At 49.0% G+C, this 139,739-nt stretch overlaps 8 protein-coding genes across 21 annotated transcripts in view; 4 read left to right on the forward strand and 4 right to left on the reverse strand.

Moving 5' to 3' along the window:
• Positions 1-682: 682 nt before the first annotated feature.
• Positions 683-10,575, reverse strand: CLDN19 (claudin 19). The gene is made up of 4 exons (XM_019810090.2): positions 5,656-10,575; positions 4,187-4,351; positions 3,992-4,076; positions 683-2,190 (listed from the first exon to the last, which is right to left on the reverse strand). Exons 1-4 carry the CDS (start codon positions 5,876-5,878, stop codon positions 2,028-2,030), a joined length of 636 nt encoding a protein of 211 aa, XP_019665649.1. The 5' UTR covers positions 5,879-10,575; the 3' UTR covers positions 683-2,027.
• A 146-nt stretch (positions 10,576-10,721) lies between these two features.
• Positions 10,722-27,974, reverse strand: P3H1 (prolyl 3-hydroxylase 1). 3 transcript variants are annotated; one of them, XM_019810089.2, is made up of 15 exons: positions 27,442-27,974; positions 24,425-24,577; positions 22,833-23,022; positions 22,438-22,569; positions 21,600-21,739; positions 17,243-17,332; positions 16,907-16,959; positions 16,608-16,729; positions 14,962-15,089; positions 14,714-14,809; positions 14,216-14,366; positions 12,387-12,504; positions 11,940-12,015; positions 11,587-11,727; positions 10,722-11,204 (listed from the first exon to the last, which is right to left on the reverse strand). In XM_019810089.2, the coding sequence occupies exons 1-15, from the start codon at positions 27,904-27,906 to the stop codon at positions 11,049-11,051; spliced, it is 2,211 nt and encodes a 736-aa protein (XP_019665648.2). In that variant the 5' UTR covers positions 27,907-27,974; the 3' UTR covers positions 10,722-11,048. The 3 variants fall into 3 exon arrangements, with proteins under 3 accessions (XP_019665648.2, XP_034506358.1, XP_034506365.1); XM_034650467.1 differs by lacking the exon at positions 27,442-27,974 and adding an exon at positions 26,759-27,371; XM_034650474.1 differs by lacking the exon at positions 27,442-27,974 and adding an exon at positions 24,749-24,769.
• A 201-nt stretch (positions 27,975-28,175) lies between these two features.
• On the forward strand, positions 28,176-35,712 carry C2H1orf50 (chromosome 2 C1orf50 homolog). 2 transcript variants are annotated; one of them, XM_002929417.4, is made up of 5 exons: positions 28,176-28,319; positions 28,448-28,563; positions 33,015-33,101; positions 33,615-33,746; positions 35,271-35,712. In XM_002929417.4, exons 1-5 carry the CDS (start codon positions 28,250-28,252, stop codon positions 35,442-35,444), a joined length of 579 nt encoding a protein of 192 aa, XP_002929463.1. In that variant the 5' UTR covers positions 28,176-28,249; the 3' UTR covers positions 35,445-35,712. The 2 variants fall into 2 exon arrangements, with proteins under 2 accessions (XP_002929463.1, XP_011235741.1); XM_011237439.3 differs by lacking the exon at positions 33,615-33,746.
• An 11,454-nt stretch (positions 35,713-47,166) lies between these two features.
• TMEM269 (transmembrane protein 269) lies at positions 47,167-56,221 on the forward strand (the record flags this gene model as incomplete). The annotated part of the gene is made up of 5 exons (XM_034654049.1): positions 47,167-47,312; positions 51,090-51,187; positions 51,845-51,988; positions 52,614-52,814; positions 56,085-56,221. Coding segments are annotated over 5 exons (726 nt in total), but the record flags the coding sequence as incomplete, so codon positions are not given.
• Positions 56,222-61,457: 5,236 nt separating this feature from the next.
• On the reverse strand, positions 61,458-68,183 carry SVBP (small vasohibin binding protein). Of its 3 annotated transcripts, none has more exons than XM_034650512.1 (3): positions 68,141-68,183; positions 67,166-67,301; positions 61,458-61,885 (listed from the first exon to the last, which is right to left on the reverse strand). In XM_034650512.1, exons 2-3 carry the CDS (start codon positions 67,277-67,279, stop codon positions 61,799-61,801), a joined length of 201 nt encoding a protein of 66 aa, XP_034506403.1. In that variant the 5' UTR covers positions 67,280-67,301; positions 68,141-68,183; the 3' UTR covers positions 61,458-61,798. The 3 variants fall into 3 exon arrangements, with proteins under 3 accessions (XP_034506403.1, XP_002929462.2, XP_034506397.1); XM_002929416.4 differs by lacking the exon at positions 68,141-68,183 and adding an exon at positions 67,889-68,117; XM_034650506.1 differs by lacking the exons at positions 61,458-61,885; positions 68,141-68,183 and adding exons at positions 61,892-62,471; positions 67,889-68,134.
• Positions 68,184-70,024: 1,841 nt separating this feature from the next.
• On the forward strand, positions 70,025-95,622 carry ERMAP (erythroblast membrane associated protein (Scianna blood group)). 9 transcript variants are annotated; one of them, XM_034650528.1, is made up of 14 exons: positions 70,917-70,976; positions 71,213-71,268; positions 75,084-75,214; positions 84,353-84,442; positions 84,649-84,987; positions 85,252-85,530; positions 86,995-87,111; positions 87,652-87,684; positions 88,680-88,712; positions 90,454-90,474; positions 91,263-91,283; positions 91,380-91,406; positions 91,500-91,526; positions 93,163-95,622. In XM_034650528.1, the coding sequence occupies exons 4-14, from the start codon at positions 84,364-84,366 to the stop codon at positions 93,885-93,887; spliced, it is 1,701 nt and encodes a 566-aa protein (XP_034506419.1). In that variant the 5' UTR covers positions 70,917-70,976; positions 71,213-71,268; positions 75,084-75,214; positions 84,353-84,363; the 3' UTR covers positions 93,888-95,622. The 9 variants fall into 9 exon arrangements, with proteins under 9 accessions (XP_034506424.1, XP_034506419.1, XP_034506457.1 ...); XM_034650533.1 differs by lacking the exons at positions 70,917-70,976; positions 71,213-71,268 and adding an exon at positions 70,025-70,208; XM_034650522.1 differs by lacking the exons at positions 70,917-70,976; positions 71,213-71,268 and having other exon boundaries at positions 74,976-75,214.
• A 1,224-nt stretch (positions 95,623-96,846) lies between these two features.
• On the forward strand, positions 96,847-102,841 carry ZNF691 (zinc finger protein 691). The gene is made up of 2 exons (XM_011237437.3): positions 96,847-96,910; positions 101,358-102,841. Exon 2 carries the CDS (start codon positions 101,367-101,369, stop codon positions 102,219-102,221), a length of 855 nt encoding a protein of 284 aa, XP_011235739.1. The 5' UTR covers positions 96,847-96,910; positions 101,358-101,366; the 3' UTR covers positions 102,222-102,841.
• A 28,543-nt stretch (positions 102,842-131,384) lies between these two features.
• Positions 131,385-139,739, reverse strand: part of SLC2A1 (solute carrier family 2 member 1) — a 16,215-nt gene continuing 7,860 nt past the window's right edge. Inside the window, exons 2-9 of the mRNA XM_011237436.3 lie at positions 136,643-136,803; positions 136,253-136,493; positions 135,435-135,597; positions 135,160-135,347; positions 134,812-134,916; positions 134,277-134,378; positions 132,860-133,063; positions 131,385-132,471 (exon numbers count right to left, since the gene is read on the reverse strand). Of these exons, the coding sequence (XP_011235738.1) occupies positions 132,271-132,471; positions 132,860-133,063; positions 134,277-134,378; positions 134,812-134,916; positions 135,160-135,347; positions 135,435-135,597; positions 136,253-136,493; positions 136,643-136,803 (1,365 nt within the window). The 3' untranslated portion in view covers positions 131,385-132,270. The remainder of the gene's footprint in view (positions 132,472-132,859; positions 133,064-134,276; positions 134,379-134,811; positions 134,917-135,159; positions 135,348-135,434; positions 135,598-136,252; positions 136,494-136,642; positions 136,804-139,739) is intronic.

A 139,739-nucleotide genomic window follows, 5' to 3' on the forward strand; every position in this document is an offset into this window, starting at 1 on the left:
GTCCCCGACGCCCGCAGAGTGGCACGAAATGTGGCCCCAGCAGCCACGCTGTTGCCTCGCAGAGGTGCCCGCACATCGTGGTCCCTCAGGCGGTGACTGAGCTCGATGCCGGGTCCACCCCAGGCCGATCCGGTCGGCATGTCGGGGGCGGAGCCCGGGCACCGGACCCCCGGGTGACTTGAAAGCTCGGGCAGGAGCAGGAACCCTGCGTTATGGCTTCCGGCACCCAGAGAGACTTCTGCAGTCTCATTCATAACTCGAGGGGCAGCCACCCCTGTAGCCAGAGGCTGGCCAGGCTGCAGGAAACGGCCACTCCCGAGGCGCCCCCGTGGACGTGCGGCAGCTGCCGGCCCGGGCCCCGCGCCCACAGTCCCACAGCTGCCCCACCACCTGCGCCTCTCCCCCCATCCCTGACCTCCAAGGGGGCGTCGTGACGGTCATCCTGTCTGACTCCACTTCCCCGGAGCCCCTCTCGGGGGAGAAGGCCCAGCCGCCTCCTGGGGATTCAGTGAGTCGGTGAGAGCTGTGGTCACCAGACGGGTGTTGGAGGAAGCCAGACAGAGCTGGCCGAGGAGGGCTGAGGAAGGCGGGGGACAGTTATGGCCAGCTCTTTCCAGATGGGAGACAGAGGGTAGTCGGTGGCCAGAGACTCGGGGCCAGGGAGGATGTCTGGGGCGGGCGAGGCCTGAGCATGAGGGCAGGTGCTGATGGGGGTTCACCTTCCTCCCTAGGTCTCTCTGAGGACGGCTCCTCCTTCCATACTAAGGTGTATCTTACTTCGGGACTGAAAGCCCCTCCAGCGGGGACCTCACCCTTCGGCCTGAGGACGGGGCTCTGGCCACAGGCAGCCTGAGGCCGCCCCTCTCTACTTGGATCCAGAGCAGGGATGGAGGGGGATCTCAGCAGACTGGAGAGGAGGAAGAGTGGGTGTGGAGGAAGGGGCAGCATTAGGGACTTGCAACCTTGTTCAGGACAATCGGAGTGGCTAAAAGGCCCTACGGTCCCTCTCCATGTGGTGAGCTTCTCCCGTGTGCCCCCACCCCGGCTCTGAGGTAAGAATCAGGCTAGGGAGGTCACTGGAGCCCCGATCAGCATGGGGTGTGCTGTGTAGCCCACCCTGCAGGTCTGTCTCCCCATCTTTATGCCCGAAGACCCCAGGGACCAGCTCTGACCTCTCCGAGCCAGGACCCACTGTAGCCATGCCAGGGACACATCAAATGACACCACACTTGGGGCTGGGTGTTCACTTCTCTTTCCAAAAAATAACAAACACACAGTCCAGGTGTGGCAGGGGACAGAGTCAAATTGGGGACCTGGACATTACACACCCAGGGGGCCCTTGGTGGAGGCGGACAACTTAACAACTGGTCTGAAAGTCAAAAGAGAGGAGAGCTGGTTAGTGGGGTGAGCAGCATGACGGGGGGCAGGGGATGTGCGGTGCGGGCCCACACGCAGGGACTGACCGGCGCAGTCAGACCCAGGCCCCCACGGCAGCCCTCCCTGGGGCCCATTCCTGGGGGCGGGTGTGACACGTGCTGGCCTAGCCATGCCTGTGGGTGTCCACACGGTGCTGGGCAGACTGGCAGAGCCTGAGACCTGAACTCAGAAACAGAGGGGCCAAGCCTCTTGGTCTCCCTGAACCTGTTTCCTCGCATGTAAGGGGGGACATTCATCATCCTGGCACTGCCCCCTGCATGCGGTTGCTGTGAGGAGCCTGTCAGCCTGCGGAGGGGAAAGGCTCAGGCCACCCCAGGGCATGGGGCACCAAGGGTCGTCTTCGTGGCTGTGATCCCAGGGCCCAGCACAGAGCAGACACTCGTGTCGCCCTGCAGGGAGTAAATAAGCCGCCCTGGAAAAGTGACGGCACCTGGACAGGAAACGTGCTGGTGCACATGTGCTGTGCAGACGGGTCCACTCCTGTACCGGGACACGCGTGTGCACCTACGGGCTGGGAACCGAGCTCGCGGGGCACACTGTGCCCTACTGGCCCTGGCCAGGGTGCTGCAGGGGCCGGAGGAGTGCGGGGCTCAGACGTACTCTCGGGCCGCAGCCGAGGGGCCAGGCCGGTAAGGCTGCGGGCTGCTGTTGGATCTCTCAGGCTCCGGGCAGGTGCAGCAGAGGAAGGCGCCCCCCAGTATGGCCAGGCCGGCGGACGCCCAGCCCACAAACAGGGCCGAGCCAAACTCGTACCTGCAAGGGGTAGGGAGGACGGCATCAGGTGTGGCTGCAAGCCCGCCCTCCCCCAGGGATCCCCACGTGGGCGTGGGGGGTGTGCAGGCTGTGGGGAGCGGGGACTGGGGGCCTCCCAAGGCTCCTCAGTCCCTCCGGTAAGTTCCTCGGCACGCCCATCGCTCCTTCCGCCTTCCACCCAGCACATCACCACCACCCAGGGGTCCCTGCGGTGGGCCAGCTCCCCACAGACTCGGGCCCCTTTCCCCCTCCGGCCAGAGGCGGGAGTCCCGGAGGGCTGCCGAGTCCCGTGGGGAGGGGCAGGGCAGTCGCTGCCACCTTTGTCTCAGTTGGCCTCCGGCCCACGGAACTCCCCGCCTCGCGGCCACTGCCAGCCTGCACACCCCCACTGCCTCTCTGCGGCACCCCGCCCCCCACCCGGGCTCCCCACCTCCGTGCCTTTGCTGGAGGCGCCCCCCCCGGAGCGTCCCCCCTTCTGCGTCNAGTCCCGGAGGGCTGCCGAGTCCCGTGGGGAGGGGCAGGGCAGTCGCTGCCACCTTTGTCTCAGTCGGCCTCCGGCCCACGGAACTCCCCGCCTCGCGGCCACTGCCAGCCTGCACACCCCCACTTCCTCTCTGCGGCACCCCGCCCCCCACCCGGGCTTCCCACCTCCGTGCCTTTGCTGGAGGCGCCCCCTCCCGGAGCGTCCCCCCTTCTGCGTCTCCTCCGCTTCTCCGCTTTCAGGGCCCACTCGAGCGGCCGCGTCCCCGCACCCCGGGGCTTTCCCTGACCCCCCCTGCTGTGCCTCCCGCTGACTCTTCCTGGGGGGCCTTCAGCTCCTGGCTTGCCTGGCTCCCTCGGGAGCGCCTCGAGGTGGACAGCACGGATTGGGCCGTGTCCCCAGGGCCCAGCACGGGCCTGCATACCAGGTGCCTGGAGGAGTGTCAGAGGGACTGGGAGGAGGGCCAGCCCGCGTCTGTCTCTGAGTTGAGCTGCCTGGTGCTTGGAGATCTTTGTGGCGAGAGCCACCAGCCCCGGGGAACGCTCGCCATGCCTGTGGCCTCCTTTTCTTCCCCCGCCACACCTCTGTCTTCTCCGGCTGGCCCTCCTGACTGCGATAGCCCGGGGTATCTTTTCTCATTCTCCCTCCAACCCAGGGCCCAAGGTCTGTTGGGATATCTGGGGTTGAGACTGTCCCATCCTCTGCTCCTGCACAGTTGAGAGGTCGGGGGTGGAGCCAGGTGGGCCCAGGCTCTTCACAGACCCCCTATCCTGCCCTCATGCCCTCAGCCTCATAGTCCCTTCTAGTCTCGGCCATTCTGGCTCCTAAATATCTCTGAACCTCTCCCCACCATGCTGCATGCCACAGCCAGAAGGATGGTTGGCTGCCTCCCACCCCAGGATGGGGACCAAATCCTCCTCTGGCTGTAAGGCCCCCATCTGCCCTTGTCAAGTCTCCATCTCCCAGCCCAATGCACCTGCCGCCTTGGGCAGGAGTCACAGCGAGGGGCTTACTGAGTGCTCTCTGGGGCTCTGGCATCGTGCCGAGTCCTCCCTGCAACATCTCACTGAGCCCTCACAGCCACGTCAGCTGGGTCCTTGGGTCCCAGCTCCATTTGACAGGAACTCGCCCTTCCCACAGCCAGCATGCACTGAGCTGGGATTTCAACCCGGATCCAGGGTGCTGAGCTCCTGCGGTGTCTTCCACAGGACGCTCGCCTCTTCCGCGGGCTCGGCCACGCCCTGCCTGGCTCCCCGCTCCAGCGGGCTTCTCAGTGACGGCACCCCTGGCTCCCGGTACAAGCCAGGCCCTGGCACTCACCTGGCATTGACAGGTGTGCTGGGGTTGAAGAACTCCTGGGTCACTAGCGTGGCGTACCACGAGACGGCTGTCAGAGTGCAGAGGCCTAAGGACGGAGGAGGGAGCGCTCAGCTCTGCTCTGGCCCCCGGCTGGCCACCCGGAGAGGGGCCACCTGCCATGACCAAGATGGCGGACAGGGAGCCAGGAACACTGACCTGCCAGGAGGAAGAGGACACCCCCAGAGATGGCGATGCGGCCCTTGGCGATGGGGTTGCTGTCTCCAACCCGAGTGCACTTCATGCCGACCACACTGAGGACCATGGCCACAAAGCCCAGGAGCACGGCCACCACCATCAGGGCTCGCGCGGACTGGATGTGACCTGGGCAGAGCGGGGGGCACTGAGCAGGCGCTGGGAGAAGCGGGCGGGTGGGAGGAGCCCGGCGGGGCAGGGGCTGGGGCAGGGGCCGGGAGCTCCTCCTGGGCAGCCGCCTGCAGCAGGTGTGAGGGGACCCTGAGGACAGGGTGTGGGGCTGAGCTTCACCTCTACCCCCACTGGTCACTCCCCCTGCAGGTTCCTCCAGGTGGTGTGTACGGTGCCAGGGTAGTGTGACTTCTCCCGTCCACAGCTCTCCGCCGGTGGGACTCCCTTTGGGGCCCGGCCCACCCCCCCAAGCAGCGGGGTCAGTTCCTCCTGGGGCCTGGCCGATTCAGCAGGAGGGAGCGAGGGTGTTTGAGGCCCGGCTCAGCCCCAAGTTGACTCTCAGGCAGGGACCCCTTCCCCATCTGCCATTCTGGCTCCTGGTCACCTTCCCCTCTGCCCGCCGGGTCACCCATGGCAGCCGTACACCTGTGCGCAGGTCAGTCCTGGGCCTCGGGCAGCTCAGGGGAGCTCGGTTCCTGAAGGAGACCAGATGACCGGCCTGGACGGTGTTGTGGGGGAGGGTTGTGTGATAGCGGCCGGCTCAGGCCTGCGCCGCCCTGGGCAGGGGGTGGGTGGGTCGGCCCTGAGCCGGGGACGGAGCTGCAGCGGTTCCTGTTTACAAGCCAACTTGTCAAGTTCAAATGCACACCCCAGGAGAAGGAGAGGGACCTGTGTGCCCAAGCACCTGTGTGCACAGGCATGTGCGTGTGCGTGTGTGCGTGTGTGTGTCTCAGCGCACCCANTGTGTGTGTCTCGGCGCACCCAAATGGAGGCATGCTTGTCTAGGTGGCAGGCCTGGCCTGGAGGTGTGTGTGCACAGCGTGTCTGNCGTGTGTGTGTCTCAGCGCACCCAAATGGAGGCATGCTTGTCTAGGTGGCAGGCCTGGCCTGGAGGTGTGTGTGCACAGCGTGTCTGCATACGGAGTATGGGGAGAGGTGGAGGCGAGCCTGAGTGCCAGGCACTCACCTGCCTCATCTAACCCTCCACAGTTCTGTAAAGTCCTAGTGCCCCCTCTGCAGATGAGGACGTTAGAACACAGACAGGGTTAGCGACTCCGCGAGGGTGATAGTGGCAGAGCCAGGATCTGGACCGTGGCTGCCAGAGCCTAGAGCACCTGCCCTCCACGGAGCGCCAGGCTCGCCGGGATTTTCAAAAGCGCACGGGGGCAGGGGGCTGGAGAATGGAGCCCAGTGCAGGTGGCCGGCTGTGGGCAAGCTTCCCCAACATCCCACCTTCCCAACCCAGCTGGAGGGAGGCCTACCTTCCAGGGCGAGCAGTGAGTCATAGAGTTTGCACTGCACCTGCCCAGTGCTCTGGGAGGCACAGGACATCCAGAGCCCTTCGTAGAGGCCCACGGCCGTGATGATGGCGTCGCCTGCATAGGAGGACTGCTTCCACTGCGGGAGGGCTGTGCTGGCGATGATGCCCACCCAGCCACCCAGGGCCAGGAAGTAGCCCAGGAGCTGGAGGCCTGAGTTGGCCATGGTCCAGGGGAGGCGGCTGGAGGTCCCAGGGCTCAGGGCTGGGCCAGGGTCCCTGGGGGGGCGGGGGTCATGGCCAGGTAAGAGGGACTGCTGGGTGGGGGTTGGAGGAGCCGCGAGGAGCCAGAGGCTGAGAAGGAGGGTGGCAGCCCAGCAGTGGCAGCAGCGGCAACAAAGGCAGTGGCTCTGGGCTCTAGAATGCAAGGGGAGGCCCAGGGGCTGGAAAGGCCAGGGGCCCGCCCACAGCAGCTGCCTAAGCCAGGGCAGGGTCCCCAGCAGAGCTCCTGGGGGCGGGGGGCGGGGCCATGGCTCAGGTGGGTGCCCTTGCCCCACCTCCCGGGGATAGAGAGGGGGAGGGGCTGGGAGGAGTGACCCTGTTTGCCCTCAGGGCCTTCCTGCCAGGGAACCCCCTTTAGGAACCATGCAAGTGTCCTGCAATTCTAATTCCTGCTCAAGGGCCAGCCCTGAGAGTATGGATTTTGCTATTGCGTGGCTGACCTGCCCCTTGGGGTGTCCTGTCCTCTGACTGTAGGACGGAAAGAAAATGGAATTCTACTTTGCAGCAGGTAAGACTAGAGTTAGACATCAGGGAGAACTTTTTGGAGAGGGCTCCGAGGCCAGATGTGGAGAGAGTGGGCTGGATGTTGGGGAGAGGGAGTCCCGGGTTCTGTGGGGCCATATGCATCAAAAGCAGAGGAGGCCAGGCCAGGGAATAAGCACTGTGGGGTCTGTTTGAGATCTGAGGAGGGCAGAAGAGGGACCGCATCAAGGCTGGGCCGGACCTGGCTGCCAGCCAGCAAGGGGCCTGGCCAGGGAGGTGGGAGACAGCCCTGACCTTCTGGCATCGACCTGAAGGAAGGCAGACTGTTCAGCGCCGTTAATCCCCTTGCTGGCCGGCTTAGCAGCTCCTGCTGGGGCTGGAGGCCCCGGGCCCTGGCCCCCAGCTCCAGAGCAGCCTGATGGGGAGCCGTGGCCTCTGCACATTCCTAGGGTTCAAGCTGTCCCTCCTAGCACGCCGCCTTCCCCTTCTCACTCCCATCCCAGCTCAGCCCTCTGGAGCAGGGGAATATTTAACTCTCCTCGAGCTCATTAGCAATCCCCTCACGTTCAGTTTGGCCCCGTGGGCTCCACCGGGCATGGGTGCGGGGGGAATGTCACAGTCCTGCTCCCACTCCGGCCAGCCCCCGGCTGCCCCCTCCATCCCCAGCGGCCCACCTGCCTTTCCTGGACCACAGTAGGGGAAAGCAGGGTCTGGCAGCTGACCCCCCACCCTCACCCGTAGGCTTCCTCCCCCACAGCCGGGTCCCCAGCCTGCTCCCTTGCATTCTTCACGTGGCTATGCAAACGAGAGGGTGCCAGGCACTGCGCAGACAATGGCTGCCCTGTGCACCCGCCCAGGGCGTGGGCCCCTGGTATGGCCTGCAGCTCCAGCAGCCAGGGGCAGGGGTGGGGGCCGTTTGGCCTGCGGTTCCGCACAAGGGGCAAACACCGGGCCCCCTCTGCGCTGGGAAAGCCCGAGCCACGTGGATCCACGGACACACAGACCTGCTTCCTGGGATGGCCCCAGGGTCCCCAAATGCAAAGGGGGCCTAGAACAGTTGTCTGAGAAGTCAGTCCTGAGTTTGGATCCCTCTTCTACCACAGGCCGTTCGGAGACCGTACAACCAGGGGGAAGAGAGGACATGGCCGGAGCCCAGAGCGGAGGCTCCTCGGGACGCGGTGCACACCCTTTCTGCTCAGAACCGTGTGGTCCTCAAGGCAGCTGTTGGCGCGGGGCAGGCCGAGAGGTAACCTACCCGGGCCAAAGACGCAGCAGATCTGTGCCCTAGCGCCGTGTTCATCCACACCCTGCTTTCCGAGGAGGCCTCTGATGAATGAGGGGGCTGAGAGCCAGAGGGGAAGGGAGCCACTTAAGGTCACACAGCTGCCCCCAGGAGCAAAGTCTGGGGGCGCTGAGACCTTAGAGATGTCGGGATGTCTGCACGCCCCTCCGTCCAGGGCATCCCTCCCTCGCACTGGGGCCCCAGAGCCACTTTATGGCCCAGAATGGGGCTCACGTCCCCTCTGAAGCTCTTCTGGGTAACCCTCCTCTTTGTTATTTGAGGTTTCCAGTCCATTCTGTCAGAATATCCTCTCCTACCCTGAGGGGCCTTCCCTCACGAAGATTCCAAAGCCTTTTGGAACTCAGATCTCGCTGCTGGGGGGAGCTCCCTACTACCCTTGCGGTCCCCTGCAGTCCAGTGACTCCCAGGCATGCGGGGAGAGCAGGACGGCTCAGGGACCCAGCCCAGCCTCCGTTTGGAGCTGACCAGAAGCCACGCTGGACCGCCGCACTTCCGGTTTGACAAGTGCCTTCGTGTGTGTTGCAAGCAGTTTCTAGCTTTACCTCTGCCACCGAAAGGCTGTGTGACATTAGGCAAGTCCCTTAGCCTCTCTGAGGTAAAAGAGGGATAATGGCACTGGCCCTGTCTGGTTCATGAGGGAGTTACAGGGATCAAGTAATGGGTTCAAGTGCTTTTGGAAACATACTGTGCCTGAAGCAATGTGGCTGGCAACAAAGGCTCTTCTGCAAAGACTCCCTCCTGGGCGACACCCCTGTGCCCTCTGCTCCCGGGTGTGGGCGCGCTGCCTGTGGCTGGAGACCCGCAGCCCCTTCCTGCCCAGCAGCTCCCGGCAGAGAGCCAGGCTCAGCACACGTGTGCCGAGCATCGACCGGTTTGGGGATGCCATGTTTTTGTCCCCCTCCCAGTGAAGTCCTGGAGCTGTCTCCCTGGCCGCTCCCACTGCCCGCTGGGAGGGTCTGATGCCGTTGGGGACCATCCGGCACACGCTGCGGCCACCGCCCGAAACACCGGGGGCTCAGAGGGTGGTGCTGGTCTTACTGCCCCGCAACTCAGGCTCACGCTCCTGTGGAACCACAGGCGGGGAATGGAGAGGACTTGCCTCAGGCCACAGCCGGGAAGCCGCGCCACCAGCCACCCGCGGTGTCCAGGCAGGGCCAGGCGCCCGGAGCTGCCGCCCCGCAATGCTCTGTGCCTCTTTCCGCTCGTGGCATTCGGCGTGTTTGCATCCTTCGCCGGGACTGTAAGCACCTCCAGGCCCTACGACCAGCCTCACTTTTGGGTCCCCCATGTCACCGGGCGCGGGGGTGGAGCTGCTGGGGATGCCCCCTCCTCCCCAAACACCCCTGAGCCCGGGCTGTCTTTGGCACCCTGCCGAGAGCCCTGCCAGCAGCCCGGGCGACTAGCGGCCCTCATTACGGGCACGTACCCCAGCCCCGGGGACACGGAGAACGTTTGACCTTTCATGAGTTCAGCTGAGACAGTGGGCCGGCTCTGTGTGGTTAGCATACGTTGAAATTGTAAAGGTCATCTGCCTGGATGTGGAAGCTTCTGGAAGACCAGCATCAGGCTGACGTAGTTTTCTGTTCTGTGGTGTAGCTGGTGCGTGCTGAGCACTGCGCCCGTGCTTTCCGAGCATTCCCTGGGTACTACCGTCGGGCGTCCTGGGCTGTAAGGACCAGAATCTCACGTCGCGGGGAGGACACGCACTCCGGCCTCACAGATCCGAGGGTGGGAGTGAGCTTCGCCCAGTTCAGCCTGTGGGCAAGCTCACGCTCTCTCCAGCGCCGAGTCTTCTCTCCCTACGGCGAGTGCGTCACCAAACCCGACACGATGGCCAGTGACTAGCAAAGGAGTGACCGTCCCCGTGGGGTCCTGCCCTTGAGCGTGCTCACAGATGCTGCTGTCTCCAGCTTCAGAGCGGCTGCTCCCTTACCTCTCATCCCCCTCCATCCAGCGTGTCCTCCTGTCCCCACGGAGGGCTGAGCTCCTGGGACGAGCCCCTACCTCCACTGCCATCGCCCCGCTCCACCCACCTTCCTCTCCCCCTGGGGACTGCAGCAGCCTCGCCCTCCGCTGCTCGACTTGCGTTTGCCCCAGAGTCCCTTCTCCACACACACCCTTCACCGAGGCTGTCACTCCGCTGCTGTCTCACTGAGGCGGAGCCCACGTGCCCACAGTGACCGACGAGGCCCCCGACACCCCGACCACACTGGCTGTCCCCTTCTTGCCCACTCTGTGCCACGTCAGCCTCCTTGCTGCTCCGCTGCTCCTCAGGGCCTGACTGGCTTCCTTCTCCACCTCGCAGGCGCACCCACACGCGTGAGCACGCGCACATGCACACACACACACAGACACACGTGTGCGTGTCCCCCTACTAAACAGCAGCTCTGGGACGGCAGGGTCTCGCTCTGTTTGCTAGCGTGTTCCCGCAGCAGGCACCGAGCTGGTGCTGTCAACCACTACTGGCTGGCTGGCCAAGTGAGGACCCAGAGTGCAGGTCCCCGAACTCGGCACCCACAGCATCTCACGCCCAGGAGGGGAGATGGGCCTATGGCCAGAGGGGCAGAATCTTCACTTGTGCTCGCTCTGTCTCCAAGAGGTGTGGCTCTCCTGGGGTCCAGGGCCTCGGAGGCCGGACGGCAGCGCAGGACGCGCGCGGCTGACGCGGGGGCAATAGGCCAGAGCACTGCGGGCCGGCCGGTGGCTGCCGGACTCGGGTTAGTCATAATCCCCACCATTCATCCAGAGCTTTCCAGTTTACAGAGTGCTGTCACATCCGATACTGAATCCACCCAGAAGGGCGTCAGAGTGAGGACTGGGATCCCCGCTCTACAGAGGACAAGGCCGAGGCGCCTGGGGTCCAGTGTCTGGCCCGAGGCTGCAGAGGCCGCGGCCACGCCGGCTCCCGCTCCAGGCCTCCTCACGCCGTGCTGGGGCAGCATTTACCAAGTGAGAGCGGGCAGCCGGGGGCCGTCCTCCTACTCTCCGCACGAACTCCCGGGTAAAAAACCACACATCATTTATTCTTTGGTTGTCTACACGGACACTTAAATACTGTAGTGCTGTCACACGGCTGCCCGTGCAGGCCCCGGGGGCGGCTCTGGGTCGGCGTCCTGAGCCCTCGGCCAGGTGCAGAGGCAAGGGGGCCGTCCCGCCATGTCCACTCCGAGAGCGGCAGCACCGTGCGGATGGCCGTGAGCAGGGTCCCGCTGGCTGGGCGGCAGACACCGGGTCCCCGCTGCTCCACAGCCCCCAGGGCCCGGCCGGGGCAGGGGGACACAGTTCCTCCAGGTGGGTGTGCTCACCCGTCCACCGCGAGCCGGACGCCATCAGAGCTCATCCCTGTGTCCCACCTCACTGCCAGACAGAGACTCCCCTACAGGCTTGGGGGGCCCCTCCTGGGCTTCCTGGGGCTGCTCCTGGGAGAGGTCCACCTCCTCTGGGCTGAAGAGCATCTTCACCAGGTCATCCGCCTGCACCCGGTCCTGCGAGGACAACCCCGCCTACTCAGAGAGGCCTCTGGACCAGGCGCTCACCTCTCAGGGGCTGCTTCCTGGAAACCACAAGTTCTTCCTCCATGGCCTCTGAGCTCATCTGCTTCCCCGCAGGTGCTAACCTCTGGGCAGACAGCTGAGATGCTACCCAACCGGGCGACCACTCCCCATCTTGACACCCCAACCCGGAGCCCCATTTACAAGTATGGAAGAAGGGCCAGGGGCGACAAGGCAAGGTGGCCAGGAGGAGTCTCTGTGGACACTGGGCCTGGCGTTCCTCTCCTGTCTAAGCCGCTGGCAGTGAAACTGGGGAAGGGCAAAGCAGGACCGGGGCCCTTGCAGGGGCAGATCCCAGCGCCCCGAGTGCTCTCACCCGCTCACTGTGCCGCGCATCCAGCGTGAACCACAGGGCGATGGCACAGCGCTGCCCTCTGGTGACAGCCTTCACTCCATGCGGGTTTTCCGTGCCTGAAGAGAAGCCCACGGCCCTCCCGCACTGGGGCTGCACCTCGGCCTGCAGGAGACACAAGGTGACGCAGGTGACTGACTCCTTCAGAGGGGCCCAGGGTCACTCAGGGTCTGGAGAGAACAGGGGGCCTCAAGAGGAGCGAGCGACATATCTCAAAGCACCCCCCCCCCGGGTTTGAGGAGAGGAGCCCTGGCCACTCTGCCCACTGCGCCGAGAGGGTTTCTGGCTCCCAGGGACAGGCCCGAGGGCACACTCACCGTCACGGTCTTGGCGTCTAGCTCAGTGAAATAGAATGCGCCTCCATCGAAGTCCCCATTTAGATAAAGAATGGCACTGCAAACGACAGACACGGTCTCGCCATGGGCCTCCTCCTCCTGGCCCCCCGACAGCCCGCAGCTCCAGTGCACCTCTGAGTGCTCTCAACCAACAGCCGGAGGGGGCCTTCCAGGGGAGGGAGGCTCCCCACCCCACCACCCGCACTCCAGAGAAGCCACTGTCATCCTCACACCACACCCGAATGGCTCCCTTTCCCTCCGACTTCCTAGCCAGAGGGTGTGGGGATAAGGGACTAGATTCTGGGGACAGCTGGGCCCACACCTGTGTGTGTGTGTGTGTGTGTGTGTGTGTGTGTGTGTGTGTGTGTGTGTGTGTTGGGGATGGGGCAAGGCGCAGGGCACTGGGGGCCTCGGAGGGGCGACGGGCACCTGTAGTCCCGGAAGGTGTAGGCAGGGGGCTCCTTGACGCACACGAGGGCCTCGGCGTTCAGGATGCAGTTGTCCACGTGGACCGGGTGGCTACTGTCCTTCCTCTCGGCCTGTGCCTCTGGGACCGAGGTAATGCACGTTAGCACGGGGACACCTCAGGAGTCACTGCAGGTCTCCTGCTGGCACGGGGGTGCTTCCCAACATGCCTCTGGGTCTATGGGAATGGCCAGTGAACTAGGGGTCTCTGGCTAAGCCATCAGCCCGGGGGTCAGGATGAATCTGCAGGCTTCCCGGGAAGGTTCTGGGTCGGGCAAGCAGGTGCAGCAAGCAGGGCCGGGAGGCTCTAACCCAGGGAGGGTTCTTGGCTGACTGGCACGACCTGGCTTTCGGGCTCGAATTTACAAAACAGGAGTCCCCGGGGAGGAGAAAACGAGGAGGCAGGAGGGTGGCAGGATGCAGGGCACAGCGAGACTCGAGACTCGCTATGCAGCGGGAGGCGAGGTGAGGATGGCATGGAGGGGAACAGACAGGAGGAAACAGACGGTTAGCTTCCGCGGGGCTCTGCGGGGGGAGAAGCCACTCAGGAGGAAGGCCGTGAAAGGGCCCAGACAGCGCGAACTGTAAAATGCCAGGCAAGCCCATTCGTGACATGGAACCGTCGCCCCCAGCGCAAACCGCGGGCACACCTGGAGCAGGCTGGTGGCACCCTCAGGTCACGGTAGATCCCTCGTGTTTGTCCCCACCTGTCCGGCCAGTCGCCAGGCCCTGTCTCTCCTCCCCCAGCTCCCTCACCTGCTCTCCTCTCTACTCCCACCGCCGCTGGCCGGGTTCCGGCTTTTGTCCTTGCCCAACCGCTCACTGCTGCCCAGCTTCCCTCCCTCTGGTTTGAGCCACGTTCTCCAAATCTCTCGCTACAAAGCGGCAAAACTAACCTTGTAAAGACAAAGGTCTCACCGAGTCCTTCGTGTTGGAGGACTCTTCCTGGTTCCCACTGCCCGGCCCCCACCTTGAGAGGCCGTGACACATATGGTTGTGTGTCTGACACAGTCGTTTGGGCGTGTCCAGATTTCGAGAGAACTCCAAACCTTCCGGGGGGAGTAAAGCCCTCTCATCTCTATCACCGAGTGGCACATCAGTGTTGGGGCCTCTGAAGGAGGCGGCACGACAGGTCCGGCTGTGGGCCACGCGTGACCCCCAGGGCACTGGCCACACCTCATGCCTTCTCAGTACAGCAAAAGGAAACGCAAGAGAGGGAGAGCGGACAAGGAACGACCTCGAATCTGCTCTGCCTTGTGAAAGTCCATCTCTCACGGATTTGATATTGAACAGTTTGTGACATGGCCCTTGCAACATGGCTTACAACCCATCTACAACCTGGATGCCCAGCAGCATCGCTGAGACCCCACGGCCTACAGGATGAAAACAGACTCCTGAATGGAGCTCTCCAGGGCTGGGCTTCTGAAAGCCTTCCCAAGCCTTATCTGACTGCCCCCCCAGCCCCACGCCCCAGAAACAGCCACTTTCTTCGTCCCCACCGCCAGGCTGCACGTCTCTGCACGGGCTGCTCTTTCTGGCTCGAGCATCCTCTCATCACCTGGGCACTCCACCACTCCTGTTCATCCTGCACAACTGTCTCCCCTCCTCCGGGAAGTCCTCCCGACTCCCTGGTGGGCTGACTAGAACGTCCTCCGCTGCACGGACCGCACGGGGTTGCCACATTTTGTGCTGGTTCCCCAGCTAGGATGAAGAGGGCCGTATCCTGTTCCTGTCCGTGTCCTCAGTACCCGCGCCAGGCCACAGTGTGCTCAGCAGGGGTGGAGACGGCCCACCTGCGATGGCGGTGCGGCACACGAGGTGGGAGTAGGAGAAGTAGAGAGGGGTGTCCAGGCGGAAGTAGGACTCCATGACGCGCCGCACCTTCTCGGTCACGTTGTAGTACAGGTGGGCGCTCTGCAGGGGGACCTTCCCCTCCTGTCCCAGCTGCCAAGGAGACCAGCGGTCAGCTGCCCTGAACGCCCGGCTGTGGGCCGGCAGAACCCACTCTGCCCCCACGCACGACAGCCCTCCCGTGTTACACCGGCCCCCCCTCTTTGCGGACAGAAGGCACTCTCGCAGCTCTGCACACCAGTCTTGTCTCGCCCGCCTCACTGCGACCCCACTTGCTTCACCAGCCAGGACTCAACCTCCCTCAACTTAATTCATCCTCCATGGTGACCGCTGGAATGCGACAGGCAGACACCTTCACTTCCCCCCGCCGCTACCCCCCAAAGCCTGAGCCTCCCCTCTCTCCATTCCCCACACTCTAGAATGCTGAGTATCGATTCTACCTTGAGGGCTTTGAAAACCGTGACACCATAGAACTTCTCACTGGGGGTGTGTGGGGAGGTCTGACCCCGGTAGCCATCTCCCGAGGTCGCCGCTGCCTGCAAGGCCCAAAACACAGGGGGGCTCAGCCGGGGAGGCTGACGGTCCATGAAGAGGTGGTCACCAGTGCGCAGCGAGGGGCAGGAGAGCTCAGCGCTCGGAGGCGCTTGGTGCAGGGGCCTTGGGGAGAAGGTCACGGGGTTTCCCTTACGTTGGTCAGTCTCTGCAGCTCCCGGCACTCGTCAGCGGAGATTACACCATCCATCACCACCCTCTGCGAACCATTCAAGACTTTGGAGTTCATGGTGAGACTGATGTCTTCGTAGAGCAGGGGGCCACCTGCAACGACAAGACTGGGCTGAGTCCAGCGGCAGCGCTGCTCACCCTCCAGGGGATGGGACAGAAATTCCAGTTGTTTCCAGGCCCCCAGAGAAACCTCCTATGTGGTCACTTCCAAAGGTGGCAGGCGTGGCCCAGCGGACAGCACTTGGCGCTGACAAGATGGGAGAGCTGAGCCCTAGGCGTAGCTCCCCTGCTGAACAGCTTCTGGCTCCTGGGCCTTTGCCAATTGTTGAGGAAACATCACCAACAAATTCTTAAAACCCTGAGCTCCAGCATCAGAAAGAAGTGGGTTTGACTCCTGAATCCTCCACCTATTAGCTGTGTGACCCCAGCAAGTTACTTAGCATCCCTGAGCTTTCATTCCCACGTCTGTAAGACAGCACCACTCCTGAGACTGCTGCTTGTTTGACGTAAAGAGCAAGAAGGCGAGTTCAATGCTCGGGACAATGCCGGGCACACAGGAGAGGCTCACGGTCTTAGCTGCCATCGCACCAGTCACCAGCAGCATTTCTTTCAAACGAGAACCTTCAATTGCCCAGCCCACCTCCCCCAGAGAAGAGAAACAACAGAGTGAAAGCTTTCTGAAACCCAAGGAACGCGGGACAGATTCTTTCCACGTGCTCATCTTGTTAGATTAACCACTGTTCATTCAAGCAACTGTAGAGCAAAGGCCAAGCTTCTCTTCTATTTCTCATGGTGCCCTCCATGCTGGGGACCTGCTGGAGTAGACTCAGTTTAGCTCCGTCTACTTACTGAGGCCGCGGTGTGTGCCAGGCCCCGCGGGAGAGAGGCGAGGGTCTCACACCTGAAGACAGCACCTCTCCCAGCAATGATGCGAACGGGCAGGCTTGGTACAAGCCCCAAGAAAGCTGCCGTGGAAGTTCCAAAGAGAGAGGGAGGGGATCTCCAGGACAGGGAGATTAAGCAAGGCCTCATGGGCAGAGGCAATGGGAGGGTACTGGGAGGAGGGACAGGCATGAGCACAGCTGCGGGGGCAGACAGGCCCGAGGAACAGGAGCAGCCCAGGGCAGACGAACAGAAGGCAGAAGCAGGTGGTTAGAGGGGCAGGCACAGTGGGTAGGGGCAGGGTCTGTGTGTTTGGAAGCCTGGTCTAGCCCCTGCAGGGGCAGGGGAAGCACAGATCAAGGAGGGCAGGAGTGCAGACAGCAGGCGCAGGGGGCCTGCAGCAACGGGAAGAGGAGAGGCTTGGGGAGAGAGGCGAGGAAAAGCAGTCTCAGTGCAGCTTGGAGCAGGCGGACAGGGGGAAGAGACCTCAGATTTGGAGGCATGATAGAAGTGGGGAGACCGGGTGAGGTTTGCGCTATAAACACTGACTGCAGTGAGCTAAACGGGCATTGCTGTGACCCAGGAGTCCTGCTGCTTCGCCGAAGGCCAATCCTCAGTGCCTTCTGCGTGGGTCAGGAAGGGCGCCGGGCGAGGCTAAGCCCGGTCCCGGGGACGGCCAGCTAGCGCGGGGACCCCTGGCTTGCAGACACCGGAGCTCTGTCCTCTCACCTTCCCGCATCAGCCTGCTCACATCCAACGACTCCTTGGTCTTCTCCTCCACCAGGGTCTCAATCTCCTTCATAAGGTCTCCGATCTCCTGGGAGATGCGGACGGCCGTTTCCCGTTCGGACCTGTGTGCAGAGCTGCTCTGAGGACTGTGTTCCGGGGCCACCCTGGCTCCCACCCAGCTTCCCCACGTGGACAGCCCCCCGCCCCCCACTTCCAGGAAGGCACATCTGCCTGGGCTCAGGAAGCCTCATGTGCTTCATCGGGCCGCTCCAGCCATGCAGTCTCTCCAGGGTCCTCACTTTTGTTTCTCTTGCAATCTTTTGGGAATCACCTCTTCTGGAGTCCATGAATCCTAAAAGCAGATCGGGACAAAAATCAACGCTGTAGGGTGACGTACTTCACCTTCTGGGTCTCCCCGCACAGACTCAGGCCTCCGGGAGAAGCCACCTTATCAGCTGCCTCCTTGCGGGAGGTGAAGTGAGGTCTCTGAACCGAGTCACCTCGCTGCCCCGAATTCCCCTTTGTCTTCCTGTCTCTGGTCCTTCCCGGGTTTCACAGTTCCCGCGCCTGGCCCCACCGCCTCAACGGAGTCGCACAGCCAGCACCCCCGCCCCCTCTCCCGCATCCCGGCTCACCGGATCCACAAAGGGAATTCCGAAGACATCATAGGCGAAGAAGAGCAGCTCTTTCTCCAGCAGGCTGCGCTGTCGGTACCCCCGGGCACTCTGAGGAAGCAAAGTGGAAGGAATGCCCTGGAATTCAGCCCTGTTGGGGGCGGGGGGCTAACCCCACGTTCCACGCTCTTGCTCCCAGTTGGACCTGAGCTTCCTCTCCCACCACCACTACCATGTCTGTTCTCCAGTTTGGGGCAGCAGGCTCACCCCCGTGCTAAGGGCTGCTCTGGCCTGGCACAAGCAATACCTCCGAGGGTGACATAACAACCACCCCCCCGGGCCCCCCATTAATCTCTGAGACAGGAAATCTGAGGATTCTCAGGAGATGTGGAAATATCCCTCAAAGAAGGAGAGTTCTTTCTTGACTTCCGTAGGGGGTCCAACGCGGAGGCAGGAGACCTAGGTGTTGGGTGACCCATGTGTTATTCATTTAACCTTCACAGCCACCCTTCACGTTGATACTGTGCTCCTCATTTTAGAGATGGAGACACTGAGGTGCAGGGGGGATAGACGGCTTGTTTAAGCTGACACTAGAGGAAAGAGAGCAGGCACCGACATTCAAACCCAGGTCTTCCAATCCTGAAGCCCAGGTGCTTTTTCATTAGGCCCTCCGCCTCCCCTGAGACTCTGAACAGACTGGACAGATCCCGCCTGGAGTCAGGCTGCAGCTGGAGCAGCTGGGTCGGGCTTTCTGGCCCCTCCCACACGTGCTCACAGTAGGGCTTACCCAGGGCAGGGAGACTAAGCACCTTCTGGGGCCACATCTCTCCCTAGGTGCCCTGCTAGTCTCCAAGCAGCAGGAGGAAGAAAGAAGAGAAAAAGAAGACATCATCAGTTGAAATAAAAGATGAAGGCAGTAAGGAAAATGTTAGCAAGACCTCAATGAGTCCTACATCATTTAGGGTATTTACCCAACAGGGAGGTGGAAATTTTCTCCTAAGGTGTTTAAGTGATTCACCAAGCGCTAGACACCACGCTCAGTGTGTTACTCCAGTTAAACCCTCTCCCACAGCCCGGAGGCTGCTCGGAAGCAAATCCCACGCCTCCGTTTATTCACTCGGCACTGATTCACGGAGTAGGAGCTACGAGCTGGGAACTGAGCCAGCACTGGGACAGCGCAGGGAGGGACCCAGGTCGCCACTCGCAGCCATAGGCCACCAGGCCAGCTAGCCCATCTCTTGGAGCCCAAAGGTTCTCATCTCTAAAATGGGAGAATAGCGCCCCCTACCACGGCAGCTGTGGGAATTAGATGATGGGGATTGAAGCACACAGCGCGTGGACCGGGACAGGGCTCAACAAATGCTAGTTACTTCCTTTCCGGAAGGAGAGTTCTAGTTAAAAGTGGTTTATTTTCCCTCCCTGCTTCAAACTCATTAATATGACCATAAAGTGGGGGGTTGGGGGAGAAGGAGGGAAGGGTCTTAACTCAGCAAGGCAAAGAGACCTGAAGTGCCTTCTCAAATGCAGACTGTCACCACCTAGTGGCCAAAGAGGACAACTACAAGGTAACATGCTCACAGACCAGGAGAGGGCAGGATTGTTTCTACAGGAGACTCAGGGTTCCAGAGCTAGGAAGGAAGAACCTGGGTTTACCCTTCAGGGCAAGCTGGCGGCCCCACCTCAGCAGGTTGTTATGAGAATCGAATGAAATAAAAACAAAAGCTACGGAAGAATTTTGCAGACTAAATGCCCCACACATGTGAAGGGTGGCTATCCTCAATGCTGACCCCCAACCTCCCCGGGAAGTTGACTACTGCCTCATCCCCTACCTCCTTCTCTCGGCGAACAGAGGAGAACTCAGGCCCCTGGAGCCAGAGTACAGGCAGGGCAGATCCGTGTGGAAAGCATCCCACTGCACCTGTGCATTCCTGGTGGGATGCACCATGCCCACTAGGTGGGTAGCCCCATGCCTGCGTCTCCCCAGCAGGAAGCTTGTGTCTAAGTAGACATGAAGAGGGAGCAGTGAACCCCCCACCATTCTGCCAACACCACCTCCAACTCCACCTGGCCAGTTCCCTCGTCCAGCCGTGCCTCCCCCAGCCGAGCAGCTCCCCTCTGCACCGCCACAGTAGCCCTGTACTGGTCTCCTGCTTCTAGCTCCTTCCCGTTCTGCGCCTTGCACAGTGGGTTGGGCTACTGCTTAAAACCCTTCGAGCATCCACCATTGTCTGCCCTATGGGACAGAGGCCAAGATCCTGGCAGGGCACTCAAGCCCCTTCCCAGTCTGACCCTCACAGGCCTCATTTCTGGGAACTCCCCGGTATCATCTTGCATGTATGTGGGACAATTGTCCAGGTTGTGTGCAGAAGCTGTCCTCCAATCTCCAAGGCCCTCCCTTGCCGCATTCACCTCCTGAAGGCTTTTAAAACCAAATGTCAACAGCACTTCCCCTTGCAAAGCCTTCCACGGCTTGCCAGTCCATGGCTGACTTCCCTCCTCCAGGCCGGCTCGCATCCAAGGCCACGCTCAGATTTACTACAGTGTTCTCTAAGTTTGGATTATGTCATCTGTATCATCAGTGCCCTGAGGTGCGCTTTAGACGGCATTCCAAAAGACACGAAGGTAATGCACGTAAGCTAAAAGAGACCCACAAAGTATCGACAGACATGAACAGACACAGGTCTCCCTCCCCACTCCTGACCCATAGGCCCATGCCTCACGGTAAACTGATGAACAGTTTCTTATCAATCTGTCCACAAAGTTGACGACTTAAAAAGTACATATGTATTTTAAAAACATAAATAGGATACAACATAATTATAGTTCTCGATCTTTTTCCTTTACCTACTGCAGGATCACGGAGACCGCGTCGCACTGGTACTTAGTAGCCTACTCACACAATAGAACAGCTGTCTCGTACACCACTGGACGGACCCACCGCGATTCGAGGGCATTTAGCTTGGTTCGGTTGGCTGCTTTCAGCAGCAAGGTTCTGACGTGTGTCCGGGCACATTTGCCTTCGCATCCTGGTGCGACACCATTGCGTGGCAGACCTCCGGTGGCAGAATTGCCGGTTAAACGAACGGTCCAATTCACAATCCCACCACAGCGGGGGAGCGTGCCTGCTCTGCACCCCTACGTCTGTCCCATATATTTGTCGCATAAACAAATGAGCTGCCTCTAGAGTAATATCGCTATTTACCATATTTTTCCTCTGACATAATGGAAAGCGGGTCCAAAGTGACATTTTTACGTAGAAGGTAGGTAGGGTTTGGGAAGAGCCGGCGGGACAGGGGTGACCGAGGCTGGCCTTCCTCTCACTCATGTTCTGTTCTGAAGTCAGGGATCACTGCGGCCATGATAGGCCACCCTCTGTTTCAGGAAGTGGCTGAGGTCAGAGGTGAGGAAACCGGCCCCTGGCTACTTGTCTACCATCAGCGAGACCCCCGGGATGCTGTCTGTCCACACAACCCTTGGGACGCACTCGTACCTCGCCTGTTGGCTTACGAAGTGCACTTCTACTCGGTATGTCATTTGACCCTCACGCTCATAACCCCAGTCTGTAGAGGGAGAAACGGGGACTCGGGGGGCGGGGCAGGGTGCCTGAGCTCCCACGCGACACGCGGAAGATCACACATCCTCGTAATCGCAGGAGCCACGGCTGGAGCCACGGCTTGAGCCCAGACCAGTGACTCGGAATCCAACTCACCGTTCTGAGCTCAAGAAGGAGAGGGTTTAGGGTCTGTACCAGGCGTACGTACAAATGTCGAGGTTTGTAGTGTCCTATTTCACTAAGTTAAAAACAGAACTTTTCACGTTTTTACCACAAAAAATTATTTGTAATTCCGCTGAAGGGAATTTAGAAAATATAGAAGGGCAAGATACAAAAAGAATCACCCATATTCCACCACCTAGAAATACCACTGTTAACATGTCAATGTGTTTCACTTTGGTCACTGTGTCTGCTTGGGAGCGAGCTGAGAATGATGCTGAGGAGGGAGAGCTCCGAGCAGGGACAGGGAGGAAACAGAGGCAAGAAAACGGGTGAGTGAAAAAAGAATTTAGCTGGAAGTAAGAAATGATAGATATTGGCCAAATGATATCAAATCTCAAAGCAGAGGTGCCGAGAAAGGGGAAAAGGGATGCCCGTGCTGCAGTTGTGCTTTTCTTTTACGACTCAGATGGCAGACTTCTGGGCCCTGATGGTGCTGAGTAAGGCCGCTCCCTGGTTCTTAAGTGACAGGCGCATCAGTGCACTTGCCTCCCGCCCAGGCCCCCAGCCCCTGCACGAGCGCTGCCAGACCCTCCCGCCCCCCGCTCTCCTGCCCTCTGGTCTGGGTTCAGCTGGCAGCTGCCCTAACAAACGCAAGTCTCTCACCTCACGGGGACCAATGGATCTGGCTGGTTCTTCTCCAAGCATGGCTGTATAGTAGGCCAGATTCTGGTTCATCACCTCATCGTTGGGGAAGAAGAGGAGATAGGTCTTGGCACATTCGATAGCCTGTGTATAATTCCCAACTGCAAGCAAAAAAGAAATGGCTGAGAAGAAAGGGTCTGATCCTGGGCACCAGGAACCACTGGTCTTGAGTCTCAGCATAGCCCTAGGCAGTGATGACATGCCAGGTGGCCCTGCTACCTATCACAGCTGCCTGATCTGAGGGAGAAGTTCTAGAAGAACGAGGAGGATAGAAGTTACACAAACACAGAATGCAGAACTGATGTAAGGGGCTCAGGGTCCTCAGGCCTTCCTACTACCGAACGCCCAACATGCCCTGATGCTTAGCCCACAGTAGGAACTCGGTAAGGGCCTGCTGACTTGTTGCTTGTTTGGATACTGGCGGTCCCCCGCCCAGAGCATCAGTGCTATCCTACGGCGAACGGCTGGAAAATGTCCCGGGAGCTGGTTTAAATGGCAGTACACCCCTGCCTTTGCTCTAACTGAACTCAGATGCAGAGTGAGATTACCAATATTCTAGAAGGGACAAGAGAGAGGTTTTACGTCTCCCTCTCCCAGCTTTTCGGGTTGCTGACATCGGCTTCTGGGGCCAGTGGCTTGTCACAAAGCACCCAGGGGTCACCTGGCACAGTGCCTCCCAGAGTGCCAGATCACAGTGAAAAGCCAAACACGCTGAAGTGTGCAGTGGCCATCATCCCTGCCTCCCTGGCTTCTGGCTTCCTACTGAAAAGTGGCAGAGAAGGAAGAAAGCAGGCCTTACTGTTATAGTAAGCAAACTGCAGATAATTATAATGTGAGGGGAGGAAGTCTTCAAAGGGCTTCTCTCGACTTGGGTGGGAAGCCAGCTCCGTGACGCAGTTCTGCTTACAGCTGAGGACCTGGATGTAATGGTCTGAAAGGAATCAAAGACAGGGAATAACCATCAGGTCGATCTTCAGGATGCGGATTCTGGAGAAGAGGAACAGAGTCAAGGGCAAGGAATTTTCAGTCCGATTCCCAGATGTACTAAATTTAGGTTTGAGGCAGAAGTGGTTGTGCAGGTACCGTCCGCACGTGGCCCCGGGAGCCCAGGCCAGCTGGCAAGGGCAGGTGCAGGGGGGTGGGCGGGCAGGTGCAGGGGCCCGGCGGCAGTGCGCGGGGCAGGTCGGCGTTCACCTGCAATGGCCTGGAAGAGGTCTGCGTTGTACTCCAGGTAGTTGTAGCCGTCATAGTCGTAGGGCCCTTCGCACAGGGCGCGGCACTCGGAGTCCGCCACCAAGTACTCTCGCAGCGCCGCCTCCAGGTGGGCCACGGCTTCCTGCGGCTGTTCCTCGGAGTAGAGCCGCACTCCCAGCCGGAACTCGTGCTACTGGGAGGAAGGGGGACTCAGCTGTCCGCCAGCACAGCCCTGGGCCCTCTCTCCCCGCCGCCACCTGCACCTGCGTCCTCATGGCCTGTCTCAGGCTAGGGATGGAAAAGGGTGGCCACTACCTAGTGAAGGCCTCCTGTAAATGGTCTCCACAGGTTTCTCTGGAAACGCAAAAGCATTAAACTCAATCTAGATAAAAGATACACGGGAGTTCATTGCAACTTTCTTGCACTTTTCTGTAGGGATAATAGTGTTCAAAATAAAAGTTTAATTAAAAAGAACTCCTAGATGCTAGAATGAGGTCTGTGCCGATGGGAGCAATCCTGCCAGCATAAGGGGGGGAGGGAATTAAGGCTGCCGCTGATTACAGAATGGGTTTTGCTATACGTGGACCACAGCCTCCATCCCTGTGAACAGTAGCCATTTCCATTTGTCACAGAATCACTACAAACACCCGTGTGTGTGACTGTGTAATGTACTAGATGTACACAACCTTCTTTTTTTCCCTTTTTTTTAAGTAGTCTCCACCTCCATCACAGCGCCACACAGGGGCCTGAACTCAGGACCCTGAGATTAAGACATGAGCTGAGATCAAGAGTCTGGCATTTAACAGACTGAGCCACCCAGGCGCCCTTACACAATTTCCTTTTAAAAGTCTTTTTGATATTGTTGTTTCGAATATCTCTATTTCTAAACTATTAAAACTTAAGAGAACATAATATGCTCTTTATAAAATGGTGTATCATCACAGACAGTATCTTTCACGGGACACAGACTTCTGCTAAACAAACAGAATAAGAACGTCGAGGAAAACTGTACCACTTACAGTAGTTCAAGCATAAAATGGACTATCACACAGCCATTAAAAACTGTGTTTTCAAAGAAAATCTGAGGACATGAGAGAAAGCTCATGATACAGTGTTAGTTCAAAAAGGATGATGAAAAATACATACACAATATGACGCCAAATTAGGGGAAAAATTAACATCTAGAAGCGTTTTAAAAATAGGCCAAAATAGGGGCGCGTGGGTGGCTCAGTTGTGAAGCATCTGCCTTCAGCTCAGGTCATGATCCCAGGGTCCTGGGATCGAGTCCCGCATCGGGCTTCTTGCTCAGTGGGGAGCCTGCTTCTCCCTCTGCCTGCTGCTCCCCTGCTCATGCTCTCTTTCTCTCTCTCTGACAAATAAATAAATAAAATCTTAAAAAAAAAATAGGCCAAACTATGAACTACTGGTTTTCTTAAGGTGGCAGTGTCATCGATGATCGCTGTGTTTTCTACTTATCTGCATTTCCTACAGTGCTGCACACGGACTGTCTACTAATTCTGCAATCCGAAAACAAGCCCAGTAAATATCACTTTAACACAAAGAGAGAATGGGGGGAACAAAGTTTTTTTCACCATATGTGGTTTGGCCTCAAGATCCTTGAAGTCGGCTTCCTTCACTCCAGACATGGTTTGGTAATAGTCTAGGTTCTGCCGCATCTCCGTGTGCTCAGGATTGCCCACGAAGAAGGTGTGTGCTGCTGCTACGGCCTTTTCCAACTTGTTGATCTAAGAGTAAAGCACAGGAACATGATCCTCGCCTCCAAACCCTGAAGGTTTGTGTCCAAATGCGCAGTCTGCAGTAAACAGGAAATCCCAGCCTTCCTGAGCCTTCCACTCCACGGTTTGCTCCAGACCTTGCCAGCCCCAGAAAACACACCTACTGCAGGGACTACATACCAGAAATCAGGAGCACAGGGTCCTGGGCAGAATTTCAGCCATTTCCCAAAGCAGGCTTAGCCATTCCCCAAATCATAGGAGGTAAACCTTCAAAGTGTAAACATTCTATTTTTAAAGAAAGGTCATATTGTTGGGAGGAATGCTATGGAAGACTGACTGCCCAAATAATATATTGTCAAGATTCAGAAGTGGCAACTGAGCTGAAAAAAGTCTAAGGCTTCAGGAATTTAGTAGCAGGGGAGAAAGAGCAGTTAACGATTACACTGTGCCTAAGGATTTCCCTAGAAGATACTTTTTTTTTTTTTTTGCATAAAATATAATCGAGTGTTTTTGACACATTCAAGGAAAAGATGGGTGATGGAAAAAATCCTAAAGTCTTATACAAAATCTGGATATGGCATCTTCTGACTCAAAGCCCAGGGCTCGTGAGGTTAAAACAAGTGGTTATGAAATCTGGGGAGAAAAAAATGTGCCACACGCCACAATAATGCCCATAGCAATGGACTCCAGCATATCACTGTTACACAGGTTCTTCTGTAGAAGCCAGAATAAATCACTGATGATCTAATGATTAACACAGGCTTAAGTGTCACACAGAACTGTGACAAAGCTAGGTTTAATTAGTCACTCGCTGGGGCTTTAGATACTTAAAGTTTACTCTCTAAATTGAGTTCCCTAATCTGACACCTGGAGATAGCACTCACAGTCTCACAGGCTTGTTGGTAATGTTAAAATGAGGTGGCACACATGCGGCTTCTAACACCTGGTGCTGGGCACACACTAAGTGCTCGATAAATGTTAGCTGGTATTATTAATATGCTAAGAATTTTTTCCTTTTCCTCTTTTCATCAGTACTAGTAAATGCATGCTAAACAAGGGGTTGGCCCTGGCTCTGACCCTAAAACAGCTAGGTGACCCAAAGTCAATAATCCCCATCTCTGTACCTGTTTTGTTAACTGTACAATTAGAAATTCTCACAAGTCTGTCCCTTTCATGGATTTATTCTCCTGCCCTTATCTTTCGGCATTGCTCATGCATTTCCCTGTTCTCTCCCACCTTCTCTCTCCACTCCCAGCCCTTCTTTACTCCATAAGCACCAAGGCACCTAATTTCCTTCTCTCAAGTGGACAACCAACTCATCTCCTAATGGTTAGCCCTGCCAACACTTTCTCCTTCTCCAAAGGCTTATTCCACATTCCAGAATTAGCATTCTAAAACCTGATTCTGACACTGGCTCCTGAAGCCTGCAGAGCTCTCTTCCCAGCCTGGCCTCACTCTATCTGCAATGGCCATCTTTCCTCTCCTCTAGTGATACTTAGGACCGACTTCAATTGTCACCTCTTCTTTCAGTCTCCCTCGTTTCTCTGAGATGAAGCTAGATCCTCCCTCCTTTGTGCTCCCATAGTCCTATGTACACACCCTTTTAATAGCCTTTTCTATAGTGATTCTCACTAGGGAAGTGATATAAAACAAAACATATAAAGTCAAGTATTTTAATGACCTGTATAAGAATTGGAATGTGGCAGGTATTCAGGAAATGTTAATCAAAGAATCTGAGAGTGTGCTGTTAACTGACATGACCAAAGATGTGACCCACTTATTTTGGTTTCAAATACAGTACTTTTCTGAGTAACAAAGAGAAATGTAAGCAAGCTGCGTAAGCAAACTGCTTGCGGAGAGGTGGAAGTCTGTGGTCCTCATGGTTCCGTAAGTCTCCTTTAGATAGAACCGAAGGTCTGTTAAACTACGGATGTAACAATATGCAACACACAGGGCGCCTGGGTGGCGCAGTCGTTAAGCGTCTGCCTTCGGCTGGGATCGAGCCCCACGTCCGGCTCTTCCGCTGGGAGCCTGCTTCTTCCTCTCCCACTCCCCCTGCTTATGTTCCCTCTCTGGCTGGCTGTCTCTCTTCTGTCAAATAAATAAATAAAATCTTAAAAAATATATATGCAACACAGCACCTTCTTCTTCCTTTTCCCCCAATAAAATGGGGCTAATAAGAGCACTTACCTTACCTAGCAGGGACATTGACAGGATCCGGGCAAATAAATCAATAAACACCAAGTACTTAAAATAGTGCCCAGAAACATGTGCCGGCTGTCATCATCATCACCGCGCAAGTCGGGCCCTCCAAAGCCATGTATGCACTTGGACTTAAGCCACTCTGGAATTCCTAAAAATACTCATTTTCTTTGAAAACCTGACAATAGTCAGAGGGTCCCGTCACAGGGAGGGGCTAGACAGCCCCTACTGGCGACGTGGCAACCTCCCGGTCTGAAAGAGAGCTGCAGGACTCGGCAGCAGGAAAAGCCACTGAACAGCGAACCGGAAGGAAGATAGTGTAGAAAGGTCCTAGCTTCTCACTCGGGCACTTACAATGAAATCTGGATGAGAAACCCAAGCTGCCGCTTTAGTTCCCTTTAGGAAGCCTCCCGCGGGACATAAGGCCAAGTTTTGCTTGGTCCGTGCCTTAACCCCAGGCTGGACCTTTGGGGTTACCATCTGCCTAGGCGAACCGGGCGAAGCAGGTCTCCCGGCAGGGTCCCCGTTCTCCTTGGGTCCGAGGAGAGCTCCCCGGCCAGGAGGCTACCTTCCCTCTCCGCGGACACTTCCCCGGCCCCCCAAGTTCGCCCGGGCCATCTGCAACCACGCCCAGAAGTATCCCTGCCGCCCAGTCCCGGGCAGGTCTGCACCTTGAAGTAGGCGACCTGCAGGTAGTTGTAGGGGCTCCGCTTGCGGAACTCCAACTCCAGTTCCTCGCTGAGCGAGTGGGAGGCCGGCGGCCCGAGGCAGCGGCGCAGGCAGGCGGCGCGGCGCAACAGGCCCCCAAAGAAGCGCAGGTCGTGCAGGGCGGCGGCGCCCGAGGCCTGCGCCAGGCTCGGGGACGAGTCGGGGTCCAGCTCCCACGGGAGGTCGGCGGCACAGCGGGTACGGCAGCGCAGGCGGAGGGCGCGCAGGGCGGCCCGCGAGCGCAGCGCCCGCTCCATGCTCAGTACAACCCCCGCCCAGTCCCCGCGCGCGTAGGCCGCGGTCCCCTCCGCGAAGAGCAGGTCAGGCGCTGCCATGTCCCATCCCGCCTCGGACTCGACCTCAGCCCGGGAGGCGGCGGCGGCGACGGCCAGCAGTGTGGTCAGCAGCCTCAAAGCGCGTGCAGCCATTGCCTCCTCTGACCAAACGGAACCCCCAGCCACCCGCCACGGAGGCCGGAGTCCCGAGTCCCACCCCCAGGAGTCCCGCCCCGCCCCTGAGTGGAACCCCGCCCCCAAAGCCAAGCGGCGCATGCCCAGGAAGCTTGCACCGCCTTTTTGGCTTTGACAGGCGTGGACCCCGCCCCTCAGCTGAGCCCTGTGCGACAGCCGGGGCCCCGCCCCCGGGCTCAGGCGGCGCTCCTCCTCGGTGGTGTCCATTGGCCGGAGAACACGGAAGCTCCACCCACGGGCCTTTATGCGCATGCTCTTCCAGCTCCTGACGCGAGCGTAGTAGGGAGGTGCAGGTGTTGTCATGGAGGCCGCTGCGAAGCTGGGGCAGGCGGAGGAGGTCCCCGGAAACCAAAGAGTTCAGCGGGTGACAGGTCCGGGAGGTTCGCAGGGAGGGAGTCCGGCCGGGGAAAGAAGCCCTCACGGAGCATCTAGTCTCCTGGGCTGCGCGGGAGGCCGAGGGCGGGCGCTTACGGGCTGTGTTCCTGGGTATGTGTCGCAGGAGCCTTGGTGGAGCGCACCTCGACCCCCGGCGGCGTGGCCCTGGTGAGCCCCTACCACACCCACCGGGCCGGGGACCCCTTAGACCTCGTGGCGCTCGCAGAGCAGGTGCAGAAGGTAAGGAGGTGCGGCTGGGGCAGTAAATAACTGTCTTCGTTCACGTTTGGCCCTGCGTCCTACGACTGGGACCTCACAACTACTTAGTGTGGGGTAACATTTGTTTTGTCTGCATTTTACAACACGGGAAAACTGATTGTCCTTGACTCGAACTCTGATCTTCTGAGACTGAAGGCTTTTTCAGCCGCAACATGTATAATCTCCTTTGCCGGGAAGTTTTGCACAGCACTTTCAATATTCAGCATTTAATTTGGGCCCTCGGACAGCCCTGTAAGGTAGGCAGTGCCGAAGTTCTTCCTCCCATTTTACAGGTGAAGAAAAGTTTCCGTGGAAGTTTCAGGATTGCTCTAACGCAGATTCTGCAGGGATGCATAGTCCACTTACTTTAAACTGCTTCTCATAAGATCTTTATCTGTGACCTGAATGCTTTTAGAACTTAACAACTTCTAGAAGGACGAGGGCTCTTAAGTTTTGTCTTGTGCTTTCATTCACTGGACACAACATTCCGAACCCCAGTGCTTATTGCCAAAAGTTAAAAAAGGAGGAAATGCGAAATAACAGAAAAAGCACTGGAAGTTTGGACACATGCATGTTAATCCCACTTTTTATTTTATTTTTTTTTTAAGTAGGCTCCACACCCAGCGTGGAGCCCAACGCAGCTTGAACTCACCACAGTGAGATTAAGACCTAAGCTGAGATCAAGAATCTTTCTCTTAGCCAACTGAGCCATCCAGGTGCCCTCCCCCCCAACTTTTGATATTAACTTGCATGTGACTTGAGGCAAATTACTTTTCTCTGGACTTCAGCTTCTTTTGAAAGATTTATTTATTTGAGAGAGAGGGAGAGTGCACACGGAGCGGGGAGGAGCAGAGGAAGAGAGACAGAATCTTCAAGCAGACTCCCTGCTGAGCACGTTGTGAGGCTCAAACCCAGGACCCTGAGATCATGACCTGAGCCAAAATCAAGTGTCTCACGCTTAACCTACTGAGCCACCCAGGCACCCTTTGACTTCAGTTTCTTTATCCGTAAAATGCGGGGTTTCAACTAGGAGAGCTTCTAGAGCTAAAGCTGTGAAAAATTCCATCCAGTTTTACCAAGACTTCCAGTCGCAGAACCCTCTTCAGTGTGTAGTGATACAGGGCCCTGCTGCTTTAATGCTTCTGATATCCCTCATCCTTGTATGTACTGTGTCACATTTGGCCTTGGTTATATTCAGAGGTCTTTATTTTGCTTGAAAATATTTAATTATTAATGTGCTCAAATTCCCTCACATATTTCTGTACTTCAGGGGTTTTTTGTTTTTTAAAATTTATTTATTTGAGAGAGATCGAGAGAGAGAGAGAGAGAGAGAGAGAGCGGGTGTGCGCATGCATGAGCGGGTGGGGCAGAAGAAGGAGAGAGAATCTCAAGCAGACTCCATGCTGAGCGTGGAGCCCGAAGCAGGGCTTGATCTCAGGACCCTGAGATCATGACCTCAGTTGAAACCAAGTTGGACGCTTAACTGACTGTGCCACTGAGGCACAACCTGAGTTTTTTTTTTTTAACTAAGACATATTTGAATGCTTAGGAAAGTGCCTTTGATTCAAACTTTGTGACTTCTCTTATCTATAGAGATGGGGAGCCAAGTATAACTTTTATGGATTAGGAGAATATGATGTGTCTGTTTAATTGGATCACTTACTGGGAGAGAGGCAACCAGGCCCAAAGCTTAGGCATATATTTTCGTGGGTTACTGAATGACCATCCTGTTTATTACAGTAGCCTGAAACAAAGACGGAACATTTTTGCCCTTCAGCGTATAATCTAGGGAAATATAGAGGGTGCATTATTGTGCTCCTTTTTTCCACTATTATTAATATTGAGTAGCTGAAATAAAAACACTAGAGACAAATAGATTGAATCAAGCATATTTACTGTGTCCTGAAATGTACTTTCTAGCAGGACTGACTGCTGATACACCATTTCAGTATTAATGTGTGTTCAGAAAGAGGTCTGGTATTAAGGCATGACATTTGGAATCAGACTGATCTCTGTTCACATCTTCAACTGCCACTTATTAGCTGTGAACGCTTGGACAGGTTGCTTCACCTCTCTGAGTATAGTTCCTAAAATGAGACTGAAGTTACTATCTCTAACTTCATAAGGTGTTATAAAAAACTAAATGAGATAATATATGTGAAGGGTCTCAGAGTGATTGGGGCCAGAGTTTGTGTTTAGTAATTATAACTACTTTTCTCCTCATTTCTGTTTGAATTAGGCTCTTTTGTTTACAAGGGAGAGATTTGCTGCTACCACCTTAAGAAAAAGACTAATAACGAAGCTACTCCACTCCTAACCTAGAACTGTCTTAGCTCTAGAGACCACGGAGTCTCTCCTTGGCTATAAGGTGCTTCATTGTCTTGGGAACAAAATGCAGCACTTTCACCGTGGGCCATACGGCCTTGCGTGATCCGGTCCCTGTCCCCTTCTTTAACATCCCGCTAACTACTGTTCAGACGCTTCTTCAGTTTTGTGCCTGTTTGGCCCTTTCCTTTTGTTCAGACCCAAGTCAAATGTCACATCCTTGGTGAGGCCTTGTCTGCAGAAGGCTATACCCCACCCCAACCAAATGACAGTATTATTAAATTGAATTTGCCTCTAGGCTACACACATATTCCAATCCCTACAGCCCTCATCACTCCCTGTTATTAAACCATTCACTTCACTCACTTGTTACCTTTGATCTCCTTCTACCACATAATTATGGTTATTTCCTTCATAGTAGCGCATCATTATTCTGAGTCCGTGTAATACCAGGGCCAGTTGTCTTTCTTGTTGGTGTCTGCATTACTCACCAGAGCTGTGCTGTGCATTGTGGGAGCCTCTAGCCATAGGCGGTTGTTGAGCCCTTGGAACGTACTTAACGGAATTTTAAATTGTATGTAATTTTAACTAATTTACATTTTAAAACCTGATAATTGAGGCAATTATTGGACACTTTTAAGCATATTTGGAACAAGCTGAGTATGTGAATTGACTCTTTCAACTGTAAATTTTATGGAGTCCAAACACAGGTTGAGTGATCAAAATTCGGCATCCCAGTTGACAGTGTGGGGATATAAAATATACACTTACCATGAAATATAAAATATCTCATTAACATTGTTTTATACTCATTACATGTTGGAATGATAATGTTTTTTGATATATTGGGTTAAATATATTATTAGAATTAATTTCACTTGTTTTTACTTTTAGCACAAATGCTAGAAAATTAAAAATTACATATGTTACTTGATCATGTTCTAAAGGCCAGTGTATTAGGCTGTAATCTTGACAGAGGTAGGGACGGACCTCTTTCTCTGATTTGCCAGTGCACCCAGGGCATGGCATGGTGTCTGACACACAGTGGTTGCTCAGTCTGCATTTGTGGAACAGATAGATGATTGACCCTGTTGACTCAGTTGTTTATGTTTTCTCATGATACTGCCTTATACCTGACTTTTACCTTGAGCGTCCTTAACTAACTCTCTTGATATTTCTAAGTTCAAGTTTAACCTTCTAATTTCTTTTCCTTAACTTAATTGTATACCACTGGACATTAATCAGCTTTTCTTGAAAGTAAACTGGAAGTCTTTGACAAATTTCTGATGCCTGGATGATAATCCTTCCTAGTACCTGGATCAGTCACACCAGTCTCTCTGGCTTTGAAAATTATTTGATTTATTTTAAGCTGTTTCCGTTGCCTTCAATTGCATTTCCTAGCACATGACAGGCGGTCTTCTATGTACATTATAACTTTGTTGCAGGTCTACATCCTAGTGCTGTCTTTAAAAATACATTTGATGTAGCCATTAGGAATGCAAGTATAAGTTAAGATATAACTTAGGTTTGACGTAAATAATTCAGCCAAAGTGATGGTGAGATTAATTGGTAGTTTCTGTATATAGCTAGATTCCTACATAACAGGTGATAAGAGCCATATCACAAGTATCTTTGGAATTTTATTGTAAGTCCTGTCCCTGATTTCTGAAATACTTAAACATGAGAAAACAGATGAGGCCTGAGGAATGAGTGCGTTTACGCAGGCAAAGAGTAAGGGGGCGAACATGTTAAATCAAGGAGAGGGCGTATTCGGTTATTTGGTAGCACGTGAGAACAGGGCATGTAGGACGACTGAAGTTCAGTGTTACTAGAATATAGAGTGAAGAGGGGAGAAAGCTATGGGACACAGAAGAGAAGGAGGGCCTAGTTCTGTGGTGTGGGGCATGTCAGGGGAGGCTTCTCATAAGCGTGCTGTTGGGGCTGAGTGGAAGACGAGGGAGAGGAGTGGGAGCTCACGGGGGAATGGTGAGAAGAATTCTTTAGGCACAAGTGAAGATGTTGAGATAACTCTTCACGCTGGGCTCTAAATAACACTGTAGAAGTCTTATCCTTTTTCCACCCACCCTTTGGTTTTGTCTTACTTTTAGGCTGATGAATTCATCCGAGCAAATGCCACCAATAAACTGACGGTCATAGCTGAGGAAATCCAACATTTACAAGAACAAGCCAGGAAAGTAAGTGACAGCTTGTAGACAAGCATTCATTTGCTTCATTTAATTCACAGAATTGACTGATCTTGATTATAATAATTTAACTTATTTGTCTTCAGTACCTTCTAGAAATACAGGAGTGTTGAGTGAAATAGAGTAGGCCCAAGAGGTTAGGTAGCAGGTAAGCTTTTTCACCAGAGACAGTTTCAGTGAGGTAAAGCATTTTGAGCAGGAAAATAGGTTCTCAGTTATAAAAGAAATGCACTTACTACAGAAAAATAGGAAAGAAATTTAAAAGCCATTCATAGCCAGTCGTGTTAGACATTTTGAAAGATAATCCTTTTAAAGGCATTTTTACAGCTTAGTAGCAGTCCTAAGTTTTGTCTCTTCAGAATCATCTGGATCCTAGTAGTGACTAATTGCTAAGGGGGAGTAATTCCTAAGCATTGAGTAATTTCCAGATTTTGTTGGGGAGAATCCGTGTGTGAGCGCCTGTTACATGTGGTGCTGAGCTTGTCCCATCTCTGTGGGTCTTAGGTGTTGGAAGATGCTCACAGAGACGCTGATTTGCACCGTGTAGCCTGTAATATAGTCAAAAAGCCCGGCAGCATTTACTACCTTTATAAACGGGAGAGCGGTCAGCAGTATTTTTCTATTATTTCTCCAAAGGTAAGAACGTCTATTTTTTACTGGTAGAAGTGGCTACAATTAGCTTTTGTTTATCACGGTCTTAATACACCATCGTGAAGAATTTGTCACTATTGAAACATCAACAAGTCCCCAGTGATATTTTAGATTTCAGAGATGTTCTGCTAGATAGTAAGACAGTATTTAAGACAATTGATAAAATAAGTTGGGTTTGAATACTATTGAATTTTTTACTGAAGAATCCAGCTATTATTTTTTTCAAATGAATATGATACATCAAATTGAGGGCATAGTATGTTTCTTTTCTTCCTGTCTGTGAAAAAAATAAACCCTCTGTTGGTTGGTTATTTATTTATTTTTTTTACAATAAATACTTTGGAACAACTGATAATAAGATTCTTTTACATTTGGACGAAATTAAGTACATTTTTACTTGACTATATATATTCTCAACTTTGGAAAATACCAGGCAGTGTTTCTGTTTGTAAAAAAATAATAGCTTCATCTTGCTAACTGGTGGTGCTTTTGTTTGTTTAAAAAAAAAAAAAAAGGCTTCATCTTGCTAACCAGTGATTAGAATATATAGAAAAATATCCAAAAGGAGGGGCGCCTGGGTGGCTTAGTTGTTAAGCATCTGCCTTCGGCTCAGGTCATGATCCCAGGGTTCTGGGATCAGCCCCGCATCAGGCCCCCTGCTTAGCGGGGAGTCTGCTTCTGCCTCTGCCTGCTGTTCTGCCTGCTTGTGCTCTCTCACTCTTTCTCTGTCAAATAAATAAATAAATCTTCTTTTTTTTTTTTTGAAGATTTTATTTATTTCTTTGACGGAGAGCACAAGCAGGGGGAGCAGCAGGCAGAGGGAGAAGCAGGCTCCCTTCTGAGCAGGGAGCCTGATGCGGGGCTCGATCCCAGGACTCTGGGATTGTGACCTGAGCCGAAGGCAGAGGCCCAACAACTGAGCCACCCAGGCACCCCAATAAGTAAATCTTAAAAAAAAAAAAATCCAAAGGGTCACATGCCATATGAGTCTATGTATTTATAAAGTAATTTCAAAACTTTTCAAATGTGGTAATGAACATTATATAAAAATCTCATGCTTTCCTGCCAAATATATGAAATAATGTTTATAACTGAATGGTATATACTTTTGAAACAGAATATATCCAGGCCAACCAGTAATGACCATTAATTTCCTAATAAGCAGAAATAAAATGAATTATTTAAGAGTTTTAAAAAAAATTTATTTTTGCACAAAAATCTTCTCTGGCCTTTGAGAAAATGTAGGCATAAGAGTTGGTAAATGTTTTCTAGAAAATTGGAGGTGTTGTAAGCCCAGGCATGACTTAAAAAATACACATGAAAAATACACTTAAGTTATTTCACAGTCCTTTCTGCTAAGAGAGGTTTCTGGTGTGTGATGCAATGAGGATGGTTCTGACTGGTCTGAAGCAAACAACCAAAACAGAAATCCGTGGCATAAAATGAGGAAATGGACCCAATTTCTTTGCCCCCTACCCTAATGAGCACTGACTCCTTTGCCTTCTCTAGGAATGGGGGACAGGTTGTCCGCATGATTTCCTTGGTGCCTACAAGCTACAGCATGACTTGTCCTGGACTCCATATGAGGACATTGAGAAGCGCGATGCCAAAATCAACATAGTGAACAAGTTGCTGAGCCAGCCGGCGGCCTTGCCTCCAGCCCCTGAACTCTCCTTCCAGTGACCGACTGAGAGCGGACACTCGTAAATAGCTCTCACGGCAAGGACCTGTCACCACCTTGTTGTCCTCATTTTCTGCCTTGATGGGAGGTGCCCTGAGAATTGAGGTATTGTGGGTGAATCATGAACTTCTTGAATGGAGACCCTGTGTGGGGCACCTGGGTGGCTCAGTTGGTTAAGCAGTTAAGCTTCTGCCTTTGGCTTAGGTCATGTCCCTGGGGTCCTGGGATCGAGCCCCATGGCGGGCTCCCTGCTCAGCGGGGAGCCTGTTCTTCCCTCTGCCCCTCCCCCTACTCGTGCTTGCGTGCTCTCTCTCTCACCCTCTCACCTCTTCTCTCTCTCTCTCTCTCAAATAAATAAAATCTTTAAAAAAAAAAAAAGGAAAGAGACCCTGCGTGAATATAAATGCTGTCGTTACTACTTTTAGTTAGGATAGTAATGAATCCTGTCAGTCTCTTGGGATCCTCTGTGGGTCACAGGTACCCAGCCAGTCACTTTCAGAGTATTGGCCAGTGTACTTTCCTTCTCCTTTTTCTCCGTCTGTTCTCCCCAAGTCAGAATATTAGAAAAAGAAGAGTTTCTTTTTCTCACATAAAAGTTCATGAGGCATATTCCAGAGAGGACTGTTTTTCATCTTTTGTACCTGGAAGTGTTTGAGATTAGGTTGGGGTTGAACATAGGGGGGAAGAAGGAGACAAAGCATTAGAGGGACTCTTAACTGCAGAGAACAAACCGCGGGTTGCTGGAGGGAGGTGGGTGGGGGATGGGCTAGACGGTGATGGGGATTAAGGAGGCACCTGTTGTGATGAGCACTGGGTGTTGTACATAAGTGATAAATCCCTTAATTCTACTCCTGAAACCAATATTGCACTACATGTTAACTAACTAGAATTTAAATAAAAACTTGAAACTTAAAAAAAAAAAAAAAAAAGATTGGGTTGAGGCTAGTTAGCAGTTAGTACAGCTCCAGCACAGGACGGGGCTGGAACCTGACAGGTCACCCAGGTGGTACTTGGTCACTCATTTCACAGGGGCTGCTCTGTGGAGTCAGCTGCAAGTCTCTGGTGGGGACGTCCTTGGAGACACACACACACATTAGTGGTTCAGTAGCTGATTCTGACCACAGAAAGTTTCCCAGGTTTTCACAAGCTTCTGCCCTGCCTGCTAGTGACACAGTTTGGGCAGGTGCTTGTTAGTCGTCTGTTGCTGCACACATGACCAGAAATGTGGTTTAAAACAACACGTGTTTATGACTCCATAGTTTCTCTGGGTCAGGAGTTGAGGCATGCTTCCTGGGCCCTGTGCTTCAGGGTTTTCACAGGCTGCAATCTGATGTTTGGCCAGGGCTGGGTTCTCATCTGAAGGCTGGAAAAGGATCTGTCTCCAAGCTCACTTAAGTTGTTGGCAGAATTTCAGTTCCTCAAGGGTGCTGGACTGAGGTTGTTGACTGTGTTTACTAACAGACTATTAGCCAAAAACTGACTTCAGTTCCTTGCCACATGGGTCTCCCCGACATGGCAACTTGATGAAAGCAAACAAGGACGAGTCTGCCAGCAGGACAGAAGTTACTGTCTTGTGTAGGCTTCGTCACGGTAGTGCCATCTCATCCTTTTGCTGTATTCTGTCAGTTAGAAGCAAGTCAGAGGCAAGCCCACACTCGAAGGAGGGAATTACACAAGGGCATGAATACCAGAAGGCAGAAATCATTGAGCAGATCTTGGAATCCCTGCCACAGTGCTCAGTTGAGAGGGAGAAAAGAAGGTCCTGGGTAAAAAGGCAGTACTACCAACTGGTTAAGCATGGTAGGGTTCAAGTCACAGATTGGACTCGACTCTCAGCTCTGACAAGATAACCTCCCCAGCTGGCATCCCCGCTTCCTCCTGGATCCCTTCTTCAGTCCATTCTGCATACAGTCATCAGCTTGATCTTTCTGTTTTATTTTAATTTTTTTTTAAAGATTTTATTCACTTGACAGAGTGAGAGAGCACAGGCAGGGGGAGTGGTGGGCAGAGGGAGGAGGAGACCGGGCTCCTGCAGAGCAGGGGGAGCCTGATGTGGGACTTGATCCCAGGACCCCGGGATCATGAACTGAGTCGAAGGCAGTCGCCCAACCAACTGAGCCACTCCGGCGCCCCAGCTTGATCTTTTTAAAATACAAATCCCTCCTCACTCGACATTTTCTAACCATTGGAGCAAAAAAAACACAACAGTTTGAAAAAAAGTTCCTGCTGTTCAATAAGGTGCACTTCCCTCACTGACCACCAGGGAGTGCCATTGCTCTTTGCGGCTTCAGCCAATGACCAAGCTTGGGGAAAGTACGTGGCAATGCGGTGATTTTGGAGGTAGCATCTCAGAGTGGGGAACTAGGACCCCATGGTTGTAGACAATAACCGTTTTCCATTCACCCATCCATCTACCCATTCAACCTCTTTACAAGTGTTAAGTGCCGTCTAGGTTCCAGGTTCTGGAGAATAACACAGCTGAGTAAAACAGACACCTGTGTCCAGGGAGCTCTCAGTCTAGTGGGGGGAAACCGAGTCAACAATTACCACGTGGTGTAAAAAAAGGCTGTGATAGTGGTATGCGTGCAATATGGAGCGCCATGGAAGGATACCTAACTCAGCTTGGAGAATTAGGGAAGACTTCTTAGAAGAACAGACACCCACTTAGGTACTGAAAAACAAACAAGAGCTGGAGCTCGATTGGTGACTTCAACTGTCCTCCATAGGACAAGTGTCTTTGGAGTTTGCAGTAGGGTTCATTTCTGGATGGCGTTTATTTGTGAGTGAAGAAAGGAATATCTATTTAGCAAGCCATATTAACCAAACCAGTCCCAGCAGGCGGGAGGGCTGGAGGGAGGTATGTGCTGGCTAGAGAGCTCTGCTTCTAATAGCTAGATTAGTAGACGAAGAGTGGGGAGAGAAGGGATTCCAGACTAGAAGCAATATGACATCTGGGGAACTGCAGCCAATTTAAAGTGAAGAATGTGGGCCAGGGGCTATGGGAGAAGGCTTAATTGAAAGATTTGGGGTAGGGAGTTGGTAATATTGGCCTTGTATAAACCTCTTGGCGGTTGGCATCTTGGATTTGATGAAATATGGCATTTTGAAGCTACAATAGATTGCATCTTGTTAATAAGAATGACGGGGGATGAGTGAGAAGAAAACTCTCAGATAATGCTTGAATTTTTGGCTTGAATGCTGATATGGATGGTGGAGATCCACTCAACAAAATATGGAAGGAGGAGACATCCCTGATGTTTCCCAGAAGGCTGACCAATCTATATTTGCTTTATTAGCCCACCATGCTGGCCCTGTCCAGGTTCAGGTGTGAGTAGCAGTTGACTACACCTCCCTTTCTCCATCCTAGCCGTCTGGAAGGAGGGTTTGCTGTGTCCTTACGTTCTCAGGTTATCTGTCAGTCCACAGGCATTGAGAGTATTGGTATTATAGATACAAAGATGATAAATACTGCTGAGTGAGATTTTATTCTGCCAAGCATATCCCTTATCTGATTTAATTTTCATATAACCAACCATCTAGGAGGTATATAGTATCCCTGTTTTATTTTTTTTTAAGATTTTATTTATTTATTAGAGAATGAGAGAGCAAGAGAGCAAGCACAAGTAGGGGCTAAGGATAGAGGGAGACGGAGAAGTGGACTCCCCACAGAGCAGGGAGCCCGACGTGGGGCTCGATCCCAGGACCTCAGGATCACGACCTGAGCCGAGACAGATGCTTAACTGACTGAGCCACCCAGGCACCAATAATATCTCTGTTTTAGAAAGCAGGAACATCTGCCCAAAGATTAAGCAAGAGGCCCATGGTTATATAGATCAGACAGTCCTGTTTGATTCAAGTCTGACCATAACCAGTCCTAGGGGATCCCAACATAGAGGTGTAAGGGAGTTAAAACACAAAAGTGACAGAGTAAGCTGTGCTTCTGGGATGCTCTTGGAGTCGTTCACTTGGGTGTGTAGTGATGAGCCTGGAGGGGATGTACGTCAAGGCCCAGAGAAGATAAGTAACTTACCTAAGGTCATATAATACCCAAGCAGCGGAGCCCTTGTTTCCGGCGCTAAAGCCTGCAAAACCCCCACGCACAAAATGGGGTTCAGCCCTTAAGGAGCTGGAGCTTGGGGGGAAGGAGCTACTAAGTGCCCAGAGTAATTATTTATAAAGAAGCTTCTGATTTAGCAGACCACCCTCTCCTTGAAAGCTTTTTTCTTCATTTTGATTTGGGATATTAGCATCGCCTGCTTTTTTTTCTTACTTCGCTGACTACACCTTTTCTGCCTCCTGACACCTGGCTTTTGGACTGCTCTGGGGCCTATTCCTTAGCCCTCTTTTCTGTCTCCCTCTTAGGTGATCTAATCCATCCCCACGGATCCCATACCACCCCTGTGCTGCTGGCTCGCTAGCTTGCCGCCAGCCCTGATCTCTCCCCAGCTTCATGCAGGCTTGTTTATCAACAGCCTCACCTGACGTCATTACAGCCCTAACGTGCCCAAGCCAAAAGTCTTGAATTCTGCCCCAGACATGTTTCATCACCAGCCCCTCTACTGCCGTCAACACCTAGCTCCCTCTGCTTTTGAGGCCAGAAGTCTAAGTCATCCTCGATTCTGCTTGTTCTTCCTACAGCAGTCAGCAAGTCTTCTCAGCCGTCTTCAAAATACATCCCAAATCTGACAGCTTCTCACCACCTCCACCCCGACCCCTCAGGCCAGACCACTGGTGTCTCTGGCCTGGACTAGTGCAGCGGCCTCCCAGCTCACCTCCCTGCCTCCGTTCTCACCCTGCTTCAGTCTAGCCCCACAGAGCCTGGGAGCATTGTCCTTTACAAGGAGAATTCGGGTCATAACCCCGCTCTATAAAAATGACCCAAGAATTTCTCATTACACGAATAGAATCCACGCCTCTTGCCAAGGTTCTGTGTGATCCATCGTTCTCCGTACTCGCCCTGTTCCCGCTGACCTTGTCCTTTGAACAAATCAAGCTCATTTCCGCTTTGGAGGCTTTACGTTTGCTGTTCCTGCCTAGAACATCGCCCCCAAGAACTTAGCCTGGTTTGTGGCTTCTCATCATTTAGGTCACTGCTCGTGTTATCACTTCACTGATCACCCTGTCAGAAGTACCAGCTCCTCTCACGTCCAAGTAACTGCTTGCCCTGCTGTGGTTTCCATCGCCCTTTTCATGAGCGGACAGTATCTGTTGCCTTTCCCCCACACTTGAGGGTGAGCTCGGTGAGGACAGAAGCAGTGTCTGTCGTGTCTACTGCTCTGTCCCTGGCACCTGAGCTAGTGCCTGGCACATGATAACTACTCCGGCAGCGTATGAATGGAGGGGCATCTGTGTCTATGTACTGCCGGTGTCATTAACAGAAATAGCGTGTGAGCCACACGTGTGATTTTAAATTTTTAAGTAGCTACATTAGAAAATACAAACAGGTAAACTTAACGATGTATTTTATCTCACCTGTTGTATCCTAAATGTTAACATTTCAACAAATAATACTAATAAATTATTAGTGTGTTGTTTTTTATATACATATATATTTTTTGAGCTAAGTATTCAAACTCTGGTATTTTTACACCGACAGCACCTCTCAATTCAGCCTAGCCACATTTTAGGTGCTTAAGAGCCGTATGTGCCTAGTGGCTACCATGTTAGTACAAGTGTAGACAGTCAACCTTTCCTGCTCTTGTTCTCTACTTCCTTGCAAGATCCAGAACAGAAGGAAGCGAGAAACTTTTTTTATTTTTATTATGTGACGTTAGTCACCGTACAGGACATCATTAGTTTTTGATGCAATGTTCCATGATTCATCGTTTGCATACAACACCCAGTGCACCGTGCAATACGTGCCCTCCTTACTACCCATCACCGGCCTAGCCCAACCCCCACCCCCCTCCCCTCTGAGGCCCTCAGTTTGTTTCCCAGAGGCCGTAGTCTGGAAGCGAGAAACTTCTGACAGATGGGGACACGTCTTTCGTAGCTGCCCCTACTTCCGGTCCCTCCTCAGAAGGAAGTCTTGGGGATGTCCAGGCTAACAGAGGCGTGGTCGTGTCCTCAGAATAATAATGAAGGTGATGATGGTTGAGCTGCTACTCTGTGCTGAGCGCTTTGTTTAGTTCACACAGCAAGCCCATTTTACAGATAAGGAAATGGGTTCAGGAAAGCGAAGTAACCCGTTCAGATTTACACATCTGGTAGTGTTAGAGCTGCCACGTGAACTTGGTTGAGAGTTAAAGCCAGCATTAGAATTAGTATGCTGTAGTTTTCAATCTGCCACTAATGGTCCAGGTGGCATGGACAAATTGAGGTAGATACAAAGGATAGTAGGAAGCTGACCTGGCTCTTGGACTTGTTGCCTCCATCCTCGTTTTCTCTTTTCGTTTCTCAGACACCTTAGGTCTGACTTTACTGTTGGGCTGTGTTCAGGTCTCAGCTCCATCAGTTATGAAAATCAACAAATCCTCCATTTCCTCTTCTGGAGAATAGGAATGCTAATACTAATGTCGAGAGCATTTGAGAACGTCCAGTAAGATGATGATGATGTCTGTAAAGCATTGAGCACAGTGCAGGGGGCTAGTCGCCACTCAGGACACGCTCCTCTTTCCCCTCCAGGTTGCTAGGAGAAGCAAAGTGTCACTTGACCACCCAACTCCACCCCTTCTCTTGCTTATTCTCCTGTGGGGTCTTGGGAGCCATTGCCATTCTAACTCCACTTAGGGCAGGTGGGAGGATGTGGGGCAGGTGTCAGAACTTGTGTCTGGGAACCTACCCAACACTAACAAGCTTCTTTCTGTAGCACGGTATTCTTCCAGTTGCCAAATTAAGACACCTCGGACAGGCTCCTACCTTCTCCTTCTCATTCTTCTCCCACACCCTTGGGATGCTTTTCACAATGGCTCCTAGTCCAGCTCCTTCCTCCCATTCCCTTCTGTTGCTGTCCAGCCGTATGTCCTTGCTCCGGCCTGCCTCATCTCTCCTGCAGCATTACAGAGCCTTCTTCCACACTAGTTGCCAGAATCATCTTTCTAAACCAACCTGACCATGTCACTTGCCTACTTTAAACTATTTTCGGAACAGTGTAAATTACTCGGCTTGTCATTCATCCGATGAATACTGGGGTGGGATCGGAGGACTTACCATATGCCTAAGCAGTTCTTAAAGATGCAAAGATACAGTAGTGAACCAAACAGCAAATGCCCTGTCCTGGGGGCCCTTCACAGTCTGGACCTCGGCCACCCTCGACAGCCCTATCTTCCGCAAAACCCTTCCAGCCGACCTCCCACCAGCTGTGAGCTCCTGTCTCTTCACCTCCCAAGCCTTCCCTCGCTGCCCACGATGGAGAGACCAGTCCCCTCCCCCCAGATCCCTCCATTCCCCAAGGCGCCCACAGGGTGGCCTAGGCTCCTCTGAAGATTGAAGCCCCTCTTTCTGCCAGCGAGAGCCCCCTGCCCCTCCCCTGCCTCTCGGGGATTGTGAGCTAAGAGCCAGGGGTAAGAGGCTTGGGAACTGTGCGGCTCCCCCAGGCCCCGGCTGGCCCGCTCCACCGCCCAGGAAGCGGGTTAAGAGTGCTGCCCTCACCCCACCCAGGAATGTCTGGTCCCCAGGTAGGCATCCGACGAGGCAGCACACGTCCCTCCCCAGAGTGCTGTCGGCGACCAGACCCCCGGGGTAGGAGGGTGGAGCCGTCCGGGAGCCCAGCCAGGCTCCCTCTCTTCCATCTTCTCGCGCGGGCTGGCGTCCGGGCTGCTGCCGTAGCCCCGTGGGGCGGGACGCGGTGGGACCCCGGGAGGGGAGGGGGCGTGGCTGCGTGTGGCGGGAGGGGGCCTGCGGGGCTGCGCGCGGTGGGGGGGTGCGTCTCTAACTGGGGTAGGTGTGCCCCGAGACCCAGCGGCTGCCGGAGCGCCCCGCCGAGCGCAGGGCCCCTGTAGTTTGCGCCGGGCTTCCAGGCACAGGAGCCGCTCGGCCTCGGTGCCACACCCCTCTCCCCTGTCCTGCTGCCTACAGTCCCCGCGACCTGCCGGTCCTGCTCGCTGCTCTGCCCTCGCTGCCCTCAGGGCTGGCTTCCTTTTCTTCCTTTTCTCCCCTCCACTCCCAAACCTATCTGACCCAGACACCTCCTGGCCAAAGGCCACTGCGATGCTACAGGGTCACATGGGCATATCCCCAACTACGGGCTCCCTGACCACCCCACTGCACCTCCAGTCACCACCCCCCCCCGCGTCCCTGGGATCCAGCCGCCTCATTGTGCTTTGGCACCTTTCTCCGCTTTGCCAGGAGCCCGCCCCCCCTCCTCCTTGGAGACCCTCCCTAAATACCGCATCAGTGAAGCCTTCCCCCGCCGACCCCACGGACTTCGTCTGGCGTTCCCTGGTGCGCCCACAGCACCGGGACCTCCCCTGTCCTGCACGACCCTCGCCACAGGGCCTTCATGTCCCTGCAAGGATCTGCCTCCCCTACCAGACTCCTTGCCTCTTGAGGATGCAGCCGAGCTCTTGTTCTCTCTGGCCCCAGAGCGCAGCCCCGGCCCGCGGCAGGCATCAACCCATGTATTTAGAAATGAGTAAATGGAAGATCGCAAGTGTTGGGTAGATGCTGGGAGTGCTGAGGGTCTGGACTGTGGAGCGTTCATCTGAGAAGGCCTCTTGGAGGACAGACTGAGCAGGCTCTGGCAGGGGAGAGGTGTGACTTGGTGCAGTATCTCGGGGAAGCACCAGTGACATATGCTACCAACTTAACAATCCTTGAAAAACTTCTATTGTCAGGCCTCATGCTGGGCACAGGGGACCTCGGCCTGCGCTCAGGTTGCTTCCCCTGTAGTAGAGGAGGAAGACAGGACGGGCTGTGCCAATGCGGAGTGCCAGGTGTCACACGGTGAGCACACGGACACGCAGCAGTGTAGGGGAGCGCCCGGCTCCTGGGGGCGGGGCGGGCTTCCGGAAGAGCAGGGGGAGAGCCAGCGCGAGGGGCGGAGAGGAGGCCTCCACACGAGGGCCTGGACACCAAAGGGAAGAGACAGACTCCATCCTGGGTGCCTGCTTGCACAAAGTGGGGGACTGACGTGATCTAGTCCTGCAGGCCACTGCCCAGCAACGCCTCAGCTCGGACCCCCTCGTCCAGAAGCCTTCTCTAAGCCCCCTGTCAGGCTGGACCCCTCTTCTATGCTCCCCTGGCAGCCTGGCCACCTCCACTTTTCTCTGCAGGGTTGAATACTTCAGCTCTACTGAACTCCTTGAGACATGAGACCAGCTCTTAATCTTCTCCATGTCCCAAGCACAGAGGCACTCAATCTTGCCCATGACCAAATGTTCGCTGAATGAATGGATTGCTCCTTTTTTCTCTGGATTTCTAGAGGTCCACATCCTTTCACACCCAGGACCTGTGCGGTATGCTGAAAATGGCATTTAATTGGGAAAGAGGAGGCCAGATTCAAATCATGGCTCCATCATTCACTGGGACAAGTCACTTGACTATCTTGAAAACTCCGTTTCCTCCCCTGTAAGATGAACAGAGTCTGGGAGTCCCCACATGCATGCACGAGTCTTGTCTCCCTGGGCGGACTGGACGTGCCAGGAAGGTTTTCCCCAGCACCTGGCTCAGTCTGAGCTTACGAGGAATACAGTGCTAAGTGATGTTGGTTGGTAGACAGCAGAGTGCAGAGTAGAGGGGAAAGAACACTTCAGGCGACGTTGTAAGTCCTGTTCTGCCACTTCTGGTGTGATTTTGAGCAAGCTTCTTCCCCTCTCTGAGTCTTCTTTGCCTTAGCCTGCGAGTAGGGATAGTAGCCCTCACCTGGCCGACCTCACGGGGCCAATGGAAACCATAGATGTAAAAATGCCTCCCGAGTGAAAGGGGTAGTACAGTAGATAACTGATCATTAATTAAAAAAATAACCGAGGTGGTGCGGATGTGGTGTGTCTGGTACTTGGTAGAAACGCCCCGGGTATGTGCTGACCACCTCTGAGGGGCAGAGATGCCGGTGTGCCTGCTGTCCAGGCAGGGCTGGGCAGGGCTGGGTGCAGAGCTGTTTGCTCTTGCTGGGGTCAGCCCTGAGGCCTGGGAGAGCCTGGGAGGGGTGCTCCTGGGGAGGGAGTACGCAGCCAGCCCTTGGCTCCCCTCCCCTCCCCGATTTCTCAGCCAGCATTCTTCCTGTCTTGGGTTTGGAGGGGCCCCGCACATGAGAGGGTCTCAGGAGTCCCGATGGCCTTGGCGAATGAGACAGGCCCGGGGGAGCAATGAGCCCCACGGCGCTGCCCTGAAAAACTCCCAGTTCCAAACTCCAAGCCCAGCCCCTCCCGGCCTCTGACATCTTGGTGGCCGGGTTTATGGGAAAGGACCATCATTTGTCTTAACTCTTGCCCAGAGCAGAGGGGCCTGGGGCTAGACCCAGGCTGAGCGGAGCCTCCTCCCCTCTAAAATGAGGGAGGATTCAATGAGGAGAGCACCTTGGAACTTGTTTATTTTTCTCAGGGGCAGGGGTACGGTTTGTGGGTAGCGTGCCTGCAGCAACGAGCGGCGCTTCCCTGTTCCAGAGAGCGCTGGGCTCTGTCTCCGAAAGAGACTTCGTGTCACAAGCAGTCTGTGTGTACGGAGCGCGTGTTTGGTCTTAGAGGAGGAGCAGAGCCAGCCAGGCCGTGCAAAAGGGCAGGGCCACCCGCTTCCACATGGCGCAGAGGGGCTGGGAGGCGCGAGGGGCCCGGGCAGGGCTGCTGCCCTAGGCGAGGCTGATGCTGCCCTGCAGGGCTGGCCGGCCGAGCTCCTCCGTGGTCTGCTAGCCCACAAACCTCCTCCTGCCCAGAGCTGCGCCCCCAGCCGAGGGGCCCCAGACTGAGAACCCGGGAGGTGGCAGTACCCCCTACTCACCTAGCACGTGACTTTGAGCCAATGTCTCAGTTCTCTGAACCCCAGTTGCTTCATTCATAAAATCACGATACCACCGCCTTCTGAGGTCGTCAGGGTCAGGAGAGAGAACATAGTGGAAGGTGCTTGTGCACTATTCTGTGCTGTCCATGTTCATGTCTCATTTCTTGCCTCTTCCCCTGTTGGAGCTGGGCCTGCTGTTCTGGTTGGGGCCTGTCAGAACCAGGACCTCGGGGCACCCCAGCGGCAGCCCGGTCCTGAGGGAGTGAGCATGGCCTGCGGGACGGAGGAGGCTGACTCCACAGCGGTCTCTTCTGTGCTTTCTACCCCTCAGGGAGCCTCTCACCCCTGGGCTGTTCCTGGGAGGTGAGGGGGTTGCCCCTTCCCAGGGTTCTTTCTTATTCCTCTGGGGCTCACCCCACTGGAATAAAAGTATTAAAAGTAACTTTGTCATTTTTTTTTTAAAGGGCTCACCTCTGACAACAGGTTCATCTCTCAGATGGGGGAAGGGCCCATACCTCTTGTCCCCTGGGCCACGGGGTTACCAGGAGAGTCACCACGTGGGCTGAGGGAGGTCTGCACTAAGGCAAGGGGTGCAGTCAGAGGGAGTGGAAACTGGTTGTGTGGGCTCACGCGCTTTGCTGGTGAGCTTCCCCAAGACACTCACCCTCAGCACCTCTGTCTTTAGCTCCTGGTCTCTTCCATCCGCCTCCCGTCTCTCTCATTCCAGTCAGTGAAACAGTGTTGGGAGGGTGCGGTTCTGGGATGAGGTCCAGCGAACAGGAACTGCCTGGTCCCTAGGAGCCTCTTTTGGGACTCCTTGACCTTGGGAAACCCCTTGCCCCTCTCCCCTGAGCCCCAGATCAGTGCACCAGTTTCTTCCTGAACAACGACCAGAGCTGTCTCCAGATGAATGAATTTTCCTGGAAGGATGTTACCAATGCCTTGTCCCTGGCCAACCTGATCCTGGGGCTCTTCTCCATCTTCTGCAGCTTCTGCAAGTAGGTCTGGGGCCCAGCAAGCTCCTAGCCAAGAGCTGGAGCCACTGGCATGAGGGAAGGAGAGGGGAGCCTAGCGAGCCGGGCACTGAGGCACAGGATCAAGGGGGGCAGGAGAAAGTGTAGCAGGTTGGGAGTCAAGGGACCAAGATCCTAGCCTCAGTTCACCCACCAACCTGATATGTGAATTTGGCTAGGTCATATCCCTGAGCCTTGGTTTCCCCATCTCTAAAACAAAGAGCTTGCACTGTGATCTCTATAGTTCCTTCCAGCTGTGGTAGTCTGGAATGGTTTTTATGAGAAAAATCAAGAGATTCTATTCTGGCAGCCCTTACGTAATCCTTGGGTAGGCAGGTTACCAATTGAAATTTTTGATTCTTAAATTAGAACATGTGTGGGGAATATTTACAATTAGCACTATTGTGGAAAATCTGAGACATGTATATGGGCCCCTAAAAAGCAAAGCAAATCGTATTTTGTAAGCAAATTATACATTGAATCATATTTCAATGCCCTCACCAATCAGTTCTTTAAAGAGAAATCCCTTATAACGCAGATATCCTCCTCCTAACTGATTCTCTATAACCATCAGCATGTGACTTCTCTGGATCCATTTCTCATCCATAAAATAAGATGATCTTACCTGATGATCTTTGAGTTCCCTTCCAGTTTGAAAATTTTATGATTCTCTAAGTCTGGACTTGTGGAGTCTTATAAAGTAGATCATACCTGCTGCAGAAAGTCTCTATCTTCTTAGTTCAGTCCAACCTTCTGGGAGTGTAGTTTTTATGGCATGATGGTGAACCCAGTTCCCTGTGGACACATAGGTATGGATCCAAAGGAAGGTAGTGCTGAGGTGGTTTAGAGACAGCTGAAGTCTGGGGTCAGGCTCTCTGCTTCTGCTTGGCCATCCAAGCACTGCAATGAGGGTGTCGACTCAGGAATGCAGCTTAGGGCAGCCTTGCCTGAGACTCCAGTGGCTGCTTTCAGAGGGGTCTGGGAGCATGTGCTGGCTGCAGCATGGAATCCTCGAATGTAGGGTCTGCAAGAGATCTTGGAAATCATTTAGAGCATCAAAATACGTGAGATGAAAATGGATAGAACCGCAAGGAGAACTCGACAAATCCACTATCACAGTAGGATATTTCAACACCCCTCTATCAGAAATTGACAGATCCGGGGGGTGCCTGGGGGGCTCAGTCAGTTAAGCGTCTGCCTTCAGCTCAGGTCATGATCTCAGGGTCCTGGGATCGAGCCCCACATCGGGCTTCCTGCTCAGTGGGGAGTCTGTTTCTCCCTCTCACTCTTCTTCTGTGCTCTCCCTCTCTCTCTCTCTCAAATGAATAAATAAAAAAAATTTTTAAATAAATTAAAAAAAAAAGAAATTGACCAATCCAGTTGGCAGAAAATCAGGAAGGAGATAGTTGAACTGAACTGCACCATCAATCAACTGGATCTCATTGATGTTTATAGAATATTTCATCCAATAACAGCAAAATACACATTCTTCTCTTCACACGTTCAGGCTATAAGATTGCATTTAAATTTAAAAGACTAGAAATCATACAAAGTGTGCCCTTGGACCACATGGAAGTAAAGTAGAAATCAGTAACAGAAAGATAACTAGAAAATACGTGGAGGTTAAACAACACAATTCTAAATAATACATGGATTAAAGAAGAAAAGTATTCTGAACCAAAAGAAAATGAAAGTACAGCTTATCACAATTTGTGAGATGTGGTAAAAGCGGTAGTTAGAGGTTCATGTGTAGCACTGAATGCATATACTGGAAAAGAAAACTGCTCTGTGAAAGACGACGTCAGGAAAATTAGAAGACAAAAGCTGCAAGCGGGGATAAAGTATTTGCAAAAGGTACATCTGGTAAAGGACTATAATCTAAAGTAGACAAAGCTTAAAAACTCATCCATAGGAAAACAAACAATTAAAAAATGGGCCAAGAACCTGAACAGACACCTCACCAAAGAAGACCTACAGATGGCAAATAAGCCTGTGGAGAGACGCTCCATACCATGTGTTATCAGGGAGATGCAATATTATATTTAAATAAAATAATAAATATTAAAATAATTAAAATAATGAGATGCCGCTACACACCCATCAGCCAAAGCAGTTGTCCAGAACACAGAGAACACCAACTGCTGGCGAGGATGTCTGCCACTTTAGAGGACAATTTGGCAGTTTATTACAAACCGAAACATATTCTTTCCGTGTGATCCAGCAATCACACTGGTATTTATCCAAATGAGTTAAAAGCTCTGTCCACACAAAAACCTGCAGTTGGATGTTCATGACGTTTTATTTATAATTGCCAAAACTTGCAAAGCAACCAAGATGTCTTCTAGTAGGTGAACAGATGAATCAACTGTGGTATTTCCAAACAGTGTTACGTAGTGCTAAAAAAAATGAGCTATCAAGCCATGGGAAGACATGGAGGATCTTCAGTGCGTATTACTAAGTGAAGGAAGTCAGTCGGAAAATGCTGCGTACTGTATGATTATAATAGTATGATATGATACTCTGGAAAGGCAAAACTCTGAAGACAATTAAAAGATCATTGGTTGGCAGGGGTGGGTAGGGGGAAATGAACAGAAAGAGCACAGAGGATTCTTAGGACAGTGGAAATGCTCTGCACGATACTATACTGATGGCTACATGTCATCACACTTTCGTCCAAAACTCCAGGATGGGCAACAGCAAGGGTGAGCCCTAAGGTGACCTACGGACTTGAGGTGACTGTGATGTGTCAGTGAGGGTTCATCCTTGGTATGTACCAAGAACCTAAATGTACTGCTCTGGCGAGTGATATTGCTAATGTGGGAGGCTATGCATACGTGGGGGCAGGGGGTATATGCGAAATTTCTGTACCTTCCTTTCAATTTTGTTGTAAACCTAAAACCTCTCCAAAAAGATAGTGTTAGAAAAACTGAAAAGAAGGGAGATATAAAATCAATGATGTAAGGTTTCCACCTTAGCAAACTAGGGGGGGAAATGCAAATTAAGTCCAAAGTAAGCAGAAGAGAAGAAATAATAAAAATGAGAGCAGCCATCAATGAGTTGGAAAATAAAAAATCAGTAGAGAAAATCAATGAAACCAAAAGCTGATTCTTTGGAAGGATCAATAAAATTGACAAGCCTCTAGGCAGGCTAACCAAGAAAAATAAAGAGAAGACACAAAATGCCAATATCAGAAATGAAGGAGGAGCCATCACTACTGATCCCATGGACATTAAAAGTATAATAAAGGAATATTATGAACAACTCTATAAATTTGATAGCCTAAATGAAAATGGACCAATTCCCTAAGTTGTAAGTTAGCAAAACTTGCATTAGGAGAAATAGATCATCTAAATAGGCCTGTGTCTATTAAGTCATTTGGCACAAACCCCTCATTTTACAGATGGAGGAAGAGAGGCCTAGAGATGTAGGGAGTGATTTATCTGAGAATCCCCAGTGAGATGGTTGCAAAGGCTAGAACATAGGACCCCTGTGCCCTCAGATATGCTGGGGTTTAGAGCTGGAAGGGACCTTACTGATTATCTAGGGGGCTCAAGGCACCCCTTTAAGACTGTGGGTTGAGAGTATGGCAGGGGTGTGTGTGTATCTCAGAAAGAACGCGAGCTTGGGGAACATGCAGGGCAGGGGTGTGCGCACGTGTGCAAGTGGAGGAAGCGTGGTGGTGTACTGGGGGGATGTGGGGCGGTTGGCCGGGGGAGGCCACGGGAGAGCCGTCCTACTCGGGCCCGCTGCCGTACACTTCAGGAGATGCCGCTGTGCCTCGTGGATGCTTCTGATCAGCTTCCTGTTAGACATGGCAGTTGGGGCGATAACCAGACACCTCAGCCTCTGCTCCAAGTCGGGTGAGTCCAGGCCCCAGACCCCTGCTCCCGGACCCCAGGAGCCCCATCTCAGGTCACCACTCCCCCGTCTGACATCCAGCAGGCCTCCGTCAGTCACCACCCCTGTTCACAACCCTCCGAGGTTGGCAGAAGCAGCCCTAGGGCCTTCCGGGAGCCCCGCAGTCTAGAGCTGGCCCTCTGCCCACTCATGTGTTAGCCTCAGCCAGCCTTGCCCCGGCCGTTTCCTTATCTGCCCGGCCTCCCTGTTGGGGCCGATCCAGGGATCGGGAGTGGGCTGGTGGCTACGGTGGAGGTGGTCAGGACTGGGGGAATGAACCCTCCCCCAAGCAAAGCGGCTGGTTCAAAATACAAGAAAATATTTTCGCATAAAATCTGGCTTGAAAAAGGGTTCCATAGCCTGTCAGTTTGCACCCAGTCGCGGTCCGGTCCTGGAGGCTAAGGGCGGGAAACTAAGACCCGAGAGGGGCAGGCTTGTCTAAGGCCCACGGTCAGCGCGAGGCAGAGCCAGGAGGAGCCCTGTCTTTGATCCCCGGGGGAGCAGCTGTGGCTCCTGCCGGGACCTCAGACCCTGCGTGGCCCCCCTGCAGCTCCCCCACCAGGGTGGACTAAGGTGTGAGACAAACGAGAGTAAGATCTAACCTTGGCCTTCTGGAGCAGGAGTGGAGCTGAATGACTTCGCGGTCTTCACCACTTTCGGCCTGGCCTCAGCCCTGCTGCTCCGTGTGGACGGGCCTCTGAGTGGGTTCCTGGCCGTCCTCTATGTGCTAGCTGCTACTTTCCGCCTGTGTTTTTATTCAACCGGTGAGCGAACCGCAGCTCCGTAGCTGAGCGCCGGGAGCCAGGGAGGGGGAGCTGTTGGATGCCAGAAGCCTGGGGGGCAGCCACTGACTCCTCCCCCTCCTTTGTGGGGTCCCTCTGCCTTCCTCCTCCTGCGCCCCAGGCCCCCTGAAGGCTGCGGGCTGCGCTGGCAGGGCCCTGGGGAGGGGGGCAGGGGCCTGTGGTCCTCTGACCAGCTGGGCCTTTTCCTATCGTGTGACCTCTAGACGGTTCACAGAGACTCACAGGATCTGCAAGGGGAGGGCGTCCTCCAGTTTCCCACGACACACGCACACACGGAGCTCTGTCACGCGCAGCTGCCCCGCCCAAGGTCACAGGGCAAGGGAGGGCAGCAGCCGACGGACGACCTCAGGAGACCCTCCTACGGAGCCGTGCTCGGGCCGGGGCTCGCGCCTGCTGCTGGCGGCCGGCCTCCCCGTGGGGAGCGGGGCCAGAGCCCAGCGTCACGTCGGTGAATAACTCCAAGCCTCACGGCAGCCGCTGCCGCACGGAGGGGGCGTTTGGAACGCGGGGCCGGGAAGACCCAACGAGAGGGCTGGTTGGGCCGGGACTGCTGCAGGCGCGGCTGACCCGCCCGCTCTCCCCGCAGGCGCTCCGCGCGCGCACAGGGGCCTGCCCTGCCGCTACGCTTCCTGTGTCTTGGCCTCCACCTCCCTTCTGACCAAAGGCAACGCGTTCATCCTCTCTTGCATGGCCTCGCTTATGATTCTGTTCATGTTGGACCAGAGCTACTACCCACACGATGAGATCCTGGAGTCCGAGAACTGGAAAAAATTGGTTTATCTGGGAGGTGAGTGGCCACGGCCGCTGGTGGTTGCTTCTGAGCCCTGCCGCTCGTTGCCACCCTGCACCGCGCCCAGCTCCCCGGAGCCTTGCCCTGCTTGGCCTTTCTCCGTGGGCTTTATCGTCGGCTGGCGTGGATTTACTTGTTCATTGTCTCCACACACTCGACCCGCCCCCGGATCGAGAACTCTCTTCTATTCACACGGTACTCCCTGGCCCCAGGATTGTGCCGACCACAGGCTCGATGCTCAGGGAGTGTTCGTGGAATGTTACCACGTTCAGTCGGGAACCCCTGCCATACGCCAGGGGCTGGGAACCAAATCGGTAAACTAGACCAGCTTCCCACCTCAGGCTTTACCGTCTGACGGGGAGACAGACACCAGCCCAATAATGGCAGAAACGACTAGAAATGCATAGTTGTGATGTGTTGTGGAAGCACAGGGTGCTTAGAGGGGGTGTGAGAGGGGGACCTAGTTAGATGGAAATGGCCTGAAGGGGAAAGGGATGCTTCGGAAGGTGACATTTAAATGGAACCTGGGTGAAGGTGGTCAAAAGGTACAAACTTCCGGTTATAAGTAAGTCCTAGTGACCACAGGTAACAGCACCGTGTTGTATATTTGAAGCAGCTAGGAGAGGAGAGCTTCAAGGTTCTCATCCCAAGAGAAGAAACTGCGGAGCTCTGTGTGGTGGCAGATGCTCACCAGACTTCCTGTACTGACAGCGTCACACACAAGTATCGAATCCTTGTGTTGCACACCTTGCACCTTGCACTAGTACAATGTCATATGTCCGTGATATCTCAACGGAACTGAAAAAAAAAAAAAAGAAAGAAAGAAACCCACAAGATGACTGGCTAGGTGGGTGAGAGGGGTGGTTCAGAAGGGAAAATGGTAGTTGGTGAAGGCTCGAGGCTAGAGGTGCTGGAATCATTCGAGCGGCCGTGTGGCTGGAACAAGCTGAGAGACACTAGGGGTAGAAACCAAGGCCGCGAGAGGGGCAGGTTTTGGGAACTGAGCCCAACAGCAAATGGGAAGCCTGCGAAGGGATTTCTGAGCAGCAGTTTTAAGTGGCTACTTTGACTAGATGGTGGGAGACTGAGAACCGAAGGAGGAGGGTGGCCCGCCAGCCCATATCGATGGCATGAACTTGGGCTAGTTACCTCACTGTTTTGAGCTCGGTTTTCTTCATCTATAAAATGAAGTCGTTACTCCCTACCTCAGGATTCTTGAGATTAAATGAGATAATGTATATCAATCTTCTGGCACCCGTGTGCCCTGTAAATAGCCCCCTTCTTCCCTCTACCTGCCCTCCCATCTCATAGCAGCAGTGTTTCCCACAACGTTCTTTGCTCCTGTAGATACCACTGATCCCCTCACCTGAAAACAATCCATACGCTTGGCCTCAGCCTTCCGTGGATTGTCTCGGCTCTGTGAGTAAAGCAGCAAACTGGCCCTCACAGACTCTGACACTGTTCACGCCGGAGCCCTACTGGATAGATTTCAAAATGGCCACCGCAGGTATTCCTCTTACTTGGAGTGCAGTCACCTTTTTATCGATTGATTTAGTTTATTTATTAATTAAATTTTTTTTTTTGAGAGACAGCCTGGGAGAGGGGCAGAGGGAGAGAGAGAGAGAGCCTGAACCAGGCTCCATGTCCCGTGTGGAGCCCAATGCAGGGCTTGATCTCACAACCCTGAGAGGGTGACCTGAGCCAAAATCAACAGTTGGACTGACTGAGCCACCCAGATGCCCCTATTTTATTTTTTTTTAAGATTTTATTCTTAAGTAATCTCTACATCCACTGTGGGGCTCAAACTCACAACCCCACGATCAAGAGTTGCATGCTCTACCCACTGAGCCAGCTGGGTGCCCCACCAATCACCTTTTTACACCGAGGTTCTAGCTCCTCCACAGAGCTGCTGAGAAGCTGGCCTGTGGCTGCTGAAACCTTACGTCACATATTTTCCGAGACAACCCTGCTTTAAAATATTGTCTCATTGCCTCAACAGATCAATGACCATTCTTAAATATTAAGTAGCCCAAGGTTCCAATCAGTCTCTGTACCTGCTTCTTACCGTCAGAAGTGGTCTTCTGTCAGATCATGGCTCTGATTTCTCTTGAGGACTGCATGGCTGTTATCCCCATGGACATGCTGTTGCCTCATACTCTCCCACCCTCTTTTTGAGCTCTCTGAGGCTAAGTGCCTACTTTTTACAAAAGTACACATGGCTTTGAGTCAAGACCTTGTGCAGGTTACATCCTCTCTGTCTCCTTATCTGAAAAACAGACTTGATTCTGAATCACAGGATTATTGTAAAATGTAAATGGAACAGTCTTTGTGACATACCTAGCAGAATGTCTAGTGCAAAGAAGATATCCCACAAGTGCTGGTGCCCTTTCGCCTTTCAGTGGTGAATCTGAGACTCAAATGTGTTGGGGGTCCCCCAAGACCACCCCCAGGCCCATTGATTTTCTAGGGACTCACAGGATGCATATAGCTGTATTCACAGCTAAGATCTGTCACAGCAAGAAGACACAAAGCAAGAACAGCAAAGGGGCGAAATCTGGAAGGAACGACATGCAGACCCCCAGGGTCCTCCCCGTGGGGCCACCCAGCACAAAACCATGACAACACTCATGAAGCCTTGTCTACCTGGAAGCTCTGTAGAGACTCAGCGCCCAAGGTTTTCATGGGGGCTGGCCACATCGGCACCCTCGGCCTAGCAGTACCAAAATTCTAGATTTGCACACAAGGAAATCAGTCTCAGCACTGTCTAAGCACAGTGAGCCACTCTTGCCCATGAGGGAAAGTTCTATATTGGTCTAGGGAACTGTGTACCAGCCATGTTCCCAGACTCCAGCCGAGGACTAACTGGGTAAGCAGAAGCAGGCCTTTCTAGGGAGAGCTGTCTCAGGTCGGCTGTGCTCTTCTGCACATGGGTAATGTTGTAATGGCCATTGTCATGTGTTAAACTTGACACAATTATATATATGTATTTCTAACAAGGGGTCTGGGCAACTCAAGTGTATTCTCAGCTAAGACTGATTCCTGATCTGAATTTGACAAAAAGCAACGTGAGTTTGCATTCTATTGTAATCGTCTAGTTACAGACAGACAATACCTCTTAATGGCAGGGCTCTTGTCTCATTGGTTTTTGTCTCTTTGGCTCCACTAGTACAAACCGAGGGATGGGAGGATGGGGATGGGAAAGAAGAGGATGGAAAATACACGAAAGAGAGCTTCATAAAAACGGAGTGTTTGCCTTTTTCCTTCTAGGTATCATCATGCTGCTTTTGTCTCCATTCTCCCTAACTGCGTTTTACTGCCTGCTGTGGTCACTGTCCTACATCTTCTTTCCAGACGCTCTGTGGGGCAAGGCAGCATGTCTCAGGCTACAGTGCCGAGAAAACTAAACAGCTTCACCCACTGCCACAGGCCTCTGTGGCGTTTGTGCCAGCACGTTGGGCCAAGCCTTGCCTTATCCTCGCTAAATCTTTCCTCGTCCCCACGTCTCCTGTGTGCTAGATAACGTGTTACCTTGAACCACAGCAACCCACCACAGGGCCAGCGGCCTTCACTTCCTCATTACTCAGGGTTCTGAATCCCTTGGGGAGACGAGTTGTTTCTGTCCTATAGAACAGAGTGTTTTCCAAGCTAAACTTGGGCTGGGCTGAGTTGCAGCCCTGTTACCAGCTGGGGACCCTTGTACACTCAGGTCAATGCCTTGGAAAGGAGTGAAAACCTCTAGAATCAGTCTAGTCCCCACCTTGGCCTGTCTGGTGGTTACTGCTCCAGTGACGGGGGGCGGGGGGTTAGTGAAGCGGTTCCTTACCTTGCAGGCTCCGGCTCTGTAGGGCTCATCACAGGACTATCATGTGGCCCAGTGTAAATGTGCAGCGGGTTGTGTAACTTAACATGCTGTATTTGAACAGTCGAAGCTGCTGCTTTTTGCTTCAGCGAAGAAATTAGACACACTGGCAGCTTGAGGGCATCACCTGGCTTCCATCTGATTTTTTCCTAAACTATAAAATACTGAACTGTAGATGTTCAAATGCCACTTCGTATTCTAAAAGCCAAACTGAATAAAAATAAGGAGTATTGTATGGAACCTCACAAAGAATTCGGGCCGGCTGAAGGCAGTGACCCCCCCGGCCTGCCTCTGGACCTTCTACCCCCAGACAGTATATACCAAAGGTTGTTGGCTAGTTCGGCCCCTTCCTCAACTATGGAGCCGGAGCACTTTTTACCTAATTTCTTCAAGTTTGCAGAACAAAGTTTTGGTAGATATGCATTAAGTCTAAAATTAGATTTTTAAAAATAACAATCCAGTGAATCACACGGCTACAACCTGGCTTTAAAGGAACAGATAGCGCCCTCCTGGTCCCCACTGCTCTCTGTCCATATCGCTGTCATGTAATTTCTATTTTTCTTGGGTGGATGAATACATCTGTGTCCCACCCAATTTTAGGCTCCTTCAGCTTACATTTTTTATTTTTTATTTTTTTTATTTTTATTTTTTTTAAAGATTTTATTTATTTATTGGACAGAGAGAGAGAGAGCCAGCGAGAGAGGGAACTCAAGCAGGGGGAGTGGGAGAGGAAGAAGCAGGCTTCCAGCAGAGGAGCCTGATGTGGCGCTCGATCTCAGGACTCCAGGATCACCCCTGAGCCAAAGGCAGCCGCTTAACGACTGAGCCACCCAGGCGCCCCTCAGTTTACATTTTTTAAAATGTCGGCTGCTTACCACAGTAGCTGGTGCTCAAAAATGTTTGCTTTGTAGATGAATTGATTTCCTGTGCATTCTAGTGGGTTATATACAAGATTACTATACTATAGTAAGAATCTTACGAAAATACATCTACACACACACAGATACGTGATGCCCTTTGGTACTATACCTTCATTTCAGAGATGCTACACTTCACCAAAATATTTAGGAAATATAGCTCGAGAACTGTGTTCACATAAGCTCTTAAGAGGCCAGCACCTAGCAGGTGCTCCAAAAACACTTACTGTTTTCTGAACCAACAAAATCTAGTCCAGAAACTCACTGCTGAAGATTAGCCAACGATGTCCTCTTCTCAGCCACATTAGTTATCAGATAAGGCATCAAATGATTCTGGCTACTTCTAAAACTTGAAACTACATTCAAAGAAGATGCAATTCTGAAAGAGGATTTCCATGTTGCTTTTGAGCCACAGTGGCAGAGTTAGAAGAAATTCAAATCAAAACCACATTGAGACACCACCTTACACTAGTTAGAATGGCAAAAACTGACAAGGCAAGAAACAACAAGTGTTGGTGAGGATGTGGAGAAAGGGGATCCCTCTTACACTGTTGGTGGGAATGCAAGCTGGTACAGCCACTCTGGAAAACAGATGGAGTTTCCTCAAAAAGTTGAAAACAGAGCTACCCTATGACCCAGCAATTACACTACTGGGTATTTACCCCAAAGATACAAATGTAGTGACCCGAAGGGGCACCTGCACCCCCAATGTTTATAGCAGCAATGTCCACAACAGCCAAACTGTGGAAAGAGCTGAGCTGTCCATCAACAGATGAATGGATAAAGATGTGGTATGTATATATGGAATGGAATACTACAAAGGAATACAACTCAGCCATAAAAAAACCCCCAAAAGCTTGCCACTCACAATGATGTGAATGGAACTAGAGGGTATTATGCTAAGTGAAATAAGTCAATCAGAGAAAGACAATTATATGATCTCACTCATGTAGGGAATTTAAGAAACAAAACAGAGGATCATAAAGGAAGGGAGGGAAAAATAAAAGGATGAAATCAGAGAGGGACAAACCATAAGAAACTTTTTTTTTAAAGATTTCATTTATTTATTTGACAGAGAGAGAGACAGCCAGCGAGAGAGGGAACACAGCAGGGGAGTGGGAGAGGAAGAAGCAGGCTCCCAGCGGAGGAGCCAATGTGGGGCTCGATCCCAGAATGCAGGGATCGTGCCCTGACCCGAAGGCAGACGCCCAATGACTGCGCCACCCAGGCGCCCCTACCATAAGAAACTCTTAATCGTAGGAAACAAACTGAGAGTTGCTGGAGGGGATGGGGGGTGGCAGGATTAGATAACTGGGTGATGGGCATTAAGGAGGGCATGTGATGTAATGAGCACTGGGTGTTATATAGGACTGATGAATCCCTGAACTCTACTTCTGAAACTGATAATACACTATATGTCATTAACTGAATTTAAATAAAAAATTTTTTAAAAAGAAAATTTATATTTTTCACAAAAAATTTATTTATGTTTGAAAATACTGATTTATTTAAAATAGTAAAAACCTACTACAGGTTAACATAAGTAACAAAAACAAAAGCTCTTTGGGGCCCTCCACTTTTAGAGTATAAAGACGTCTGAGATGAAAATGTCTGAGCCTTGCTGACTTCGGGAGGTTAAAACTTGCCCGATGTTCGTACATGAGTGCTGAATGGTGTGAGTGGCGCTAAGTGGTGGACCCAAGAGTCAAACCCAGGCAGCCTGACTTCCCAAGTCAGTGTTCTCGTCATGAATTTTGTGATGCAGAGCTCTAAAAACACCCCTTATCCCTGAGAAACTGGGAGTAGATCACGTCAGGGTTAGGGAGTCGCAGGCGGGGGCAAGGGGCGCTTCTAGTCTTCCCTGGCGATGCCGCGGTGCTAGCCCGCTTATGGATGCAAAGGCCTCTGCAGCCATTCCCTGAGGCAGATGAAACACCCTTTTTTTTTTTTTTAAGATTTTATTTATTTATTTATTTTTGAGAGGGAGAGAGAGAGAAAAGAGAAGGACAGCAGGGGTGGGGGGCAGAGGGAGAAGCAAGCTCCCTACTGAGCAGGGAGCCCAATGCGGGGCTCGATCCCAGGATCCTGGAATCATGACGTGAGCAGAAGACAGACGCTTAACCGACTGACCTGCCCAGGCGGATGAAACTTCTTTCCCTTTAAATTGTGAATAAAAAGATGACCCAGTCCTGCTCTTGTTCAGGCATCCCTCACATCTCAACATTTTTTTTTTTGCCACAACCCATAGAAATAAGGAATTTTTACCTCCAATGCAGTAGATGCTTTCATAAGTGTACATAATCCTGAAACAAAACTTCATGAAAGAATATCTTTACCATATATGATAATTTTTAATCTGTTGTTTCATTAAAGAGAAAAGCCAGTCATAATTTATTAAACTTATTTACAACCACCTGCAGTTTGAAAAGCTGCAATTCTAGAGGACTTCTCCAGGATGGAATAGTTCCAGGGCTGAGCCGGGTTAATACAGGCAGTTCTCAGCTAAAGATCAGAATCTTTCCCAAGCGATGCTCACGTTTGCTTGGTTATTTGAAATTTGGAACGTTTCCCATGAAACAAGGTGGTTGGGAAGGGAAGTAACACTTACTGAGGACCTATTACATACATTGTCTCATTTATTACTCCCAACAAATGTTCCTGACAGGAAGAAAATATTCCACTACATAGATGGGGAAAGTGAGGCTCAGAGGCTAATAACTTATCTAATGTGGTAGAATTGCTATGTGACTCCAGGTCATCTGAGTCCAAAAACAGCACTCTTTGAGGTATACTGCGGCATTTTTGTGGATTTGTAATAGCTCACTCCAAACCCCAACTCCTCCAAAAAACAAAACCAAATATTCCCCATTCCATCTGAATTTGGCAGGACCCCAGAGAACCTAATTACCATTTATGGGGATAATCTTTGCAGAGACTATCCTTAGTTATAACTTAGGCTCTTAAGAACACATTTTCCACAGTGGTAGCAAGTTCCTCATACCCCGTTAATGGCCCAGTTCACTCCTAAAAACAAGCCACAGCAATGGGAACAGAATTCTCAGTGACTTCAGAGGCAGCAGGGAGACAAAGAGGAGATGGGGATTGTTTGAGATGTTCCCAGCTCCAGCCGGGAGCATACAGGCATTTCTAGGGCAGAGTAGTGGAGGTGGCGGCATCTGGCTCCTTCGCCCTGAGAGGCCTACCTCATTTCCATACAGATTCAGCTTTCTGACACCCTTCTCCCTACTCAGGACTGTCTAGAAATGAAATATCCCCAAAGAGCAAGCTCTGCTTTTGCTCAGGATTAAAATGACTCTTTCTTGTAGCAAAAGCTGAAGTATGAACCACCAGTCCTGATACGAATGTCTGAGGCAGAAACTTTACACTTTGATACTTAAAGATGGCAGGTGGATGGATGGGTAGGTGAATGGTTCTGGAGGAACCAGTCTGGACATTCCCATCACACACCCACTTCTGGGCCTGATAAAGTAGCTCCTGGAATGACAAGTGAAAAATACCTGCACGCGCCTCCCCACCGGTCCCAGCCTGCTGCTAGCTGTCTGTCACGAGGTGGGAGGAATCCTGGCTGCAGGCCTCTGCCCTGAGTATGGGCTCCTCGGGGATTCGAGGCTCACAGATTTATACCTGTGCAGCCAATATCTTAGGAACTGCTGGATTGGCTAAGCTTTGGCCCAGAAGATTGAGAACTGGAAACACTCACATTCTTTCTTCTGTCTCCTCCCTTCCACTCCCTCCTGAAGGAGACAGGGTTCCCTCTACTCACTTCAACTTGTCTTACCTACTACGTTCTTTCTGACTCCGCTTTCTGTGGCTAGGCACCCCAAGCTAAAGTCTGAGCAAACGAACATTTTATTAGCATTTTATTTATATTTTTGGAGAAGATCTACAGTTTCATGAGAAATACTGATTTTTCTCAAACAATAGAAAAAGGTTAAAAAAAAAAAAAGAATCTATTGTCTTGGAAGAACCGAACAAGTCTCTTCAGCAAGCATTGGGCCAATTCAGACTGAAGGAACCAGCGGAGCAGAAGCAACATACAGGAAGTTCAGATTTATCCAGTTTCAGGAATAATGCAAACATCTTCTTGTCTAGTTCTGTGAGGTTCCGAGCGGACCGTCTCAGGGCAAGGGGTGCCCAGCTGAGAGACGCCGCCTCCGGGGCCCCATCCCGTCTGCGCGGGCGGCTCACTCCCCAGGAGGCTGCATCTGCTTACAGAACTCATCGAACTGCTGCTGCTCCAGCTCTGTCATGACTCTGTTGAGGGCATAGATCTGAAGGGGAGAGAAAGATCCGTCAGCAGGGGAGGCAGCCGCTCCCCGCGTCCTCAGACGCCACAGGCTAGGGCATTTGGCGACGCCAGCACCGCGGCAGTGATGCAGGCGCGGCGCGAAGGGAACCGTCCATCTGGACGGTCAGGAGAGACGCAGCTCGATCTGGGTTTTGAAGGGTCGGGAGGATTCGAACACTTAGAGACGGGGGAAGGGACATGAGAGGTGATGGCCAGGGGGTAGTATGATGAAACAAACAAAATGGAAAAGTACAGGATTAGTTCTGGAAACGTCAACGATGCCAATATGAAGGATATTAGAGAGTTTGGAGAGCCGGAGGAAGTGACAAGTGTGTTGGAGCCTGACATGCCACGACACGGCCTCTGGACTTGGGCCAGACTCTGGAGAGCCAGCGAGATTAGTGTGCGGGGAAGCAACCTGATGCTATCTCTGCTTTGGGAGGGCTGACTGGAGACCATGTGAGGGATAAAGTGGAAGAAGAGATTAGGGCCACTTACGACGCAACATGACGATAGTCCAGGAAGGAGGCGGCAAGAACTATGACGCAGGGTAGGCAGCGGGGATGGAACTGCAAGAGACATTCTCAGGTGAAAGGTGGGGCATCGACCTCATTCCTCACCTTTCTTTATCCTTGTGGTATCAATCTGTCCACTGACAAGCAGAAACATCAGAAACCTTTGCAATTTGTAGAAGGGAAAAACGAAGGAGTGTGTGTGTAGGTGATACAACTGGATTCGTTTGAGAAAAGACAAGAAAGAGGGGGGAAAAGAAACTGAGAAGTGAGACAAATAGAAAACACAAAATAAAGGGCAGAAACAGCAACCAAATGTGCGAGGATCATCAACCCTGTGAGATGGTTCTTTGAAAATACTAAAGAAAATCCTGCAAGCCTGACATGATTCATCAAGATGAAAAGGGGCAGACACAAACATGATTAGAATCAGAAAGAAAACATTACTGATAACAGGGGGATTAAATCAAAATATTATGAACTTTGTGTCAGTAAGTTTGAAAACCTAAATGAAATAAACTGCTAGAAAGTAAAATGATCAAAACTGACTAAACAGAAAGTTTGAATGATGCTATAATCTCTCCCCCCCATTTTTTTTTTTTTACTGTGGTAAGATCCTTAACCTTTAAGGGAAACGTGAATGCCACAGTGATGAAGGCAGTTACAAACAACAACACAAACGAATTCTCAAAAAGCATAATATTGATGGTTAAAATGGTTAATTTTTCTGTTATGTATATTTTATCGCAATGAAAACAAATAAATAAATAGATCTGAATAGTTTAAAAAAAGAAAAGAAGCTGAGTGAATAGAGCCAGTCACGGAACGTAGTAACATATATAAAATTCAGAAACGCGCACAACTAGACAGTATATTGTTAGGCTACAAGGTATTATTGGGGGCACACGGAGAAATACTAAATTAGTGCAGAACAGCAAGGGCGTGATGGGCATAAAGCTAAGGAGTGAGCGCACCGCTAGTGGGAAGGGCTGGGGACAGGACCCGCGTGGGGCCCGGGGAGCTTCCGATCACTGGTGGCACTCTGTCTCCAGTTGGGTGGTAGGCACGGGGTGTTGGTTTTATTCATCTTCTTTAAGCGGCACACACCCCATATATGTGAACATACTTCCAATACACACACATCTGAACATCTGCTTCGTCCGTTCATGCTTTAAGGAGCATTTTAATCTGCGTGCGACTGAGCTGGGGGCTGAGAGGGATATTAAGTAGCTTCTTGGAGACCCCTAGATCCAGAAGGCAGGCTGGTGGAAGGGAAAATAGCATAAGCAGAGAAAGAAGACTCAAAATGGGTCAGCAGGTCCGAGCCAAGGAACGGAAGACTTTCAAGAAGGAAAGAGTGGCCAACTGTGTCAAATGTGGTTTCACGGCCACATGCGCCCTCTGTTCCATTTACTCGTCACGACGCTCCCTCACATCTAACTTTCTGGAACGCAGCATCTCTGGAGAACTGAATGAAAACTGTATCTCTTCCTCCCCGCAAGTGTCTTGTCACATTCCTATCTTAGGAGATTACATTCCAGGCAGCACAGATAAAGCCAACAGCAGGGCCCTTATAGGGCAAAGCAGAAAGCAGGAGCCCAGGGTCAGGTGTGTTTAGCTCACAGTCTGCTCCTCAGACCCTGAGCTACTAGGGGTTCTGTGCTTTCAAGTGAGGATAATACCTTCTACGTCACAAAGGCACCTATTTTATATTCCTATCTCCCTGCCTTATGCCAGGCAGGATTTACAAAGGTCGGGATGGGAGTGACAACAGTAAGCTGTGGTGTGAGGATACCCGTGGTCACGCACGTGCAGACTGGCCCCGGGCCTGGCGGTATTACATGACAATATTCCAATGCTGAGTGCCAATATTCCATTTCCGCGTGGCACCCTCAACGCGATCCGTCCTTCCACCCAGAGTCCACACGATAAAAGCAGGCCAGCTGCTGGGAAGCACGTGGTTCCTGCTGACGACTGCTGCCATTTACTGAGGGCTCTCTGTGCCAGGCACTGTGCTGGGTGCTTTATACACAACATCTCTGTTCCTTGTAACAGTCTCGTGAGGTAGATATCATCACCCTCGTTTTTCAAGGGGGAATTGAGGCACTGAGGTGCAGAGAGGTGAAGCATCCTGTCCAAGTTCCCATGGGAGGAACTGGGGCTCATTGACAAGCTGGAATTTGGAGTCGGACTACTAAATCTAACCTGTGGAACTTCACCAGAAGGCTGTCAATAAGGACACGAAGTCCTCCACACCTATCCCTACAGGGCGCACAAAGGACCATTTCCTCAGGCTGCTTCTTACCACAGCCCTCCAACTGTTCCCCAAAGCGCAATGCAGTACAATTTTCTGGGGGCCTGGATCCTGGTGGCGACGGGCAGGTGAAGGAAAGGGGAGAATGATTTGTTAGAATCCACGTCCACAGCTCTCAGATGGTCTGTCTTAATCCAAAGGCGGATTTTGGTGCATGGATTAACTTTGAACACACTATTCAATTTACTTACTATACTGACTGTCTGCCTCTCGCACCGAATGCTATCTCCACAGAGGCAGGGATTCTTCTCTGCCCTGTCCACTCGTGGATCTCAAGCTCCCGCAACACTGCCGGGCACAGAGCAGCTCAGTATTTAACGAATGGATCAAATCGACACAAATTTAAAGTCTGCCAAGATCAAGGCGGAAAAGACGTGAGGAATGAGAACCCTCTTCCACTGCCGATGGGAGCGCGCACTTGCACAATGTTCGACAGCAATCTGGCAATGTCTAGTAAAACTGAAATACACATGGTAATTCTACTTCTAGTCATATATGCTCTACAGAAATTCTGGCACAGATGCCAAAGGAGACATCTAAGTTTTTCACTATAGCAATGTTTGTAGTAGCAAAAAAACTATACTTAAATGTTTATCACTGGAGGAATGGGTAAATACACTAAATGGATTCATAAAATGGACTACTGTATCTCTCTGTCCTCCCCCCCCATGCTCACTCGTTTTGTTTCTTTTTTTTTTTTTTTTTAAAGATTTTATTTATTTATTTGACAGAGATAGAGACAGCCAGCGAGAGAGGGAACACAAGCAGGGGGAGAGGGAGAGGAAGAAGCAGGCTCATAGCAGAGGAGCCTGATGTGGGGCTCGATCCCATAACATTGGGATCACGCCCTGAGCCGAAGGCAGACGCCCAACCGCTGTGCTACCCAGGCGCCCCTCGTTTTGTTTCTTAAACCAAGAAACAGACTCTTGAATACAGAGAACAAACTGATGGTTACCAGAAGGTGGGTGGGGGATGGGTGTGATGGGTGATGAGCACTGGGTGTTGTATGGAAGTGTTAAATCACTATCTTGTACACCTGAAACTAATACTACACTGTATGTTACCTAACTGGAATTTTTTTTTTTTTTAAGATTTTATTTATTTATGTGACAGAGACAGAGACAGCCAGCGAGAGAGGGAACACAAGCAGGGGGAGTGGGAGAGGAAGAAGCAGGCTCATAGCGGAGGAGCCTGATGTGGGGCTCGATCCCACAACGCCGGGATCACGCCCTGAGCCGAAGGCAGACGCTTAACCGCTGTGCCACCCAGGTGCCCCACCTAACTGGAATTTAAATGAAAACTTACAATAAAAATAAAATTGGGGCGCCTGGGTGGCTCAGTAAGTTAAATGTCTGACTTTGGCTCGAGTCATGATCTTGCCGTCCTGGGATGGAACCCTGCGTGGGGCTCCCCACTCGTGGGGGGAGCCTGCTTTTCCCTCTCCCTCTGCCCCACTCCCTGCTTGTGCTCTCTCTCTCTCAAATAAATAAAATCTTTAAAAATAAATAAATAAAATAGACTACTATAAGCAGTGATGAGGAATAAACTATATTAACATGAATAGTTCTAAAAAACATTATGTAAGCAAAATGTAAAATAAAACAAAATTTTATTAATGTAAAATTTTAAAACACAAAAGACTATTGTATATTACTCAAGGATATCTATTAATATATCTGAGTGTAAAAGCATAAAAAACTATAGTGGATGCCCATAGAGAGGGAAAAAGGGTGTAAGACAGGAAATGGACAAAGAGGACTTCAAATTCATATGTAATTTTTATTTATCTAAAAGGCTCCAAGCAAATGTGACAAAATATTAACCACTACCAATCTGGCATGCTGAGTACCCCGGTGTTTGTTCTAATATTTTGTTTTTCCATACTTTTAAATTTTCAAAAAAGAAACACTAAAATGCCTAGAAAGAGGGAAGAATTTGCAGCAAGCTTTCTTCTGATTTAAATACTAAAATAAAAATACACGTCTGGATGTGGTTCCACATAGGTAGTGCGAACCGTTGATTCTAAGTGTTGACTGAACAAAGAAACACGTTCGGTGGGGTAGAGCTCGGGCTTCTGCTTCTGGCCACGAGCTGCTACTCTCCAGGCCAAAGCCTGAACATCTGTGCTAGGGGGTGTCCAACACTTGTGGTCCCTCGCTGACCCCTCCCTTACAGTCCTTTCTCTTTTTCCTTTCTTTCTTCCACAAAAGCTCTGCACCAGGGGTCATCTGGAAAGGGTCAGGGTTCTGACATTAACCTGGCATGTGACTCTGGGCGGCCACTTCATCATTCTGGACCTCAATGATCTCCTCCTAGGAGAAGAACTGTTCTGCCTGGAGGCAGGCAGCACTCCCCCTCACAGCTCTCCTCTCCACTCCTCTATTCCAGCATCACCTCCAGCAGACTACAGGTACACAGGCCTCCTCCTTAATCTCACCTCTGCTCTTTGTCTTTGCTTCAGCTCCTGCTGGGCTGATTTCTGCTTGGCCTTCTCAACTCTGCTGACAGGTTCTTTAACTTTGGATTTTTCTTTACGCGAAGGTTGATCCATGACTTCACTTCTTAGCTCTGACCTGGATGGTGCAGAAGAGACGGACTGATTAACAAAAGAAAGGAAGGAAACTCCCTTAACGAATCCCCGAGTTCAGCCCCCTCCTTTGACAGGTGAGGCAGAGAGGCCCCGTGGAGAGGGCGCTGGATTTCGTGGACTAAGACTGAACCCACCGCCATGACCTTGCTGGGTGTCCCTGGACAAACTGTTCTGATATCTATTTTCCTGAAATGTTAAAATTTTTTTCTGTATTTTTAAATTTCTAAGAAAAAAAGACAAAGCAAGAGATGAATAAACCTAATGGAAAGAGGGAAGACAGGGCAGCAAACTTTCTCCTGATATTAAATACTAAAATACGTAAGAACTAAAATAAAATCCCCTCCACTCCGAGCCTCAGTTTCGTGTCTGCAAAATGGGACCCCAGCCCATTCCCGGGCGTGAGCACCACGCGAGGGGGCCTGGGACACGTTCCTACACCGCGGCCCGGCCGGGCGAGCCAATCCCACCCTCGGAGCGGGGCGGCCGGAGGCCCGGGCCTCGCGCCTTCTCGGGCCTCAAGGCCACGGCCNCCTCGCGCCTTCTCGGGCCTCAAGGCCACGGCCTTCCCACCTCCGCCGGGCCGGGCAGTTACGGCCCCGCTCGGCCGCAGGGCCCCCGCCCGGGCCCGCCCTCCGCCGCATTCAGCCCTGGGCCCAAGCCCGGCCGCAGGGGACGCTCCCCCGCCCGCCGCGGCCCCCTCCGGGTGCAAGATGGCGGCGGGCGACGGTCAGGAGTCGGCGCCGGCCCTCGAGGTCTCGGGCCTCCGGGACTCCGCCGCGTCGCCGACAGGGCCCCACGTGAGACGCCCCGGCCTTTCCCTACCTCCCGGCCTGCAGTCGCGAGCCCGCCGCGCCTCGGATTGGGCGGGGCCTTTCCTGGGAGTATTTTCTGGGGCAGCTGTTAGGCTTTGAAGGGTGAGAGCTGAAGCTTGGGACGAGAATTGTAACTTTTTGGGCCTCAGTTTCTTAATTCGAAAAGTGGGGATGGTGATTTGCGCTTTCTTGTTTACGAGCTTGTTAGGAAGACCAAGTGAGGTCCTGCTGGACACAGTGTTTTGAAGAAGGAAGTCAGGACAGATGTAAATAACCAATATAACTATAGAGAAACGTTCAAGCTCACTGATAATGCATCATTTCACAATTGTTTTACAATTACAATTTTACAGTTATTTAAAATAATTTTACAGGGACGCCTGGGTGGCTCAGTCGGTTAAGCGGCTGCCTTTGGCTCAGGTCATGATCCCAGGCTTTTGGGATGGAGTCCCGCATGGGGCTCCCTGCTCAGCAGAGAGCCTGTTCTCCTTCTGCCTGCTCTGCCTGCCGCTCCCCCTGCTTGTGCTATCTTTGACAAGTAAATACAGAAAATCTTTTTAAAAAGATAATTTTACAAATTAAAATAGCTGGCTATCATTTTTCATTTATTGGAACAGGATTGAAGAAAATGGTAGGTAAATGCTTTGACAACAGAAATCTATTATTATAATAATAATCTGCCTCTCTTCAGGGCTTACGATATTCCATGCACTGTTCTTAGAGTTTCACATTTATTAACTTATTTATTCCTGTTGATGAATGTGTACAATAATGTACATGTATAATAACGTTATTATCCCCATCTGACAGATAAGGCAACAGAGGCTCGTAGAAGTTAAGTGACTTGTCCATGGTTACACAACTAGTAAGTACTGCAGCAAGTACTTCAGCCAGGATTCAGGAGAGGACAATGGCCTATCCAGAGGAAGACACGTCATCTGGATCCCCTGCTGCTGTTCCTCTAAGAATTAGGCAAGAATTGAAAACCCAATTGATGGATTCTAAGCAGGAAGTTGTTCAATGGATATAGAGTTTCCGTTTTGTAAGATGAAAAAGTCCTAAAGATCTTTTGCACAAGAATGTGCATATATTTAATACCACTGTACTGTACACTTAAATAAGGTGGGAAATTTTATACTATGGTGTTTCTTTTTTTTTTACCACAATAGTTAAAAAAGCACAGCCTTTGACTCAGCAATTCCACTTCTAAGTTATCCTAACTAAATAATCACAGATAGCATTATTCTTAAGAGTGAAAAACTGGAAACAATCAAAATAATTGTAACAGGGGTTGAATAAATAAATAGGATAGCTGGCATGGGATTCTATGCAGCCATTAAAATGAGATAGGAGAATATTTATTGACATAATAAAACGTTTTTATTAAATGAAAAGTTACAAAGAGGAACATACAACATAATCACAGTATTTGTTTCGAAAAAAGATTATTCTATGCATACGGAAAAGAGGCTGTATGAAAACACACCAAAATGTAAATCCAGATTATTTTGAGAGTAGAGGGGATTTTTTTTTTTTTTTTTCAGAGAGATTGAGAGCTTGGGATCAGGGGCAGGCACAAAGGAAGAGGGAGAGAGAGATCTTAAGCAGGTTTCACACCAAGGGCTTGATCTCACAACCCTGAGATCATGACCTGAGCCAAAATCAAGAGTCAAATGCTTTAACTGACTGAGCCACTCAAGCACCCCAAGAGTAGAGGGGGTTTTTATCTTCTTTGTGCTCTTCTGTATTTTGCAAAATTTCTACAATGAACACTTAAACTTTAGCAAGATTTATACTTTCTTTTAATCAGAAGAAAGTCTAACAAATGTTATTTTAAACTTCTATATTAATGTTTATTGGATTATTGTTAATAATAAAAGTGGTCAGATTAGATTGGATTATATCACAGCTGGAAACAGGGCAGGGACCTTTGGAAAGCTTTAGAAAGCCAGCTAAAACAGACTGGATATAGGGTATGAAGGAGTGGAAAAGCCAAAGGAGAATACTGGCAAAACAGTGGAGGCACTGCTAAAAGTGAAGATATGCTGCGTTGGCTTGGGAAAGGATGGAGGAAGAGGGTAAGTGAGAGGGGTGTGTGTCGTGTGTGTGTAAGAAAGTGTACACTTAGAGGTGGCGAGAACAGTTGTCTAGCTGCAGAAGGTACAGATGTGGAGACACTGGTTTGGGATTCTTCATCAGGAAAGTGAGGCTGGAGTCTGGAGGGAATGAAAGTCCCCTCCTTGTTCTTCCTCTATGAGTTTATGATCTCTATCTATCTTCTATCTATCTATCTATCTATCTATCTATCTATCATCTATCTATCTATCTATCTATCTTTCTTTTTGGGACCATCAACAGATTGGCCAGTGTGCACAATTCCCTAGTTGATTGAGCCAGAGTTTACATTGATATAACTATGGAATATTTTTACAGTTGAGCTGTATTACTTTCACTTTTTGGACAACCTTTCTCTCCTAGAGTCAAAAATTGCCTTTTTTTTAAAAATTCACTTAATTATGCATCTGTTGTTAATTCTTCCCCCAAATTCTCTATCTGGACTATAAAATACCTCTTGATCTGGTCACCTGAATCTGGTGATCTTTCAGCGTCTTTTTTTTTTTTTTTTTCCCTTGGAGACATCCTTCCTTGGGCCCATCCTCCTCTCTCCAAATTGTGATCTTGGCCTCACTGTCCAACTATTGTCCTAGGATTTCCCCTAACCACATTCTGGGGATTCCCATCTCTACTCTCCAGTGCCAAATCCCCTGATCTTCCATTTGTGGTTTATTCTCTCATTTTAGAAGAGCACATTCTCCAGTAACCTCCCTAGAAGGGGTTTATGGGAGGTAAATTTTTGAATTTGCTTATGTAAAAATGGCTTTATTTTACTCTCACACTTGACAGTTTGGCAGGGTACAGATTTCCAGATTGGAAATCATATTCTCTCAGAATTTTAAAGGCATCGATCCATTGTCCTTTAGCTTCTCATGTGGCTAGATCCTGGAGAAGTCTGATTTATCTGTTTTCCATCATATCCTATGAAATTTTTTGTTTGTGAGTTTGTTTTCTGGAATTTTTTTAGGATATATATTTTTCCTTCGTCCTTGGTGCTCCGAAACTTCATAATGATGTGCTGTGGTAAGTCTTTTTCATTCATTATGCTAGGCACTCAGGAAATGTGTAGGCTTTGGGGAGACTTTGGGATAGATTTCCTTGTTTTTAAAATCTTTTCTTTCTCATTTTCCATCTCTCAGTTTTGCTTATTCTGCTTTACAAGAGATTTTCCTGAACTTTATCCTCTAGTTCTTCTGTTGAATGTTTTAAGATTTTATTTATTTATTTGAGAGAGAGAGAATGAGAGAAAGAGAGCAGGAGAGGGGGGAGGGTCAGAGGGAGAAGCAGACACCCTGTTCAGCAGGGAACCCGATGCGGGACTAGATCCTGGGACTCCAGGATTGTGACCTGAGCCTGAGCCGAAGGCAGTTGCTTAACCAACTGAGCCACCCAGGTGCCCCTCTGTTGAATGCTTTAGTCTCTGCTATAAAATTTTAATTTCCAGGAGTTTTTCCTGGTTCCCTGGCTTTCCTTTTGGTAACCTCTTGCTTTGTGTTGTGGATTCAGGATCTTCTCTTATTTCATATTTCTGAGGGCATCATTTGTGATTTTCTGCCATTTTCTTTTACTTCCTAGATTGTCTTTGTTGTTTATTTTGGTCTCTGGCTTTGGCTTTGAAGTCGGAGGCTTTCCTCAAGTAATGATAATAGCTGCCATATATTGGGTGTCAAGCACTGTTCTGAATATTTTACATGTTTTAACTAATTTAATCCCTACGCCATCCCAATGAGGTAGTTACCATTCTTACCGGTAAGGAAACTGTGATACAGAAAGGTTAGGCTCTCACCCAGGTCACAGAGCTTAGAAGTGAACCAGAATCTAATCAGACCTCTAGCTCTCCAATTCACAGGAAATAGGAGGGATAGAGAAATAAATTAAATGATACCACTTGAAAGCAATCAGCCAAATCCAGAATGTAGGGCATCGTACAAGACAAATTTCTAAGTTTTACCAACAATCAAGAGTATAAAGAAAAATTTTAAAAGGAGAGCAGAGGGATCATTATAGCATAAAGACCCTTCAGAAACTTAACCACAAAATGTAATATGTGTATCTTACTTAGATCCAGATTTGAACAAACCACATGTAAAAAGACATCTTTGACACCATTGAAAATGTGTAAATGTAGACTGCATATCAAATAATATCAAGGGATTATTGCCAGTTTTGATAGGTGTAGCGATAGCATGATGTATGTAGTTGTGGGTGTGTTTTTGTGTACCTTAAAAATTACTGAGGACCCTAAGAGGTTCAGCTTATATGGGTTATATTTTTTTGAAATCTGCCACAGTAGAAATTAAAGTAAGAAGTTTTAAACATAATTATTACTTCATTAAAGACAATAATGGGGGGTGGGGGATGGGGTTACTGGGTGATGGACATTTAGGAGGGCACGTGATGTAATGAGCACTGGGTGTTATATAAGACTGATGAAATCACTGACCTCTACCTCTGAAACTAATAATACACTCTATGTTAATTAATTGAATTTAAATAAAAACATTTTTAAAAGACAATAATAATACACATGTTAACATAAACACTTATATTACTGTAAACATATGTTAACATAAACATGACCTAAACATAACAAATACACATGTTAACATAACACGTTTTATGAAAAACAACTATTTTCTGAAACAAAAAAAATTAGTGGGAAAAGTGGCACTGTTTTACACATCTCTACATCTCTTAAGTGTCTGGCTGGATAGGGGACAGCTGCAATCTCATATCGGCTCTTGCTTTGATCTGTGGCAGGAGGCTGTGAGGTTGAAATGGATGTAACTGGAAAAGGGGCATTTCAGTCGCCTTCTCAGATAATTGTGGACATTCTTCTTTGATACTATAGCAGACTCGGCAAGTGGTAGTTTCTGAAAGGTTACTGCAGGATAGGATCTAAAATCATACCAGTCAACTCTCCTTGTCTTTTCCCCCCTCGGCCTTATTGAGATATAATTGACAGGTGTACAACTTGTAGACTTGATACACTTACATACTGGGAAATGATGACCACCATAAAGTTAGCTGACACCTCTCCATTCTGTCACATAGTTACCATTTCTTTGTTGTGGTGGGAACATTTAAGATGGACCTTCTTCGCAGCTTTCAGATGTATAATACACCAACGAGTTTCTCATACTCTGTTATAGTTAAACGCACTGGTGTATCTTGCATATTGAATAGATCTCTTACCTTTGCCTGATTTTGTCAAGACATGCATTAGCCATATGGAAGTTATTGGTTCACGGAGTTATGCAGATCTTTCAAATGTTAACACATTTCATTACACAACATCAAAAAATCACTAATCATTAATGTTACTGCCAATCTCATGAGAATGATCTTTTTTTATTGGGAAGCTCTCAAGCCCACAGGAGCAGATGAAATGTCAACACAGTGAAAAAATAAATAACAGCCTATTATTATGAACATAAGAATACTGTGTGACCTCATGAAAGGGTCTCAGGGGCTCCCGGAGTTCATAGACCCCACAGACCCCACACATGGCTGTCCTAAAGAAACTCTTGCATGTGTGAACCACGAAAGACTGTTCCTGGCAGCACTGTTTGTAAAACCAAAAGCCCAGACACAAGCCACCTGTTTATCAGTGAAGGAATGGACGAAATATTGGTATATTCATACAGTGTCTACCACACACTGGGAAATGAATGGACCAGAGCTCTGTGAATCCATCTGGATGAATTTCGGTATCTTAATCTGTACGCCACCAAAAAGGAGTGTGAACTGAGTCCTTTGGTGCAAGAGTTTACTTAGGAGGTGATCCCAGGAATCAGAAATGGTGAGTGAGAAGAAAAGGAAGAAAAAGCACTAAAATGTGCGTTATTGAACTAGTGATGAACTAGCCCAACAGATTGGGCTACTGTGCTCATTCCCTCTGGGAACTCTCTGAGGTATCGTGTAGAATACAGCTCAGAATTGTCCCTCAAAGGTGTGAAGCTGGAGCATTTTCCACCGACGCCTGTCACTGCTCAGTTGATCCCCTGGGGTATTAAGTAAGGTTCCTGAACTCCTGGGCTGCATACAGGTTGAACAGCCTTCCCAGCCTTTGCAGAGGCCAGATTCAGATAAGCAAAGAGACACTGTGGCCTTTAAGGTGGCTTGCTGGCAGCTTGCCTGCAAGTTTCACTACCCCAGAATCGGGCAAGGGTTGGCGGGGGGCTGAGGGCATATGGTGTGAGCCACCACAGGTGTCTGCTAGACTCAGAAACTAAGGTTGAGCGAAAAAAGGAAATCACAGAGAATTATGTACAATGTGCTCCATTTGTATAAAATTCAGAAATACATAATGCATTGTTAAGGATACAATCATGGATATTATGAATGTAGAGTTATGGACATTATGAAAGCAAGACAGGCAGGAAAGGGTTTATCACATGTTGGGAGACACTAAGCAAGTCCGTTTGTCGGAAAGCATATGTCGGGGTGCAGCTGGAGATAAAGGTAGTGGGTTAAAGAAGGGAGCTAATTGGAGGGTGTCTTTGAAACCAATCTTCAATTTTACTCTAATATGGAAAGTAAAGGGGAGCAAGCTTGTCAGAAAGAGTGTGATAGGATCGGAACATATTGAAGGGAATCACTACTCAGCTTGGAGGGAAAGGGGGCCGAGGGGCAAAGGTCCCTTACAGGGGGTAGCCCTGGGAGGTTCCCTCACTTTTAGGGAGCTTCCTCTTTGCTCTGTTCCTTTATCAGGAGCAGACAGGCAGGGTGTGGCTTGTTGGTGTATAGGAGACAGCTAGAGGGAAGTGTGTGGGACAGGGGGAGCCCCTGGCTTCGGGCTTCTTTGGGCTTTCAATAAAAAGGTGAACTCTTCCCAGGCTCGCCTCCGTAGCCCTGCCTGATGTCCCTGCCTGAGGCCTCATCTCCCTGAATGGCCGGAGGGAGCGTTCCCAGCTTGGAGACTCCAGCTCTGCTGGTGAGGGACAGAGGGTCCTTGATTCCAAAGGTGGTGAGTCCTTCTCCCTCTCTCTTCTCTTCAATCTTTTTAGTCCTTTGACTTTCTCAGGATCCTCACATTTGTTGGAGAAACTATCCCCTTTCTCGTCACTCACATTTTAGAGGATGAAATGGGGGGAGGGGAAATGAGCACAAAAGGATGAGTGACAACGGGGCTGGATAGGTTTTGACGAAGGACTCTCATTGAAGTATTATTGTTATCATTATTCATTATAACAGCCATCATTTATTTAGCCCTTATTAGCCAGGTCCTGTGCTGGGTGCATTTAGACTGAGCATTTGTAGATTTCCAGGTTCGTCTTAGCCTCCTTGAAGTTGTCAAGGGAACTTCCATTGTGTGTTTTTTTCTGACTTAAAAGTTTTGAAATTAAGCTCTTTAAAATCTAAATGTAAATGAATATCTGGGGACAACACGTTCCCAACATGAGTAGTAGAAAAAAATTGTTACTGTATGAAGAACTCTGTAAACCATTAAAGAGACAAATGCCCACCTAAAAAAATGGACAAAGTTTTTAGACAGGTAATTGACAAAGCCCAAATGACAAATAAGTAATCAAAAAATATAAAGTAAAATAAAACACCATTAATTCATTTAAAAGAGATACACTTTTTTTTTACTCATTAAAATGACAAAGATTTTTTAAAAACATAAAACCCTGTGATGGGAAGACTGTGGGAATTTCCTAACTTTGGTAAATGGATCTGACCTTTCTAGAAGGCAATTTGGTAGTGCACATTAAAAGTCTGTTTTAAAGATGGGAAACTCAAAGCCTGAGAGTTTAAGTGACTTGCTTAAAGTTACAGAGTCAACAGTTAGGGACTAAGCCAAGATTGGGGCTAAGACTTGTAACTCTGGCCCTCAGTGCATTATCACTTGTGGCGATGCTTATACTAGCAGAGTGTCAGAAAGCCTAACTATCCTACAATACAGAACTATTTATAAAATTCTCTGATATCCGTGATGGAAGACTTAAGTCATTAAAAGAGTATTTGATGGTATGGGAAAATGTCCATAATGTAGTGCTTAGGGAAAATGTCAGATATCAACAGTATATATGCTCTGGTCCCAGTTTTAAAAAAAGTTACACATATGCACAGAAAAAATATTTGAAGAAACATAGCACCGGGTGGAGGGATTACAAATGATTAAAAAAAATTTAGCCATTTTTTGGGGGTAATTTCCAGATTTTCTACAATAAGTAGGATAGAAAAAGCAATGCATTTTATTTAATAAAAACCTTTTTTAAAAAGATGTATTTATTTATTTATTTGAGAGAGAGCGCGCACAAGCAGGGGGAGGGGCAGAGGGAGAGAGAGAAGTAGACTCCCCACTGAGCAGGGAGCCCCACACGGGGCTTGATCCCGGACCCTGGGATCATGACCTGAGCCGAAGTCAGACGCTTAACCGACTGAGCCACCCAGGCATCCCTAAAAACCTTTTTTAAATGGCTGAAATGCTATGGGGCTATCCTGGAGGTGGGTTGGAGCTGGCTGACTGGTGGGTGCCTGTCAGGGCAGGAAACATCTATCCCAGAGGGCGATGTGAGGGGCTCACAGAGTCTGAGGGAATTTGAGGCCACAACCAGGGGACAGAGTGAGGAAGAGGGCTTTTAGTTCCTTGAAGTTGGATGAGTACAAAGAAAGAATAAGAATTCTGATAAAGCAATGAAAAAATACGTATTTACATATAGCAGTGTACTCAGGGGATGTGCTGGCTATGGGGACTTACACCAGAGGTGGCATCCAGACAGCCAGTGATGGACCACTCCCACACACTATCTGTTCACCCTTTTCTATTTTCAGTCTTTTTCTTCTATCCTGTCTCCTCTCTACCATCTTTTAGTTTCCTTCCCTGTTCTTAGGTTTCTTCTTCCCATCAGATGTGAAAATGCATGTTGAACACCATGGTTCTTCTTCCCCACCGCTCTGTCCTCCGAAAGCTCTCAAAATTAGAATCTGACTAATCTTCCTCCTAACTCAACAATTTTGTAAACTGAAGCATCAAGTTTCCAAATTATTTCTAGCAAAGAACTGAAAGACAAGCACTCTAGATATATAATTTTTCCTTTTTATGAAGCAGAATTACAGTATATTACAGCTGGAAAGGAATTTGGTGCTCCATCAAAATTCCTTCACTAAATGAATTTACGTTTTGCTAAATTTAGTTTTGTGTTACATATTTTATTGTTATATTATACTTTATTAATAAGTTAGGAAATAGAGATGAGAAAAAATTGTCCATATTTCCAACACCTTAATTATTAGCTGTTCCTATTTTATGGGACTTCCTCTCAACTTCATCCTTAAACACTCTTTAGTATAATCATTGTAAATAGGTCATTTTGTATTTTGATTTTAACACATCATTATCAGTTTTCACTTGAAACATAGGCTTGATGAACCGTAATTTACTTAGTCATTTTCCTCACTGATGTGTTTGTCGATAGTCCAGTTTTTCTCTATTATAATAATACTGCTGAGATCATGTAACCTTTTATCTTTCGGATTCTTTTCTTAGAGTAGAATTCCAGAATATTTCTTACTGGATCAAAAGGCAAATACATTTCTTTACTTCTTGGTTCTTCCCAATTTACAATGAACTCAACAAATGTAAGTGAATCTCCCATTTTAAAGATGGGAAACCCAGGGCTTAAGAGCTTAAGTGATTTGCTGAAAGTTACAAAGTCACATAGTAAGTTAGGGACCAAGACAAGACTAAAACCAAGCCATTTGACTCTAGCCTTCCATTCACTAGGGATACCAGCTTTTCCTTTACCATTTGGTTTTGTTTAGCCTTAGATTCTTGAGAATTTTCCCACTGGCTTACTCTTTGCTCTTTTCAGATGAGATTATGAATGAAATTCACATCTTTAATAAAAAAGCTAAGATCTTACATCACACTAGTCACACTCTACCCAACAACAGAATACACATTTTTAAAAAAGGCACATGAAACATTTACCAAAATAGACTATATGCTAGCACGTGAAACAAGTCAGTAAGTTTAAAAGGATTCAGATCATACAGTGTATGTTTTTTGCCCACAATGGAATTAAGTTAGAAATTAATAACAGAGGGACACCTGGGTGGCTCAGTTGGTTGAGTGCCCGACTCTTGGTTTCAACTCAGGTCATGATCTCATGGGTTGTGGGATTGAGCCCCAGGTCTGGCTCCATGCTCAGTGGGGAGTCTGCTTGAAGATTCTCTCCCTCTGGTCCCCCCCACCCAGCTCGTGCTTGTGTGAGCACACGTGCTCTCTCTCTCTAAAATAAATAATCCTTAAGAAAAAGAAATTAATAATAGAAAGGCATCTTTAAAGTTCCCAAATATTTAGAAACTAGATAATACACTTCTGAATAACCCATAGGTCAAAGAAGAAATCAAAAGGGAAATTAGAAAGTATTTCGAACATAATGAGAATAAAAACCACCACATATCAAAATTTGTGGATGTCACTAAAGCAATAGCGGGAAGAAATGTATAGTACTACATGACTATGTTAGAAAAGATCTCAAATCAGTGACCTGAGCCACAAGAAAAAGACAAACCCAAAGGAAGCAGAAGAAAGGAAGTGCTCACAAGCGGAGCAGAAACTGATACAGTAGGAACCAGAAAAACATCAGACTCCTCCTGAAACAGAGACACAAATTACCAATGTCAGGAATGAAAGAGGTGACATCACTACATTAATGAATGAATGAAGCAAATTCTTAAAAGACCCGAAGTACCAAACTCACTCGGGAAGAAGTGGATAGATGGGGCGCCTGGGTGCGCAGTCGTTAAGTGTCTTGCCTTCCGCTCAGGGCGTGATCCCGGTGTTGTGGGATCGAGCCCCACATCAGGCTCCTCTGCTGGGAGCCTGCTTCTTCCTCTCCCACTCCCCCTGCCTGTGTTCCCTCTCTCGCTGGCTGTCTCTATCTCTGTCAAATAAATAAATAAAATCTTAAAAAAAAAAGAAGAAGAAGTGGATAGGGCGCCTGGGTGGCTCAGTTGGCTAAGTATCTGCCTTCCGCTCAGGTCATGATCCCAGGGTGCTTCTCCTACCCTTCCTCCCTCCCCCGCCCCCCGCTTATGATCTATCTACTCATCTCTCTCTCTCTCTCTCTCTCTCTCTCACACACACACACACCCTCTCTCTCAAATAAATAAATCTCAAAAAAAAAAAGAAGTGAATAATCTGAGTTACCCCATGTTTATTAAAGAAATTGAATGTGTAGTTATAAACCTTCTCGTAAAGAAAACTCCAGGCCCAGATGGCTTCACTGGGTGATTTCCATCAAACATTTGAGGAAGAAATAATAACAGTGCTGCATAAACTCTTTTAGAAAATTGAAGAGGAGAGAATACTTCTCGTCTCATTCTATGTCGACAGCATTACTCTTAATTACCAAAATCAGAAAAAGGTATTACAAGGGAAATACTGACCCTGTCTTTCAGTGGACATAGAGGCAAAAATTCTTAGCATTTTAAAAAATTTTATCCAAATGTATAGAAAAAGGGTACTACATGATTGACTGGGGTTTATCCCCAGGATGTAAGATGGGTTAATACTTTAAAAATCAACCAATGTAATTTACTATATTAACAAACTAAACATTAAAAGTTATCTGAGGGTTACTGAAGGGAGGGGGTGGGTGATGGGTATTAAGGAGGGTGCGTGTTATGACGGGCACTGGCTGTTATACACAGTTAATGAATCGTCGGACACTACATCAAAAACTAATGATGTACTATATTTTGGCTAATTGAGCATAATAAAAAAATAAAAGTTATCTGATCATCTCAATAGATACAAAAATATCGCTGGACAAAGCTTAACATCCATTCCTGCTAAAAACTCTCAGTAAACTAGGAATGGAAGGGAATTTGCTTGACTTGATAAAGGGCATCTATGAAAAGCTTATGGCTAGTGTTGCACCCAATGGTGAAGAAGGAATGTGTTCTGCTAGGAACAAGGCAAGGAACCAGTGCAATAAGGCAAGATAAGGAAATAAAAGCCCTCCAGATTACAGAGGAAGAAGTAAGACTTTCTTTATTCACAGATGATGTCATCACCTACGTAGAAAATCCTATGCAAGCTACAGAAAAACTCATAGAACTAACACGTGAACTTAGTGAGAGCCTGGATATAAGACCAATATACAAAAGTCAACTGTTTTTTACATGCTAGTAATGAAAAATCAGAAATTAATACCATTTACAATAGCATCAAATATTAAATATTTAGGAACAAAGCTGACAAAAGATTTTATACACTGAGAGCTATAAAATATTGCTGAGAGAAATGAAAGATGTGAATAAGTGGGGGAGATAAGCTATATTCATTGGCCAAAACATTCAATGTTGTTAAGATGTCAATGGTCCTCAAATTGTGTGTGTATATTGAACTTTAGGAAGTGAGATCATATTTTATATTTATTAGGAGGACATTCTTCATAAAGGAATTCCATGACAATCACTCTGAAAAGTGAGGAAGTCATTTCCCTATTTTGTGTCTCATGCTACAGGTGTATGCCTGCCTTCATTCTTTCATCTACTGATCCATGTTTTCTATTCTACTTACTTCCAGAAAGAATCCTGTCAGTTTGCTTGCATAATACCCTGGTGTGTGCATGATTGCCTTTCCTATTCCAAGTGTAAAATGAGGGAAATAATACCTACTTTTCAGGGTTATCGTCAATACCAAAGACAATATACGTAGAGTACCCATAGGTATAGTAAATGGGAGCCATGTTAATATAGAACAATATTAGCAATTCAAAAATATATCTGTGATTTAGTGTTAATCCAATCCTACATTAATATAATGTTGATTATTATACTATGGATATATGTTAACTGAAGAAGGGGCCATCCTGGCCAACCAGATCAGAAGGATGAATCCTGGAGATCAGTATGGTGACCTGATGGTTATTACATCCAGATAAGAAAATCTGAAATTAAAGACCCAGCAGCACTTGTTAGTTTCCATTCCAAGCTCTGAGAAGAGGGCCCGCTGAGCAGCTATGGCTGCAGCTTCTGGCTGTGGACCCCGGGAGCGGAGAGTGGGGGTGGGGGTCACTTTCAACTGTGCTTCTTTGCCTCCTGGGCTGTGTGTGCCTTTGCTCAAAGTTTACTCTGTTTTTCCTCCTTCTCCTTCCTTCCTGGGCATCTTCCTCCTCCTTCTTTTAATATGCACTGTATTTGTTTTCTGATCATCAACGTTATATGTATTCAAGTAGAAAATTTTGAAAATATAGAGGAATATAAGGTCACCTTTAATCCCCACTGCCTTTTTCTTCTAAGCACCTTCTCCCTAAATGGTATCATACTGTGCGTATTGTACTCAAAGTTATTGGTTTGGATTATAGTAAAAATTTCCCAGTGCTATTAAAGATTGTCCTATGACACGATTATGAAATGCTACATAGTATTTCACTGCAAGAATGTATCATAAATAGTTCACTCTTTTCATTTTAATGAACTTCTGGGTTTCTTTCAGTTTTTCCTTTTCAGAAATAACTTTGTGATGAGCGTTCTCACCAGAAAATCCTTACACACTTCCTTACTGATTCCTATAGGATTCTTTTCTGGAAGTGAAATTACTGGGTTAAAACTTCTGCGTATTTATAAATCGCTTAATACTTATGGCTAAATTATCCTTGTGACAGTTGTTTAGCAATGAACATGGGAGTTGGTTTGCCCGCATGTGTGATAATTCTGGAGATTAAAAAAATATATCAGATAATTTGAAAGGAAGACAAAACATATCTAACCGGGGTCTTAACTTGCATTTCTCTTTTTGACTAGAGAGTGAATGTCCTACTTCTGATGTCATCCTCCCCGGGGTTAGTCTGCTCCCACAGCTGCTTTCTGTTCATCAGGAACTTGGTAATGCGCTTCAGGGAGACTGCCCTCCTCAAGCCACCTCAGCTGCCTTCTGACAGAGTGACAGTGTGATGGAAGGGCTTCATTTGCTTTTTTAATTTTTAGAATCTGGTGCTAATGAGTTCACATGTATTTTCTGTGAATCGTCACTATAGCCCTAGCTATGAGATAGGTACTATTATTAGTTTCATTTCATGTGTGAATTGAGAGGAGACTTGGAGAAACTAACTAACTAACTAACTAACTAACTAACCTGTCTAAGGTCACACAGCCAGGTAATGGCAGAGCCAGGGCTGGAACCCAAGCTGACTCTAGAGCCCAGCCTCTTAGTCACTTAACAATCTGTCTGAATCTCGGAAGATGGGGCTGTGGGGTCTCCTCTTACTTGACGTCAAGCAGCCGTGGTTCAGCTCTGTGTCACTAGGGGCATGTCCACCCAAGGGGTGTTACAAAAGCACCTTCTAGTTGAGGGTTTTGGGGATTGGGGTAACTCCCAGGGATCCTGGGCCCTGCCTACTTCCACCTTGGATGATAATTTTTTAAAAGATTTTATTTATTTATTTATTTGAGAGAGAGAGAGTGATAGAAAGCATGAGTAGGGGAGAGGGAGAAGCAGGCTCCCCACCAAGCAGGGAGCCTTATGCCGGGCTCGATCCCAGAACCCTGGGATCATAACCTGAGCTGAAAGCAGACCCTTAACTGACTGAGCCACCTGGATGCCTCACCTTGGGTGATAATTGATAAGGCAGAGAGCTTTTCTCCTTGACCTAACTTCTGTTGTTCGATTTCTGAGTAGCTGGTAACTGCGGGAAAATGGGTGGGAGAGAGGGGAAAAAAAGTCCTAACTGTAATCCTGACCATGCTGTGTCCTGGTGCTGGGCTGCCAGCTGTAGCCCCAGGGGATTAGAGATGGATGTTACATACATCATGACTGAAAAACATAAGCGACACCACCTTAAAGCAGTGTGCTGTTTGCCATGAGAGAAACCGAACTGGAAATTCATTCAAAGCTTAAGTCCCTCTTCAGGTTCCCACCCTCCCTTTGACGGCCCCACCTCCTCCGAGTCCCATTCTGCCCTGTCCCAAGACCTTCAGGAGCCTGGCCTGATGACTTCTACAAAAACCTTCCTCTTTGAAAAGGATTTGAAATCTTGGGGAGAATTTAAGAGACATTATCTCTTCTGGAAGTTTTTTGTTTATTTGTTTGTTCTTTTAGAGAGAGAGAGAGAGAGAGTGCAACTGGGGCTGGGGGGCCAGATAGAGGGTCAGTGGGAGAGAGAGAATCTCAAGCAGGCTCCATGCCCAGCATAGGGCTGGGGGAGCGGCTTGATCTCACAACCCTGAGATCATGACCTGAAGGGTCCGATGCTTAACCGGCTGAGCCATCCAGCTGCCCCACTTCCTCGAGTATCTTTACATTTAAACTTCATCCCGAGTTGTGGCATGAAAGATTTGTTTCCTACTAAAGGAATTTCTGGCAGTAGCAAGTAGGTGGGGAGAGAGTTTTCTAGTAGGGAACCCTCTGGGGTGTGCTTGTGGTTCCTGTGCTCGGTGATTTAGTAATAATGACTACAGCACATTCACTGAGCACTTCTGCCAGGCATTTGTGGCAAGAGCTTTCCATGCACTGTCTCCTTGAACCTGGGAAGAAGGTTCCATCTTTATAGATTAAGCCGTGGAGGCCCACAGACATTAAACAATGTTCCCAGGAACACGGAGCTGGTACCTGAGTGGAGCCAAGACTTGAATCCCCTGTGGGTGGAAGAGTGGCCAGCAACAGGCGCTTTCCAAGTCTGGCTTCGGACACTGAATGCTAGAAGAAGCCTGTATTCTGGTGTGCACCTATTTAGTCCTAGGTGTAAGTCCCCGTTCTTCCAGACTCCTCCCTAAGCCTTCCAAATCTCACTCAGTGTCTCACTCTCCGTGTCTCCATGGCCCTCACTCACAGCATTTATAGACACCCGTGACACCAGCCTCCACGTTGTGCACTTCCCTCCTTCAATCCTCACAATAATCCTGCCAGGAGGCACAGTTATTATACCCATTTTAAAGACAGAGAAACAGAGTTTCAGTTGCAAGGTTACCCAGAGAAGCTAAGTTATAAGTTGACATGGAGGTAAGTAGCAGGGCTGGGATTCCACCTGTAGGCTGTGTGATTCCAGAGTCTTGGCTGTGCAGCCTGCCTCTGCACCCCACCTGCTTACCTTGCACCCAGGCCCACGTCAAGCCAGCCCTTTCTTGTGTCTCCCTGCGTCTGTCTTAGTTCGGTCGGAGATGGCAAGTTCCTCTGGCTTCTGGCTCTCCGGCTGCCTCACGGCACTCGTGTTCCTCCGGCTGCCCGTGCCCTTGTCAGGTAGGAGTTGGTGAAGCTCTTTCCCTGCCTGGGACGTCTGCCTAACGAGTCCCAGGAACAAGGGAGCCTTATTTCTTCCCGCGTTGTCCTTTCCAGTGCCCCTCCCTGGCCCTGCTCTTCGCCAAGACATCCCTTTCATCCTACGCCCAGCTCCCTTCTCTGGTCCCTCCCAGACGCCTTGTCCCCTTTCTGTCCGCACCGCACAGGGGACGCCGACGACTACCACCTGGCCCCGCTAGGGGGCACAGCCCAGCTGCTCTGCCCGCTCGCCCTGTGGCCGGTCACTGTGCCCACCGTGGTGACCTGGCTGCGGTCCCCACGCCCGGACGGCTCCCAGGTGGTGCACGTGTTCCGGGACGGGAGAGACCGGGAGGAAGGCGTGATGCCGGAATACAAGGGGCGGACGGCGCTGCTGAGGGACCCCCGAGAGGGGAGCGTGTCCCTGGAGATCCGCCACGTCCGGCTGGAGGACCGAGGGCCGTACCGATGCGAGGTCCAGATCGGAAACGTGACTCGAGAGGGCACCGTGACCCTGCAGGTGGCAGGTTAGTCATTTTCAAAGGGGGGACGGAGATGCCCCCAAGACCTGAATCGAGGGATGCCGTTACCCTAGGGGCGGATTTGCGAAGGTGTGAGGATGAAGCCAGAGACTGTCTCGCAGGTTGGGAGGAGCATGGGGGTGGGGAGAGGGCAGGCGCGCAAGTGCCCTGAACAGCCCCGCCTCCCCGGGAAGCTGCGGGAAGGGGGGCAGGGCTCCGGCGGGACCGCGGCCCCACTGCCAGGCGTGTGTGCTCCGCGTCCCCCTCCAGTTCTAGGCTCCGACCCTTACATCCACGTGAAGGGCTACGACGCTGGATGGATCCAGCTGGTGTGCAGGTCCGCGGGATGGTTTCCACAGCCTTTGGCCGAGTGGAGAGACCCTCAAGGCAGGGTGCTTCGTCCCCTGTCGGATGGCCATGTCCTGGAAGCTGGGCTCTTCCGGATAGCGGTGTCCGGCAGAGTCAGGGACAGCACGCTGGGAAATGTGTCCTGCACCGTCCGCAATTTGGCCCTCGGCCAAGAGAAGACCACGGCCATGCTCATAGCAGGTAAAAGCCGGGGCAGTAAAGGGGCTTGAGGCCCCTGGCGAGAACTCCTACCTTAGTGGAAACTTTATAAAGAATTTTCAAATTTTTTAAATTCTAAGAGTAACACATGTTTGTGGTAGAAAACGTGAAAAAATGATGAACATTATAAAGAAACCAAAAATGGCCTATTATGTCATAAATTAGAACCGCTGCTAACCTTTTGGGGCATTTCTTTCAAGACGTTCTCATACGTCTGCATCTCTTGAGTGTACGTGTGCTTGCAGGTGTGTATTCTGGGTATTTTCCCTTCAGTTACAACCTCACGAGCATTTCCTGCCCGTGTCCGTAAGTAGTTCTCTGCAACATGATTTTTAAGGGCTACGTAGTACTTCGTTGTGTGGTTATAGCGTAATAAAACTGATCAAAGCCCTGTTTCTGGACATCTGGACGGTTTCCAATTTTTCCTCCTATTATAATGAATGGTGCAGTGAACATCTTTGCACAAAGTTTGGGAAGTGATTCTGATTATTTTCTTAGAATGTATTTCTGGAAGTAGGATTAAGGGGTCCAAGGGGTATGAGTCTTTTAAAGACCCTTGAAACACAGAGCCATGGGGCAGAGCAGAGTGGTTTTGAAGCCAAGAAAGACAGACTGTGGCCTGGGGTCCCAGATGAGAAGGCGTCATGACTTCTGTGAATCCCTTCTTTTTTCCCTCTCTGTCCCCCTCGCTTCCCTGACTACTCTCATTGAGTGCTAAGTGCTGTACTTGCCTGACCTCTTTAAATCTCCCAGCAACCCAACGGGACAGGGATTATATTGTCTCTATTTTACAGACGGTCAACCAGGCTTGGAGAGGCCCAGTCTCTCGCCCAGGGTCACACAGTGTTGAGTGATGCCTCACATCCAGCTGAGACTCTTCCCACTGGTCACAGAGCTGCTTCTGCTCTTTTTTTCTTCTTTCCTTTCTCCTTTCTTCCTGCCTGGGCTTTAGGTCTGCTCCTGTAGCACCGCAGAAATTGTTCTGCCCCTGCTGGTAGGGCTCAGGGCCAAGACGTCACTCACTGACTGTTGTTTCACAGCAGAGTGACGACTTGATGGGGAGACAGGTGGGTGCTCATGAGAAGACTAGAGAGGATCCTGGAGGAAGCCCCTCCTATCCTCCAAAGTCCCTGGAAAATGGCTCCATATTGGGCAGGCCAAGGTTGCAGTTGAAAAGTGGAGCTGAACCCGTTGTCTTCAGGCAGGACCATCAAAGCTACCCCGAAGAAATGAGCACCTCACTTTAAATTTATCCCTGGGTCATCCAGGGTGGGGGTTACTGACAGAAGCGGAGACCCTCACCAGTCTTGGCTGGAGGTCTCTCCCTAGACCCAGGGGAGACGGTTGGGTGTGCTTGAGGCATCTGCCATCTGAAGTGGGGTGCTTGGCATGGGAGAAGCTGTCAGATGTCTCTTTGAGGGTGGCCATTGGTGGTTTCTGTTTTAGCCCCGTCTCCAGGGAGGATCTCCTCCTCCGCAGTGGCTCTGGCTGTGGTCCTGCCTGTCCTGGGGGTTCTCATCATCGTGGGCGTTTTCCTCATCTGGAAGCAAAGAAGATCAAAAGGTAACCAAGTGGTGAGGGAGTCCTGGCTGGCCAGAAGTGGGGCGGGCTTCTCGAGGACATGGCCGGGAAGAAGTAGACGTGGCCATGAATCATCCATGGGTTGGAGACCCTGTAAAATGGCTGAGAGAGAACTGGGAGAGCCCTGCTTGGGGACTCCCAGTGCAGAGAGGGTCAGAGAAACTGCAGAAAACTCCTGGGCAGAGCTGTGAATCCTTATCTTTTGATAAATTAGAAAATAACGGATCATGCCAGCCTTCTGTTAGTTAAGAAGTGCAACTCTATCCATTAGATAGAACCCCATAAATATGGTTGAATTTCACAGGATCACAGGGTGGCAAATGACCCTGAAAGTCACAGAATCCAGTACTCCTTCCCCGATCTGATGGTTTGAAGACTCTCTAATCCTTTCAAATAGTCTCACACGCACAGTGACAAGGAGCAAAGTTCTACTCAGGCAGCTTGGGCCATCTTTGGGCAACCCTGCCCACTAGAAAAAGCCCTTCCTTACACTGAGCTGACACCTCTCTCTCTGTCTTCTAGAGAAGCTTCTCTATGAACAGGTGGTGGAGGTAGGTAAGTGTCCTGAGCTGGGTGGGGATGTTACTGTGTTTTGTTCATTTTGTACTCCCAGTGCCCATGAATCTAAATTGTATACCTGAAAATGCCAGTCCCTGCTGTGCTTGCTGGCGGGGGTGGTGGGGCGGCTTTACTTGTCCAGTTTTCGCACACTCTTGTCAGAGCTTGCCTTCCAGTATGTTTGGTGATTTTCGTATGTGAACTCACTGCTTGGTCTTATTCTGTGGGAGTCGTGTAGATCTAACGTGAGGGTAGCTTTTATTCACTCGACAAACAATTAGTAACGTCTACTAAGCACCGCGGACTATACTAGATGCTGGGGTCCCTATGCCGTGTAAAAGCTGACACAGTCTGTGCCTTCCTGGAGTTTTCAGTCTAGTCAGGGAAGCATACATGAGCGAAGTAATTACACAAATAAATATGCATAAACACCACAAAAGGATGTTCTAAGGGCTGTAAAGACTAGAACCAGGAGGAGCCAACCAACCAAACTTGAGGGACAGGAGCGGAGTCCCCAGAGGAAGCGATGTTTGATCTGGAAGACAGGCAGGGTTGGAGAAAGAGGGAACAGAAAACCTTCCACAGCAGAAAGACCGACATGCGAAAGACACACAGTGCAGAAGTGAGGGGAAAGGTGACAGGGGATGAGGCCGTGGACTTAGCAGGGGTCAGGCCAGGGGAGGCCTTGTAGAGCATGTGAAGGGTTTTGGTTTTCCTTCTCGGAGCGGTGGTAAAGCAGTGAACAGGGCAATCCTGACCAGAATTGTGCTTTGAGAAGCTCTCTCTGGCTGCGGCGTTGAGAAAGGGCCAGAGGGGGCAAGACAGGATGTGGGGGGTGCTTGGGGGGCACCGTTTCTGTCATCCAGATGAGAGATGGTGAGAGCCTGGGTCAGGGAGGTGGAGATAGGGAGGTTCAAGAGCGGGTGAACTCAGTAGGAGTCGGGGACCCTCAAAGTAATGGCACGGAATCTCATTTACTTTTCTTCCTCTAGAAAATCTTCTCTCAGACCACGCAAAAGAAAAAGGTAATTATATGTATAGAATAAAGAGTAGGGAACAAATAACAAAGAACATATCCTTTCTGCTTCTACATGAATGCTGACAGTCTATCGTACGTACATTATACACACACCCCTTCCACTAATATTACTGGAATCTACTTTCCCATATCAAGGGGCTATAGGGCAGCCATGGTGAGGGGATGCCCTTGGTCAACAGTCATAGGTCTGGACTGTCCTGAGCTCCTTCATCAGCCTTTCCACCAAGTACTTAAAAAGAAGGTCTAGTTACTATTTAAAAAGGTATTATTATGGTCACATGGGGTGTATGAACATCTCAAAAATCCGTACGACTTGGGCATTGAGAAAGGCACTGTGATATGATGGGAGGGTCACGGGCTCTACAGAAAGTGACTGGCTCAAGTGACATCTGGCTCAGATCACCGGTCTGCCACTTACTACCCTTGGACAAGGCACTTTACTGCTCTGAGCTTTGGTTTCCCCATCTGTAAAATGGGAACACGAAGTCCCCTCACCCGATTGTTTTCAGGATTAAAACAGACAACTTAGAAAGTTCTTATTACGAAGTCTGGTACCCTTTTCTCTTCCCATCTTTCATCTTCATTAATTGAGCGTTTGCCCTGGGCCACTGTGAGTAAAAGACACACCCAGGGTACAAAAAAACGGGGGCTCTGCCCTTGGAAGGTCTTGCTGGGAAGACAAGTCCCTGGCTCAGAAATGGCTCCATCTGGAGGGATTTCCGCATCTCCTCTCCTCCCAGGTGGTGAAAGTGTGGGCACGCACACCCCAGGGGCGCAATGGCCATTCTGTCCAAGGGCGGAAGGCACAGTGTGGGGTAGTGAGGCTGGCCTCTGACTGGGAGGCAGACAGACGTGGGTTGGAATCCCGCCTCCTTGGCCACTTATTAGCTGGATGACCCGGGCAAATCTCCACGTCCCTCTGAGCCTCAGCCCGCCACTCTATAAAATGGGGCTACTAATTATAGGCACCTCACATTGTGGAGGGGATTCAGTGCCCACCTCATTATAAGAACAGGACACAACAGATGGAGGCTATTAATAACGGGAAGAGTAAAAAGAAACCCTAAGTTCCTTAGGGGTCGTATCATATTCAATCTCACTGCCCAAGCATGCAAGGCCTAACCCATGCCCAGCCCTTAGCACTGGGCCTTGCAGTGGACCCCGATGTGTAACTTTAATTCTCGGGCAGAGCCAGTGCTGGGAGACAATATGGGCTGATGGCCTTCCCGGAAAAGCCACAAGTTCAGTACTCCCTGGAAGCCTACAGCTTATGTCCCCAAACCTGGGATCTCCAAATGTATCAGTCTCTCCTCAGTACTTCGAGAGAGGCACTGTCGAGAATCATAGAGCCACAGTGACACGCCAAGGCTAGGCCTACAGCTAGTCTTACAGCACAGCTATCCCCGACAGCAGGTTGTTAAAGGGCAGCAAGGCACTCATGCATGAGCACGCAGTTACAAACACACATAAACACTCATGGGGACCACAGAAAGGGAGCCGGACAGAAAGGGAGGGCAGAGAAAGGAGAACCCAAAGTTCCAGGCAGCCCGGGTCATCGGGAAAGAACCACCGGGCTCTGCAGTCCGAGCTTTGAGGGATACGACTGATTCTGGGGGCCACAGGCTGGTCATGGCCCCTTCCACCAGGGGGGATGGAGTGATGAGCCTTCCTGCGTCCCGGGGATAAAGCAGCCCATCTATTCACTCGTGCCTTTTTCTGTTTTTTAGGAAGACTCCATAAAGCCCTCAGTAAGTTCCACTCCTCATCCGTGCCGCAAACCTCCTTATGCTGACGTCTTTGCTTTAGGATGAGTTTCACTTCTTGGGGCAGAAGAGGGGGGCAGGGGTACTTGAGGCCATGGGGGTTGCAGATGTACTGGTTCTCAAAGTCCTCTCTGCTCAAATATTCCCTGTTCCTCTTTCCCATAGAACTGTTTTCTGCTCTCTCCCTGGGAAAGGTTTTACCAGGAAGCCCTCACCTCCCATAGGTGAAGCCACCTGGGAGACCGTTTTCATTCCCTAGGCGTGACATTCCCTTCGGAGGGATCCAAAGCACATGAATCCTCATTAAAGTGAATGTGTGGAGCAGTGTTTTTCCACCGCTTCACATATGAGAACCTCCTTATAACCAAAAAATCTTCAGACATTGACAACATGTCTGTTTTATTTTACACCGAGAAAATATACCTAAGGAAATCAAATGGAAACGGGGTGATCGTTTTAAAGGAACTTACACTTTATTCTTCTCCCACAACATCCTACAAATGTTGACGTTGTCATGGCTTATATGCAGAAGATGTGTTATTGACTCGGTCTGTTGGGAAGTTCTGGTGGACCCAGGAATTGGTTAACCCCCGCCGTGTGGCTGGGGAGCCGTGGCCCGTGGCTGGGAGCCACTGCTGTTGCAAGCCCCGTCACGGGGAAGCGCAGCACACCGCACTGAGATCCCACGTGGGAATGTGGTTGGGATGGGACTGCAGCGCTCTGGGCACGCAGGAGCCCTTGTTCTGATTGGTCCAACTGTTTTTATTCTTCAGAGAAGCTCCGGAGTGAACTGAGTAAGTGTCCTATGCTCTTCTAACTCCGTACCACCTGATCTCCCGTTGAGTCTGTATTTCCAGCGATAGCTCACCCCCTTCTTTCTTCTTTTATAGAGTTGAAAAGAGCGGCAGCGAACTCAGGTGAGGCACACCTTCCCTGCCCTTGGTCCCCACGCCCCAAGAGTTCTCCGTTTTTCTATCTTTTAATTCAAGCATCCCCTTTATGTCTTTCAGGCTGGAGGAGGGCGAGGCTGCACTTCGGTAAGTTACACCAGTCAGGGCATCCACATGTCGGAGCCCCTGGCTCTGGTCCTGTGGAATGCAGACTGTCATTTAAAGCTTTTTAAAATCAAATCTGTTTATCTGCGTATCAAATCTTTAAAAATCTTTGTGATTTTTGGGGTCACATTTAAATTTAAATTTAGACTGGAAAGTCTCCCTCTTTTAGAACACTGATAAATATGGATGTTGATCTTCTTATGGGTTCTCGATGATTTTTGAGATTTATTTTAAGTGTATTGGTTATTTGTATGTTATCTTCATGACTTGTCTGCTCCTGTCCTGTCCTGGCTACTTTTTGATTTGTGAGGATTCTTTCTGTATAAAGTATACTAGTCCTTTGTCTTATTTTTCACAACTTATTTTTCCACTTTTTCATTTTCATTTAACTTTCCTTATGGTATTTTTTTGATGTGTGAGTGTTTTGTTTTTATGTAGTCAAATTTATTCTACTTTTCCTGTGTAGTCCCTTCCATGCTTTCAAGTCTGGGAAGTCCTTCCCATCCAGAGCTGGACCAACAGCCAGTATTCCTGTTTCTTTCCACACACCTGCTACGTCCTTCTTCAAAGATCAGTTTTCTTGGGGGGCAGTGACTGAGATTCTCAGAGAAGAGAATGCGTGAGGCTCGTGCTCTCACAGTGCAGACCAAAAAAGCTTTTGTAGTTTTATTCTAAAAGATTTGCACATCTCTTTTCATTTTATTCTTAAGTAGTTGGCATTTTTTTTTTTTTGCTGCTATTTTAATGAGACCTATTATTTTCACTGCTTTGTAGTCCTTATCAATTTTCCGGCTGCTCATCCCCCTTCTGTTCACACGGCTTCCTTCAGGCAGGTCCAATAGAGTTGATGAGTTGGCACTTGAGAGAACACCAGATCACCTTGGTTCAAGGTGATCTTCCGACACTCATGGTCTGGCTCACCCCCACCGCCTTGACTGAGTACGGGTTTCACGGGTTCGCTCTCCAAGAAGAGCCTGTCTTCTGTACTTGGGGAAGGGGGGAGACTCACTGTGACCCTCGTAATCCACAATTTTAAAGAAGAATCCTTCTCTCTATATTACCATTTAAAAATAATAAGTGTAAGCAATGATTTTAACTACCAAAACGGGCATCACACACTCACTGTGTGAACTAGGCACCATCTCATGCATTAGCTCATCAAATTTGTACAAATTTGCCCCCACTCCCATTTTACAGAGGAAGGAACTGAAGTTGGGAGATAAATAACAAGCCCAAGGTCACATAACCAGCAAGTGGCAGAGCTGGGACTCACAGTCTAGCTGGCTACTGGGTCTAACATCGAAGCCTGTGTTTATTGTCATACATTAGATTCCTTGGGACCTTCGAAGACAAAGGCAGTGTTTCCTAAGGATTAAGGCAGCTTCACAGACAGATGAAATACTTTGTCCTCCTTCAACTTAATACACTGCCAGTAGATCTAGGAGACTGGAAGACAGTTTTCTTTGGCTCCCTTGCATACAGGGGAGGGGGAACCATGAATTCAAATAGGCCAACGACAGTGGTCACAGACCTAGAGATTATCTTTCCCTCCAAATTTACCCAAAGATCCCCAAAGACCTTGCCTTCCCCAGCCTCACCTGTCTGTGACTCTCTGTAGTGGCAGTGACCCTGGACCCGGACACAGCACATCCCAAACTCATCCTGTCTGAGGACCAGAGATGTGTGAAGCTTGGAGACAGAAGGCAGCCTGTGCCCGATGGCCCCCAGAGATTTGACTTTGTCGTCAGCGTCCTGGGTGCTGAGTACTTCACGGCGGGCTGTCACTACTGGGAGGTGGACGTGGGAAACAAGACCAAATGGGCCCTGGGGGTGTGTAGTGAGTCTGTGAGCAGGAAGGGGAAGGTCACTGCCACGCCCGCCAACGGACACTGGCTTGTCCGCCAGAGTAGCGAGAAGGAGTACGAAGCTCTCACATCCCCGCAGACCACCCTGCGCCTCAAGGAGCCCCCGCGGTGCGTGGGAATTTTCCTGGACTATGAAGCAGGCATCATTTCCTTCTACAATGTGACCAGCAGAACCCACATCTTTACGTTCACCCATACTTTCTCTGGCCCCCTTCGCCCTTTCTTTGAGCCTTGCCTTCATGATGGAGGGAAAAATACAGCACCTCTAATCATCTGCTCGGAACTCCAGAAATCAGAGCCATCAGCTGGCTGCGAGCCAGAAGAAAAAGGCCACGCAAACGGAGACGTGGCCATGAACGTGGACCCTTCCTTATTCCCCCCTCAGGCACCAGAGCTTTTTCCACCCGGGGATATGATCCTGCCCTGGCCCTCTGACCTTGCCCCAGCCCTTCAGGGGCTCAAGGTTCCTTCTTTTTAGGGCCATTCTTCATTACCTGCTCCCCTGATGGCCCAGCGCCCTGCCCTGGATTTCAGTCTGCTGGCCCAATGCCTGACTCCGAAACATCCCATCTCCTTTCCCCAGATCTAGACCTTGTGATTTTGATTCAAACCACCTTTCACCCAGGACTCAGTTCTAAACTCTGTCATCCTTCTGGGGACTTGAAAGTTCCCATTGCTCAGGAAGAATTCTTGAAAACCAAACGAACCATCAGATTAGGTTTAGGTGATGATGGTGAATGTGTGTCACCAAGATACAGGGGTTCTCTGCTCGAGGACCTGTTTAGAAGAACTTCACCCTGCCTCATCCTGCACTTGACCTTTTAGTCCTGAAGTTATGGTGCCTAGTCCCTGACTTCTCTCTTGTCCCCTCCAGAATGGCTTTTTCCCTTCTCAGTGCAGACCTCTAGCTCCCAAATCCAGCTTTTTAAGAGTAAACATGTTTTGGGTCACATGCTCTTCCTTCTTTCTCCTGGAATATTGGGCGGGGAAGCTGGAGGGATAGAACATGCTATCCCTTTGTGTGTCCTTGGTGCTTGTTTACAGTGTAGTTTCCTGACATCTCGAGCTAACCTACACGTTTTCAAAGCTGACTTACCCACTGATGCTCACCAGGTGCTGGGATTTCAAACGTGGTAGCCACAATCCTGAAAAGCCTCAAGAGCGCAGTCAGGGAGCTGGGATTCACAGCTGCAGACGCGCAGCCCATCTGTGCGTGGCCTTGGACAGACAGCCATGGATGAGTCCGTCTGTTCCCCTGGCCCTTTCAAATCTCCTCCTGGGATTTAGAGAAGTCCAGCCAGAAAAGCAGCAGTTTTAACCAACAACACAGAGGCTTTTATTTTGTTTGTTTTCCATAAGACCATTACCCTAGAGGACTTGCCTATTTGTGTAGCAAACAGCCTTCTACGTCAGAGTACTGATTTCGAACAGGAAGTCGGTAGCTCATGTCTGAGGTTAAAATCATGAACCTCATTTTTTGGCGTGGATTGCAGAAAGAAGCCTACTCACTTTCAAGTCATTCCACATACGTGATCGGGCCTCTTTGTGGAGATACTGGCTGATACCAGTTTGTAGATGAGAACACAGTTCTACCCAACAGAAACGGGATCTTTCTGTCGGAAGTTCTGTTAGTGCTTGTAATAGTTAGGGTCCTCCGGGGCAGTGTGTATTTGTTATATTTATATGTATAAAGAGATTTATTATAAGGAATTGGCTCACATGACTTTGGAGGCTGGCATGTCCCAAGATCTGCAGGGTTAGTCAGCAAGCTGCAGACTCAGGGGAGCCAATGGCGTAGTTCCAGTTTGAAGGCTGACAGGCTTGAGACCCAGGAAGATTCAGTATTTCCACTGGAGTCTGAAGATAGGGGGAAAAAAAAAAAGTCGATGTCCCAGGCTAAAGACTGTCGGGCAGGAAGAATTCTCTCGTACTAGGGGGAGGGTTGCTTTTTGGTTCTATTCAGACCTTCAACCGATTGGATGGGGCCCACCCATGATAGGGAGAGCAATCTACTTTATTCATTCTACCAATTTAAATGTTAATCTCATCCAAAAACACCCTCACAGGAACAGAATAATGTTTGACCAAATGTCTGGGCACCCTGTAGCCTGGTCAAGTTGATATATAAATTTAACTCTCACAATTAATGGGTGAAAGTTTTTGTTTGCTTTTGTACAGTTCTTAAATAAAAGTTTGATATTTGTTGTGTGGCATGATGTTATTTTTATCATGAATGAGCGTTGTGGGGAGAGGCTTTGCACTGATAATAGGAAAACACCTTATGGGATTGGTTTTTGAACAGCCTTGAACCTACCCAAGCAAGCTTTAACCACAGTTAGAAATAAAGCCACAGTTTTATTTCTGATCTGCCTTCTCGGTATTTTATTTATATCAATTCACAAGCAATAGTGTATGTGGGGGTGTATTTACATTTTATTCATTCATACTCCGTTTCAAACATACTTTCCTGAATATCTTAATCTTAAACTAATTCCCATTGTTTGCACTGGCTGCACCCAAGAAAATTTACCAGCAGGAAAGAGAACTGGTTATTTGTGGAAGCAGAAGCTTTAACTCATTTAATCCTTTAAACAATTCTGCCAGGGGTTTTAAGGGGAAGGAAAATGGTGCTCCAAATGGCTAGGCGGTAGAACTGGGATTATAAATCTAGTTTATCTAGCTCTGAAGATAATATTCTTTGCTCTTTGCACTGAAATACTGTGCAGATATGAGAATATTCTATTAGACGACTTCTTCATAAAACTTGAAAACAAACAAACAAACCCTCATCCTGGCTATACCTTGGGAGTCTTATTGTGCCGGCTTGATGAATGACAGTCAGGTTTCTCCAGGTAGGACCCGGAAAATCCATGTGCAGGAGCGCTGGGAGACCCAGAGGCAGCTCCTCATACAGGGAACGTTTAGATTCTCTGACAAACGGATGGGGTTAGTTGATCTTTAATCTCCCGTCTAGTTCTACAATCCTTTAACTTTAAATTACAAACCTCGAGTAAAGCGCGGGACTCAAGACTTCACGGGATATCTACAGGACCGTCAAATGCCACCAACTCAAAGCAAAGAAGAAACTGAGTTTACGATCCCTTGGAGGTCATGCAGGTTAGCTCTACGTATTCTACTACTGGCCACACCGGTGGCCCCCGCACGTTGGGCTTTTAACGCGTGAACGTGGAAGGAAATCCGAGGACCTTGGAAGGGAACTCGGTCTCCGCAGCTCAGTTCTAAACTTGGCAAATTCCTTCTCCGAGTCTGTGCGCTTCCTCAGGACTACAACTCCCAGCAGGCCTTGCCCGAGGCCAAAGCTTATTGGCGAGCCAGCCTGTGTTTCTTGCGTTGTGGCAGCCAGTACAGCCAGTGGGAAGGAAGGGCCCCCCTTAGGAACCAATCCTGGAGAGGTAGGGCGGGTCCTCTCTGGGTTCCGGCTCCGGCTCCTCCCCCGGCCCACCGAGGCGGCGCTGTCCCTGACGGAGCGGCGGGAGCGAGGTGGGTCCGGGTTGGGCCCGAGGTCGCGGGGGGAGGCGGACGCGGCTTCGCGGGTAACTCTGAGCATGGCCCCCTCCCTTCCTCCGGGGTGTTAGAGGCCGTGGCTTTGCTCCCTGGACCCGGTGGGGAGCAAATGAGACCCGGTGGTCCCCTCGCCCCGACCCCTGGGCCCGCGCCGCCAGGCGGCTGCCCCAGCCCCTCCCCACAGGCCCTCCTGTTGGCCTTTCAGTCCAGCACCCCCTGCACCGACCATACTTTGGGGGACAGCCCCTCCCCCTCTCCCACCCCGCCCTCCCAAGCCGTCCGGCTTCTCAAAACCCAGACCTATGCTCTAGGGCGCGCGTATCCTCGACTCCGCCATAGGCTTCTCCCCGCTGCTCACAACCCAGCCTCTCGGGCCCCGGTCTCCTTTGATTGCAGCCTGTGCCTCCTCTCCCCTGCCCCTCTCCTCCGGACCTTCTAACCCTTTGGCTCCCCTCTTGTCTGACCCGTTAGGCAGCCACCCGGTACAGTTCCCTGTTCTTCAACACCTTGTCCCTGGTCTTTCTAAGCTCCTCTCTCCGCATCATCCCCCACCCCTACTCCTTGACTTGACCCTAAAGACCCCGAACTTTGGCTCTTCATACGACTTTTCAGCTTGGCCCCTTCACTTTAACCCAGGCCCTTGACCTTCAGCATCTGTGATCACCAGCCCTATCTTCTTGGCTCTTCCTTCTTAGCCCTGGCCGCTTCTCCACTGCCCCAGTCCCTTCCACCCTCGGGTCCTGTACCTCTGAGCCTCATGGGAAGGCGAGCCGGATGGGCCCTTCTCTCCCAAATCTTTGCAATGTGCATCTGTACTTGACCTGCCACTGTGTTCTAGGTAGACAGTAGGCTCCCCGTCTCTGCAAGTTCCAATCTTGCTCACCCATCTTGCAAGTCCTAACACAGATACCGCCTTTTCCATGCTCCCTGATCTCTTCAGGGAGACAGGCCTGTGTCATCTGAAGTCCCCTGGGCACTGTTCTTATGCCTTCCTCCTTCCCTTCCCGCTGCCCCTGCCCCCCAGGCTCCCATCTCCCTTCCCCCCTCCCTCCCTGTTTTCCTCCCTCCTTCCCATTGCTAGTGTCATGCCTAAAAGCACTGGCTTTGGAGTGGTGGGCATAGGTCCCAGTTCTGCCACTCACTTGCTGTGTGCCCTGGGGCAAGTTACAATTTCTCTGAGCCTCAGTTTCCTCATCTCCAAAACAAGCTGTGATAATGAAATGACGTGATTTGCATATAGTGTTCAGTCCAGGGCTTAGCACTTAGTATGAGCTTCAGAAATGTGTATTATTTTTGGTTCCTGTATAGTATGCTGGGTGCTGTGTGAGGCATTGAGGAGTGGATACACAGGTGACTAAGGCACAGTTCCTGACCCCCCCAGAACTGAACCCTCTACACTGTATGCCAGTTTCTGGAGTTCATGGCCTATTGCCCTGTGCTGTGCCATAACTGAGGGTAGTGACCATAATCCTAAATCTTTTTGCTGTTATTTTGATCCAGCATTCAGTCCCGAGTAGAAGCACAGCCTGGTATATTGCGGGTTCTTAGAATAGAGGCTTGGATGTGCGTGGGTCCAGGTAGCCCCTGCATGGAGGGAGGAACTGGAGCCCTTGCTGGGGTGGGCAGGGCTGGGGATTGAATTCAGATCATATCCATTGACTCATACCTTCAGAAAACATTTGAGCAGTGCCTCATGCTGGGGAGAGATTGCCAAGATGACCCAGTCTCTGCCCTCAAATTGCTTATAAACTGCTAGTGGAAACAGAAATGTTAAAAGATCATTGCAAATCAGTGTAAAAGCAAGTGTGTACAGGATTCTATGGGTGTGTAAAGGTGGAAGAGTAGGCAGATTCCTGAGGAACAGTGGGTGAGACAGACACAAGTAAGCATGACATGGGTTCTGGAGACAGGCCCGGCCTTCACTCAGCTCATTCAACGACTGTTTATTAAGGATCTACTATATGTGACTGTCAGTACTTGAGGAGTTTGGGTTACATTAGAAAACAAAGACCCTGTCCCTCATGGGACTTAGTTTTAGCAGGGGGAGGCAGACACTAAATAAGAGGCATAGGAAATAAATAGAATGTTAGCAGGTGAGAAGTGCTGTGGGGTATGGGGACTGGGAGTGTGGGAATGGGGTTGTGATTTTTAAAAGGATTGTCAGGAGACAGTAAGTATCGGAATAAATTGTTTCTAATGTTTACTTGCATTTTTGAGAGTGAAACAAGCCTCCTTCACATCTCTTAACTAGATTCTTCAAGAAACACTCTCTAACAGGGATTGGTAAACTGTAGTTCACCTCTCTTTGTCTTAAATAAAGTTTTATTGGAACACAGCCACGCTTGTTCCTTTATGTATTATCCGTGGCTGCTTTTATGATACGAGAACAGAGTTGAGTGGTTGCAACAGAGATCCTATGGTCCCAAATATTTACTGAATATTTACTGTCTGGCTCTTTCCAGAAAAATTTGCTGGCCTCCACTCAAAGATTTGAGGCTCTGTCTGTATCTCACATTTTAGATTATATAGAACCTCACACGATTTTTTTTCTTGTACGGTTATTATTTATTTATTTATTTATTTAAAGATTTTATTTATTTTGGCAGAGATAGAGACAGCCAGCGAGAGAGGGAACACAAGCAGGGGGAGTGGGAGAGGAAGAAGCAGGCTCCCAGTGGAGGAGCCTGATGTGGGGCTCGATCCCAGAACGCCGGGATCACGCCCTAAGCCGAAGGCAGCCGCTTAATGACTGTGCAACCCAGGCACCCCCTCTTGTACTGTTTTTTAATTAAAAAAATTTTTTTTTCTTTCCTAACAAGATCACATAAGGAATCTTATTTCATTCTTGTAATCTGTGCAGGGCTGGGATACAGTGTCCTCTACCATGGTCGTGGTAGCTGTCATTGCGGCGTCACTCGTGCCCGCCACACAGCACCCTGAGCACACTGGAGGCATCCGCCCCGCCGGGGTTCTGCAGTATAGGCGGGTGTCGGGGTGTTAGCGATGTGGAAGTTGAGGCTCAGAGCGCTTGAATAATTTGCACAGTTCTGTAGTGTATGTCACCATCGGGATCCAGCCCTAAATGGAGTCAGTGCCCCTTCCGTGACTGCTGTTGTGTGTTGAGAGACATTTGCTGACTTGAAGGAATTCTGTCATTTTCTCCCCCCGCTGTCCTGTCACAGCCTGTGCTTCCGCCCCTCGTCCCTTGCTCCTGTCACTGCACGGTGTCTGCACCAGCCCGCTGGGCCTTCCTAAGTGCCACTGTTGCTTTAGGGCCCAGAGGAAACACCACACGCGGCAGAAGTACTTGTCCCCTCGTTGCCTGTCCCGGGCTGTAGGAATTCAGAGTGTGTAGCCCAGTGAGCATTTATTGATGTTTGCCTAAGTTGGCAGTGTGTATGTGTAGCTGTGTGCGTGGGAGAGAATGTGGTTTGTGTCTGTGTGTCTCTGTAGGTGGCATGTGAGTGTGTGGGGGCTGTGTATGTGTGTGTGATTTTGTGTGGGGTGCGAATATAGCTGTATGTGTGATTGTGTAGCTACGTACGTGGCTATATGTTTGGGAGGGCCATGTATGTATATGTGATGGGTGTGGCTGTATGTGGCTATAGGTGTATGTGAGTGTGTGTCACGTGTGTGTCTGTGTGGCTATGTATGTGTGACTATGTGGTATGTGTGTATAGTGTGAGAATATGATTTGAGTGTGGCTGGTATGTGAGTACAGCTGAGTGTTTGGTGTGAGTGTGTATGCGTGTATGTGTGTGTGACATGGTGTCTGTGGTATTGGAGAGTGGAAGTGGGCATTGACCAGTCAGATAGGCCAGGCCCTGCAGTAGGTCTCGGAGGGCCCCGACATTCACCCTTAGTTGCTAGGCCAGGCTCTGGTCTGGGGAAGGGAAGGCTGGTGGAACGTTTAAGAGAATTCACAGCTGGGCCTTTAAACAACTGGCAGAGCCTCCAGAATGAGAGGTTCTGTTCATTTTGAAAGCAGGCAAATGGATACTTTTAAGGAAGGTTTTTCAAAAGAGATTAAACGCAAAAGGAGTTTCCGTTAGCTTGGAGTTAGGCAGGGAAATGGAATTGTCCCCAACTGGAAGTTCCTTCACCTGCACACAGATTAGGGTCTAGCTGTCATTGCTTAGTGGCATTAAGAAGAGTGACATTATTCACATGGCACAACCAGCTGTTGGGAGTGGACAAAAGTGATGCCTTTTCACTCTGATGGGTACCTTTAAATATCTGTGGCAGTTTGTCACTTGAGAGTTGTTAAGTAAAGGCATTCTCTCTAAGTATTCCCGTTAGTTGAGGTTATTTCTGATGGATGGTTGCATGGGGAAGGTGTACACCCCTTCGGCCAGAACCAGGGTTCCCTGTGGTCGAGCCTGACCCCAGGAATAAAGATGTTGGCCATTTGTGTCATTCTCAGGGTTCAGAAATGGGCAGTGAAAAGGAGCAGAGTCCAGAGCAGCACCTGCCCGAGGAAGGGGAATGGGGGAAGCCCTGGAGAGCGGATGACTCAGAGGGTTTTCAGATCCCAGATGGGGAGAAAGAGCACGGGCAAGAGAGCCCAAAAGAGGGTCCGCAAGAGATCCATCCCAAAAAGCCATGGCAGAAAGTCACTGTCCCCGCTGGAGAGCCCGGGGGCCCCGTGGCTCACCTGAGGCCTGAGACCGACGAGAAGCCCTTCATCTGTGCCCAGTGTGGGAAAACCTTCAATAACACCTCCAACCTGAGAACACACCAGCGCATCCACACCGGCGAGAAGCCTTACAAGTGCTCGGAATGCGGCAAGAGCTTCTCGAGAAGCTCTAACCGCATCCGGCACGAGCGGATCCACCTGGAAGAGAAGCACTACAAATGTCCCAAGTGTCAGGAGAGCTTTCGGCGGCGCTCGGACCTCACCACGCACCAGCAAGACCACCTGGGCAAGCGGCCGTACCGCTGTGACATCTGTGGCAAGAGCTTCAGCCAGAGCGCCACGCTGGCCGTGCACCGCCGGACCCACCTGGAGCCCGCGCCCTACATATGCTGTGAGTGCGGGAAGAGCTTCAGCAACAGCTCCAGCTTTGGCGTGCACCACCGCACGCACACAGGCGAGAGGCCCTACGAGTGCGCTGAGTGCGGGCGGACCTTCAGCGACATCTCCAACTTTGGAGCACACCAGAGGACCCACAGAGGGGAGAAGCCCTACTGGTGCACTCTGTGCGGGAAACACTTCTCCCGGAGCTCAAACCTCATCCGCCACCAGAAAACGCACATGGGAGAGCAGGCTGGGAAAGACTCCAGCTGAAGGACAATGAGGGACAGAGGCGGAGAGACCCAGCCTAGGGTAGGAACATCTGTAGGGTCTGCTGCCGCCCCCCCGACCTCAAGCCCCTCATCCCACTTGGGAGAATGGTTTCCTGTTGCCTCTGAAGCCAGGATCTCCGGGAAGTCCCGAGAAGGGACTCGAATAAAAATCCTGCTGCTTTCCAGGCCAATTTCTTGCCTTGGAAAGTTTGGAGGATCCAGTCTTGGCTTCATCTCCTTGGGATGAAACAGAAGTAGGGTAGGCTTAGCACATGCTCGTGTCATTAGGGCCACCATCCCCTGGCCTTTGAGGAAGTACCTGTGAGGTGGGCATCACCGTCTGAAGGTCCTCCAAATCGTATACGAACTGCTTAGGGCATATTGTGGGGGCCATCGGTTCCCATCTGCTGTGCCCTGCCTGCGCTGGGAGGAACGGCCTTCCCGATGGAAGGGCCTCCTTGGCCTGGAGAAGAGGTCTGGTCCTGCCTTAGGAACGAAAGGGAAGCCCTCAGGGAGCCACGATCCAGGGACCTTCACAGTCCTCCATGTTTGTGACTTGTTCCCCCACCCTCACCTGCATCTGTTCCCAGAGTGATTAGCAGTAAAACCCTGCAATGAAAAGGACCTGTGTACTTATTTGGGGCATCAAGGAAGTGGGAGCTGGGGAGCTGGTCGCCCTGCAGCCTCTCTGGAAGGAGAATGGGTGGCTGCTCTGAAAAGCAGAGGAAAGCAGGCTGAGTCTCTGGGGCCTTTGAGGAGGAGGACAGGAGGAAAGACAGGAGGAAAGGAACAGGAAGACAGGAGGAAAGGAAGGGACAGTAACCGACATCCACATCTGCTCTAGATTCTACAGGTGTCATTTACATCTTTGTCTCCGTGAGCGGGCACAGCAGCCCTCGGGAATCAGATGAGGACACACGTGAGGAGAAGTCAAGTCACGCAGCAGGGGTGTGGTGGAGCCAGAGTTCACACTTGGGCCTCCCTTGATTCTGAGCTGATGCTCTTCCCATTGCTTGTACCCTGTGGCTTCGGAAGGGGGAGCCACTTAGGGGCTGGCCTGGGACCAAGTGAGTCCCTGGAAGTGGGAGCTGGGTTGGCCTCTGGATGTGGCCCTGGACCATTTGCTCCGTGGGAAGTCAGTGCCGCGTCTGAGAACCTTTTCTCCTGTAGATTCCTGATTGACACTTGTGCTTCGGAAAAATGATCGTGTCAGGGAGTAGGGGGTGAGGGCTGGGATGAACCCATAATGGGAGTCTATGCCTTTAATGGCAATAATTTAGTTCCCAGGGCTGGGACAGTTTGGCAGGGGTCCTTCCAGCTTCCTGCCCTCCTGGTTTAGGCCTGGCTCCACGAGCAGATTTCAGTGTTTTCTGCCGGGCAGTTTAATGTTCACCCAGATTTCCTCCCTACAAATACAGAAGACCCTCTCTACATCTCTTGCCAATCAGGTCGTGCTCTTCCAGAGTGAGGGGCCTTCTTCATTGTAGCTAATTGCCAGAATATGACTCTGACACCACCCATAACCTAAGCTATCATATGGGATCCTGCCACCCACCCAGGGAGGGATGTGCTAGGAGCGTCATACACATCATGTTGAATTCTCACGTAACCCGGGAAGTAAGAATTACCCCCATAGGACAGTTGGAGAAACAGGCTGACAGAAAGCGACTCACCCGAGATTACTTGGCAAGTAAATGGCAGGGTCAGGAACTGAACCTATTTCTGCCTAAATCCAAAGCCTGTATTTTTTCCAGCTATCAAAGACTTCCCAAACAATTCCTTGACATACGTAGGACACTGCAGTTTACAAAGCACTTTTTAAAAAAGCTTTTATTTTATTTTATTTTTTTTTAAAGATTTTATTTATTTATTTGACAGAGAGAGAGACAGCTAGCGAGAGAGGGAACACAAGCAGGGGGAGTGGGAGAGGAAGAAGCAGGCTCATAGCAGAGGAGCCTGATGTGGGGCTCGAACCCATAACGCTGGGATCACGCCCTGAGCCGAAGGCAGACGCTTAACCGCTGTGCCACCCAGGCGCCCCAAAAAGCTTTTATTTTAATGACCCAGTGCTCATCACAAGTGCACTCTTTAATCTGCTTAACCTGTTTCGTCCGTCCCCCCACCCGCCACCTCCCCTCTGGTAGCCGGCTTTTGTCTGTAGTTAAGAGTCTCTTTCTTGCTTTGTCTCTCCCTTTTCTTTCCCCTTTGCTCATCTGTTTGGTTTCTTAAATTCCACATATGAGTGAAATCGTGGTATTTGTCTTTCTCCGATTGACTTATTTCACTTAGCATTATCCTCTCTAGCTCCATCCATGTTGTTGCATATGGCAAGATTTCATTCTTTTTTATGGTTTACTAATATTCCATTGTATGTATACACCACATCTTTATCCATTCATCAATTGATGGGCACGTGGGCTGTTTCCATAATTTGGCTGTTGTAAATAATGCTGCTATAAACATAGGGATGCATGTATCCCTTTGAATTAATGTTTCTGTATTCTACAAAGCACTTTTATACGTACACATTTTCCTGCTCCTTGAAAAACTACATACAGATATTTTAAACATATAGTGACCCAAACTTGCCTGTATGAATTGGCACGCTCCCTAATAGTTAAAGTTGCCATCAGACAACACTGAGCACCAGTGCTCATACATCTATTATCTCTGAACTCCATAATTATCCCATAAGGTGGTAGTATCCCCATTTTTGAGAGAAGACAAATCTGAGAGGTTCAATGACCTAACCTAATGGTTAAGCTGGGATTCAAATCAGGTATGTAGGATTCCAAGGCCACAATCTTCATTATACCCAATACCAAGTTAGGCCTACTAGTCCGCTGTCTGGGGAGCTTGATATCATCCTTCCAGACCTGGAGACTTAGTGACAATTGCTGTGACTTTCTGGGAGTCTCTGCTGCCAGGAAGACCCAGGACCAATGTACTAGGGACTTGTTTGATCTCGGGAATGACTTGCTGGCCGATCTCACTTGCCCCTTTTTGATCCAAGTTCATAGGCTAGGGTTTCTATGTTGGTCCAGACCTTTGAGTCCCGACTAGTCCACTTAGTCACTCTCTGACTTCCTTTTTTGTTAACCTCCCTAATTTCCTCTTTCATTCTCTTCATCTTCCGAGGGCAGGAGATTGGCACGCAAACCCAGAGGCGCAGTGCAAGATGATAGGTGTCATTACGGTTGTTCCCAGGGTGCTCAGGGAGCCCAGGGGAGGGCCCTAAACTGGCCTGTACTGGACACTGGGGTCCAAAACTGAATAAGACAGCCCTTCCTGCAGGACACTCAGAAGAAGACAAACTCCTCAGAACAGGGTGTTGGAAGATCACAGGTGAGAATGGCTAACTCTTTGCAGGGAAGGAGAAGGTGAGACGATGATTGAGCCTGGTCTTGAGTGAGTAGGTGTTTAGTAGGCAAAGAAGAAGGTTATTTCAGATGGAAGGGAAGGCTTGGTGTTTTAAGGAACACTGAAACACTTGATGTAATCAGAGTGTCCTGTGAGGAGGAGATGAAGCTGGTAGGTAGTCAGGGACCAGATTATGAAGGGTGTTGGATGCCAGGGTAAAGAATTTTGGACTGTAGACAACAGAATTTTCAAGCCGGGGAATGGCATGATCATTCAGGCTAGTGTGGAGGATGAACTAAAGGGGGGTTAGGTAAGTTGGAAATATGCCAAGCGCTGTTTGGGGCCCTCCTGACCCCAGAGAACTCTGTATGTTTGCCTCAGAGCCTTGCCAGTTCCACAGAATGGGAAAGTCCAAACCTTCCAAACAATTTCTGCAGATCCCTGAGATTCATACTCTCATGGTCTCCTCTTGCCTGAGGTTCCTAGGAGTGTACAAGCCGCTGTTTTGTCCCTGTCAGCCCTGTCACAGAACTAAGCACCTTCATTGGCTTCCCCAAGAAATTCTGCCATACCAAGCATTCTGTAAGTTTAGAATCATTTTGAGAGACTGGAAGTCTTGGGGAGGGGCTCCCATCATGGCATATACCTAGCTTCCTCTCTTCCCTCCTATTGCTGCCCCATCCTCTCCCAGCTGCCCTAGAAACTGCAGATTCTTTTAGTCTATTATAAAGATTTTATTTATTTATTTATTTATTTATTTATTTATTTATTTATTTATTTATTTGAGAGAGAGAGAGAGCAGGGGAAGGAGCAGAGGGGAGGGAGACAGAGGAGGGGAAAGAATCTCAAGCAGACTCCATGCTTTAGACCAACATGGAGCTTGATCTCAGGATGCTGAGATCATGACCTGAGTCGAAACCAAGAGTTGGGCACTTAATTGACTGAGCCACCCAGGTGCTCCATCTTTTTACTCTATTATAAAAAGCTGTTTGGTTTTCCTCAGCTTCTGATGCCAGTTTGCATACACAAACACATCAAGGAGCTCAGCAGAACAAAGGCCCCACCATTTAACAACATACCTTATAAAGCAGTTGTAAAAATAAACCAATAAATACCTTTGGAGAGTCACAAAGTATGTAAGCATATTAAAGGTTTAAGACTCTAGTCTGAGCAAAAGTGACTGTTTCCCTTTCCTTCTGAGACTCCACTAAAATAACAAAAGGAATCGAAACATAACAGCAAAGAAAATGGCAGGGAAGAGGGGTGGCAGGTGCGGAGACTTCAGCAGTTTCTAAAACTAGATGACACACACTGATGACTCGGCAGAGTGGAGGAGCCACAGCCCAGAATTCAGGCGATGGAAGTGAGAGCCAGTCTTCCTGGCAAAACCACAGAGAGGCTCCGAGTTCATGGCTGGCAGATGACAGACTGATGACAGACATGAAAAGTGGGTCTAAAAACTGCAGAGTTTGTAGAAGGTCTGTCTGGGCAGCTGCACCAGTCACTTTACTCTTGTCTCCAGAGTGGAGAGTAACTGATGCTTACCTCCAGACAAAAATAAAACACACAATAGCAGGACCCCAGAAGGCTCATTCTATAGAAATTCAATAAATCTCGAGAAATCTGGTATGTTTAGTAGAGCATTGATATCCCAGAATAAAACTTTTGTCATCGTGACATTTACAAACCCTCTTCCCACCTCATCCTCCAACAATGACCCGTCCACTCACACTACAGAAAAGCCTTCCAGAAGACTCCACTCAGCTTTCCTGTTCAGGAGGGTGACCTTTCAGGGAAACATACAGCAACAGAGGAAATACACAGCAACAGAGGGAACCAACTCAATTACTGAGATGAATCAACTTGGTCTGTTATTCCATAAACAGTCAATGAGGAACATCAGAGTTAAGAAGACAGCTAGAAGCATGAAAGAGAGAGACAAGGTAAATAGAATAAGCGACTCCAGACAACAGAAAGTTATAATGGAGCAGCAGAATCTTTAAAAATTCTAATTATATCCCCAGGAAGATCTGGGAAGACACTACCTCCATAAAACAAGAAAGGTTGCTAGTGGAAAGAACAGTTGGAAGATAGGAAGTAGCTTTTGGAAATTAAACACATGACAGCTAAAATAAGATACTCAAGAGACCGCTCGGAAGAGAAAATCAAGAAAAGCCCCTACAACGTAGAGCAAAAATACAGATAAGGAAAGAAGAAATAAATCACATAGAAAGTTCTTTTGCTGAGGACTGCTGGTCATCCTCCAAAATCTGTTCTCTCATTTTGTTGGAGCACTGAACTAACCATTTCCCAGCCTCCTTTGCAGTTAGGTATAGTCATATAACTTAAGTTCTTGTCATTGGAAGATGAGCAGAAATGATATGTGTCATTTCTGTGCTTAGACTTCAGGAAAGCAGACATGTCTTCCCCTCATTTTCTTCCTCCCTTTCACTTGTTGTAACCTGTGGGAGCCCAGCTCTGACAGTTGCAGACAAGGTAGTGCCCTAGTGTCAATTTGCCAGATAAAACACAGGACACCCAATTAAATGTGAATTTTGTAGGTAAACAATGAACAATTTTTTAGTATTATTATAATTATGTCCTAGATATTGTATCCTAGTGGGTGGCAGGGCAACGGGATAAAAGGAAGTGTGTTCTTGAACTTAGCGTGCAGCAGTGCTGTCCCACTCACGTGCCTGGATGCTTCACAACTATTAATGAGAGAGAAACAGATTTTTCTGTACTCCAAGCCATTGCTTTGTTGGGTCTCTCTCTCAGTCTCTCTCTCTCTCTCTCTTTTTTTTTTTTTACAGCAACTTAACCTTTTACCCGAACACTTAGAGGTGAGTATCTGCCATAACAAGACTGTGGCATATCTTATTACAGATGGTGTCTTACATTGCCATTGGTCATTCCCCACCCCCACATTTCAACATCTCCCAAATTGGAATATGTCCAATAATTGATGCTAGTTTAGATTCAGTGAAATACCACATTATAAGAAGGAGATGAGGCAGCGATGTCACCAAGATGATGGACTAGGAAGTCTCAGCCTTTACTGCCCAACAGAGACAGCGACTTAACAACAAAATATGGACCAAAATACCTTTATGAGAACTCCAGATACCTATAGCTAGGAGAGCTCAGCGCAGGGAGTTCTTCCCGGGGTGGGGGGTGGAGGGTGGTAAGAAAGGCAGGGGAAGAATGAACCATGTATCCAATTTTCTGGATTTTCTGAAGGCTGCCCAAGGAACTGGTTTTTATCTTACTTGATTTGGGGTACTTGTGGGGAAACAAAATAGTTTTGATGCCTCTGAGTACAAAGTACTTTGGCTGTCACTGAGCACAGCATACACTTTTGGATGTCACTGAGTGGGGTGGCATCGTGCTGTAACACCAGAGAACCTGCAGTACCATTAATAGGCACCAGAGGGAGCAAGAGATATATGAACGCCTGAAAAAAAGAAACTAGCAAACCTCTAATTGGGAAATTAGAGCATAAGCTCAGAGAAATTGCATCCACTAAAAAAAGTTTTCAGAAATCCCAGAATCTCTAGCCAGTCTGATTATTAAAGGTTTTCCCCTATTGGAAGCCAGTCTGTACAAAAATCAGGAAAATAATACATGAACAAAATGAGAATATCAAGAAAGAGAAACTATAGAAAAAGAACCAAACAGTGGCTCCTGGGTGGCTTAGTCAGTTAAGCATCCGACTTGATTTCAGCTCAGGTCATGATCCCGGGGTCGTGAGATCAAGCCCTGCATCAGGCTCTGTGCTGAGTGTGGAGCCTGCTTGGGATTTTCTCTCTCTCTCTACCACTCCCCCTGATTTGTGCTCACTAGCTCTCTCTCTCAAATAAATTAATTAAGGAAAAAAAGAACCAAACAAATTCCAGAGCTGAAGAATACAATAGCTGAGCTGAAAAATTCATTAGGGGGGTTTGACAACATACTTAACCAAACAGGAAAGAATCAGTGAACTCAAAGACCGGTTATTTGAGATTATTGTGTCAGAGGAACAAAAACTGACAAGAATGAAGAAAAGTGAAGAAAGCCTAAGGGATTTATAGGGTATCACAAAGCCAACCAATGTGTGCATTATCGAAGTTCCAGAAGGAGATGAGAGAGAAAGGGGCAGAGCACTTAAAGAAGTAATGACAAAGGACATACAATTTCAGACACTCCATAGACTCTAAGTATGATGACTCCAAGGAGGCTCACGTCAATACAAATTATAATCAAACTGTCAAAAGTCAAAGACAGAGTCTTGAAAAGCAGCAAGAGAAAAGCAACTCACTACAGACAAGGGAGCTCCCATAAGATTACTGCTGTATTCTCAGCAGAGGCCTTACAGGCCAGATGTGAGCAAGATAACATATTCAAGGTGCTGAGAGGAAAAAACCTGCCAGCCAAGAATATTATATCTGGAAAAACCATCCTTCAAAAATGGAGCAATAAACACTTTCCAGATAAACAAAAGCTGAAGGATTTCATCCACTAGACCTGCCTACCAAGAAATGCTAATGGGAGTTCACAAGTTGGAATAAAAGGATGCTAGACAGAAACATGAAAGCATATAAAAATATACAGCTTGTTAGTAAATGTAAAAAAAAAAGACAAATAGAGAATACTTTAATATTGTAATGGTATTGCAAAAAACACTTTTAATTCTGATATAGAATTTAAAAGACAAAAGCATAAAAACAACTATGACTATAAAACTATGTTAATGGATATAATAAATTATATAAAGATGTAATTTGTGACATCAGTAACAATGTTGGGGGTGGAGAAATGAAAAAAGTTGCGTTTTGCATATGGTTAAAGTTGTTACCAGCTTAAAACAGATTATTATAAGATGTTTTGTGTAAGCCCTATGGTAACCACACACACACAAATACCTAGAGAAGACACACAAAAGAAAATGAGAAAGGATTCAAAGCATGTGAATACAAAAAGTCAACAACATACAAGGAAGGCAGAAAGAGGAAACCAGGGACAAAATAGCTGCAAGACAGACAGAAAGCAATGAACAAAATGCCAATTGTCTTTCCCTTTTAATTACTTTAAATATAAATGGATAAGCTCCTCAAACAAAGACATAGAGTGTCTGAATGGATTAAAAAAAAACCAATCATACCCAACTATATGCCGTCTACAGGAGATAAGAAGGAAAAAGATTCCATGCAATTAGTAACCAAGAGAGCAGAAATGGCCATATTTATATCAGATAAAACAGACTTTAAGTAAAAAAACTGTCACAAGAGACAAAGAGGCACATTATATAATAATAAAAGGGCCAGTTCACCAGAGAGAATATAAGAATTACAAATATATACTGACTGAACATTATAGCACCCAAACATATGAAACAACCATTGTCAGAACTGAAGAGAAAAATAGACTGTAACACAATAAAAGTAGGATATTTCAATACCCCACTTTCAATAATGGATAGAACAACCAGACAGAAGATCAATAAGGAAACAGAGGGCCTGAACAGCTCAAGCCAAATGGCCCTAACATGTATGTACAGAATATTCCACCTAACATCTGCAGAATGCACATTATTCTCACGTGTACACGGAACATTCCCTAGGATAAATCACATGTTAGGCCACAAAACAAGGCTTAACCAAATTTAAGAAGATGGAAATTATACCAAGTATCTTTTCTGACTACAATGGAGTAAAACTAGAAATTAGTAACAGAAGGAAAATTAGAAAGTTGACAGATCTGTGGAAATTAAACAACACACTCTTGAGCAACCAAGAGGTCAAAGAAGACAAGGGAGTCAGGAAATAACTTGAGACAAATGAGAACGAAAACACAACAAACCAAAATATGGGATGCCGAAAAGCAGTATTAAGAGGGAATTTGATAGCAGAACATGCCTACATTGAAAAAGAAGAAGGCTCTCAAACCAACAACCTGAGTTTATGCTTCAAGGAACTAGAAAAAGAACAAACTAAACCCAAAGTTATCAGAAGGAAGGAAATAATAAAAACAAAGGCAGAAATAAATAGAGGGGCGCCTGGGTGGCACAGCGGTTAAGCGTCTGCCTTCAGCTCAGGGCGTGATCCCGGCGTTATGGGATCAAGCCCCACGTCAGGCTCTTCCGCTATGAGCCTGCTTCTTCCTCTCCCACTCCCCCTGCTTGTGTTCCCTCTCTCACTGGTTGTCTCTATCTCTGTCGAATAAATAAATAAAATCTTTAAAAAAAAAAAAAAAGAAAGAAATAGAGATTAGAGAAAAAATAGAAAAATCATCAAAATACTGAGTTGGTTTTTAAGATCAATAAAATTGACAAACCCTTAGCTAGACTAAGTAGGACAAAAAAGGGAAGACACAAATAACAAAAATCAGAAATGAGAGAGGAGACATTGCAATTGTTGTCACAGAAGTAAAAGGGATCATGAGACTACTATGAACAATGATATGCCAGCAAAATGGATAACCTAGAAGAAATCAATAAATTCCTAGAAATATACAACCTGCACAGACTGAATCAGGAAAAAACAGAAAATCTGAACAGACAATAACTACTAAGGAGATTGAATCACTAATCAAAATGCTCCCAACAATGAAAAGTCCAAAACCAGATGGCTTCAAGGGAGAATTCTACCAAATATGTAAAGAATTAACACCAATACTTCTCGCAAAATTGAAGAGGAAAGAACCCGTCCAAACTCATTTCCTGAGGCCAGCATTACCCGACACCAGGGCCAGACAGACACTACAAGAAAATTACAGACCAGTATCCCTAATGAATATGATGCAAAAATCCCCACTAAAATATGAGCAAAGTGAATTCAGTAGCATATCAAAGCTATTGTACATCATGACCAAATGGGATTTGTCCCTAAGATACATGATGGTTCAACATTGAAAACCAATAAATGTAATATTACTATTATCAGGTGAAGGACAAAAGTCACATGATCATCTTAAGTGATGCATAAAAAGCATCTGACAAAACTCAACACACTATCTTGATAAAAACACTCAACAAACTATGCACAGAAGGGATGTACCTCAACAAATTAAAGGCCATATATGAAGAGTCCACAGGGAAGATTATACTGAATGATGAAAAACTGAAAGTTTTTCCTCTAAGATTAGGAAAAAGGCAAGTATGCCCATTCTCATCACTTTTATTCAAAACAGTACTTGAAATCTACCCAAAGACATTAGATAAAGAGCCAGATGAATAAATAAAAGGCATCCAAACTGGTAAGGAAGAAGTAAAATTATCTCTCTTCATAGATGACCTGATCTTACATGTGGAAAACCCTGAAGACTCCATAAAAAACCATTAGAACTAATAAATGAATTTAGTTAAGTTGCAGAATAGAAAATTGTCATATAAAAACTAGTTCCATTTCTTTTTTTTTTTTTTAAAGATTTTATTTACTTATTTGAGAGAGAGAGAGCATGAGAGCGGGGTGAGGGGCAGAAGGAGAGCCAGACTCCCCACTGAGCAGGGAGCCCAAGGTGGGGCTCGATCCCAGGACTCCAGGATCATGACCTAAACTGAAGGCAGATGCTTCACTGACAGAGCCACCCAGGTGCCCCGCTAGTTGCATTTCTATATACTAATAATGAACTAACTAGAAAGGAAGTTAAGAAAACAGTCCCATTTATAATGGTATCAAAATAATGAAATACTGGGGTCCCTGGGTGGCATGGTCAGTTAGGCATCCAACTCTCAGCTCAGGTCTTGATCTCAGAGTTGTGCATTTAAGCCCCACATTGGGCTCCACACTGGACGTGGAGCCTACTTAAAAAAAAAAAAAAAAAGAACGAAATACTTAGAAATAAACTTGAGAAAGGAGGCAGAAGTCTTATACACTGAAAACAACAAAACATTGCTGAAAGAAATTAAAGTAGACACAAATAAATGGAAAGACATTCATCTTCATGGATTGGAAGATAATATTGTTTAGATGTTCGCAGTACCCAAAGCAATAGACAGATTCAATGTTACCCCACTGAAATCCTGGCATTTTTTTTACAGAAATAGAAAAAGCAATCCTAAAATTGACATGGAACCATAGACGACCCAAATGGCCAAAGTAATCTTTGAGAAAGATAGACAAAGATTGACAAAACTGGAACATTACACTTTCTGATGTCAAAATATATTACAAAGTACAATAATCAAAACAGAATGGTATTGGTATAAAGGTAGATATAGAACAATGGAACAGAATAGAACCCAGAAATAAACCCATGCACATATAGCCAGCTGATCTTCAACAGAGAGCCAAGAATTCACAGTGGGGAAGGATAGTTTCCCAACAAATAGTGTTGGGAAAATTCAGTATCCACATGGAAAGAATGAAATTGGATCCTTATCTTACACCATACATAAAATTCAACTCAAAATGGATTCAAGACTTAAATGTAAGACCCAAAAGCATAAAACTCCTAGAATAAAACATGGGAGAGAGCTTCTTGATGTTAGTCTTGGTAATTTCTTGGATATGACAGCAAAAGCTCAAATAGACAAGTGAGTCAACATCAAATTAAACAATTTCTGAACAGCAAAGGACACTATCAATAAAATGAAAGGTAACCTACAGAATGGGAGAACATATTGCAAACCCTGTATCTGGTAAGAGGCTAATATCTAATATATAAGGAACTCCTACAACTCAATTGCAAAAAAACAACCTGATTAAAAACCAGGTAAGGGATTGAATAGACATTTCTCCAAAGAAGACATACAAGTGGCCAACAGGTATATGAAAAGGTGCCCACCATCACTAATCATCAGGGAAATGCAAATCAAAACCACCATGAGATGTGACCTCACACTTGTTAGGATGGTCACTATCAAAAAAGGAAACAAGTGCTGGTGAAGTTGTGGAGAAACTGGAACCCTTATACACTGTTGATGGAAATATAAAATGGTGCAGCTACTATGGAAAACAGTATGGAGATGCTTCAAAAAATTAAAAATTGAACTACCATATGATCCAGCAACCCCATTTCTGGGTATATATCTAAAAGAATTGAAAGAAGGGTCTCAAAGAGATATCCACACTCCCATGTTCATTGCAGCATTATTCACAATAGCCAAGAAGTGGAAACCACCTAAATGTACATGAATGTAGAGTAGATAAGGAAAATATGGCATATACATACAATGGAATGAAATCCTACCATATACAACACTATGGATGAAACTTGAGGACATTATGCTAAGTGAAATAAGCCCATCACAGAAGAATAAATACTACATGATTCCACTTAAATAGCCAAACTCATACAAGCAGGGAGTAGAATGTTGGTTGCCAGATGCAGGAGAAATGGAGAGGTATTGTTCAATGGATATAAAGTTTCAGTCAGGCAAGATGAATGACTTCGAGAGACAAGATAGCACCTATGTAATAATAACACAACATAGTGCCTAGAGTAACAATACTGTTTATAAACTTAAAAATTGTTAAGAGGGTATATCTCATGTTAAGTGTTCCTACCACAATAAAATAAAATAAAATAAAATGTATGGACACAGAAAAGTTGAAAGTAAAAGGATTTAGAAAGATAGTGTAGGCAATTAATAACCAAAAGAAAGCTACTGTATAGCTTTGTTAATATGAGAAAACATAGACTAAAAGGGGAAAGAATTTCTATGATTAAAGAGGGCCACATAATGATGAGTTATAATTTATCAGAAATATATAATAATTCTGAAGCTATGAGCACCCAGGAAAACCTCAACAGTTAGGAATGACCTTGCTACTTCTAGGTGAAAGCTCTAAGAATCAGTGCGTGTTGCTACGTGCTCTCTTTTCCCTCTGCCATGGCAATCAGGACTGTTCCAGATGGTGCCTTCTCCATCAGCTTGGGTTCCATTTACTCCCAGCCAATTCATGATGGACATGGAACATGAACAAGAAATAGATGTTTAATGAGTTGTTTTTGACAGCCTTCTTGAGCTCTGATTGACACACAGGGAACTAATAAACATATGTCAAGTGTACAATTTGATAGATTTTGACATAGGTACACACCTGTAAAGTCACCAGAACAATCAAGATAATGAACATATGAGTTCCGGTCCAAGACAGTGACATAGCAAGACTCTGGACACCCCTCCCCCACAAATACACCAAATCTGCACCTATTTATAGAGCGATACCTCCCAGAGAAGAACTGAGGGTTGACAGAACAGAGTGTCTATACAGCAAAGGGCAAAAAGACCACACTAGGAATGCCAAGAGAGACAGAGATACAGTCACAAAGGGGATCCCCAACTATTAGAATATAAAAGATCCGGCCCCAGTCAAATAGTGAGACAGCTGCTGAACTCTCTCCAGGTTGGGAGACTGGGAGGGTGTTCATAGTGGCACTGTCCATAATAACAAAACAAACAAAAATAACCAAAGTGACTGGTTTTATGACTTTGAGATTTATCTATGTAATTACATGAAGCTGTATTCTTTGATTTTTACTGCTCTAGTGTGTGAATACCACTGTATTAGGGAAATGCCATGATTTACTTATCTAATCTCTCTGTAAAAGCATTAAAGCCAGACTGTTTTTACTAAATGTTCAAGGGTACAGATAATTCTTATGCATATTATTCCAAATGGGAGAAATTATCCAACTAATTTTTAAGAGGTTAATGTAATATTGATACAGGGCAGTAGAATGGACAACCTCATTTATGAACATGGAGTCAAAAATTCTAATCCAACAGTAAATTTTAAAATAAGGTATTACAACCAAAGTACAGCTTATTCCAGGAATGTAAGGGTTTTTTGAAAATTAGAAACCACCTCTGCTTTTGGCTTCCTATCCCAGTCCCACTTCTTCCAGGGCGATAACACAGGCAAGGAGCCCCATCTGGGCAGTCAGCCACTACAGTTACCCCGATGAGGTCACATTATATAGAGGACCAGGGAGTGACCATCTGGGCTCATTCATACAGAAACGCTAATGATTTCAACACACAGATAAAACAGATATGCAACAGATATGATTTACTAACTTAAACTGACTAGACTGAGGTCACCTGGAGAAATGGCTATTTTATGGTTCTGGAACCCAGAAGCTCTTGAGTAAAAAGGCTCAAGACAATATTTTCTTTCAGGACATGAAATGCCTTCTGCACAAATCCCGTGTGCCTCCCCAGATCTCCCTAGGCAGAGCTAATTTCTAATTTCTAATTTCCATTTACTTCATTTGCACGTGGTATAACTACCTCAGAAGATCGCTCTTTCACAGTCATTAGTGTAATGGATGGATTCAGGTGAGGGTCATCAATGGATGTTAAAACCACTGGATGAAAGATGGTTGCAGGACAGGATATTTACAGTTTCCAAGTATCACTCCATAGGTTACTTGATTAACTACAAAGAGGAAAAGTACCCTTAAAATGGAGATCGGATGGACATCACCGGAACCAAGAGATCAAACTTACTGTCACCAGTAAGAGACACTGACATTACGTGCCTCCTGACGTGATGTAATGGGAAGCAAACATCATGTATATAGTATTTTTGCCAAGAATGAAGAACCCGAGTCTAACTGTGGGGGAAAGTAACCAAATCCGGACTGTGGGGCATTCAAAAGACAACTTCCCCAGACTCTTCAAAAAATATTATTGTCATGAAGGACTATCTATTTATATGTGTGTGTTCATGTGCACAATGCGTGTGTGTGTATGATTAAAGATAAAGTTCAAAGGATACTAAAAAAGGCTTGACAACCAAAGGCAATGTGGGATTCTTAAATGGAGCCTAGATCAAATAAGAAAAAAGTTATACAGAAAACAGGGAGGACAACAGATGATATTTTCATGTTATTGTATACTAGATATTGTTATATGAACGTCACATTTCTTAGATGTGATAATGGTATTGCAGATATGTAGTATATGCTCATGTTCTTAGAAGAGTTACATGTCGGGGCGCCCGGGTGGCTCAGTTGGGTAAGCATCTGACTCTTGATCTCAGTTCAGGTCTTGATCTCAGGGTCATGATTCAAGCCCCATGTTGGGCTCCATGCTGGGTGTGGAGCCTACTTAAAAAAAAAAAAGTTACGTGCTGAAATATTCAGGCATAAAATGTCATGCTGTCTGGAACTTTCAAATGATTCAGCAAAAAAGAAAAAATATATGGATGGATACTTAGATAAATAAAATGTGGCCAAATGGTAATAATTGGTGAGTCTAGGTGTTGGATAAACTGTTAACTCGTTATACTATAATTTTACCTTTTCTCAGGATTATTTTTCAAAATAAAAATTTGGGAGGAAAGCAAAACCAAAAAACTAAAAAATGCACCTAATGCAATTGGAAAGAGGCAAGGGCAGTAAGGGGTTGAGAAAATCCAGTGCAGCCGTTACTAAGGCCTTAATCCTAATTGGTTAATTACCCACTGTGTTCTTGAAATCCTCACTTTTGTGGTCATAAAAATGGAAACACTCCATAATTTCTGCTTGTTTCTCTTCTCTCTCTTCATATGGCTGACTAATCTGAATAGTTTCTCCTGAATTTACTGATTTAGTTTTATTTTTTCTAGTTAACCTTGGTGTCTCTCTCTCCTCCTGTACGATAAATTTCTGCAGGAGTGCTGACTACACTGACTCCATCTTTGGCCCTCCATCTTGTTCATGCCTGGGAGATGAACTCCCTAGAGCCTACATGTTCCAGGCCCCATGGATGTTAACGTATGCTCTGATCTTCCCTAAAGTGGTCAACCAGAAAGTGCCATGTTAGATAACTAGTAGAGATGACTGGCGCACAGAAGGCTCCACTTGAGATAACTAGTAGAGATCTTCAGGCACAGAGATGGCGGCACTTTAGATAGCATTACCCTCTGACCTCACTACAATGCCTCTTACTCTCTAAAAGCTGTGGCTTAAGGTCCAGAGTAGGTGGAAAAATGGCTGTGCGGTGTTTGGATTGTCTGTCTGATCCTCTCGTCAGTAAGTTACCCTGGATAAAACAATATAAACGGTAGAGTGTGGTTTGCATTGTTTTTCGGTTTCAAAGGGCCTTCTCATTTTGGAGAATAATTTACTGACCCTCCTCCACCTTGTAACAATTTCCCTTCTCAATTCCCCCCTTTGACCAATGCTGTCCTTTCAAAAATGGAAATCACCGTGATAGATTAAAGGAGGGAAACCATACCATCATCTCCCTTGATGTAAGGAAAACATGCAATAAAATTCAGTGCCCCTGGGACACCTGGGTGGCTCAGTTAGTTAAGCATCTGACTTCAGCTCAGGTCATGATCTCAGAGTCCTGAGATCAAGCCCCATGTCAGGCTCCCCACTCAGCGAGGAGTCTGCTTCTCCCTCTGCCCCTCTGCTCGTGCTCTCTTTCTCTCTCAAATAAATAAAAATCTTCTAAAAAAATAATAAATAAATTCAGTGCCCCTTAAAAAATAAGAAAACTTCCTTGAAATGAAAAAGAACATCTATAGCAGTATCTCTATCAAAACTCATACTTTAAAGTATGAGTAAGCTTCTAAACCTTAGAAGCATTTCTTTTAACACTGGTAACTAAGCAGGTCAATAAGATGGGGTACTTCTATCACCATCAATGCTCGGCATGATATTGGAGGTGCTGACCAATACAATAAGACCAGAAAATGAAGGCAGAAGTATAAGGATTGGAAAGGAAGAGATTTATATGCAGGTTATATCACCATTTGCATAAAAAATAAGAGCTAACATCTACTGAGCACTTAATATGTGTAGGTTCTGTTCAGTAAGCATTACATGTATAATGCCACTTAATTCTACTTTTTAAAAAACCCTAGGAGATAGGTACAGTTATTGTCCCCATCTTACAGCTGATGACACTAGAGTAGAGAAGGTAAGAAATTCATTAAAGAGCAACTAAGCAGTCTAATCCTAGGGCCTTAAGTTTAATGAGCAACTAAGCATTATTGTTATTATTATTAAGGCCCTAATCCTAGGGCCTTAAGTTTTAACCACATTTTATATTATAATTTAACTGCCATCAGTACAACTTGCAGCAGACAAAGAGAGGAATGAGAAGATCGAATGCAATAAAAGTAACATGTCTTTAGAGCTAGAGGAGAGGGCATAACAGTGGTTCCTTGGTTGCGTATTAGAATCTTTGAAGAGCTTTGAAAAACCCTAATGCCCAGGCTGCACCCAGACCACTTACATCAGGATCACGGAAGAAGGCTGAAATGGCCTCAGCTTTTAAAGAACAACAGAATTAAAATACCTTAAGAGCACTCAAGAATTCACTCAAATTGTGATAGAAGATTCCTATCTCGCAACCTGGGTGAGGTTGCAAATTTCAATCAGATGAATTACAGAAGGGTGTAATTTGAACCCAGGAGAAGGGTATGGACAAGAAGTCCCCTGTTATGGCAACTATACGAAGGGGTCACTGTATCCACATATGGCTCAGGTAGAGTCATCTTGGAAGCCTGCCAAGCTCAGGTCCTGCTTCCCGGTGTCGAATCTCTAACTGATAATGACCTTACTGTGTTAATAAATTGTCAATCCAACAGCCTCTGCTTGTTCAAGATGTCAACCTCAGCCTTCCTAAGAGGGTAACTATACCAGAGCCATGAACTGTTGAGCTGGTCACCTCAGCGTGACCCTCCCAGATGGTAACTCTATCATGGTTGTGAATTGTTGACCCAGTAATCTGAACTTCCTAGAGATGTTAGACCTTCTTTCTCAGTGCTTAAGTGGCTTTCAAACCTAAAAAGGCTTAAAGTTAAAAATAGAGATGATAAATAAATCAAACCTATCATATTTATACTTTTGTGTTTAAAATATGTTTGTGTCATAATTTTGAAATAATAAGGCATATTGAAGAATCTGATAGATTAGTCTATGAGGTGTAAGAAAATGTAATTAAGTTTGGAAATAATATTGGAATATCTGACCACTCAATCTAGATTTATGTTACATATACATACATAAGACAAATTTTTGTCAAGTACTTGGGAAGGATTTGTTCGTTAGGGATGGAAACTGGATTGATCAGGCATATGAAGGGTATAAAATGAAAATAGAATATATGAAATTTACTATTTAGTTTAAAATGTTTAATGGGGTTGGGGGACACCTGGCTGGCTCAGTTGATAGAGCACATGATTCTTGATCTCAGGGTTGTGGGTTTGAGCCCTATGTTGAGTGTAGAGATATTACTTAAAAATAAGTCTTTTAAAGTCTTTAAAAAAATGCTTAATAGAATTACATATTATAAGTTTAAAAATGGAATTGTTTAAGAGTTTAGATCATGGGGTGTCTGGGTGGCTCAGTTGCTTGAGCGTCTGCCTTTGGCTCAGGTCATGATCCCAGGGTCCAGGGATCGAGCCTTACATCAGGCTCCCTGCTCCACAGGAAGCCTGCTTCTTCCTCCCCCTCTGCCTGCCACTCCCCCTGCTTGTGCTCTCTCTCTCTGTCCAATAAATAAATAAAATCTTAAGAATAAAAGTCTTTTGAAAAATTTAGATTGTTCTGCCTGTTACTTGAACAATATTAAAATATTCCTTTAAATCTAATCAATATATATTTTTAAAGATTTTATTTATTTATTTGAGAGAGAGAGTGAGCAGGGGGAGGGGCAGAAGGAGAGGCAGAGGCAGAGAAGCTAAACTACGACCCTGAGATCATGACCTGAGCCAAAACCAACTGTTGGACACATAACTGACTAAGCCATCCAGGTGCCCAACCTAATTAATATATATATTTTTAAAGACTTATTAATTAGAGAGCATGAGTATGTGTGGGGGGTGGGGACAGAGGGAGAGGCAGCCAGAAACTCAAGCAGACTCTGCAGTGAGTATGGACCCAGTGCAGGGCCGGATCCCATGACCCTGAGATCACAACCTGAACCAAAACCAAGAGTCAGATGCTCAACCAACTGCACCACCACGTGCCCCAACCTAATTAATATTCTTATATAGCTGTAACAAATTTATAAATAGAATAGTGTAGTTGCAAATTAAACTTTTTTTTTTTTTTTTTTTTTTAAGATTTTATTTATTTACTTGACAGAGATAGAGACAGCCAGTGAGAGAGGGAACACAAGCAGGGGGAGTGGGAGAGGAAGAAGCAGGCTCACAGCACAGGAGCCTGATGTGGGGCTCGATCCCATAACGCCGGGATCACGCCCTGAGCCGAAGGCAGACGCTTAACCGCGGTGCCACCCAGGCGCCCCAACTTTTTTTTTTTTTTTTAAGATTTTATTTGCCTATTCGACAGAGATAGAGACAACCAGCAAGAGAGGGAACACAAGCAGGGGGAGAGGGAGAGGAAGAAGCAGGCTCACAGCAGAGGAGCCTGACGTGGGGCTCGATCCCACAACGCCGGGATCACGCCCTGAGCCGAAGGCAGACGCTTAACCGCTGTGCCACCCAGGTGCCCCTGCAAATTAAACTTTTAAGGTTTAAATAAAACCAAAGTTTTAAGTTTGTAGATGAATAAATGTAATATTAATTTAAAACCCAAGGTGCTAGAGTCTTCTCTGTTCACGAAATCTGGCCTCAGACGTGAAAAAAAATCACACCGATGCTATTATTATATATATTTAACCAATGAAGAACTGAAGCTCAGAAAGGTTCAGACAGCAGCAATCAACTCCATGCATGTCTGGCTCTAAAGCCTGTGCTCTTAACCAGTGTACATATGGCTTCCCCGACTGACCACCCCCCTAAAAAGTCAGGTGACTTTGGAACTTGAGCCTCTGGGCTCAAGTACAGCAAAAAAAAAAAAAAAAAAAAGGGGCTGCCTCTCTCCCAAATGTTCCCCCCAAAGAATCATTGCATCTCATTAACTCTGACTAGCTTAAGGGTCTATTCTGGAACCAATCATTGTGTCTGGGGAAATGTGATGCTTTAATTGGCTGTGCCTGGGACTGACTGCAAGTTTGAGGTAGAGTCAACTCCACCACAAACACCTGGGCCTAGAGTAGAGACTGTGCAGTGTATGTGGGATATCATCAAGTGGACCAACATATGCATTGTGGGTGTCCCAGAAGCGGAAGAGAAAAAGAAAGGGGCAGAGAGAATATCTGAAGAAATAATGGCTGAAAACTTCCCAAATTTGATGAAAGATATGAATATAAACATCTAAGAAGCTCCATGAACTCCAAGTAAGATGAACTCAAAGAAACCCACATTGAGACACATTAGGATCAAACTTTCAAAAGACAAAGAGAGAATCTTAAAAGCAACAAGAGAGAAACAAATCATCAAATACAATGGGTCCTCAAATAAGATCATAAGCAGACTTCTCATCAGAAACTTTGGAGGCCAGAAGACAGTGGCCTAACATATTCAAAGTGTTCAGAAAACAAACAAACAAACAAAAAAACAAAAAAACAAGCAAAAAAACCCTGCCAACCAGGATCTGTATGTGGCAAAAATTTCTTTCAAAAGGGAAGGAGAAATTAAGACATTCTCTGATAAACAAAAACTGAAGGAATTTGTGACCACTAGATCTGAGCTGCAAGAAATGCTCAAGGGAGTCCTGCAAGGTGGAGTTAAAGGATACCAGACAGTAACTTGAAGCCATATACAGAAATAGAAATCTCAATAAAAGTAAATACATGGTAATTATAAAAGCTAGTATTACTGTAACAGTGGTTTGTAACTGCACTTCATGTTTTCTACATCATGGGCATTAAGGAGAGCACTTGATGTAATGAGGGTGTTATATGTAACTGATGAATCACTAAATTCTATCCCTAAAATTAATAATACAGTATATGTTAACTAAACTGAATTTAAATAAAACATTTTTAAAAACATAAAATGTGCATGTGCCTAGAAGTGTATTCATAAGGCTAAATAAATAAATATTTAAAAAAAATAAAGATGGGGCACCTGGGTGGCTCAGTTGTTAAGCATCTGCCTTTGGTTCAGGGCATGATCCCAGAGTCCTGGGATCAAGCCCTGCATCAGGCTCCTCTGCTGGGAGCCTGCTTCTTCCTCTCCCACTCCCCCTGCTTGTGTTCCCTCTCTCGCTGGCTGTCTCTCTCTCTGTCAAATAAATAAATAAAATCTTTAAAAAAAATAAAAAACAAAGAGAGTAATACATTTAAAAAAACCTAATTATTGGTTTAAAAGCTGGTGTTATTGTAACTTCAGTTTATAACTTCAAATTTTGCTTTTGATATAATTTAAGAGACTAAAGAATTTAAAAGAATTATTAGTTTATGTTTTGGGGCACACAATGTATAAAGATGTAATTTTGTGGCATCAACAACCAAAAGGGGTGGGAACAGAATTGAAAAGGAACAGAGTTTTTGTATCTTATTAAACTGTTCAAATTAGAGTGTTCAACTTCAGGATGTTAAATGCAATCCCCATGGTAACCACAAAGAAAATAGCTACAAAACATAAAAGGAAAAAAGAAAGGAATGTAAACATTTTACTACGAACAAAAATCAACTAAACACAAGAGAAGACAGTAATGTAGGAAACAAGAAACAAAAAAAGCTATGGGTCATATTGAAAACAAATAGCAAAAAGACCAAAGTAAATCCTTCCTTATTCGTAATTACTTTACATGTAAATGGGTTAAATTCTCCAATCAAAAGACAGACTGACAGAATGGATAAAAATGCTTGATTCCACTAAGATGCTGTCTACCAAAGACTCACTTTAGATCCGAAGGCACAAATAGATTGAAAGTGAAAAGACAGAAAAGATATTCCACACAAACAGTAGCCAAAGGGGAGTAAAGATAGTTCTCCTAATATCAGACAAAATAGACTTTAAAGCAAAAAATATTTACAGACTACTAGGGGTATTTATTAGCAAGTGCTAAGGAAGTAAGGAAAATGCAAGCCAGTGACTACAGAGCCTTAAATGACAGGTTAGGTATTCTTTCTGCAGTGAGGACTATCCAGCAGGGATGACTGCTAATCCCAGATGAGAACTGAAACAGGAAGAGTATGGAGGAAGTGGACTTGGTTGAGGAGGTATTTCAGTTTACACTCAGAGAACACTAAATCTTTTCCCATAAATGACTTGACTTGAAATATCCCTTATAGAGCTTGCCTCTGAAGATATATCTCAAAGAGTTAGACATGATTTTTGAAAGTATAAAATGAAAGGCTTAAGTTTGCCTGAGCTCCAGCACCTACTGTCCAAAGAATAAAAGAACAACTTTATAGATTTTTGACCCAGTTGCTTTTGATCTAAGTGGTTTTTAAGAAAGCCAGTATAAGTTGGCTATATAATAATAATAATAATAATAATAATATTATTATTATTATTATTATTATTATTATTATAGTAACCATTTAGTGAGCACTTGCTGTGAGCCAGGTACCATAAGTCTCTTCTCATCCAATACTCACAACAACCCTGTGGTGATATATGTTCAGTTATTATCCTTTTCTCATAGATTAAAAAAACAGAGTCTAAGAGAGGTCACAGAATTATATGCAGCATTACTTAAAGCTCTGTGCTTCCTGTTTCAAAGTCACGTTCTCAGCCACCACACTTCACACACATAAGCAGTTGCACTAGGCAGAGAGAATATAACACTGCCCACCCTCCCCCTCCAGGATGATGGGCTGGCAAGAAAGGAACTGCTTGACTTTTTTATGTCTCAATTTGTTCAGCAATAAATGGAAATAAAAACTGCATCTTTATTGAGCAGAGTGATGGGAGATAAGACCAGTTTTTCCTCTTGATTGGATTTCAAAGGAGGCAGCTCAACCATGATGGAAATGGGAGGCTGGTTAAGAGAGTGTAGTTCTGTTGGCAGCCCGGCTGCAGCTGCCTCATCTAGACAATGGGCATAATCATAACAGTATGTACCCCCTAGGGTGTTTCTAAAAAACTAATGTATTAATAGATGTCATGGATTTAGAACAGTGCTTCACAGGGGTGCCTGGGTGGCTCCGATGGTTAAGGGTCTGCCTTCAACTCAGATCATGATTTCCAAGTCCTGGAACGGAGCCCTGCTCAGCAGGGAGCCTGCTTCTCCCTCTGCCTCTGCCGCTCCACCCTGGTTGTGCTCTCTTTCGCTGTCTCTCAAATCAATAAAATCTTTAAAAGAAAAAAAAAGAACAGTGCTTGACAAATAGTACTCATTATCTAAACACCAGCTGCTATTGGTATTAAAGATAGAAACTAGGCCACCAGGGATCATTGTGGCCATAAATATATGTAACCTCCAAGCAGAGAGAGGAGAGAAGCCCACACTCATCTTGGCTTCCTCTCAGTTGGCATTTGGTTTGGAGGATTAGCTTGCTATAATCTTGGCCAACAGAAAGGAGAACTCAAAGATATGACTCGGATGGAGAAAGAAAATGTTGGGAAATGATAATAGTTCCTATTTTTTATCATTTCCAAGAGTATACCACTTGTTCTTGTCTAACCCTCACAGATCTCTGGGGTAAGTTTTTTTTTTTTTTAAGATTTTCTTTATTTATTTGTCAGAGAGTGAGGGAGAGAGAAAGAGAGCACGAGCAGGGTAAGGGGCAGAGGGAGAAGCAGACTCCCCACTAAGCAAGGTGCCGATGTGGGACTCAATCCCAGGACCCTGTGATCATGTCCTGACCCGAAGGTAGACGCCTAACCCACTGAGCCACCCAGGCATCCACTGAGCCACCCAGGCATCCCTGGGGCAAGTATTCTTACCCGTGTCCTTTGTCTTAGCTTCCACTCCCACCTCTGTAAAAAGACGGTAAAAACTGATAGGGATTTGTGTTTGGCCAATATGGCCCCAGAGCCTGTACTTCTAACCCCTGTACTCATGCTTCTTGAGGACCTGCCACTGAGAACCAGATGTCAAGGTCAGGTGTCCCCAAGGCTATAGTGTGGGGTGGGGGGGACTGAGACACACTATAAATTACATCACAATCCGCACTAAGGTGTGTGGAAATAAATTATAAGCCTCAAATACTTTGATACACCTTGTTTAAAATTAGATTTTAAACCCTAGGCCACAAGTATCAGTGATGCTTCATGAGAAACTTTGAGTGCAGCCTGTTGGCACAAGCGATTTTGAAATACAAAACACTAAAAAGTCTTCTATCCTCTGCTTAGAAAGAAAGGAAAGCGGTGAGAGAATATTTACCTGCCAGTTTTTATAAAGTTTAGGTTAAATCTATCCTTATCCTTCATACTTCTTTCTATCAGAAAGAGCGACTGAATTCTGAAGACCCCTTATGAGGAAAGGCAATGAAATCTTGTGACAGTCAGAGGTTTGTTTTCATAACTGTCTTTCGTGGGTTGTTGAAACCTTACAACTATATTTTTATTATAGCAAACTATATATGTTGAAATGTGGAGAGTTGTGTTGGTCCCCATAGTTGTGTTGTAACTATGACACAGGAGGTTGGATCTGCTCATCAACCCATGATAACTAACCTGCTGACCATAACTACAGGTGACAATTAACACGAAATACCAAAACTGGGAAGTCTCATCTCAAGTTCTCATGTAATGTAAAGGCCCTACATGGTCTAGCACTGACCTCATCTACTTGTCACCCCGGTCCAGTTGCCTTGGCCTCCTGCTGGTCCCCCAACACACCAAACATGGTCCTGCCTTAGCACCTTAGAACTTGCTGTACCTTAACTTAGGTTTTTTCCCCCAGACATGTCTATGATTTGCTCTCTCCCTCACTTGTCTGTGTTCAAATATCACTACCTCAGAGAGGCCCTCAAATTATCTCATCTAAAACTGACCTATCTGCGCCTGCCCTCACAATCCATCGTCCTCTCTTTAGATTGCCTTTTCCCCCCATAACACAAACCACCATCTGAGACTTTATTATGCGCTAGTTGACTGCTTATTCGGTCCTCCCCCTCCTCAGAATGTAAGCTCCATGAAGGCCTATCTTTATTACTCCCAGCCCTGGAATAATGCCAGACACCCAGTAATTGGTCAGTAAATGAATGAAGCAAAACAAAAGAAAAGATCTGAGTTCCAAGAGAGGAAACAGCTTGCACCGGGAATCCATCACCAGGTGGTTTAGGAGATGCCCACCGTCAGAGCCAGTGAGAATGGAAGAAATCCCTAGGAAATCATAGAAATCTCGGGGGTGAGCACCAGACTTTCCCAATAGGGTTGAAGGGGGAATGTGGACTAACTCCAGCCAATGGTGGCTTTGCACATATATTATCTTATTTCATCGTAATATCACCACAGATGAGGAACTGAAGATCAGAAAGGTGATTTCTTCAAGGTTATTCTGCAAAGTAGCACCTTCTTTCCAAGGCGCCACGTTGCTTAGGAGAAAGCTTGACAAAGAGCATGTGCCCAGTTAAGTAACAGTTGAAGGAATTAATGGACACTTTGTAGAGACAGTGACAGTTAATTTAATCTACTTGAGGTCAAATGGCCTTATACAGAGAGTGAAGGCAGCCAGAAGGAGCTTGAACAAAAAGTTTTGGGTTAGTTGCGTTCCAGGAGCTGTTCAGGAAACACTGAGCACATCACTGTGGCTGGATCCTAGTGTGCTGAAGGAGCGTATTGGGAGACAAGGCTTCCAAGGACCAGAATGTGAAAGATCTTGACGGCCAGGTTAAGGAATCTGGGCTTTATCATGAGAGAGTAGGGAGCATTGAGCCGTAGAATGATATGGTCAGACACTGCTTTAGGAAGGTCATTCTGGGATGCCTGGGATAGGGTCACCAAATGGATTTGTTGTAATAGTCCCAGTGAAGGGTTATCTTCCAAAGCAATCCATTCTCTCTGAACCTCTGAGAGGTTGAGGTTATCTCCTGCCCTAAGTGTTCACACAACAGCCACTAGTTGGCAGCAGTGTTCCAAGGAGCAGCTTCCCCAGGGCGGTGATGGAATTATCTATCACCTGGTGGAAAACAAGTGGCAGGGTGATCTGACGGAAGGGAACCCAAGGGCCCATAGGGGAAGGAGTATGTTGAAGCCAGAGCCAGAGTGATCAATGCCTAGAGGATGGTTAGGGTGAGGCGGGGGCAGTGGTGACTGCTGAGGCTGCGTCTGAGTGCTAGAAACTGATTCTGAATGGCCTTGAATTTCTGGAGTAAGGAAGCTGGGCATTATCCCAAGGGAAATGGGGACCCAAGGAAGGGTTTAAGTAGGAGAGAGACGTGACCAGATGTGCATTTTAGAAAGATTTGCAGGGGTGCTTGGCTGGCTGTCAGTAGAGCATGAAACTCTTGATCTTGGGGTTGTGCGTTCAAACCCCACACTGGGTATAGAGATTACGTAAAAAAAAAAAAAAAGATTTTCGGGGTGGAGAATAAGGGGAGACAGAAAGCAGAAGGAACAGTGAGGAGGTGCTGCAGTGATCCTGGGCGAGAGACGATGCGTAGCCAGCACCAGGGCCAGCAACTGCAATGGACAGAAGGGTCAGATCTGTAGGTGATTTAGGAAATAAAAATTGTAGGATGAGGAAGGGGGCATTAAAAATGTTCTGACGGAAGAGAATGGATATGATTTCCCTATTATTAAATACACATGCTGAACTGTTGGATTTTCTGCCTAGAACTGCACTGGAAAAACTCAGATTGTGGAACTTAGCACTGAGTCTAAATTCTAGTTCACTCACTCCACGGCCCTGACCAGAGTCTGCGGTGGGATCCTGGGGCTAAAGGGATGATGCCTCGGCAGCGGCCTCCCCTGTCTGGTGGAAGGACACCAACGCCGGCATAGTTGATGGAGGAAAGAGAGGGCGCTGTGGGGCCCCGCGGGGGAACCTGATCCAGGTTTTCAGGGAGAGGATGAGCCGAGGATATCAGATGAAGGATCTCACAAACTATCAGCGAACTGAACCAAGTCCTGGAAAAGAAGGTGGCCGAGGGCAGCGTCGTTACCTATTTACCCCTTTCCGTCAGAAGCTGTACACGTCACCTTGCGGGCGATAAGAATCCCGGGGGAGCTACACTCGCCAGGGGCCGGCGCTAAACCCAGCGCAGACGCACGTCCCCGCGCGCAGACCCACGAGGGGCTCCGGGACCGCGGTCCGAGCAGCCAGGCTGTGATTGGTCGCGGCCTGGGGCCCGCCCCTCGCCAGCCAACAGTGTGGCTGATTGGTGGAGACACCGCGGAGCCCCGCCCTTCCTGCGAGGCGAGGAAACGAACGACTTCCGAGGGGGTCCTGGAGCACCGCTGCTGGGGTCTGGGGAGGACGATCGATCGTCCGGGCGATGGTGGCCTGCGCCGTCAGCAGAAAAGGCGTCGAGGGAACGGAAGCTGTGCCTCCCGGAGCATTGTGGGCCACGGCTGGGGCGGGTCCGGGTTCTCGGCGCCTGCGCGCACCGCGCGCTTTGGGAAATGTCCGGTGGCGGGCGCGTAGGGGCAATCTCAGTGCGGACAGGGAGCCGGGCAGTGGGTTCTCGGGCCTTTTCTCACCCGGGTCTGGAGCCCTGGGGCGGGGCGGGACTGGGGTGCTGTGGGCTCTGCCGCGCTTCGGGGCTTCGGGCTCATGGGCGCCGTCGTCCTTGCATCCTTGGTGCGCTCCTCCCTCCCCGGTCCATCCCTGATGTGTTTCCTTGGATCCTGTGGCAACAGTCGCCAGGAGTGCCGCCATGAGCTTTGAGAGACCGGAGCTCACCCCCGGCATCCGGGGTCCCTAACCCTCCTCTTTGCACTGCCCCTCCAGGGGCCCCCTCGAAGCTTACATAAATGCTTTCAACGGAACCCTTTTGGGGACACATAAGGCTTCCTCCGTCACACTTAACCTCTCACCTGGCCCCAAACCTTCAGGCTTACTTAAGCCTTCAGGCTTACTTAAGGCTCCAGCGAGGCTAACCCTTTTCTGAACCACACTCCGCATTTGTGAGATGGATGGATAATGCCTCAGATTCTTTGTACCTAATGATAATGGACATAGGCACTTCCATTTACTAAGTACCTGTTTTCCCTTCTCCCTCCTACAACCACTCTTCTTGCCAAGGACATATTATAGCTCTGAGTGCAATTATGAAGGTTTCTACAGGCAAATTCCACCCCCCTTCAACCCCTCTCCCCGCCCCCCGATTTTCTCAGAAGCTCTAGGGACGAATTTCCTTGGTGCTTTATTTCACCAACTATTTTCCAAGTGCCCGCTGTGTGCCAAGCCCATCTTTAATGCCAAAGACCCAGATGAACCAAATTGACTTCTTTCCATGAAATTAATACTAGAGGGAGAAATTAGTAGTTGTAGATAAAAGGTGGAAGGGTATATAGTACCACAGGAAAGAACAGATGAAGCTCTTGAAATTTCTGGGTGGGGGTGGGAGTGGGGGTCAGAAGTTTTAGAGAGGCCACAGCAGCCATCTAAGCTGGATCAGAGGGGGCATTTCCAAATGAAAGGGATGGAGAAAGGCAGCTTGACAGTGCTCACCTGGCCCATTGGTTGGGGGGGTAGTAGTAGGACTCAGGTATGGGGTAAGGGCTGTGCAGTGTAATTGTTAAAAGAAGGGGTTCAGAATGATTTGCTGTGAGGCTTCAAGCCTCTCTGAGCCTGTCAAGTGCAGACATAGCACCTACCTCACATTCAAGAGAATGCATATCAAGGCCTGAGCATCAAGGTTAGCACGAAGTATCATTTTTTGAATACCAGCTATCATGTGAAGGAAAACTGCCTTGAATGCCAGGATATTTAGATTTTCTCTGGGTAGTAAGGGGTTATACAGATTTTTAAGCAACAGAGGGTCTCCCAACCAAGTACTAACCAGGCCTGACCCTGCTTAGCTTCTGGAGATCAGGTGAGATCGGGTGCATTCATGGTAGAGGGTGTTGATAAGAAGTGCTTGGAAGGGACTGGACCCCGAGTCACCAAGTCCAAAGTCACTATCACAGTTGCTTCCCATTCCATCCAAATCTCCCTACCCTTAACGCACAAGCATTTCAAGACCGTGTTTCTAAAAACCAGCCATTTATGTCTGTTTAGGTAAGTTACAGAAGGAGTAGGGTGGTGTATTTACAAGTTGGTTTGTCCAGATATACTATAACTTAGTGTATTTAATATTGACAACCAAAAATATATATAAATATCTTCCATCTATACACAGCAGGGCAGGAGTGTCCATGTCTTCTTGAGCAGTGAGTTCTCAGCCTCCCATGGCCCTCCTCTCATGGTGATCGTCTGGCCCTCAGTGCAAAGGAGACTAGAAGCTGGTAGCCCAGTCTGGCCCTTCCCTTCTCCTCCCTGCACTCCAGTGCTCCCAACTGGTCTCACGCAAGGCAAAATTACTTTGAGTGGTCAGGTAGGAAGAGATGGGTATGGGCGAACCCCAGTGGAGCCTGAAACTTAGGGTAGGGAGATCCAGGCCTCAGAAGAGAGTGGGCACAGCTACCTCGTGGGGTAGAAGCCTCATAGTTCATAGTTCGATTAGTGTGTCCTTGGTCATAGGTCCAGCCCTACAGATTAGCGTGGTAAAGAAGGCGAGTGTCTAGGCAGGGCTTGGGCCCCCGCCTTCAGGTACTGAGCCATTCAGGGTGAAGTATGGGGTGTAGATACGGGAGACTCTGGCTGATAAAAAAATAATAACAAAATCAGTAATAAAAAAAATTATAAAACTTGTTGCTTGTCTGACTAGATCTGAGCAACAGTCTTGTTTTTGTTAAAATCCTGGAGCCATTAAAGTCCTGAATACTCTTCTGGACATCATTGTTGGCTGAAGAAAGGAGCCCCAGGCCCAGCTCTGCTGAAATCTGTCAGTTTGGAAATCTCCTCCAGCTGCCTGTGCTCCGAGAGATCCCTGGGGCTGCCGGGAGCAGGCCAGGCTGGTGGTGTGGGGCGCCTCACACTTGGGAATCGGCCCCCAAGGGGTGGAAGAGCTCCTCGGGTGTCTTGTCACTCTGGCTGGCTCCCGCCTGCCGGAAGCCGGAAGCAATCTCATCGAAGGTCCGGCCTTTGGTCTCAGGAACTTTGAAGTAAGTGAAGATGAAGAAAAGAACGAGGAGCGCGGTGAAGATGATGAAGACGTACGGCCCGCACAGTTGCTGAAAGACACACGAGCACGGGGTTGGGCGCTGGCCCTACATCCCGGCCGTAGGGCCTTGTAGGACTTGGGGCCTTTGATCTGAAAAGGGAAGAGCTACCCACAACCCAGGAGTGCCGGGATGATTAATGAGTCCGCCTACACCTGGCGTGTAATGGGCTCCAGGGAGCGGGGTCCCCCTGCAGAGCAGGACGGAGACAATTCAAAGCTAAGGAAAGAACCCCAGAATTGAGGTCACCGTTTTTAACTGTGTGACCTGGGCTTCTGAGCCTCAGTTTCCTCCTCAGAAGGATTCTGATGAGAAGAGCTGGGAGAGCACTTTGCACAGAAGTACGGGGTCCTGCATGCAGGAGAGCAACAGTGGGCATGGAGACACTGGCAGTTCTCACCTCGACATACTGGAAGCACATGCCCACAATGAAATTTGAGGTCCAGTTTGAGAAGCCAGCAACAGCAAAGGCAGCTGGGCGAGGACCCTGGCTGAAGAGTTCAGCCACAATGAACCATGGGATGGGGCCAGGGCCCACTTCAAAGAAGGCCACAAAGCCAAAGATGGCCACAATGCTGAGATAGGACATCCAGGACAGCTTTTCCTGTTGAGGACAAGAGAGGGGCGGACGGTTAGATTAGGCTGTGTTGGATGCTCCGAGGAGACAAATGGCAGAGGTAGCCCAGGGCAGGGCTAAGAGTCCCGGGCTAGGAGGCAGGAGGCCTGGGGCTGATCCTGGATTTGCCACATGACTTAGGGACCCTCCACTGGGTCTCACTTTCGTCACTTGAACAAAATGATCTAAGTCCTGCAGGGCAGGTGTGAGCCAGAGGGCACCCTGTGGGAACGGTAATGTGGGGTGTGCGTGGGAGGGGCTAAGAGGAGGTCCCTGTGGTCCCGCGGCTCTGGAGGCAAAGCGGTCAGCCGGAAGCAGAATGACATGGAAGAACATTTCTGGGGTAAGTCTTAAGGACTGCAAAGTGCTCAGCTCAGGGCCAGCAGGGTAGGCCCCAAGCACGTGGCCCTATATAATCATCCTCAAGGAAGCCACCGTGGAAAAGCTACAAGCTTTGGTTCTGATCCCATATCTGTCATGCACCCCTTGCAGCGTGCTGGACCTCGCAGCAATCACCAGACTTTCCAGACTTGGGTTAAGCTGTCAAATGAGCGTACTGCTGCTTCCTCGCCCAGAGGGCGGACAAATGAGTGTCCGTGCAGGGAGAGGGGCTGGCACACGGTCACCACGGTGGTTACAGTCACAGGCTTGAGGCCAGCCGACCTGAGGCCGGTTCCTGGCTTTGTCCTTTATCTGCTGCCTTCCTGACCTCATTGGGACTACGTTTCCTCACTTGTGAACCAGGAATACTCACTGAACCGCACGGGGCAGTGGTGAAACCGAGAGAAGGCATGCTTCCATGTCTTGGTGGGGAGGTGGGTCATACTCTCTAGGGGCTCTTCTGGAGATGAACTAAGGCCACGGATGCAGACTTTGAAAGGCTTAGTACTAGCAGAGCAATTCCTGGGGAGAGGGACTTGGGTTCGGGGGGCCAGCGGTGCTGCGGCGAGAAAGCACCAAACAGGGAGGAGCCAGGGCACGACGGGGCGTGAGTGGGTGGAAGGAGACAGCCTAGGGGGTCAGAAGGTCAGACCCGAGCCCATGGGGTTGGGGAGAAGGGGGCGGACTCAGGAGAGGGCAGCCCCCACCTGGGCTCTGAATGCCACTGGCTGGGCTGGGGCTGCCATAGCACTCTGGGACCGATAGCTCTGGGGAGCTGTCCCCACCCCGACCTCCCCACTCCCAGAGCACGGTCACTCACCAGCAGTGCCAGTGCGATGGTCATGAGCACAGCACAGCCCGCCATGCCGGCCAGGCCGATGAGGTGCAGGGTCCGCCGGCCGGCTCGCTCCACCACAAACAGCTGCGGGCAGACACAGGGTCAGTGCCGCCCCCATCCAGAGGCTCGTCCCCAGTGTCGGGAAAGCCACGGGGCCCTGCAGAGACTGGGGAAGACGGTACCGCCTCCTCCGTGGGGCTCAGCTTAGGGACCACATAGGCTCTGAGGGGCAGAGGGCTGGCTCTAGACAGCAGGACAGGGAGTGACAGCTGGCCCCAGAGAGCCAGACAGCAGTGCTTCCCGGCTGTGACTCTGGGCCAGCCGCTGTACTTCTCTAAGCATCAGGGTCACGGGCTGTTGGACGTGAGTAATGAACCTGACAGGCCTGTGACGGTGAGATGAGACAGCACTTACACGCTCAGCTCACGGGAAGCGCTGCCGTTCAGTCATGAGGCCCTGCGGCCACCCGAGCCGGACCCTGACAGCTGACCGGGGGTGGGCCCCGGCACAGACTCACCGACACGACAGTGAAGGCTGTGTTGACGATGCCGGAGCCAATGGTGGCATACACAGGCTGCTGCACCCCCGCCTTCTCGAAGATGCTCGTGGAGTAATAGAAAACCTAGGGGACAGAGAAGTAGTTGGGGCTTGGCTGAGTGCTGTGGCCCTTCTCCCGCCTCTGCCTTTGCGGGTGCCGGACACACGGCGAGGACAGAATGACGGCGACATGGCACCAGGGCCCTGTGGGGTCTGGTTCCTTTGGCAGGGGCGTGTTTGTTTTCAGCTGGGGATCTGGTCGCAGCACACACTTGACCACAGGGCTTGGCCGGGGCCCACGGGGAAGGGCGGGCGAGGGGGCACTCACGGCATTGATGCCCGACAGCTGCTGGGACAGCTGCAGCACCACGGCGATGAGGATGGGCTGGCGGTAGGCGGGCGAGCGGAACAGCTCCAGGATGGTGACCTTCTTCTCCCGCGTCATCTGCCGACTCTCCTCCTTCATCTCCTGCAGGTCACGGGTCACGTCCGCCGTCCCACGCAGCTTCTTCAGCACTGAGGGGACCGGAGGGAAGGCGGGGGTGGCTCAGAGCAGGAAGAGGGCCGGGGCCGGGGGGGAGGAGGGCAGGGCCCTGCCCGTACCGCTCTTGGCCCGGTTCTCCTCGTTGCGGTTGATAAGCAGGAAGCGGGGGCTCTCGGGGCAGAAGGGCAGCAGCACGCACTGCAGCAGGGCCGGGATGAAGATGACACTCAGCAGCAGGGGCCACAGGTCCTCGTTGCCCATGATGGAGTCCAGGCCGAACACCTGCGGGGAGCAGGGATGGAGGAAGACGCCCCGGGCACCCCAGCCCTGGCTCCCGCTCCTGGCCCCACTCTACCCGGGGGCCTTCGCATGCTCTGGGGAGGCGCTGCCGGGAAGGCAAGGCTTAGCTTCTCTGAACCTCATTTCCCGCATTTGTCACATGGGGAAAGGGGAACCTACCTCACGGCCCAAGTGGGAAGACAAATGGCATGGCTAACAAATGTGGCAGGCGAGTCACAGGGTGTGGGGGCTTTGGGGATGGGGAAGGGAAAGCCTTCTGGAGAGAAGGTGGTGTATATATAAAGGCATAAGGCCTGGAGGCCTGAGACGGCTGGCACGTGGGGGTACCAGTGGGCCCCCCCGAGGCTGGATCCCCAGGGGAAGGACAGGACCCAAGGCAGAGTAGGCTGGGATGAGAAGGGTCAAGTCATCTGGACTTGGCTCTCATGCCGGGGAGGCCTTGGGGAAATCGTGAGTGGCGGAGTGTTCTCTGGGATCCGGGGCTACCAGGATGGGTGCCACGAGGCCGTCCTTTGCTGTAGGGCTGTGGAAGGCTGCATGAGAATTCTAATCGGGGAGTCACGTGGACACAGACACGAGAGCCAGCGAAGCTGTGGGGTGCGCACAGTGCGAGCAAACAGACCCTGCCCCAGCTTACCTGGGCAATGAGGATGCCAACAACGATGCCCAGCTGGTGCAGGGTGCCCAGGGCCCCGCGAAGGGCCGTGGGGGACACCTCCCCCACGTACATGGGCACGAAGCCTGTGGTCAGGCCACAGTACACACCGATGATGAAACGGCCCAGGATCAGCATCTCAAAGGACTTGCCCAGCTTCGAGAAGCCCATGAGCACAGAGGACACGAAGGCCAGCAGGTTCATCATTAGCATTGAGTTCCGCCTGGGGGTGGGGTCACAGGTCAGGTGGGTGCCTGGATCTCCCCCGATTCCCAGGGGCAGAGGTCAGAGGCAACACCCTGAGCAGGTAGGGAACTCTCCCTCCCTCCCATCTGGGACACCCCGGCCAGGGCCAGGACCCCTTCTGCTCACCGGCCAAAGCGGTTAACAAAAAGGCCCACAGAGAAGGAGCCGATCATGCCCCCTACAGAGAAGATGGCCACGGAGAGGGACCACAGTGTGGTGAGCGTAGCCGGCGAGATGCACTCCCCATAGCGGTGGATCCATGTCTGGTTGTAGAACTCCTCAATCACCTGCAGGAAGAGAAGCGGCCTGCTGAGCGGGGGGGCCCCAGCTGCTCTGTTCCCACTGACCACAGGGTGCCGAAGAGGGCCCAGCACCCGGCCGGGCCCCAAACTCACTGTACGTCCTTGTGTCAAGTTTCCCCAGGTGAGAAACAAGGGGCTGCGCTCCTTCTCTAAGAGCGGTGCCGGCTCTCATGCTTCCCCCAGGTGTGGTTTCCAGTGCCTTGGGGGGACACATGGTCAACAGAACTTGCTTGGGGTGAGTGGACAGCAAATGACCCATGGTGGAAGTTCAGGCACAGAGCAGGGAGAGGTTCGGGGAGAAAGTACCTTCTCCTCCCACTTGGCCCGCTTCTCTTCAAGGCGCCTAAGGCCCTAGGCTCCTGCCACCTGCGCCCTCTCCCCCACCCCCTTGCTGGGGAGGAAATACAGCTGGACAGATGGTTCCCAGTTCTAGATGCTCTGGGACGAAGGGAAGGGCAGGCTCACTGACTCACTGACTTTACACTCAAGGGCCTGGTGTGACCAACTGGCATACAAGACGTGCTTCTGAGCCTCACACAATTTCTTTCTGACCCCTAGGCCCAGCTATTTGTGGGAGTTCCACCCCGAAGGACCCGTGGCCTCCTCCCCTCTGCCAGGTGCCGGGCTGGAAGGTATGGGGAAGGCTAAGGACAAGGAAGCGGTTCCAGGAACTGGAAACACCTGTCCTAGAGGCCCGCCCCCCCCAGCCCTGCCCCCACCCAAGGGAGGGCCTGGCCTGATCCACCAGTTCTGGCTGAGTACATTCACCGTCCTCTCAGGCAACACACACACACACCCAGGGCCACGGGACTGGCCTGACCCACCCAGCCCCATGCGTACCTGGGCACAGACCCAACATACCCAGAAACAGCTTCCTATGCACACACTCCGTCTCACACACGTACTGGTGCTCACAATCTGAACACTCCTGGTTTCAGCCAGTCACAAACCTGCGTGTCCCTCTTCCCTTCAACACCCGCAGCTCAAACTCAGCTCCTTGCGCACCTAGCCTGTGCCCGGCCGGTCCGGCAGCCTTCCCCACACGCATGCTCCAAGTCCCCCTCACGCAGCGGCGTGCGGCCTCTTGCACAACCTCCGTGGCACTGCTCTTGGACCTCCCTCACCCTCCCAAGTCGCAGGGGTCTAGCAGAAGAGGCGGTGGGTAGCCATAATTACCAAAGGGGGAAACTGAGGCCCTTGGTCCCAGGAACGCCCATCGAGTATGCTGGGTCTGGCCCCACGGTTGCAACGGGTCCTTGGCCTCCATCTTTTTGCTGCCCTGCTGCCATGATCTGTCCCAGGTCTGGAGACACCTGACAGGAGGCCGGGCTCCAGGGGGTTAGGATGGGTTGACATGGGGGGTGGGGAGCAGAGGGAGGCAGCCCTAATGATCTACTCTGTCTGTCCCAGGGAAGCCAGAGAGTGCAGGGGTTAGGAACCTGGACAACAGAGTTCAGGTCCCAGCTCTACCACACTCAACCATGACCTCGGGCACATTATTTCATCTCAAATGGTGACATTAGCGGTATCTACTTCATAGCACTGCAGGGGATTAATGACACAGAGAGTGCTTGCGCGGTGCCTGGCACCTCCACCGAGTCAAGGCACCCCAGCAGGTTCTGGTACCGACCCAACGGCAGTGCAGACCGCTGACAATGTCCAGCCAACCCTGCATCCCATAATTCAAAGTCAAGGCTCCGGTCAGGTATCAGTCCGGCCTCCCCACATCTCTACCTCAGCTCTAGGACTCATTTCCACGTTCTCCATGGTGACTCCACCGAAGGGCCCATCTTGCCTTTACCATGCTGAAACCCTTTGAGATCCAGCTCAAAAGGTCCCAGGAGTCTGTCCTTCTTGAGTTAGGGACCCCAGTGGATTCACACTGGAGCCCATCCCAGGGCTGGTCCCAGGATGCCTGGTAAGTGAATGGAAGGGTGAAATGAAGAGAGGGCCTCAGGCTGGGGGCAGAAAGGCGCCAGATTTTAACAAAATAAAACAAAGTGCTTCTGTTCTTCAAGGGCTAACACCAACCCCAGAGGAGGACTGGTTGGGAGAAGTAATGCTCCATTTATCAGGCTCTGCAGAGAACAGGCTGTCCTGGATAAGGGGACTGTCCAGATAAATGACACTCACCCCACTGAGGACCCATCATCAGGGTGGAAATCTCTCTCCCCTCTGTCAAGCTCCCTCTGCTGCCCTTGGGGCTCTCTGAAGGGGCAGGGAGAGGTATTTGCCCCAGATAACCTTTAATTTTTGCATTCTGTAGTTCTCAGGGTCTTCCTTTGCCCCCCCCCCACCCCCACCCCTGTGGTTCTGATGCTGTCTCAAGAGAACTCTCCACGTATCATTTTGATTTTTGCCGAGAAGCCAGCTAATGGAATTGCCTGAATTGTGTGCAAAGAGTCCACAAGTGCTGAGTAAGGGCTTACTCCCTAAATGAGCTTAAAGATGTGAGGCTGAGTTTTCTGTTTCGGCAGCTCAGGTCTTGAACCCTCTTCTTGGGGCTGGCTGGAGATGTTGAGGCAGCCAATAAGAGGACCATGTTCCCCGGGGCTCCCCTCCCCCCAGTTAAGTGTGCTGCTTGTGATAACAAGTTAGAGGGACCCAACCTTGTCCACAGCTAGCTCAATGGCTCATGAGCTCCCCTGCTACTCAGACCACTTCATGGGGATGGGTAAGGGTGAGCGGCCAGCCCCCTTCCCCCTCCTGGTGGCCCCGGGCTCCTCCTTTCCATCCCCCAGCAGCACTTCCTGGCCAAGCTGAGGCCGTGCAGTGGGTTCCTGCCTTTTGATCTGGCACTTGAGATTTCTGGGAAGAAGCTATGCCTGGTTTTCCATTCCTGGTGCTCGTGTGGGGACTGTGTGTCCTGTCCCTGCTGGGGGTCCATGCCCCACGTGGGGCTGAGCTGGCCCTGGGCCCAG

The sequence above is a fragment of the Ailuropoda melanoleuca genome, chromosome 2 (assembly GCF_002007445.2).
Source record: "Ailuropoda melanoleuca isolate Jingjing chromosome 2, ASM200744v2, whole genome shotgun sequence".
In the NCBI taxonomy this organism is placed as follows: Eukaryota; Metazoa; Chordata; class Mammalia; order Carnivora; family Ursidae; genus Ailuropoda; species Ailuropoda melanoleuca.

Coding starts and splice junctions, on each gene's coding strand:
- CLDN19 (XM_019810090.2), bottom strand. CDS start 5,878: ATGGCCAACTCAGGCCTCCAGCTCCTGGGCTACTTCCTGGCCCTGGGT. Junction 4,352..5,655: donor CTCACTGCTCGCCCTGGAAG/GTAGGCCTCCCT, acceptor CGCTCTGCCCAG/GTCACATCCAGTCCGCGCGA. Junction 2,191..3,991: donor AGCACACCTGTCAATGCCAG/GTGAGTGCCAGG, acceptor TACCCCTTGCAG/GTACGAGTTTGGCTCGGCCC.
- P3H1 (XM_019810089.2), bottom strand. CDS start 27,906: ATGGCTGCACGCGCTTTGAGGCTGCTGACCACACTGCTGGCCGTCGCC. Junction 14,810..14,961: donor AGCTGCAGAGACTGACCAAC/GTAAGGGAAACC, acceptor TGGGCCTTGCAG/GCAGCGGCGACCTCGGGAGA. Junction 11,728..11,939: donor TAGACGCCAAGACCGTGACG/GTGAGTGTGCCC, acceptor TGTCTCCTGCAG/GCCGAGGTGCAGCCCCAGTG.
- C2H1orf50 (XM_002929417.4), top strand. CDS start 28,250: ATGGAGGCCGCTGCGAAGCTGGGGCAGGCGGAGGAGGTCCCCGGAAAC. Junction 28,320..28,447: donor AAGAGTTCAGCGGGTGACAG/GTCCGGGAGGTT, acceptor TATGTGTCGCAG/GAGCCTTGGTGGAGCGCACC. Junction 28,564..33,014: donor TCGCAGAGCAGGTGCAGAAG/GTAAGGAGGTGC, acceptor TCTTACTTTTAG/GCTGATGAATTCATCCGAGC.
- SVBP (XM_002929416.4), bottom strand. CDS start 67,959: ATGCGGCGGAGGGCGGGCCCGGGCGGGGGCCCTGCGGCCGAGCGGGGC. Junction 67,302..67,888: donor AACTGCCCGGCCCGGCGGAG/GTGGGAAGGCCG, acceptor TGCACCATCCAG/GTCAGAGCTAAGAAGTGAAG. Junction 61,886..67,165: donor AGCAAAGACAAAGAGCAGAG/GTGAGATTAAGG, acceptor TCTCCCCTTCAG/ATCTATGCCCTCAACAGAGT.
- ERMAP (XM_034650533.1), top strand. CDS start 84,364: ATGGCAAGTTCCTCTGGCTTCTGGCTCTCCGGCTGCCTCACGGCACTC. Junction 84,443..84,648: donor GCTGCCCGTGCCCTTGTCAG/GTAGGAGTTGGT, acceptor CGCACCGCACAG/GGGACGCCGACGACTACCAC. Junction 85,531..86,994: donor CACGGCCATGCTCATAGCAG/GTAAAAGCCGGG, acceptor TTTCTGTTTTAG/CCCCGTCTCCAGGGAGGATC.
- ZNF691 (XM_011237437.3), top strand. CDS start 101,367: ATGGGCAGTGAAAAGGAGCAGAGTCCAGAGCAGCACCTGCCCGAGGAA.